Below are 144,179 nucleotides of genomic sequence, written 5' to 3' on the forward strand. Positions count from 1 at the left end.
TGTCAGATATTCGAAAAGTTGGTTTGTGTGTCTACTTATGGGCCCCACACAAACAGATTCCTTTAAACAATATTAAAAAATTGGCACCTTCTTAAAAATCTTGAATTCACTTTTGATCAACCAATTTTTGCTTTCAAAAGAGACACCATCATAGGCCATCAACTGGTCCGGGCTGAAATCCAAACAGCTTCTAAGAAACAAGATCTATTGTCCAATTATAAATTAAAACCAATTCAAGGCCACCACAAGTGTGGAAACTGTGTTTCTTGTGAATCCACCATGGAATGTCTACAATTCGAACATAATGGTGTCAAATGGATGCACAACACCTTCTCAAATTGCAAAACTAATAATGTTGTTTCTGGAATCATTTGCTCATGTCAAAAAATCTATAAAGGAAAAACCAACCAAGAGGTCAGGTCGAGAATTGTGCAACACCGTTCACTTATCCGGACAAGGGTCCTAAACACTCCGATGGTCAGCCACTTCATTCAGACCGATCATAATGAGAACAACTTCAAATGGACAGCATTGAGTGTCATAAAACAAAACCCATGGGGAGAGGACATTGAGGTTCAATTATTGCAAAAGGAGGCATACTTGATTCTGAAATTCAACAATGTTAATACAGGTCTGAACAAACTGTCGGAAATTTCTAAAACATAAACAGCCTTTTAATTGTTATTAGCGATAATCCTCAGAACAAACCATATAGCGTAAAATACTTCAGGCTGGATTGCTGAGAATAGTATGAATGCCTCGAGAAATTTGCTACACGAAAGAATGCACCAAATTCAACGATCAGGAACTACAAGAGCTAGGTTCCATTGCGAGATGTTGGACAGGGGACCCCCTCTGAAACCGTGTGTATACGAGAAGACAAATTTAGCAACTTTCTGGCTCGATGCAGCCATACGCTGCGAGTGAAGAGTTGTAGCAGTGACACGCTCCATACTTCAAAGTAAGTGAGCGCAACCGCTAAGGGTTGTTCAACGTCGTAACCTAGAGCGGATACAAATGTAACACTCGTGTATCTGTTACAGAGATTTCCAAACCACAAAAGATTGACTCAATTTTAATAATCAGGAACCACAATAACCAGGTTCCATTGTGAGTTGTTGGACAGGGGACGCCCCTCTGAAACCGGATGTATATGAGAAGACAGATTCCGCTACCTTCTGACTCAATGTAGCCACCTGCCGCGAGTGAAGAGTTGTAGCAGTGACATGCTCCATACCTCAAAGTAGGTGAGCACAACTACTAAGTATTATTCAACGCCGTAACCCAGAGTGGACACAAATGTAACAATCGTGTATCTCTTACAGAAAATTTCAAACAGACACCGTAACTCAACCAGGAAATCCCTCACATTGGAATGCATTGCAAACTTGAGGCACACGCTTAAGACTTCCTAAAACAAAGAATAATAGTAAGTCCATGACTGTGCTTCTTAACACCTTATGTAACACTAATTTAAAATCCAAATTGTTGGCTAAAAAAATCATTTGTGTTTTCAGACCCGAGTTCGGCAATACGAGTGATATGACAATTTTTGAAAAAGAAAAGACGACCTCAGCAGGTATTCATTTTGTTTTAACCTTTGAGTGAACGTGATATATCAGAAAAGGATGGGCAATACTAAAAAATCCTCCTTATTTTTTGTTTCTTTAGACATCACTCAGTCCTTGCCCTGAAGATAGTCCCGTAAATTTGTATTGGGACTTGAAAAGCGTCGGCACGCATTACCCAAGGGAAAAACAAGTCTTTTTACAAATAGAGAGAGTCTCACAGGGAAATCATCTCTGAATATCTGACCCTGTGTGCAAGAACACTATTCCCTTTGGTTGTCAACCTCCGAATATTGTTAAATTCTGGCAATGAATTCAAGAGTAGGGTTGCTTTGCAAAAGTTGACTGGTCTAATATTTGAAAACTGTCTTGTTATTTGTGTATTTTTTGTTATATGAAATTATTCTGTTAATTATGTTCAAGGTTCGTTTTATTTTGTTTTATGTTTTGATGTAAGCAAGAGGTGTAATCTTGATCTGTCCTATAATCAACTACTTGAGCTATTTACAAAAATTGTGTGAAGAAAAACATAATAAATTATGTAGATCAATACATTCAAAGGTTTGGTCTCAGGTTGCTAATGGGAAGCAGCATGAAAATTGTCAGCCGGATAATCTTTTGTATTATGTAACTTTCTTAAAGTAACATTGTCAGAATTGTGACTTATAATCCAACGATTTACTATTAAAGATGGTTTTAAATTACAATTAATTTCAGTCCAAACATGATATTTCTACCTGCTCCCAATCAGAAGTTTGCACGTATTAAACGTAATAAGGTAGCTCAAAGTTAGTCTATGAGAGAGGTAGACCGTACAGTAGTGAAATAGTTATTTAGGAGTTTTTCACTACCAGGCAATGTAAAACATAAAAGTACATGTCCAAATGTTTAAATATAATTCACCCATGGACTTTTTACGGCCTACCTTAGTGGTGACGTACATGTATTAAAAAGGGAGCTTTAGGCCTGACAGAAGATTTATTTTGGCAGATTGAATTGCAAGTTTAAAACTAAACTGCACACAGACTACAATGGCAGGCCTGACATGTTTTAAAAGGCTACTTAAGTGGGTTGCAGAATAAGTCCTGCAGTCCCACTAGCAGCATTTAATTTACAGGCCATGGGTGCATGTTGTACAATTTTACTAGTAACTTATAAGTAAATTAAATATGCCAATCAGGTATAGGCCAATTTTGCCATGTTTTAAGGAGTGAACTAAAGCACTTTAACACTGGTTAGCAGTGGCAAAGTGCACAGAGTCCTGAAGCCAACAAAAACAAATTTCAACAAAGCAGGAGGATGAAGGCAAAATGTTTGGTGAAAGTCACCCTACGGCTGACATAAAAATACGACATTCCGTGAGAGTGTGCATCTGTAGAAGGGAGAGAGTGAAAACGTAAAAGTGCTTGCAAGAAACTGAAGAAGAGAGGGATATGAACAAGAGAAGGCAAAGTGTATGGGACATTACATGTCTGAGAAGAGCAAAAAAAATCGATTTCCAAGGGAAAGAAGATTTGTACACAAGTAATGTGTACATGTGTGTGTGAGGAGCATTTCTTGAAGAAGTGAGTGTGAGAGTGTGTGTGACAGAAAAGGGGATGGCAGGAGGAATATGTGTAAAGAAAAGAAGCTCTTTTGAGAGAGGAGTGTGAGAAAAAGTAAGACTAGGAGGTATGTGAAAGGAAGATGTGATGAAGGAATGCATGATTTACAAGAATGGGAACTGTCAGGAAGAGTGGTGTGGGTGCGTGGTTAGCTTGAGTGACATGGAAATTACACAGATAGCAGAGTATGGAGGATGGACAGAAAACAGTGTACAAATGAAAGTATGAGAAAGGATGATATGTTACATAAAGGAGGAAGGTGGAGGGGTGAGAGAGGAAACGTGTGAGGATCATGCTTGTAAGAAGATGGAGAGATAAAAAGGGATTAAGTGAGTAGCTGAGAGAAGGGTGACAGTGTGAGACACGGAGGCAATGTCTGGAAAATACTAGGAGGTTGCCTGCGCTGCCATCAGCAGTGTGTGTCATATTGCCATGAAAGCAGAAATGTGAGAGAAATGGGGTAACAGAAATATAAAGCTTGAACTAGGATGGCATAAATCCTTATGGTAGGGGAATGTGGTGTAATGGGAGAAAGGAGTGTTAGAGAAGAGGAAGTAGGAGAGGGGATACATGAGAAATATAGGAGTGAGTGTGTGAAAAATAAAAAGAGTGTGACAGAAGGTGTGTGTAATAGATGAAGTTGGGATAGAAGAGGACTTTAGGACATGACAAGGAACAGCAGTAGCAGGCCTCTGAGGTATAGCAACAAGACGTTCAGAAGCTGATATGGAATATCAACTAATTCAGAACTTTGTCCGAACATGCATAGTCACTCATTCATCTGTCTATCCATTCCTCTCAGTGAGATACACATCTCTCAAAAGATCTGTCTGTAACCTAAATGTCAATCATGCTTTAACAGTACATGTCTTGTAAATAATGAAAGCGTGTACTAATCTCTAATGTTGAATATGGTGTGTGGGGAAAAGAAGACTGTACTGGCTGCCTTCTGTCAAGAAATTAATCTTGCTTTCCAACTGGAATGTTATTCTTGTCCTGTGAGGAAGCAAAACGTGCAATACTGCTGTCCAGTTTTACATGTTCTATGATGGGGAAAGTGTTTGCGGTTGCTGAGCTAGCTGAGCTGCTGCACCTGTCCCCCGAATGAGAGAAGCTTGCACTGATCTTCCCAAAATCTGCAATATTTGATGTGAGATACCTAGACCCCATAGTCATAAGGAACGTTACTGACTCCACATGAGCTATACTTGAGTGCTGAAACATGGACAAGATAAGCTAGTCTGTTGTTTGACTCTACAGCTTTGTGGTCTGGCCATTGGGATAATGCCAGCTACCTCATCAAACTACCATTTGTCCAAAGAAATCCATACATATTGCACATACATAGAAGGCAGGGTTTAAAGTGGGACAACAAAGTAAGAGGGTCTTTTACAACAACCGTGCCTATGTAATTGACGATGCATCCTATAACTAGTGAATCGAAAATCCTGTGGATCACAACTTCATAAACTCTTAATCAAATACCAATGACTGAAAATGCAACAACGTATTTACTTAAAAAGAAGCAATAAACAATGTCTGCAGGGTAATGCAAATCATTACCTTGTATTATCAGAAGCATAAAATAATTAGAAATCGATTATGGAACTTTCCAAAATCCAATAAGATATTTCTTTACTGAGATTTTTTTACTGTGTCTATTTTGGTGGGGCTTCTCAGCCATTATTGATTAGCTGATTGTCTCTCCTTTGCTAGCCAACTCTTTACGGAAGGCTTTACTTCAGAAGTTTACACTAGAAGATCAGTGAGTTTCAACAATAACTACACCCATGCGCTGCTGCTGTTAATTAGCATTAAACCATAACTCCAAGTACTGTTAATCAGCATTACATAATAATTCGCACAAACTGCCTGCCACACCTCAGTGCAAAATCCTACAAACAACTGAGTTCCATCCTTGTGTAAAGTGAGTATTGACTTTTCAGAGTATTGCTGGAGCTCCATTCACATAAGAATTGTAGCCCAACATGGATATTCCATTTAAAGGCATTGAATAAATCAATGTTCTGAAGGATTGCAACAAAGAACAGGGGCACACTTCAGCTCCTCTAAGGGTTGTAAATGCTAAATAAATGCAGTTTAGTATACTACTGTGAGCGGAATTTATTTATTTATTTATTTTTAAATTTCAGTAGATTTTTATTGAAAATTATATTTACATGGAGCAGAGGTTATACAGGATATACATGGGAGATAACTGAGACAAGGGAGAGGGGCCCCGGGGGGGGGGGGGGGTTTAGGTAGTGATTTGCAGCCGTTTGTTCACTTTATTCTCACTTCTTCTTCAGTTTCTCTTGGCATTACCCCTTCCCCTTTGCTGAATTGTCCAATTGTCTTTCTGTTCCCCCGGTGGCTTAGAGAGAGAGGTATAGAGAAAGAGAGCAGAGAGAGTAGAGAGGCCCGGCTAGTTAAACAGAGTAGGCGATCTTAGTAGTCTATTCAGTGGTGTCTCATCTTGCTTGGGGCTTGTTTCCCTGTTGTCTGTCTGGCGATCAGGGTGGTTTGTGTGAGGACAGGTAGTTGTCCAGCGAGAGCCACATTTCACTTTTCTTCCCTGCGTTCGGTAGGTTGTTATGTTGTCAGCCCCCCGCAGGAAAATGACCCAGTTAAACCAGGTTTTGAAGGTGGCTTTCGCTGTGTCTTTCCAGTTGGTTAAAACCGTCTTGACCGCGGCTGTGAGCAGGAGGTCAATCAGGTCTCTGTCCGTTTCGGATCTTATGGAAGGGTCGTGTACCCCAGTGCTAGATGGTGGAAGTCAAGTGCTAGGGTGGCCCCTGTGACATCGTTTACCAGTGTGTTAACCGAGTCCCAAAATTTCCTGACCTTGATGCAGTGAAAGAGGAGGTGTGCCAGGTCCCCTTTCTGATTGTTACAGTTCCAGCAGGAGTCGTTTTCTCTAATACCCATGGCCGCTAGTCTGGCTGGGGTCCAGTAGGCCTTGTGTAACAGCCAGAATTTTGTCTGATCTAGTGTTGTTGTCACCTTCCTTCTTGATGTGGAACACCAGAGGTCGGCGTTCTCCTTGTCAGTTAGTTCCCTCCCTGCCACTGTTCCCCAATGGGCTGTGATTCTGTTGTTAAGTTTAGAGGTCTTGGGGCACAGGGCTTTGTACATGTGTGCTACTTGGTGTCCTGTTATGTTTAGGCTCGTGGCATATTGCAGTATTGAGGGTGTGTGCTCAGTTATGTTTGCTTTGGTGATTGCTACTCTTATCTTTAGGAAGTTATAAAGCTCTGCGCTTCCAAACTTGTGTTGTTCCTTGAGTGTGTCGAAGGTGGCTTGAGTTCCCTTATGCTGTAGCTGGCTTACTGTGGTTATGCCGTGTCTGTACCAAGTGGGCATGTCTAGTGTGTTGTTCCTGTATTTTATTTTAGGGTTGTGCCAGAGGGATTCTTGGGAATTTTTGTTTTAATCAGAGCAGAAACCCTGCAATTTCTGCCGAAAACACAGCACTCTTTTTTTACTGCCAAATAATAAACTATGTTATTGCCCACGCTTAGATACTGGGCCTCATGTTCCTCATCTTCTGTTGTCAGTGATCTACTGCATGTCAGCATGCTGTCTGAGATTTCCAGATCATAGAGGGGAAAAGTAACATTTCCCATTTGAGGAAAAAAGGCAGATTCACATTTTGCACTTTCTGAGGTAGGAGAAACCATTAGAACAGAAAATCACGTTCACCTCAAAAAAGGCATATTCCTATCAGGTCAAGCATTGCTGATCTGTTGACCAGAGTTTGACCTTTCTAAAATACATTATTTGCCTTCCCACCCTAGACAGGTCTCAAAACAGGTGGGCAACCCCGCAACTACCAAGAGCTGCAAACAAATTAAAAAAATAACCAGTCCAACTCTCTTCAGGCCCCACAGGTCTCCATTTCTCCCTTGGTATCACCTGATGATATATGCACACCATGCGTGATGCATCAGTAAAAGACAAAAGTGTATGCCAGTCTGGTGTGGAATGCAAATAATGGTGGGCCTTTGAGGCCTTTAAAGCAACATCCCAGGATATTGCTTTCCTGTTGTTGGTCCTCTTCCTTTACAGGCTTGGGAGGTACTGGGGGGAAACTGCATGGCGAGAGTGCCTACATGAGGATTACCTGCACTCTCAGATCGCACTCAATGTGGCTACCACGGGGATCCATGCACATCACTGTTTCCCACCTACCAGGACTGTTTGCTCAATGTTCCAAAATACCCTTTCTAGACCTGGCTGCGGTGCATAGAGGTTGGAGGTATACAGTTGCCTTTTCATTGTTCCTTCCTCTGCCCTAAGCATGACCCACGGAGACTGGCAAGCTTTCTCTAACGCTATCTCAAGAGAAAATGTGCTGTCTCTTGCCATTTCCAAGGCGGCTGCTAAGCCACTGCCATGCCCTACGACCTAAGAAGATGCACCCTTCCCCAATCTGCCGTCAACTCACAGGCTACTACAAGGCACTGCTGGGCACCATCTCCTAAATCATCCATTCTACCCATGAAGGCGTTCCAACAGCATATTTAAACTACTTCCATACTGCTGCTGCAGGGATTCCTAATGCATCAGTAGATAGACCACCCTAGGATATCGCGATTTTGCAATTTGTCAAAAAAAAATGGGGTCTAGGATTGCAAATGTAGCTTTTTTGTGGGCAGCGTTTGCCAGCACAGGCTGCAAACTCCTAGGAGGTTGATTAACTAAAGTCAAACAGCTGAGCTCCCCTGTCCCATAGGCTCCACCAAGCTCAACCTCATACCCCTTCAAGCCCAACACTGTGTGCCACCTGACTGCTCACAAATACGTCAGCACTCTTGATTTGGGCATCAGACCCCGGTTTTTAATGCAAATAAGTAGATTTCAGCTTTCAATGTGGACATTAATTTCACCCAGTTTTGGTTTCTATCTCTTCATCTTATCCAGTCTCAAATATTGACAATTTCTTACTCTTATGACCTAATTTGACATTGACCTGACAATGGACAGTGCCTCGACCAAAGCTTTGCCACTGGATTCAAGATTGCCTAGCTGATGAGGGCTGTGAGCCCGAAACCGGTCCCAGGATGCTTGTTTCCGGTCCAGGGAAGACATGGCTTGGCAGTACGGGCTGGACCGTTCTCATGAGGCACAGGGTCAGACTGATTTGCATATAGACATGTCTGAACTGGGGTGGCAGAGTGAGCTAAAAAATGATGATGAATTAAACCCAGATCAGTTGACTGGGGGTGAGCGCTTGCAATGTTCAACACTCCGTCCATCATCCCCTTTGGTTTTGCTTTGTTCGCCCTAAGTTGGCAGAGTATGCCCAGACGTGGGTGAATTGCTCACTTTGCACTGGATTCAAGATGGCCTGGCTGATGACGGCTGTGAGCTCAAAACCGATCCCAGGATGTTTGAGCGACCCTTGACCCTTTAACCAGGTAGGTCACCCCATCAGCCACCTCACAGTCCTCCTGTGTGGCTACCCCCGCTGCTGCCGCCACTCGCTGTGCCACGCTGTCCCCCGGTTCGTACCGGGTGTTCCCCGCATTCTTCTGCATTGTTGCTCGTTTTTTCTGTTGTTTCTGGCTTTTGTTATTTCTGTGCCCTCTGTGTATTGCCTGTATTTGCCTGTTTTCTGCCCCCTTCTACCCCTTTTCCCTGCCTGTATTTGCCTGTTTTTCTCCCCCTTCCTTTGCGTGCCACCCTTCGCCCTCTCCCGCCGCTGCATCCCCTGCGACCCCGCCCCCCTGGTTTCCCATTCGCCGCCCCGCTCCCGCTTTCCAGCTGCTCCTCCCTCCCTCTTCCCCTCATATGGAGGCCGCGCAGTGGTAGGGGAGCGACCCTTGACCCTGTAACCAGGTAGGTCACCCCATCAGCCACCTCACAGTCCTCCTGTGTGGCTACCCCCGCTGCTGCCGCCACTCGCTGTGCCCCGCTGTCCCCCGGTTCGTACCGGGTGTTCCCCGCATTCTTCTGCATTGTTGCTCGTTTTTGCTTTTTTTCTGTTGTTTCTGGCTTTTGTTATTTCTGTGCCCTCTGTGTATTGCCTGTATTTGCCTGTTTTCTGCCCCCTTCTGCCCCTTTCCCCTGCCTGTATTTGCCTGTTTTTCTGCCCCCTTCCTTTGCGTGCCACCCGTCGCCCTCTCCCGCCGCTGCATCCCCTGCGGCCCCGCCCCCCTGGTTCCCCATTCGCCGCCCGCTCCCGCCTCCCAGCTGCTCCTCCCTCCCACTTCCCCTCTTATGGAGACCGCGCGGTGGTAGGGGAGCGACCATTGACCCTGTAACCAGGTAGGTCGCTCCATCAGCCACCTCACGGGCCTCCTGTGTGGCTACCCCCGCTGCTGCCGCCACTCGCTGTGCCCCGCTGTCCCCCGGTTCGTACCGGGTGTTCCCCGCATTCTTCTGCACTGTTGCTCATTTTGCTTTTTTTCTGTTGTTTCTGGCTTTTGTTATTTCTGTGCCCTCTGTGTATTGTCTGTATTTGCCTGTTTTCTGCCCCCTTCTGCCTCTTTTCCCTGCCTGTATTTGCCCGTTTTTCTGGCCCCTTCCTTTGCGTGCCACCCGTCGCCCTCTCCCGCTGCTGCATCCCCTGCGGCCCCGCCCCCCTGGTTCCCCATTCGCCGCCCCGCTCCCGACTCCCAGCTGGTCCTCCCTCCCTCTTCCCCTCATATGGAAGCCGCGCAGCGGGTGCACCGCTGCGGCGCCAAAGGCAAGCCCATCTGCGCCCGTCCGCGCCTGGACCGTGCCCAGCACCAGAACCCCTGGACCCCGCACCGCCCGCACCGCCCGCAACGCCAGACTGCACTACAACTTCAGCACCCTCCACGCAATCAACACCGGACGAGACCACCCCTGCTACCGGGCTGCCCCGAAGCGCACCCAAGGGCCCTTCGCCTGCCGGAACTGCAGATTCACCAGCACCCAGCCCACCAAACCACCAACCAGAGATCCCAACCACCTCCGCTGCATCCTCCTCAACACTCTCTCCGCTTGCAAACACGCCATCGAACTCTGGGACCTCCTTGACTCTACCACCCCCGTTGTCGCCTTCCTGGCGGAGACCTGGCTGAACGCCACTTTGGCACCAAACATCGCCATAGCCATCCCACAGGGCTACAAGATCTCCAGCAGAGACCGCACCAACAGAGTGGGAGGGGGAATCACCATCATCCACAAGGACACCCTCAGAGTCTCGACCAACACTGACGACACCCTCACCACCGCCGAGCACATGCACTTCCAGATCCACACTGACCCCAACACCACCCTCGGAGGAACACTCGTCTACAGACCACCTGGACCACGACCACAATTCAGCGATACACCATCGCCAACCTCGTCAGCACCCACGCCCTTGCCTCCACGGACTACACACTCCTCGGGGACTTGAACTTCCACCTCAAGAACAACAACAACGCCAACTCCACCGCCCTGATCGACAACCTCGCCAACCTCGGACTCAAACAGCTTGTGACGACAGCCACCCACGCCGCTGGACACACGCTGGACCCCATCTTCCCCACAAGCCCCCTCGTCTCCTTCAACCACACCACCGAACCCCACTGGACCGACCACAGATGCGTCCACTTCACCTTCAGGAAACCCACCACACACCACCGCACCCAACAGCTGCCATGCCGCTGCTGGGTGTCAGAATCCCCGGGACGCGGTGGGACACCGAGGTTTACAACTGTCGGCTCAGACGCCGATCGCCGCGTTAGGAACGAACAAGGGACCACAAGATCCAGCAGGCCTAGCGCGATCAGCGCGCACACGGAAATGCGTACATAAGTCGCATTAGTCGCTGGGATCAGTGTCGGATATTTTGGATTCTTGCCGGCCGGCCGTTTGTTCGTGTCTTGCTGTTCTGTGGATTCCAGGGACACCGAACGGGGTTTCGTATCACAAAGCGGTCCGCCTTGCTGGTGACAGGGACACGTCGTAGGAAGCGAGCGGCTGCTCGTTCAACTATAGCACTTTGGAGTTCGGGTGGAGCGTTTGTTTCTACGGTCCCTGGACGGCCTGGAACAGAGACGCCCACCAAAGGAGGTGTTTTCCGCGTCTCTGTTTTGGGGCTTGTTTATCGCATCTGACCCCTCGGTAGAGCGCCCGGCTGGGTGTTCCTGAGTCGAGTGTCAGAAAACAGCGCCTGGACGCTGCAATTCGTCCTTACCCCATCAGTCGTCCTTGAACGGCATTGTCGGCCGTTATTTAGCACGGTGTCCTCTGTTGGCTGAATACCGGGACCGGTATTCATGCAGAGGACGGTTGGTTCCTGGCGCTCCTGAGAACAGGGCTAACGACTGATGGATATCGTATAATTTCCAGGTCCTAAGCGAGACTGTGCATCGCATTTTCTATTGATTTCTTTTTCCTATGTGAACTTGTGTTCATTAAACAAGAACATAGCAACATACGTATTCCTTGTTGGGTTTCTTATTACTGTCTCGATCCCGAGAAACAGGGAGATTACATAATATCCGACCTGATCGATACCAATCCTCTCCCGATCGAAGACAGAAGACCATGGCCACCCTGGATGACGTGGTGGCGGCTCTGGCGGCCGTTCAGGTCGAGTTGACGGCGTCCAGGCAAGAGACAGCGGACCTCAAGGCTAGGTTTGAAGCAACACAGCGGAATCCCTTTGACGCAGGCAGTCAAGTAACTCCCCCAGCTCCGGCGGTGGTTGTAGAGATGCCCGTGTCCGTTCCCCTGGCCACTCCGGAACGTTACAGCGGAGACCCTGAGACGGTGCAGGTGTTCATGACTCAGGTGGCGCTGCATCTATCCTGCAAACCCAAGGCCTTTCCCACGAGCCAGGCTAGAGTGGCCTTTCTCATTTCGTACCTCGTCGGTAACGCTGCACAATGGGCCGTGCCCTTGGTGAGCAGGGATGACCCTATTCTTTGTGATTGGGGGGGTTCCGTGAGGAATTCCTGAAAGTATTCGACAGAAGGGCGGATACGTATACCGCAGACCGTGAGATGTTAGAGCTACGTCAGGGCAACCACGACGTAGTGCAATACCTGAACTCCTTTCGTCGGTTGGTTGCGGAAACCAAATGGGCGGTGTCAAAACAGATCGCCGTGTTCCATCAGGGACTGAGTGAAGAGCTCAAAGATGTCGTGGCTCAGATCGATCCGCAGCCCAAAACGTGCGAAGGTCTTATCGCCTTGGCCTATGCTTGGACCGTCGATTGGGCGAACGCAGAGGTGACCACAAAAGGAAAGGGAAAACCTTGCCAGCACCAAGGACGCCCGGAGCCCCAGAAAGCAATCCCTCTGCCAAGGCGGAACCCATGGATATCGGAGCCGTTCGGGCCAGTCTTACTTCCACGGAAAAAGAGACACGCCGTAAGCAAGGCCTTTGTGTATACTGCGGCAAGAAGGGCCATTACGTCCGGGAGTGCCCTGCCAAGCCAAAGACCAGCCGCTTCAGAACCACTAAACCGGTAACCGCAGCTGTAGACATCCAGTCGGAAAACTACCTGACTCCCTGATTAGTGAAGGGGCCTCTCGGAGTCGTTCTAGCATCCCTTCTTTGTCAAGTCCCAATCGTTCGAAACCGCAGCACCTCTACGTCACCGTTTAAGTATCCATAGAAGCCCGGTGGATGTCCGTAGAAGCCATGGTTGACTCGGGGGCCACGGGCCTATTCATGGACGAAGATGAGGCTCGTCGGTTGGGGATCGACCTTGTGCCCAAGGATCTCCCCGAGGATGTGTATGCCGTGGATGGAAGACGACTGATCACCGGCCCTATAGGGCATCACACAGGGGTACTGCCTGTAAGATATGGGGAGAATCACGAAGAGGGCATAGACTTCAGTATCATCCGAGCGCCTAGGTATAGGATCATCCTGGGTCTGCCATCGCTCGAGAAGCACAACCAGACCGTAAATTGGGTAACCCACCGGATCAGAATGACGTCTTCGCACTGTCGCCAACACTGTGGGGTACGAACGGAGTCCACCTCCGGATCTGGAACGAATCACACGGTAGCCACTGCGGCGGAGAAGGCTGTTACGTTGCCCGAAGCTTACCTTGCCTTCCGGGACGTTTTCGATGAGGCTCGTGCGGAGGTCCTTCCCCCGCACCAGATCTACGATTGTCAGATCGATTTGGTTCCGGGTGCCAGTATCCCCAGTGGCAGGTTGTACGCGTTAACGGAGCCGGAAAACCTCCATCTGCGCTCCTATCTTGATAAACTCCTGGGTTTGGGGTTCATCAGACCCTCTAAGTCACCGGCGGCTTCACCCCTTTTCTTTATCCCGAAGGCCAATGGTGAGTTAAGGGCCTATGTGGACTTCAGGGCGTTGAACGCAATTACCGTAAAGAATCGGTACCCTCTGCCACTCATCAATGTCTTACTGGAACAAGTGAAGAAGGCCCGGGTGTACACGAAACTGGACGTCAAAGGGGCGTACCATCTGGTACGTATGCGCGACGGCGACGAGTGGAAGACGGCGTTTAAGACCAGATTCGGCCTCCTCGAATACCTCGTCATGCCGTTCGGGCTTTGCAACGCCCCTGCGGTCTTTCAATACTTCCTGAACTAGGTATTCCGAGACATCATGGATGAGTATGTAGTGGTGTACATCGATGATATCCTCATCTATTCCAACACTGAGGAGGAACATGTACACCATGTGGCCACGGTACTCCAGAGACTCGGAGAACACCTGCTGTTCTGCAAACTCAGCAAATGCGATTTCCACGTCACATCTGTGGAGTTCCTGGGAGTGATGCTGAGCCCGGAGGAACAGGAAATGGCAGAGCGCAAGGTCAAGGCCGTGGAGGACTGGCCAACGCCACAGGGGGTGACGGATGTGCAGTGCTTCATCGGGTTCGCCAATTTTTATCGTCGCTTCATCGATGGCTTTTCAGGGTTGGTGTCCCCGATAACTCAGTTGCTGCGGAAGTCGCAGCCTTTCGTGTGGAACGCAGACGCCCAAGCCGCCTTTGTGGCCCTGAAAAGGGCTTTCGTTTCTGCACCTATCCTGGCACATCCGAACCCTGATGTACCATATGTGGTGGAGGCGGATACCTCTGAGGTCGCGGTAGGGGCCATACTGTCGCAAAGGCACCAACACTCTGGGGTGCTGCATCCCGTGGCGTTCATGTCCAGAAAACTGAACACAGAGGAACAGAACTACCACATAGCAGAGAAGGAGCTTCTGGCCATAAAAGATGCTTTTACGGAGTGGAGGCACTGGCTGATGGGTGCCAGGCGTGATGTGACGGTGTACACGGACCACCGCAATCTGCAGTTCATGACGGCGGCAAAACACCTGTCGCCTAGGCAGATGCGGTGGATGCTGTTCTTTTCAGGTTTTCACTTCCACATCACCTATAGACCTGGCTCGGAAAACAGAAAGGCGGACGCACTGTCCCGTCAATCATCTGCTCTGGCTCCGCCACCTGCTCCCGTGCACTCCATCATTCCACCGGGCGCGGTGATCGGGGCTCTTCAGCCAGACGGATTCCTAAAGGGCATCCAGAGGGGGATTCAGACCTTTGCCTGGAAGCGGTGGCTATCGTGCCACAAGGAATGGCGGGTGATGGACGGTATGCCTGTGCACGGTAGCCGCTTGCTGGTGCCCACTCCCCGATTACGGAAACAGGAATTTGCTTGGTGCCACACATCACCATGCGCGGGCCATCTGGGCTTTGAGAAAACCGTGTCCAGTCTGGGGAGGCACTTCTGGTGGCCGACGTTGCGTTCGAATGTCCGCCGTTGGGGGAATGAATGTTCCATCTGTGCAGCAGCGAAAACGGACCATCAAAGGCCACAGGGCCTGCAGCAACCTCTCCCGACACCCCGCAGGCCTTGGGAGAGCATTTCCGTGGACTTCATCGTGGGATTGCCGAAGGATCAGGGCAGTACGGCGATCATGGTGGTCGTGGATTATCTCACAAAGATGGGGCACTTCGTGGCCTGTAAGCAGGTACCCACGGCGGGCCAACTGGCCTTGCTCCTTCTGAAGAACGTGGTACGATTGCATGGGCTGCCCATCGTTATCGTGTCAGATAGGGGCTCGCAGTTCACGGCCCAGTTCTGGAAGAAGTGGTGTTCGGCGTTGCACGTCACTTCAGCTTTGTCGACCAGCTATCACCCACAGACGGATGGGCAGACGGAAAGGCTGAACCAGTCGCTAAAGTAGTATCTGCGTTGTTTCGTGGACCAGGGAACTGAGGAGTGGGTGGATCACCTATGGTTAGCAGAGGTGGCCTACAACAACGCAACTCATAGCTCCACCAAGTCATCTCCGTTTTACACCAACTATGGTCATCACCCCAGGTTTCTGCCATTCGTTCACCCCGTTAAAGTCCTTCCGGTGCCAGAAGCCAGTAGGTGGGTGGCGCACATCAAGGAAACTCTGGTTCGATCTCGCGCCTGCCTGGTGTAGTTCTGAAAATTCTGGACTCGAGAATTAAACTTCATCATAACATGACGATTTTTATATCAAAAGAACGAGAATGGCTAGTACACTATGTACGAGCATTTTCGTCATATTCGAGTGACGATTTCACCTCGAAATCGTCATTTTCGTTCTGAACCCTTGGCTTCCATTTTGTGTACGGCAGCCATTTTGTGAGTTGCCCTCACATAGGCAGATGATTAAGCCAAATTCGATTCCAAAGGACACCTTAATTGACTTTCCTGTGACCTGGGCAAGTCGGAACCATTGCCCCAGGCCGAACCTGTTTGGTCAGTTCCTCTCCCAGTGGCCGAACGAGATAGCATCAAGGCACAACAGGCCATAAACCCCTTTCATCGCACACACACCCTGCCAAATCTTGCTCACACCTGTCCCTGCTCTTTTCTCTCTCACTTGCTTTATGAGGAGGAGGTGCCCGTTTTTATTGGAGGTACACCGATATCTGATGAGAATGTTGGGCCTTGCCGGGTAATTTGTTGTGGGCTGAACGAACTGAAATGTGAGCTTGTCATCATGACTCTGCTTTTCCTTTGTAGTGAAAATATTTGAATGGTATACTGTAAATCCAAGAATGTTTGCCTAAAGCACAATATTTCGTATAAAAAGAGAAGCCTGACTTTGTAAGATTGAGCAGTCTCCTGAGAATATACATCCCGTGTTGTTGTACTTCTAGGACGCCTGTTACTTGGTTGCAGCCAATAAAATCGATCCTTGACTTCACCTAGAAGACTCTGAGTTTCTGTGGTCTGAATCAGGAAAGTACTCGAGGTCTTTGGGTGTGTTCCCTGACACCACTGGGTTACCGGTTCGGTACCGGTTCTGAAAAACCCAGTACCTCAGTTGGCGCCCAACGTGGGGCGATACCAGCGGTATCGGTCCAGCCAGAGGTTTGTGAGGAGCTTTGTGTGAAAATTCTGAAGGAAGGCCAACCACTTCAACGACCCCTGCATGTCGACGTGGTCCGAAAGTCTTTGCTGCGAGGTTCCCCGCTTCCCGACGGCTACAAAGGACTGCTGCCCTGGCTATCGCCCTGATTTGGACCCTTGACGTTTGGTAGAGCGAAACGCTAAGACGAGTCTTCTGGTGACGTCATCGATATCTCAGCTAAGTATAAGTGGAGCGTCTCCCAGTCCTTAGTTGGTTCTTAGTTTTGGGTATCCTTTTTCGGATCGCTTTATTTGGAACTTGCAAGTGCCAAAGCCGAAGGACTCGTGTTTTCACGAGAAATATCGTAATCGATAATCCTTTGAAGTTTGGAGCTAGACTAGAGAGCGAAAATGCCTGGTCTTAGCAGACTTGGAAATGTGTTTTGTCTTGGTTGTAATAATAGGGACTCCCGATTGGAGGACTCGTGTCCGGTTCCTCCGATTGGAACTCCAACTTATGAACTGTATGTGAAACATGGAGTAGGCCCCATCACATAAAATGAAGTGTGGATCAAATACACCAGAAAAGATGGTGTTTTAAAATGGCCCCAATACGGTAGTTTTGACACGGAAATCTTAGATAACCTTGAAGTTAAACTTTTTAAGAAGAAAGCCCGGCCGGCGATGTTTGACTCTTTCCGCCTATGGCGTAAGGAGGCCAAACAGAAGGAAATTAATATAGCGAAGAAAAATAAGAGAGAAAGGGGTATTTCGATAATGCAAGCTGCCATGCAGTTTAAAGACAATGAAGAAGAACAGATGAGTGAGCAGTTGCACAGGCAACGTAAAATGGTAATAGATAAATGTTATCCAGTTTTGCCACCTCTTCAGCAAGAGGCAGCAAAAGAGCTTGAAAAAGATCCGTTAATGGCGCATTTGTTAAGTTCGCCACCCCCCTATGCGCAGAATGCTACGGCACCTCCGCAACCTTTAGCTGCACAACCCGTGGTTGCATTGCCTCCTGCTCCTCCACAGCACCCACCAGCTACTCTTCAGCTGGCTCCTGCTCCTCCGTTGCAGCCTCCTCAAGGGCCACCGACTTTGACATCTGCTCTGCCTTTACCTGCTACAACTTTGACTACTATAACGACTACCACTCCTGGTACTTCTCCTGACACTGCCTCTGCATCTGCCTCGTCTCACTCTGCTTTCCCTCTTGTCTTTTCCTCGACTTCTCCTTCTGTTCGTCAGAGAGTGGCTAGTACTGTTACTAGTATTCTGTATCCTTTCTTTGGTGCAACAAGTGTAACTCCTGACACAGAGCGTAAGCAGTTGCGTAGTCAACAGCCTGATTCTAGGGAGAAAGAAACGTTAAATCATTTGGCACATAGATGGATGACTGACCCGACAATATATGATCTAAATTCTGTTATGGATGTCTTCCATCAGTGGGAAGCATCAAAGCAGAGATACGTTTTTAAAAAAATGTGTGTTTTTCTGTGTGAAGATTTAGAGGAAAATGATTTGGACTCTAATCCTCCTGAGTTGAGCCATGTACGGTTTGAGTTTTCAAAAGGCGCAATTGTGGGTTCAGACGTTAGGAAAGCAGTTGCAACGTTGTTGTCACTTAGGACTGAAGGTGTTTCTCGTTCATTGTTTGAGTCAGATTCCTCTGCTAAGAAGAAGGGAAGACAATATCCCATGAGAGAAGTTCCTCCGGTATGGAAGGAAGAAGTAGCAGCTGGTCATAACAATAACCCCCCAGCCATAACAGCACACTTTCAGCGTGTGTGGGTACATGTCCCATGGAAGCGAGCTGAAGTTTTGGCCCTTAAACAGACATTGCCTGATCCCCGTAAGAATCCTGCAGGGTATTACAAGGAGTTGTCACAGACTGCTGCGTCATGCATTATGAATTTAGCCGATATCGATATGTTATTTGGGAACGTTGTTCCACAGCCTTTATGGGGAAAGATTCGTCATGCAGATCATGATCAGGAATTAGGTGACTCATGGGCTAATATTGCTGCTGCAGATGACCGACAAGTTGGTGGTGCTAAACCCGAGCCTTTAGTAGCAGAACTTCCTGGTAAGTTCATTGATTACATGAAAACGATAATACCTGCGATGCGTGTAAATTGGGATAAGTTGTCTGCATGTAAGCAGAAGAAAGATGAAACGGTGTCAGATTTCTTCACCAGGTTTGAGGAAACGTTTGTCGACCACAGTGGTCAAGATATGAGCACAGAAGGTGGTCAGCGATTGTTCGTCGATAAATTCGTGCACAACCTGCTTCCAGAGCTGTGTAAAAAGTTGAAAGATTCAGAGATTTCTTGGACAGTTTCCTCTTCAGCACAAATATTGGCTACTGCACAATATTACGAAAATAGAGACAAAGACGAGAAAGATAGAGCAGAAAAGAAAACTAAAGAGTTGAAAACGAAGGTTCTGTTACAGCAAGCGTATCCGCCACGTGGTGGTGGTGGCCAGAATAATGGTGGTCAGAGTAACTATCAGAATAATTATCAGCAGCCTCAACAGTATCAGAGGAACTCGCAAAGAGTAGAGTATACTCAGCCACGTGTTCCTGTAGGTCCCAACCAGTGTTCGTATTGCAAGGAAGAGGGTCATTTTAAGTATAGTTGCCCTATTCTGTTACAGCGTGCAAATGGTGTGTCAAACACAAGAGGTAGAGGTGTTCAGCAAGCGCCTAGAGGTAGAGGACGTGGAAACGTCCTTCAGAATGCATGTCCCCTTCCACCTCAAAATTCTATGAATAGGTTCGATCAACAGAATAACGCATCTGGTAGGACAGCTCAGTACTATGCTGATGATTACTATACAGAAGATGAGCATTGGGAAGGTAATGATTGCTAGGATAGCCATAGACAAAGAGAGGTAGTTGTTTCAGTTCCAGTAGATCAGAGTGGACCATACGTCGAGGTGATTACATCAGGTGTGTCAGAGCCTTTTCTGTTGGATACTGGTGCTACAAAGAGTTCTATTATGCACTCCAAACTCCCTGGCGCACCTTTGTCTGGCGAAATGAATGTTTCTGTAGGTTTTTCTGGCGCCCCGGTTAGAAATCCGATTTCTGACCCTTTGTCTCTTTCTGTTGGTCCTTGTGAATTAGAAGCACCCCTTATTCTGGCAACAGGTTGTGGTGAAAAACGTGTTAGGATTGGACCTGTTAAAAAGATTGTATGCGACTTTGTACTGTTCTCCTTCAGAGTACAACTTACTTTAGGTAAGAAAGTGGTTTCCTCAATGTATTTGTCAAGGGATAAACTTCCAACAGAATTGTTGTTTCTTCCTGATATTCTTTGGGCTACTGGTCCTAATGATGTGGGCCTTTTGGAAATACCACCATATGATGTGACATTGAAAGCCAATGTTAAAATGCCACGAATTCCCCAATACAAAATCTCTAGTGAAGGTGAAAAAGCGTTGTTAGCGATCGTTTACGATCTGATTGAAAAAGATGTGATTGAAGAGACAAGAGGCAACGTTTGCAATAGTCCTGTTCTGTCTGTTTTGAAACAAACTGACCCTTCCCAGCCACCTGTGTACAGATTTGTGATTGATCTGAGAGAGGTGAATAAAATAGTTGTGCCACAATTTCCAGTTGTTCCCGACATTACTGCCCTATTGACTATGATTCCAGCTTCTGCCACCTGGTTTTCGGTGATTGACTTGAAGAATGCTTTCTTCAGCATCCTGATTGCTGAGGAGAGCAGGGATATTTTTGGCTTCAGTTTAGGAGGACGAAGCTTCCGCTTTAAACGCGCTCCCCAGGGCTACTATGAAAGTCCATCAATATATAGTAAAGCTTTAAAGACACAACTTGATACGATTGTTTTACCTGAAGGTGCTACTCTTGTACAGTACGTTGATGATTTGCTTGTTGCTGCAGATACTGAGGAAATATGTAAGAAAGCCACGTTGTCATTGTTGCGTCATCTGTGTGATTTGCATCACAAGGTGTCACTTTCCAAATTGCAATATTTTCGACAAGAAGTGACCTACTTAGGTCATCTCTTATCGAAGGAGGGAAGGAAACTGACCCCAGAAAGAATTCAGGCAATAGCAAAATTGAATGTGCCAAGAACACAGAGAGAAGTGCGTGCTTTCTTGGGCATTACATCGTACTGTAGACAGTGGATTCCAAATTTTTCGTTATTAGCCAAACCCTTGGTGGCATTAACGTGTAAAGATACACCCAATCCCGTCCCTTGGTCTGAAGAGTGTCAGAAAAGTTTCTCTGAATTGCGCACAGCATTATGTTCGGCTCCTGTGTTGGGTACCCCCAACTACAGTAAGCCCTTTACATTGTATGTCCATGAGAAAGAGGGTTGTGCATTATCAGTGTTGGCACAGTTGTTTGGAGGCAAGCAGCGTCCATGTGCATATTTTTCATTGACTTTGGATCCGGTAGCTAAAGCATTGCCAAGTTGTTTAAGAGCCACAGCGGCAGCAGCTGTTTCTATTCGACAGTCTGCTGGTCTAGTAATGAATAATACGCTAGTTGTGATGGTCCCACATGCAGTGGACACGTCATTAAACAGAACCAAGACACAGCACTTAACTGCTCGCTTGTCAGGTTACGAATTCACCTTGTTAGCAAGTCATGTGCACATAAAAAGATGTAACACTCTAAACCCAGCTACGTTGTTGCCAATTGTAGAGGAATTAGATGCTTCAGAACAGCAGGATTGTTTTCTTAGAACAGAAGAAGAAACGAAAGGGAGAATAGATCTCCAGGACACTCCTCTTGTAAAGTGTGATGCTACATTATGGGTGGATGGTTCATTTTTCAAGCTCCCGAATGGTGATACGACTGCAGCATATGCTGTCACGACTTTGCATACAATTGTTGAAGCTGCACGAATTCCACATAATTCAGCTCAAGCAGCAGAATTGATTGCACTTACAAGAGCATGTGTGTTGTCAAAAGTAATGAAAGTGACCATCTACACCGACAGCCAGTATGCGTTTGGAGTGGCTCACAGTTTTGGACATTTGTGGAAAGAACATGGATTCCTGACTTCGCATGGAGCTAAGATTCAGCATGGTCAGTTGGTGAATGAGCTTCTTGAATCACTGACCTTGCCTCTGCAAGTTGCTATTGTGAAATGTAGTGCTCACAAGAAGCGGACTGATGATGTTGGTCGTGGAAATGCATTTGCTGACGAAATCGCGAAAGAAACTGCAAGGAATGTGATGAGCCGAATGTATGTTGCAGGCCCTGCAAGATGGGTTGGTGATGTTGGAATGTGTGAAGACACGATAGAGAGTGTGAAGTCTATTCAAGCTGAGGCTACAGAGAAAGAGTTGAACATGTGGAGAGAAAGTACGGGTAGAATGGATGCAAATGGTTGTTGGGTTGAATTGTCAGAGCATCAGAGATGGTTGCTACCCGATGCGTATGTGCTTGCAGTGGTTACAATGGCTCATGGAATGGCTCAAATCAGCGTGAAAGGGATTTGCAAGTTGTTGGCTCCAGTATGGCAAAATTCAGGAATTCCCAAGTGTGCAGAGAATGTGGTCAAGAATTACATGGTGTGTCTGAAACACAATCCTGGTAGGGGAACCCCAACTCCAGCTGGTCATTTTGCACCTCCTACGTATCCGTTCGAGGTTTTGCAGCTAGATTTCATCCACATGGAAAGGTGCAACAACTTAAAATACGTACTCGTTGTTGTTTGTGCCTTCTCAAGATGGGTAGAAGCATATCCCCTAAAGGACAATACTGCCTTGTCCACAGCGAAAGCCCTTGTGAAAGAGTTCTTCCCCAGATTTGGAATGCCTAGAATGGTCTGGCGTGACAATGGGAGTGAATTTGTGGGTTGAGTGATGAAGAAAGTATGTGAAGGGCTAGGCATTCAGCAAAAGTTCCATGCTGCAAATCACCCCCAATTAGCTGGATTAGTAGAATGTTACAATGGCACGCTTAAGTTAAAATTGGCCAAAATTCAAGCGAGCACAGGTCTTAAATGGCCTGACGCTCTCCCTTTAGCACTCCAATCCACCAGAATGACTGTGCATTCGCGAGTGAAACTTAGTCCCTATGATATAGTTTTCGGCCGCCCGGCCAACATATGGGGAGTGCCAAGGCCCACAAAGTTCAGTGAAATCGAACACCCTGTTTTGCTTGATTATCCGTACGAATTGACGGCTAAATTGCGTGTTTTACACCAACAGGTGCATGATACACTGCCTCAAGTCTCTGAAGCTCCAGGACATCAGATCGACCCTGGATCCGGGGTGCTGGTCAAGAACTTCCAGCGAACCAAGAATGACCAGCCCAGGTGGACCGGACCGCACCTCGTCCTTCTTTCCACAAAATCAGCTGTTCGAGTGGAGGGGAAGAAAAACTGGATCCACGTGATCCACTGCAAGCGGATCCCTCTGCCTCTGCCGTATGACAAGTGGGTCCAGAAGGGTGTCGCCGACTCAGAGACTGAAACTGTGCCACGTTTTCTGCCTTTCAGTGATGCACGTGTAAAAGGAACACTGACTGAACAAGAGAGTGATAAAATTTTGCAACCAGCTGTATCACCATCCGTTCGATTGGACACTACAGAGCCTGAACTCCTGTTTCAGGATCAGACAGTACCTGGAAAGAAGCGCTATCATTTGAGGCCGAGACCTATGGACAAATAAAATTCTTTTTCCCTCCAAGTAGTATTTTTGAAAGTGCAGCTCTCCCATCTGAGAAACTTGCTTATTTTTGTTTTTCGAACCGCCATCCGGGTTCCACTGCTAGGGCCGCGATTGCCCAAAGTATTTGGGGTGCAGCTGACGACGTTAGGTCGACAGTTCTGGTTGGTCCAAGGGAGTTGCCCTAGACTGACAGAGGCATTCCTTAGCAGAAACAACCTCCCATCGCGGGCAGCACTATAAAGAGGATGGAGTTTTTCGAGATGGAGAGACCTGCCAAGGAAATGAACTTTAAACACAGATTATGTAAAATGATGACAAAGAAAAGCTTTTTGATATTGTGCATTTTCATGTTATTCAGTGTGATGATATTTTTATTAGGATATGTTTTATTCACTTTTCGAGTAACATTTGCACCCAGTACATCGCCCATACCTCCTCCTACTATTTCCTCACATTTTTTTCAACCCCTTCCTGAACATGAATCCGCTAGGAGATTAGATTATTATTAATAACTCCTTTGTTCAGCTCTGGCACCAACACCAACTTGTAATAAATACGACTAACTGTTGGGTGTATGGTCTTATGCCTCACACAACGGATAAAGGTATCCCTTATCTGGTCCTGCCTTTCAGCCATAATGGTTCTGTGTGGGCATACAGAACAATATTCATATATGCTTGTGAAGCCCACCCCCTACGTTCTGTAAAAGACAATCCTAAGAATAGTGCTCTGGTTAAGGGTATAGTTGACATGATTAAGGAAGAGATTTCTTATGAAACTACCCCCGAAGATGAGACACTTGCATATATAGGATGGAACGTGACCGGATATGGAGCTACTCTGAGTGAGAAACAGCAAGCTAAGAGATCTTCCCCGATTTGGATTGTACCCCATCAGGGTCACCTGTGTCTGCAAGGTACTGGCAAGAATCCCAGGGCTCAGTTAGGGAAAAGTATCTGTACTGAAACATATGTTTTTGGGTCTCAGACTTCCCCTGCGTTTTTAGCAGCTAAGGGTACCTATTTCATCTGCCATGATAGAGCCTATACATGGTTGCCCCCTGACTTTTCGGGCTCATGTTTTGTTTCATTCCTGTTGCCTCCCACCTACACAGCAGCGGCAGATTACCACAAGACAAGGATAGTTAGAGGTGTTTGAGTAAAGAGGACACTGCAGGACAAGAATTTGGGGACTTCGTAAAGGGTTTTCTGACGTTCTGGGGACCCATGGTTAACAGCAGGAACATAAGGCAATTGACAAGGGTGGTTGAGTCCACCGTAATTGAAACTGCTGGTGCCCTTAGTAACTTGACTGCTGAGCTCCAGTCGGATCGTCTTATGACCCTTCAGAACAGGGTCACTTTAGATGTCATACTTGCAGACCGAGGTGGGGTATGTAAATTGATCCAATCGAGTTGCTGTGTTTTCATTCCAGATAACGCTCCAACAGTGTACCAGGCCATCTCCAAACTGCATAAGATTTCCGAATCTATTCATGTGGATAAAGGAGATTGGTCGTTAATGGGATGGTTCTGGGAACTGATATCCGGCTGGGGATGGAAAATTCTGATGGTCATTGGGATGGTCTTAGCCATTCTTTTCCTGTTCTGTCTGTGCGTGCAGTGTGCTCCTGCAATATGTGGCCTCTGTGCTACATCATGTGTAAGGAAACCTGTATCAAGAGACGAACTAAGTACTAGAATGATGTTACAGCAACATCTCAATGACTTTAGGAATATAGACCTGAACTCAGATTAGCATGAGATTAGGTTAAATTGCCTATGTAAGGGCAAAAGGAGGGTTTGTAGTTCTGAAAATTCTGGACTCGAGAATTAAACTTCATCATAACATGACGATTTGTATATCAAAAGACCGAGAATGGCTAGTACACTATGTACAAGCATTTTCGTCATATTCGAGTGACGATTTCACCTCAAAATCGTCCTTTTCGTTCTGAACCCTTGGCTTCCATTTTGTGTACGGCAGCCATTTTGTGAGTTGCCCTCACATAGGCAGATGATTAAGCCAAATTCGATTCCAAAGGACACCTTAATTGACTTTCCTGTGACCTGGGCAAGTTGGAACCATTGCCCCAGGCCGAACCTGTTTGGTCAGTTCCTCTCCCAGTGGCCGAACGAGATAGCATCAAGGCACAACAGGCCATAAACCCCTTTCATCGCACACACACTCTGCCGAATCTTGCTCACACCTGTCCCTGCTCTTTTCTCTCTCACTTGCTTTATGAGGAGGAGGTGCCCGTTTTTATTGGGGGTACACCGATATCTGATGAGAATGTTGGGCCTTGCAGGGTAATTTGTTGTGGGCTGAACGAACTGAAATGTGAGCTTGTCATCATGACTCTGCTTTTCCTTTGTAGTGAAAATATTTGAATGGTATACTGTAAATCCAAGAATGTTTGCCTAAAGCACAATATTTTGTATAAAAAGAGAAGCCTGACTTTGTAAGATTGAGCAGTCTCCTGAGAATATACATCCCGTGTTGTTGTACTTCTAGGACGCCTGTTACTTGGTTGCAGCCAATTAAATCGATCCTTGACTTCACCTAGAAGACTCTGAGTTTCTGTGGTCTGAATCAGGAAAGTACTCGAGGTCTTTGGGTGTGTTCCCTGACACCACTGGGTTACCGGTTCGGTACCGGTTCTGAAAAACCCAGTACCTCACTGGAGACGGCCAAGGCGGCGTACAAAGCCACGGCGGACAAGAAACGAAGACCTGGACCTCTGTATGCGGTGGGGCATTACGTTTGGGTATCTACCAGGAATCTGCGGTTCCGGAAACGCAGCATGTTTCAGCCTCGATTCATTGGTCCTTATCGCAAATCCAAGTGCATCAGCCCTGTGAACGTCCGCCTGTGTTTGCCTAGCCACCTGAGGGTCCATCCGGTGTTCCACGTGTCCCTCCTGAAACCTTCCTCTCTGGGCGGGCGGGTGCCGTCGGTGCCGGTGTCGGTGGACGCAGATGTGGAGTATGAGGTGGCCGGTATCCTGGACTCCAAGTGGCGGGGCGGTAAGCTCTGGTATCTAGTGGCGTGGAAGGGATACGGCCCGGAGGAACAGGCCAACATATGGGGAGTGCCAAGGCCCACAAAGTTCAGTGAAATCGAACACCCTGTTTTGCTTGATTATCTGTACGAATTGACGGCTAAATTGCGTGTTTTACACCAACAGGTGCATGATACACTGCCTCAAGTCTCTGAAGCTCCAGGACATCAGATCGACCCTGGATCCTGGGTGCTGGTCAAGAACTTCCAGCGAACCAAGAACGACCAGCCCAGGTGGACCGGACCGCACCTCATCCTTCTTTCCACAAGATCAGCTGTTCGAGTGGAGGGGAAGAAAAACTGGATCCACGGGATCCACTGCAAGCGGTTCCCTCTGCCTCTGCCGTATGACCAGTGGGTCCAGAAGGGTGTCGCCGACTCAGAGACTGAAACTGTGCCACGTTTTCTGCCTTTCAGTGATGCACGTGTAAAAGGAACACTGACTGAACAAGAGAGTGATAAAATTTTGCAACCAGCTGTATCACCATCAGTTCGATTGGACACTACAGAGCCTGAACTCCTGTTTCAGGATCAGACAGTACCTGGAAAGAAGCGCTATAATTTGAGGCCGAGACCTATGGACAAATAAAATTATTTTTTCCCTCCAAGTAGTATTTTTGAAAGTGCAGCTCTCCCATCTGAGAAACTTGCTTATTTTTGTTTTTCGAATCGCCATCCGGGTTCCGCTGCTAGGGCCGCGATTGCCCAAAGTCTTTGGGGTGCAGCTGACGACGTTAGGTCGACAGTTCTGGTTGGTCCAAGGGAGTTGCCCAAGACTGACAGAGGCATTCCTTAGCAGAAACAACCTCCCATCGCGGGCAGCACTTTAGAGAGGATGGAGTTTTTCGAGATGGAGAGACCTGCCAAGGAAATGAACTTTAAACACAGATTATGTAAACTGATGACAAAGAAAAGCTTTTTGATATTGTGCATTTTCATGTTATTCAGTGTGATGATATTTTTATTAGGATATGTTTTATTCACTTTTCGAGTAACATTTGCACCCACTACATCGCCCATACCTCCTCCTACTATTTCCTCACATTTTTTTCAACCCCTTCCTGAACATGAATCCGCTAGGAGATTAGATTATTATTAATAACTCCTTTGTTCAGCTCTTGCACCAACACCAACTTGTAATAAATACGACTAACTGTTGGGTGTGTGGTCTTATGCCTCACACAACGGATAAAGGTATCCCTTATCTGGTCCTGCCTTTCAGCCATAATGGTTCTGTGTGGGCATACAGAACAATATTCATATATGCTCGTGAAGTCCACCCCCTACGTTCTGTAAAAGACAATCCTAAGAATAGTGCTCTGGTTAAGGGTATAGTCGACATGATTAAGGAAGAGATTTCTTATGAAACTACCCCCGAAGATGAGACACTTGCATATATAGGATGGAACGTGATCGGATATGGAGCTACTCTGAGTGAGAAACAGCAAGCTAAGAGATCTTCCCCGATTTGGATTGTACCCCATCAGGGTCACCTGTGTCTGCAAGGTACTGGCAAGAATCCCAGGGCTCAGTTAGGGAAAAGTATCTGTACTGAAACATATGTTTTTGGGTCTCAGACTTCCCCTGCGTTTTTAGCAGCTAAGGGTACCTATTTCATCTGCCATGATAGAGCCTATGCATGGTTGCCCCCTGACTTTTCGGGCTCATGTTTTGTTTCATTCCTGTTGCCTCCCACCTACACAGCAGCGGCAGATTACCACAAGACAAGGATAGGTAGAGGTGTCTTGAGTAAAGAAGACACTGCAGGACAAGAATTTGGGGACTTCGTAAAGGGTTTTCTGACGTTCTGGGGACCCATGGTTAACAGCAGGAACATAAGGTAATTGACAAGGGTGGTTGAGTCACCGTAATTGAAATGCTGGTGCCCTTAGTAACTTGACTGCTGAGCTCCAGTCGGATCGTCTTATGACCCTTCAGAACAGGGTCACTTTAGATGTCATACTTGCAGCCTGAGGTGGGGTATGTAAATTGATCCAATCGAGTTGCTGTGTTTTCATTCCAGATAACGCTCCAACAGTGTACCAGGCCATCTCCAAACTGCATAAGATTTCCGAATCTATTCATGTGGATAAAGGAGATTGGTCGTTAATGGGATGGTTCTGGGAACTGATATCCGGCTGGGGATGGAAAATTCTGATGGTCATTGGGATGGTCTTAGCCATTCTTTTCCTGTTCTGTCTGTGCGTGCAGTGTGCTCCTGCAATATGTGGCCTCTGTGCTACATCATGTGTAAGGAAACCTGTATCAAGAGACGAACTAAGTACTAGAATGATGTTACAGCAACATCTCAATGACTTTAGGAATATAGACCTGAACTCAGATTAGCATGAGATTAGGTTAAATTGCCTATGTAAGGGCAAAAGGAGGGTTTGTAGTTCTGAAAATTCTGGACTCGAGAATTAAACTTCATCATAACATGACGATTTGTATATCAAAAGACCAAGAATGGCTAGTACACTATGTACAAGCATTTTCGTCATATTCGAGTGACGATTTCACCTCGAAATCGTCCTTTTCGTTCTGAACCCTTGGCTTCCATTTTGTGTACGGCAGCCATTTTGTGAGTTGCCCTCACATAGGCAGATGATTAAGCCAAATTCGATTCCAAAGGACACCTTAATTGACTTTCCTGTGACCTGGGCAAGTTGGAACCATTGCCCCAGGCCGAACCTGTTTGGTCAGTTCCTCTCCCAGTGGCCGAACGAGATAGCATCAAGGCACAACAGGCCATAAACCCCTTTCATCGCACACACACCCTGCCGAATCTTGCTCACACCTGTCCCTGCTCTTTTCTCTCTCACTTGCTTTATGAGGAGGAGGTGCCCGTTTTTATTGGGGGTACACCGATATCTGATGAGAATGTTGGGCCTTGCCGGGTAATTTGTTGTGGGCTGAACGAACTGAAATGTGAGCTAGTCATCATGACTCTGCTTTTCCTTTGTAGTGAAAATATTTGAATGGTATACTGTAAATCCAAGAATGTTTGCCTAAAGCACAATATTTCGTATAAAAAGAGAAGCCTGACTTTGTAAGATTGAGCAGTCTCCTGAGAATATACATCCTGTGTTGTTGTACTTCTAGGACGCCTGTTACTTGGTTGCAGCCAATAAAATCGATCCTTGACTTCACCTAGAAGACTCTGAGTTTCTGTGGTCTGAATCAGGAAAGTATTCGAGGTCTTTGGGTGTGTTCCCTGACACCACTGGGTTACCGGTTCGGTACCGGTTCTGAAAAACCCAGTACCTCACTGGAGACGGCCAAGGCGGCGTACAAAGCCACGGCGGACAAGAAACGAAGACCTGGACCTCTGTATGCGGTGGGGGATTACGTTTGGGTATCCACCAGGAATCTGCGGTTCCAGAAACGCAGCATGTTTCCGCCTCGATTCATTGGTCCTTATCGCAAATCCAAGTGCATCAGCCCTGTGAACGTCTGCCTGTGTTTGCCTAGCCACCTGAGGGTCCATCCGGTGTTCCACGTGTCCCTCCTGAAACCTTCCTCTCTGGGCGGGCGGGTGCCGTCGGTGCCGGTGTCGGTGGACGCAGATGTGGAGTATGAGGTGGCCGGTATCCTGGACTCCAAGTGGCGGGGCGGTAAGCTCTGGTATCTAGTGGCGTGGAAGGGATACGGCCCGGAGGAACAGTCGTGGGAGCCCGCGTCCGGCGTTCATGCCCCACGGTTGGTTGCTGCGTTCCACAAAAAACACCCTGCCTGCGCAGGCCCTGGTCGGAGGGGCTGATAAGGGGGGGATGTACTGTCAGAATCCCCGGGACGCGGTGGGACACCGAGGGTTACAACTGTCGGCTCAGACGCCGATCGCCGCGCTAGGAACGAACAAGGGACCACAAGATCCAGCAGGCCTAGCGCGATCAGCGCGCACACGGAAATGCGTACATAAGTCGCATTAGTCGCTGGGATCAGTGTCGGATATTTTGGATTCTTGCCGGCCGGCCGTTTGTTCATGTCTTGCTGTTCTGCGGATTCCCGGGAACACCGAACAGTGTTTCGGATCACAAAGAGGTCCGCCTTGCTGGTGACAGGGACACGTCGTAGGAAGCGAGCAGCTACTCGTTCAACTATAGCACTTTGGAGTCCGGGTGGAGCGTTTGTTTCTACGCTCCCTGGACGGACTGGAACAGAGACGCCCACCAAAGGAGGTGTTTTCCGCATCTCTGTTTTGGGGCTTGTTTATCGCATCTGACCCCTCGGTAGAGCGCCCGGCTGGGTGTTCCTGAGACGAGTGTCAGAAAACAGCGCCTGGACGCTGCAATTCGTCCTTACCCCATCAGTCGTCCTCGAATGGCATTGTCGGCCGTTATTTAGCACGGTGTCCTCTGTTGGCTGAATACCGGGACCGGTATTCATGCAGAGGACGGTTGGTTCCTGGCCCTCCTGAGAACAGGGCTAACGACTGATGGGTATCGTATAATTTCCAGTTCCTTAGCGAGACTGTGCATCGCATTTTCTATTGATTTCTTTTTCCTATGTGAACTTGTGTTCATTAAACAAGAACATAGCAACATACGTATTCCTTGTTGGGTTTCTTATTACTGTCTCTATCCCGAGAAACAGGGAGATTACACTGGGGCAAGGTCACCAAGAACCAACTAACGACCACCCTCGCCCTGAAACCACCCGCCGACCCCGCCAACCCAGACACCGCCGCGACCAACTTCAAACAGTGGATCAATGACTGCGCCAACACCCTCGCCCCTCTCAAGACCTCCACAACCAACCACACCAACAAGAAAGCCGCCTGGTTCACCAAAGACCTCCGAATCTCCAAGCACACCTGTCGGAAGCTGGAGAAGAAATGGCTCCATGACCGAACACCAGACAGCCACACAGCCCACAAGAACGCCACCCGCAGACACCACCAACTCATCAGGACCACCAAGAGGACCGCCTTCAAGGACCACTTAGACAACAACGCACATAACACCCAAGAGCTCTTCAGCATCGTGAAAGAACTCTCCAACACCAACGACATCCCACCATCACAAGACCTGTGCGACTCCCTGGCCACCTTCTTTCACCGCAAGATCACCGACATCCATGACAACTTCAACTCTGACACCCCCGCACCCACCACCGAGCCCACCACGCCTGCGACGACCACCCGCACCAGTCGCCTGACCACCTGGTCCAACATCAGCGACGAAGACACCATCAAAACCATGAACTCCATCCACTCCGGATCCCCATCCGACCCCTGCCCTCACCACGTCTTCAACAAAGCCAGCACTACCATCGCACCCCACCTCCGGAAAACAATCAACAGGTCCTTCGAGACAGCAACCTTCCCGGAAAGCTGGAAGCACGCCGAGATCAACGCCCTTCTGAAGAAGCCCAAGGCAGACCCCAAGGACCTCAAGAACTTCCAGCCCATCTCCCTGCTCCCGTTCCCGGCAAAAGTGACAGAGAAGATTGTCAACAAACAGCTTACCCGCTACCTCGAAGACAACAACATCCTGGACTCCTCCCAATCCGGTTTCCGCAGCAACCACAGCACCGAGACCGCCCTCATTGCCGCCACTGACGACATCAGGATCCTGATGGACAAAGGAGAAACAGCCGCCCTCTTCCTCCTGGACCTATCAGCAGCCTTTGACACAGTTTGCCACTGCACCCTATCAGCTCGCCTCCATGACGCCAGAATCCAAGAGAAGGCCCTGGACTGGACCACCTCCTTCCTCTCTGGCAGAACCCAAAGCGTCCGCCTCCCGCCCTTCCGCTCAAAAAACCACCGAGATCATCTGCGGCATCCCACAGGGATCCTCCCTCAGCCCGACGCTGTTCAATATCTACATGGCGCCGCTCGCCCACGTCGCACGACAACATAACCTCAACATCATCTCCTACGCCGATGACACTAAGCTGATCATATCGCTCACCGAAGACGCCCACACCGCCAAAGCCAACCTCCACAGAGGAATGAAGGCTGTAGCCGACTGGATGAAGGACAGCAGACTGAAGCTGAATTCAGACAAGACGGAGGTCCTCGTCCTCGGACCCACCCCATCAGCCTGGGATGACTCTTGGTGGCCCACATCGCTAGGAAGAGCCCCGGAACCCACATACCACGCACGCAACCTGGGGGTCATCCTCGACTCCACCCTCTCCATGACCAGGCAAGTCAACGCCTTCTCTGCATCCTGCTTCTACACCCTCCGAATGCTCCGCAGGATCTTGAAATGGATCCCTCCAGACACGAGAAAAACCGTCACCCAGGCCCTCATTACCAGCAGACTCGACTACGGGAACGCCCTCTACTCAGGAACAACAACCAAGCTCCTGAGATGACTACAACGCATCCAGACGCCTCGGCACGACTGATCCTCGGCGTCCCCCGACGCAGCCACATCACACCCCACCTGAGAGGCCTACACTGGCTCCCTGTCAACAAGAGGATCACCTTCAAGCTCCTCATCCACGCACACAAAGCACTACACAACACCGGACCTACATACCTCAACAACTGTCTCAGCTTCCACACCACTACCCGAAGCCTCCGCTCAGCCAACCTCGCCCTCGCCACAGTTCCTCATATCTGGAAAACCACCGCCGCCGGCAGATCCTTCTCCTACCTCGCCGCCAAGACCTGGAACGCTCTCCCTACCAGCCTACGATAGACCCAGGACCTGCTGGCCTTCAGAAGACTTCTCAAGACCTGGCTCTTCGATCAGTAGCAGCTCCCCCCCCCCCCCCAGCGCCTTGAGACCCTCACGGGTATGTAGCACGCTTTAGAAATGCAGTGATGGATTGATTGATTGATTATCCGGTCCAGGGAAGACATGGCTTGACAGTTCGGGCTGGACTGTTCCCATGAGGCACAGGGTCAGACTGATTTGCACATAGCCATGTCTGAACTGGGGTGGCGGAGGGAGCTAAAGAATGATGATGGATTAAACCCAGATCAGTTGACTGGAGGTGAGTGCTTGCAATATTCAACACTCCGTCCATCATCCCCTTTGGTTTTGTTTTGTTCGCCCTAAGTTGGCAGGGTATGCCCAGACGTGGGTCCCTTGCTCACTTTGCCACTGGATTCAAGATAGCCTGGCTGATGAGGGCTGTGAGCCCGAAACCGCTCCCAGGATGCTTATTTCCGGTCCAGGGAAGACATGGCTTGGAAGTTTGGGCTGGACTGTTCCCATGAGGCACAGGGTTAGACTGATTTGAATATTGCCATGTCTGAACTGGGGTGGTGGAGTGAGCTAAAGAATGATGATGGATTAATCCCAGATCAGTTGACTGGGGCTGAATGCTTGCAATGTTCAACACTCCGTCCATCATCCCCTTTGGTTTTGCTTTGCTCGACCAAAGCTGCAGCAGATGCTCACTATAGTGTGTTTTGTACCTTCTAACATACATGACAGTTCTGAATTCCTATGAGCAGGACCACTGGAATTATGTGATTTTGCGGCTGCTGCGATTTTCGCATAATTATAGATTAGCCTCATTTGCCACATAATCAATCCTCTGGAGCATAAGCTGCAGCTTTGAACAAACAAAAATGCTGTTTATAGCTCAAACGGTTTAAAAGTTACTGAAAATGCAGCAACATGTTTTGCCGCACAGTGGAAGGCTGTTTGGATAGGTTAACCGGTTGATTATTGCTATTTGTGGGTGTTACAATGAGGTGCAACCAATGACCAGACAGTGTTAACAAGTGTGAAAATGACAATAGAACAGCCGCGGATGGTGGAGGGAGTTCTGGGGCGGAAAGGTGGGGCTGGGTAGGGGCAGGGTGGGGGGTACTAAACACCGGAATATGGATAATTGGAGGTAAGTAAACAATTAAATATATAAAACGAATTTCGTAGCGTGCCGTGCATAGCTATAAAACGAATTTCGTAGCGCGCCCTGCATCGCAAAATGCAATGCAGGGCGCTCTACGAAATTCGTTTTATTCATTTAATAATTTACTTACTTCCAATTACCCACATTCTGGTGTTTAGTACCCCCCACCCTACCCCTCCCCCGCCCGCCTTTCTGCCCCACGGAACTCCCTCCACCGTCCGAGGCTGCAAAAGAATTAAATAATCCTATCACAAAATGTGCCGCATTATGCCACATAATAAGCCTTCCTTGCCACATAATTTACTCGGCCCAGCCGCACATTTCTGCTCTCCTCCCTTGCCGCATAATTGAGCGAAAGTTTCATGGAAAAAATTGGAACTTCCTAGTTAACTTGCATTGATGCGAAGGAAGTTTTAAGAAGAAGCAAGCGAAAATAAGTTTAGGCTAAATCGTGAGCGCTGCCTTACACATAGCCCTTGACGTTAACATGCCACCTGGGCCGTCTCTTCCCGGGGTGACATCGAGCGACCTCCTCTCCCGCAGTGCTCAAAGGGACACTGTTGTCGTGACTTGTCTCATGCGAGCTGGCGGACCCCCGCTTTCCGTCATGCGTCACAGGTGCGGATCTCCCCGGGTCAATCTGTGCGTGCGCCTCCTGCGCCGCAGGGACCTGCACGTATTGCGCGAGACTCGTCTCGTAGACTCCCACAGCTCCCGGGCTGGAGGGGGCGGGGCCATCTGACTGGGTGGACCGCATCTGTATGGGCGAGTCATTTTTTTCTATCCAATCACAGACTTCACCGTGAAGTACAGTCACAAAAACCCTACTAATAACCACCAGCCTCCGGATTAACTCCCATCGCCTTCGCGTTGAGAACTTAGTTGGAGCAGCGAGCGAAGTAGAGAGTACCGCTGCAGAAAATCGTCTTTCGGGCGAAGGAAGGTAAGGTTTGCACAGAGGTTACTTGTAAGAAGCCTTAACATAGCTGATTGCATGCAATCTACATTGTATTGTGTTGGATTCTGGTGGTGCGATGATTTTTTTTATTACATTTTGCGCCGGTTAACACTTTGTTTTCTCGGTTTTCATTTGCTTTAGTTTTGGGAACCGGTTTCATTCTATTGCTTCCATCAATCACTTTATCTCTTGCTTTGTGGGAGGAGAAAAAAGAAAGTCTGTTGGCATGAAGTCCTTTAAGTGAACCCGTGTTTCTATAATTTATTTATAAGAACTGACCACAGTTGTCTATTTTATCAAAATGGCATAATTAGAAATTAAAATATTTTGTTTTCACGTCATATTGTAATCAAGTATAACTCAGTCAGGGGAAAGGGTGTCCGTGGTTTTCTGCAACGTCCACTTAAATATCATTTGAATTGACAGAATTATTAAAGCAGTAATGTTTTTATTCAGTTTGCCATTTCATTACTTAAATTTGTGCTGTGACTCACGAGCTGTTAATAGTTAACATTCCATATACGGATCAATTGACCGACATTCTAATGCTGAAAACACGCACTTTAAAACCAAGGCAGTGCCTGGCATGTTTTAGCATCATTCATATTTATCTTTTTGTGTTGCCGCATTTAAGGCGTGTGGCCGGTAGGAAGTCGTCCAGATATGACCTCCTATCAGGGCCGGCTTTAACACTGGTGGCGCCCTATGTGACAATGTTTGTTGGCGCCCCCAATGACCACCTCTGCCACGGATTCTCTCACTACGACCCTTTGACAGTGTCCCTCAACTCTCCATAACCCCTGTCTCTCAGATTCATTTATTTTTATAGCACCACTCATACCAGTGTAAGGGTGTCAGACCACTTTATATCACATACGTGGCACAAAGGCCATCATATGTGTGTAAATCAGTGTCTAGCAAATGTTACATCAGACAGGACTACAAGGTGTAGCGTAGGAGTGACATGTCATTGATACTTGTAGGTAATATAGTTTGAGTCCTTATTCTGGAAAAGCACAAATTCAGAATTTAAAACATAGCATCATTGTTAGGGGTTCCTTTTAATAATAAGAATTGTTTTCTACCCAAATGAACCCTTTTGGCAAGGTTTGGATAATGAAAGACTGGGCAAAAAGCATATAGCTCCAACATACACCTTGCAGTTTGCATGCAGATCTTTGCTGACAGTTAATAGCTTAATGCATTATATTAGGATTTTGACTTATATAAACAAAAAGTAACAAAAGGAGCTCTCTTACAGTAGCAGTCACCAACTGACTTATTTACATTATTTGCACTTTATCTGCACTACCTTAGGCTGAGTCAAAAATTCCACTAGACAAACCTCCAGTCTCTTTCCAGGAAGAGGATTAATCACTGGAGTTATCTTGACATTTTAATTGATGCCTGAAAATTGCTGAAGGCAAGGAACGCGGCAGCAGGTGCTTTTAAAATGGTAATATACTTGCAAAAATGACACCCCCACCCCAAGTCAGCGTGGCCTCCTATGATGTTGGGTCTGGTGGCTCAGTGTACTAAGGTGTCCACTGCAGGGGGCTGTGTTCGACCTCATGGTCACAGGTTCAAATCCCAGCAGGTCTACTCAGACTTTCATCCATCTGAGGTTGATAAAATGAGTACCATTGAGTTGGGTATTCAGCGCAAAGATCCCCATGGGTGAACGTGCGCTTTACAAATACACATGTTATGTTATGTATTCAGTTGGATTACTGAGGAGATTAATTCCCCCAGAAGCTTGTATGTTGTTGTCCGTCTTCCCTTGTTATTATAGTTGTGCCAGTGTTTACCTTGCCCTCCCTCCTTCCTCTCTACCCTATAGATGCAAGGGGGCAGCATGAGGCTGTGGCTGTCTGCGATGACCTTTGCCCTGTCGTTGCTGATCTGCCTGGGGACGCTGGCGGACGCATATCCCTCCAAACCTAACAGTCCCGGAGAAGACGCGCCAGCAGAAGATATGGCCAAATACTACTCGGCGCTGAGGCACTACATCAACCTCATCACGAGGCAGAGGTATGGTTACACGTGTGGGGCCCGGAGGGGTGTGACGCACGCCTCCCTCCATGCTAATGATAACACTGCAGCCCTTAAACATCATTCCAGAGATAGCTCGCCCTGTCTAAAATTCTGGATTCACTAACCCAAAGGGTGGTGGTTTGTGTTTTTTAAATTCCATTTCAAAACCACAAAAATGCATTTTAATGACAATTAGGATAAGTGAGGTAATTTGAACGGGTGAAACAATGTAGTATCCAGGACTGTCTGAAACAAGGAGTGGCATTTGTACTCTAAATGTCGACTTCCTCTGCTAACGTCACTTTGTGTCCAGAGGAAGATCAGACTGTCCGTATGAAAGAGCCCAGATCTTAGCAAACTAAGGAAGTGGGTGGACATCTGCACTAATGCACTGTCTGCTTGGGGTTTCTTTCACCTTTTATCTAAATCAGACAGCTGAATCCTGAAACCGCCAATGGAAACATACAGTGTGTTTTTAAATGTTCAGTGAGTCAGAGTCCATCTATTTCCATTCAAAGAGCCACGTGGCCCCCTGAGCCTTGGAGAAACTGCACGCATGCAGAGAGTGTTCTAGAAGCATGTTTTTGGAGCCGTATTCACACAGGCAAAATCTCACTGGAGAACTCCCCTCAATGTTAAGTTTTCTAAACAAACGTTTTAGTCTGTGTCTCACATACACTCACCCATCAAACCACCAGCCACTGTGTCCCATTTATGTTTCATATAGGGCAAAAAGGCTCTACACACGCACCTGTTGCGTTTGAGACAGATGGGATGCAGCTAGTAAGCCGCCCTCAGGAAACTTACTTTTACAACCCACCTTTCCATCTGCACATTATTGGCACGCCTCAACGTGACTAGCATGCTAATCATGTTACACTACCCATATCTGCAGTGCCAGTAATGGGGGAGAGCACAGCAGGGTTCCTTCCTATGCTCCTGATGGGGCAGGTCATGTCAAGCATTCCTCAGCAGAGCTGTAGTACAGTGGAACAGTACCAGCACTTTATAGAAGAGCCGCTGATGCTGTAATGGACAGTACCAGCACTTCTTGGCAGGGCTAGTAGACTTCTAATGCATGGTAACAACCCTTTTTAGCACTTATGTTGTGCTATTAATGGATACTAGAATAGTTTTCCGGAGAGTGGCTATAAGTTTAGCGTGATTGTACAAGTGGCTCTCTGCATGGTGAGACCATATCAGCACTTGCCTCCAGCATTAAGTAGGTCTCTCTCTTTGTAAGTCCAGCCCCCAGACACTAGATCCAAGATGCCTCGTTATTTGCACGCTCTATAAAAACCTTACTCACTTCTGGACTCCCGTACTTTGAGCAGAGCAGTTACAGCACTTATCTGCATCAATGTCTTGTTTTCAATGAGACAGTACCAGCAGGTCTCTGCAGGTAAAAATATATTGAGTGAAGTCTTTGCACCTCTCCAGCTTATCAGCACTCAAAAGGATGACCCAGACACAACTGTTACAGCTCTCTGTCACAGGTCATAGTTTGATTGCCAATGACATGCTTACTATGCATTTCTCTTTTAAAACCAAGCTGCGTCTGTTTATACTTGATGTGCCTTCTTGTATGAAACATCAGCATACAGAAACTGACAGGTCGCCTCAGCACACAGCTGCTCCAGCACCTTAATGGAATCTGCCTGAAAAATAAACACTCTCTTTGTTAACATTAGGGTGACCACCTGAATCCCTGTCATCAAGGAAAGTGTTTTCATCAAGGAAAGCGTTTTCAGTCCAGAACTTAACACCTACACATCATTGTTATCAGGTGTGTCAGTCTAATTGCGCCAGTGAACGCAAGACTACAACACCCTAAATGCATTAGGCTCCCGTACAAAAGCCCATTGATTGGATTCCATCTCCTTAACAACATAGAATTAGGTTGTCACCCTAATTGAAATGAAGTTGTTCAGAGCCTATACTTGGTATACCCTGTACTTGGTAACCGGCTCCACTGTACAGACTCAGAGAGGGTCAAATGGTTCTGCTTGTATTGCAGATGCTATGTTATGTTAGATGTTCTTCTAAAGTGCTTGAATACCAAAAAAAGGCGTCTTGGCTCTAGCTGAGATAGAAAGAATCAGGAAGCAGTTGTAACTGGAGATAAATTGTCCATATCCCTGTTGAAGGCGCTGGGTGCTTGACACTGCCTCATGGCCGCTGACCCCTGCGAGGGGGAGCAGAGCTCCCACCGTGATTGACAGGAGGTGCTGTGACTGCCTCATTCCGCCTCATTAAAAAAAGTAATTGAGATGCGCCCAGATGCACTGATTGCCAGCACGAAGCACTATTCCAGGGCGTCGATTGCCTTTCAGAGATGGTTTATTAGAATGGCAGCGCTGCAACTGAACTTAATGCATGTGTGACAGGCATTGGTGCTGGGGTAGAGGCATCACCACATACACGCTTCACCCACTGTTGTTCGCCGACTCTAGAATGATAACGATGGTGGTCACTGCAGTGAAACGACGCGGCGCTGTCTGTAGCAAGGAAATTGATGCACTTAATACATTTACGAATTATTGAGATGCTTACTAATTTAGAGGCTTCTGGAGTGTGTCGCGTAAAACAGGAGGGATCAGAGAACGCAGATTACAAGTTAGTTTGCAGCTACAAATTTGTAAAACCTATTCCGATGGCATTCACGTGTATTGAGGACCTCCTCAGAGGGCACAGATTGCTGTTAAATGCCTGTCCTGTACTTATAAAAGCGAGTCGATGAAGAGATTACTGATATGATATACATGACAATATGGGTTCGATTCTAACTTTTTCCGGTACTATAGTTACTCCAGAGATCAAACAATACCCTATTAGCCTTCAGATTGCATCAGCGCGACACGAGAATCGTCCCTGTTGAAAGATCCCTTTATGTTTGAATTTCGATTAGTAATAATTTTCGAAGATTTGCTGAAAGCTATGCGAGCTCAGCTGTCACCCAAGCAACAGTTCTGATGCAGAGAACTATGTAAATTGGAGGACAGGGAGCGTTCTGAGACCTCGTTAAGAGCTGTGTCTGGCACAGCCGAGCAATGACTCCCGCCCTTTCTGTCCTGTTGCATGATAGCAGGTGGATAAATGCTATTCTTTTGGTGCACAGACATGGCGAAAGGGGCTGGGTCCGCCTTTCTACCTTCTGAAGTCAATACAATGAGTCGATTCATTTCGACAATAATAACAAACTTCATAAGGCAGCAGAATATAATTCAGTTTGAGGTGCGGAGTATACTAATGGTATATCTTTGTAAAAGAAAGACAGCGTCCTACTACAGGGAAAGCATTAGAAGGGAAAACCTCAGAGGGTTTCATTGCTCCGATTCAAGCACATTTCACACCACCTTTCAAAACCTCCCCAAACCCATCGCGTTACTGAGATATGGGTGCTTGTGTGAGGATACAGCATGTGTGGAAATGTGGTTGATTTCTCTGCGGTAAAAAAATCCTTCATATATCCCTGGGACTGCGGAGCAGTCAGATATTATGAATTTAGCCATATTTGTGGGCACACGCCTGTTGAGAATACTCCTGGTTTACCTATAGATTAGCCCCTGGAGGGGGGGGGGGGCAGGTTGTTAGTATCATTTGCATGACAGATAATCCTTACTGGTGGGAGTTGCTGGTCCAGCCCTGTGTTTATGTCAGAGACACTTGCCTTCTGAGTACTTCTCTCAGTTTAATGGTCTGGTCCTTCCAGTGCCCGAAGAAGAAAGCCTCCCTGGCCTTTCAAGGGGGACTAGTGGGTGGACCCCCACCGGATACATCCCAGGAAGATAGATAACTCAGGTGATTAATGTGCCTGCTACACAGAGATGTGTGCAAACTCAAAATCACAAACTCAAGATCACTCGTGTGCAAACTCAAGATCACATGTCCGAATTGGCCAAACTCATCCTTCCAGTATTCAGATGTACAATACATAAACATTACTTATTTGGGAAATTGTCAGATGTACAATACATAAACATTACTTATTTGGGAAATTGTAATATCTGTGTGATTCCTTGCCGACACTGATCAAAGCCTGCTACATTACATCTCGGTGTACAATTAAGTATTATTATTTCAAGACCCGGAGTAAATGCAAAACACGTCAACAGATTACATTATAAATGGACTGCATAGGTAGATGCCATCATCCAAGTCCCATTGACTCCAAGACAATCTCCCCTGCTTAATACCAGGCTCTCCACTTGAATAAGACGTGTGTACTTGGGAAAGCACTTCATATCTGTGTGCTTCAGTTCCTGCTTCTGCCAAAACAAGAAACAGGGTAAATGTTTTAGTTGCTATATAAATAACCAGGCACATAAAGCTACATGAGATTATAAAGATTAAAATGGATTCTCTGAGGCGTTTGATCATCTTTCCTCTTATGTTGCCTCGTTGTCTGCTTTCCCCCCATGTGATGCTACCCACCTGTGCAGGTTCCATCTCGCCTGCTTGTTAGTCAAGAAGTGCCAAGCGTAGGAACTAGTAATTGGGAGACACAATGCGGTGCCGCTGTTTTCACCTGCATTTATTCGGTCTGATAATTCCCCACCTTCACTCCCACCTCTGCCTTCTAGGCCTAACACCAGGCAAATAACAGCTGTTAATGCCTGGCAGCATGAGGTCAGTAAGGCAGCCATACTAGCCCCTTTCCCACCAACTTTACACCACTTTGATGCACAAAGACGCCAGTTGTCCCAGGTTGCTCCATTGAATGAATTGAAATTGCATTTATATAGTGCTTACTGCCCATGACGACTCGTTGAATCGCTATATGCCCCTGGTCAGTTTTTCTCGAAGATAAAATGGAACAATCAGTTGCTATCACCCCCTTGTTAAGCCTACTCACTGACTGAGCCACACACGGATTTTCAGATAAGATAACCATAAGACTTTCTTCTGATTTTTTCCTTCATGAATCAGAAAGGAGGCTGACATTGCACAGTAAGTGTCCAAAGAACCAATCTTTTATTTCACGTCGAAAAATGTAATAATTGAGTAAGCAAAACAAGAGGAGCAACGTCACACAATGTTCAATTGTCTTGAAGGAGCAGCCATGCTAAAAAAAAAAACAAGGCTGGTGGCAGTTACCTGAATGTTTTAGGCGGCAGGATTTACTAATGGATTATGATATGTGTGAGCAGCATTTGGGGCATTCATCCCAGCATCGGAATCCATACATTGAATCTTCAGATAGGCACGCCACAGTATGGACTGCTCACTGTGCTGGGCCCACAGGGCAGTCAGCCGCCATGTTTGTTACATCAGACTCTGTTACCACAAAGACAGTCCATGCTTTGTCCTTACCGCCGCTCAGTAACCGCGAGGACTGTGCATGCTGCTCAGCAGAAACAGGCTTTTGTGTGCTGCGACTCCTGCACAGACATCTTTATTTTAACACTGGAAGCTTTCATTTCCAGGGACGTGTCTTTTGAAATTCCCACAATTTCAAGCCATTTTGTTTGAAATGCAGTTTTCTTTGCAATGCCACTTTCATATCCATTCGATCTATTTTGTGGGTGCAGCGATTGTCTCACGCTTCTATCTCATTTTCAAACCAAAATGTGCTTAACATTTTTGCGAAGCAAACATGGCTACACCGAGTAGGAAGTGCTTGGTAGTAAATTGTTTCATTGCCTATCACCAGTGGGACCATAATCTGTTTTTATAAATGCACTGGATGCCCTTGAGACTTTTGAAGAGAAAGCTTGACAGAATGTTGCTTTAATTTGAGGAAAGTGACATACAGAAGAGAGAGAGAAGAAACCCAGGTGTGGTCTTCTTCTGGTTTTAATATGTGATTAACATTGCAACGTATGGGCCTGATACCCATTGGCCCAGATTCGCAAACAGGTTTCTGTTTCTGGGGAATCAGGCCAGTTTAACTAACTTGTAAAGACACGCTGTATGGGTATTTTGCCAGGCATGGGAGACTGCATACACTTCAATTTGCTGCAGGCATGGTTTGTGGTAATAGCAGAGAAATCAACAGTGACAACTGGCTAACATGGCCCTAAAACAGGCCCACAAACTGGTTAAAAAATCGGTCTACACACTGACCTATCAGACCAGCCCATCGGGCACTGCCTAATTGCCCTATAGACCATTCCATCCCGGTCTGTGTAATCAGGGACAGCATTTCCAGCCCTGGATTTCCCATTAAAAGATGGATGCCTTTTGTGAGTTGTAGATATGGTTCATATCAACGCACCTGAAAACAGTGGTTTGTAGGAGGAAAGCCCGGCACTGGGACCTAGTATCCATCATGTCATTGAGTCATCAGATAACATGTACCACCAATCCAGGGAAATTCACTGCCAAGACTCCTTGGGTGAATGTCTGGGGGCCTGCTGCTATTACACGCCTTGCTACCCCACACGATACATGGTCGCTAATGGTCACTATTATGCATGCACCTTATGATGTAATATTAAAGGGGTGTCAAATACTTTTGCTGTCAGCATACTTCTTACCCTACACACCAGTGTCACTTCTGAAATGACGAAAAATGTGTTCTTATCACTTTCAAAATATGTAAATGTCTAAGAATTGTGTATTTTATTCACTTTAAGCTGAATTAAAAAAAAAACAATTCAGGGAGAACCTCTAGACTATTATGCGACCAGGGGAAATTTAAAACCCATTACAGAAAACACAAAAACTGCTACACTTGTGTAGAGACACAGCCACCATATTGCGAAGAAACCATTAGCATCCTTTACTTGCTGCAATTTAATGTGGCTTCTTGCTGTCGAATTGAGCCTGACTTCTCATAGTTGCAAGCTCTGAGTTTTAAACTGGAGTACCCTAATTCTGTGCTCATTCATTCAAAATATCTGTTTATGCCTTTTTTTTGTTGCAAATCTCTGTTATTCCTACTTTACTTTACTGCCCGTGTCAGATATTTATATCTATTCAAACTCAGAGCCCTTGAACTTTGGTGACTGTTGCGTTGTGGGTGTTGACCCAGGTGCAGCACAGACGTCGTAAAGTATGGACTTTCCTTCTTATGTTTCATAGACAACGGAGATACTGCTTCTCTTTTCAAACTTTTGGGTGGTGCTGTGAAATACATGACTAAAATAGTTTGCAGTTAACACATTGATTGCAAAAAACGTACCTGATGCCAGTTGGATTTTTGCTGCAAATAGTACTATAGGTATGTATCAAACATGTAAACAAATCTAATTTGCTACCTAAACAGAAGGGAGTGGGGGCAGTAAAGATGGCAATCGGGCAAATCAAATTGCACAAAAGACTGGAAATGAAAGGGGAGAGAGGATAACAGAGTAGCTACTTTTTCGGAAAAGGAAGAACGGGAGTAAGAGGGCAATCATGCTGCTAGCATAACACTAAAAAAGCAAGATGGCAGAGGGAAGAGAATAACGCCATTTAAAAAACTAAAGCTGCTTTCATCCAAAGTCTGGGGTGAAGCAGGGTTCAGTCTTTTTTGCCTTACCTACTTTGTTCTCTATATGGTCAGCTGAAGTGCCTTGTATAATGTCATAGCTACGTCGATAACACCTTATTCATTTTTTTTAATTTCACATGATCACATTTGGTTTTACTATAATGTTTCCTTTTTCATGATGGATCAATGAAAGCGGGCTAAGTTTGAGATTCACTTCAGATCTACTCTGGGTGGTGGTCTTAACCAAACCAGACCTTTGAATTCAGGCACTTGACAAATCGTAAGATCCAAATCACTTAGATTTGTACACATTTGCTGTGATATGAACAACGAAGAAGCTGCCTGAAAAAACATATTGCTTGAAAGAGAGTGCACAGTAGATGTCACAGCACCAATATTAAATGGTAAATACAGAACACAGCCTGGATACTTAGAACATGGTCCTGTCAATTGATAAATTGGACAAACTTCATTTCAGCAGACAGATGTGGCTAAACAAGGTCTTTCCAAATCGAATGCACAAATGTATCAAAAAAGCAGCATTTTCACATTGCAGTGGTTAGCCACTGTTGGTCTATGCTGGATAATGCAAGCCAACCCTTACTGAGGACACCGCGTTGGCAGCTGTTTGCATCTGTAGAGGCTGCATGCCAATGTATTCTATTCATTTATTTGTCATGCAAGCGTAAACAGCCAGCAGGAGATGAAAACAAGGACAAGGGCGTTTCACTTACAATGGGCTCTCTCTCCTTAGGGTTTCTCATTAAGCATGCTGATGTTCCACTGTTTCCAGAGACAGTGCAACATATTTTTTGTTTTACTTTATATAAAAGATCATACTAGGCGCGAGTGAATGTTGAGGCTGTACAATAAGACTGAACAGTTTCACTTTGAAAAGTCGTATTCTTCACAAACACTACAGGGCAGTGAGCTGTATACTGCATACATTTCTTTATGTATATTGCAAGGGGACATTGAAAGTTAAACTGGAAACATATACTAGGACTGGAATTGTTGAGCCACTGATCTGTAATTCTAGGTTGGTTTTCAAACAAACATGAAAATAATCTGCACTGGCATTCTTCACATGTAAATTTGCTTAATACATATTCATTGTGGATCTCCTGAAAACTGGACATAATTTTAATATTCAGTAGTTTACCAAGTCAGCCCCTAATCTGTACACAGTTACTGCCTGTTAGGGGTGAGCTTCTTACATGCTCAGAAGTAAGTACGTTTTTTCTTGACACATGACTTAGATTCTAAAATGAGCTCGAAACAATGTTTCTCGGAACAATGTTTCTCTGTTGTGTTAAGGATAACAAAGATAAATCATCAAGAGATTAGAGCACAAGCAAGAGCAAGGAGGTAAATTAAAACAGTGTAATAAATAAAACAGTCTGGCTTGACTAAGTGTGTGTGCTACCTTTTGAGGTATTCTTCCACACCCTAAACTAGCTTGTAAAATAGTTTAAATGTTGGCATTGAAGGTTCAGCTTGTTGCGCTTGTATTGCCATTTGAGTTTTTTCCCGCTTAAATTAGCCTGTAAAATGGCTTTTTCAGGTTATCTGGCAGCAGACATCACTCTCCCACATGACATTGCCTTGCTGGGACAGTAGTCAGTGCAGCTGATTGGTTTCTTGAAATTGTTTTCACGGTGTAACTTACAAAGGTCGTTCCTCTTTCGTGCAAGTGGGAATTGTCCAGATTTTTCCAGTGTACACTGATGGTTTAAAGGGCAGGATCCAGCAGTCTTGTAGGTCCTTGACTATTCTTCTGAATATGCAGAATATATAATCAAGGAAGGAATATGTCTTTAAAATGTTTGCATTGGAGAATTATGTATGGCAGTATTTGTGGTCTGTAAGGACTACTGCTAAGGTTCTAGCAATGTACTAGCATATGTACTGGTAAGCCCACCAAAGTGGTGCATCTATCTAGTTCTTTCTTGCGAGATCTCAAACATGTATGTACAGAGAGGAACAGCTTATTAGATTGTGCTGGAAAATAGGGTTACTTACTGGTGGACCACTGGGCGGGTGCCATGAAACTATATTTTTAGGAGCCTGTATGGCAGTATTTGTGGTCTGTAAGGACTACTGTTAAGGTTCTAGCAATGTACTAGCATATGTACTGGTAAGCCCACCAAAGTGGTGCATCTATCTAGTTCTTTCTTGCGAGATCTCAAACATGTATGTACAGAGAGCAACAGCTTATTAGATTGTGCTGGAAAATAGGGTTACTTACTGGTGGACCACTGGGCGGGTGCCTTGCAACTATATTTTTAGGAGCCTGAAGGGACAAAAAGAACCCACAGTATTATTGTGATGAAAAATTTGCCCTGACCCCGCCATGGTTTTGTGAGCTTTGCGCATCCTGAAACATCAGTCACTATTTTAGTGTGTCGTTCTGAGTGGAACACCATTCCCTGAAGTGGGTCCGATGCACACTGTGTCACTGGAACAAAGCTATAACCAACTGATGAGCCCTAATAAGGTCTTGGGTTGTTTGTGGTCTAGTTCATGGAGTGGCTGGGTTTTGCAGTTCGGGTTGGCTGTTCTCATTGGAGCAGGGCCAAGACTGATTTGCATATGGTTTCTACCAAACTGATGTGGCATGGTGTGCAAAATAATGATGGACTGGAATTTGGCCTGAGTAATTACAAGTGGCTGAGATTAATTCATGCATTCCACCAATCACGTTATTGCATGCTGGTGTGTCGCATGAAGCAGGACCTGGGTCCCCTGCACACTGTGCCACTGGAACCAAGCTATACAGGACTGATGAGCTTGTGTTCTAGTGCAGGCAGGGCCTGGCAATTTGGGCTGGGCTGTTCCCTTCGGAGCAGGGTCAAGACTGATTTTCAAATGACTGAGTCCAAACTGAGGTGGCTTGGTATGCTAAATAAGGGTGGACTGGGATGCTGCCTGAATAATTAGCAGAGGCTGAAATGAATTCAAGCATTCCTTTCATCACTTTTTTTGTATGCTTTAATGACTGGAGAAAGGAAAAGCGCAAGCCGGGGAAAGCCTTACAAAAGCAAACAGTAACATGGTTGAAAGAAAAAGCAGGGCCAGCAGCAATCGGGAGATTTGATCTAAATTAACTTAAGAATTATTACTACTCCAAGATGAGTCCCAGCCAACAATTGCAACATTATTGAAAGTGGAACAAGTAACTTGTCAGAATTTTTAATGCGAAGTGACAAATTTGAAAGGAATTGTCAAAAATGAAATCTATAATTAACCCTCCCACACTGCTATTTAAGAGGATATATACAGATTTAGCTTCCCCTCCCTGCCTATATTCATCCAGTGCCTCAGTCAGAACCCTGCAATAATTTATTTCCAATTTTCTATGTACATAACGTTTACTTCCCCATACATTTATGATGTGTATTGGTACATTGTCTTTGTATACTTTCCCCAGTTCCATCCATGAAATTTATTTTGGAAAACCCTTTCTTCCCATCACATTCATTTAGCTCGTTCTTATCCGAGTTGGTGGAAAGATATGCCTGCAAGCATACCAACCCAACTGATTCAGATTAGTCTAGTATTCCCACACGCAAACCAGGGAGCTTGCCCTGCCCCATCACCCTCCGATCCTGCCTCACTCCACGGCCCTGCATAGCGACCCCCTCATGCCCCATACAGGTATTTACCACCTGCTCAGAGCACGTGGCAAATGTGAGCATAATATCCCTAGAAACCAGAAAAACCTGCAATTTATGGCTGGGAATGCAACGTCTGCATGGTTACTCCACACGTCTACTGCCTGGATCATTAATTCGGGTTCAAGTAGCTCTCCACAGAGCTTACAACCAATTTGGAACGAGGGCCAGTGTGTTATATTTTAAAAATGTTTTTAAAAATATTTTTCAATATATTATTTTGTACTGATGCCCCAAAGGGCAACTAGCCAATCAGTGATTACGTAAAATGTGCGTTTCTGGTTACTCTATGAAGACACTGTATGGCATGCTACAATACGATTCATAAGTGCTTTGTGTTTGTGGACAAGGTGTGACACATTTTCCTTTTGGGTGTGATGTGGTGTATATTATGTGTAGAAGGCAGTTGGTATCCTTGGTTTGTCAAAATCTTTGTAACCAAGCAGTTTTTTTCCCTTTGTTAGTTTCTCCTCCTTTGTGCTTGTCTCTCCTGAGTATGTGTTCCATGTAGAGTTTCAATGGCGTTCAACTCCTCTGAGAGTTTTCAAAATGGTTGAAGTCGATGACAGAGAGCCCCTTCTGTATTTGGGTTGGTGTTTGAGTCTGCTGGGATTCAAGCTTGAACCCAGCTATCTTACTTTCAGGGAAAAATTGAAAACACTCCTATTCCCGAAATAACGTCCCCCCCTCTTCCTTTTCTCCTCCATCTCATCTGGATATCAAAATCATCACAGCGCGGGGATGCCTTCGGGTCACCAGGCGCTCTACAAGTCGTTAAAATAAATAAATAAATAAATAAATAGCAGATGCGGGTGGGCAGCGGCACGCGTGTCGATGCATTACCCTCCTGTGAATATAATGTTACAGGAGATATCATTTCCATGCAATGTTCCTGTCAGTAAATAAAACCCATTATTTTACCAAAGGGGTTTCTCCATTATTTTTACAGTAAATAAAAACTGTCATTTGAGCATGTATTCGTTTCAAGGCTGTGTGTTTTTTCTTGCACCTCATTTTAGAGTACTCTTGTTTCTGCAAGAGTCGGCCTGTAAACATACAGCGAGCACAATTTAGATTCCGCTGTTTGTGCAGCCTCCGTAGGAATGTGATGGAAGTGTCAGTGCAGCATGTGTGATTTAAAAAACAAATTACTGGGTTTTGTCAGGGATCTTAATAGTGCTGTGGTGCAGGGCTCTCTGGATCAAATGAGCCATACTGATCGGTTCTAAGCGTGTAGTATGTCTTAAAAAGGTTGGCAACCCAACTCACTGCTTTCATAGTAGTGACTGCCCGAATGGGAGTCTGGTCTCTGCCCTGTAGCGAGGTGTAGGTTGTCAGAGCATTTTGGAGAGACAACGATTATTGAATGATGCAACCAAATCTACTGTTGCACCAGGTGCTTTGCACTGATGGTGTTGTGAACGAAAATAAGCCCAGTGTGCCCCATTGAGTGTATGGGTCGGCTTGTATTTTGGTTGATTCTCAAGGTGCTTTTATACATGGTCCATGTGTTTAACTTTGGTTAGTCCAGTCAACAGGGGAAGTGACCAGTTTGCACCATTTAGAACCGGGGGGGGGGGGGTCAGATTTAATAGCAAACCAAGGAGTTTGACCGGAAAGATGTGGCCCTCACAGAAGAACTAGTTGAATTTATTGTGCATCATACGGTCATGCACTAACACAATGAATGTGGCCTGCTTGTTATTTAAGTCTAAGTCCTTCTCTGCTCCTCATTTCGAATTTGTGCTTTTATGTAGTTAAGCCATTCAGAAACAAACATTCAAACACGGTGATATAATTGTCTTTGAACAATGTCTCTGTGAAACCGATTGTGTACATTCTTTCTCGTCTAGAGACTCTCATACATTGAGTTCTGTTGATCAGACCCATTTTTATTGATGGCTGCGCTTCTTTAAGGAAGTCCATCTAGTCTGAAAATTTGAATGGGTTGGACAAGTGCCCCATCATTTGGTGCAATGATATAGTTATCTAATAATTAGTAGCAAGTGTCGGGTGTAATTGGTAGTTGAATGAGGAGACGATTTGCTTGGAACATTGGCTGAAAATGTTTTTTGTGGTAGTTGCTTTATGCTTAAATTAATTATCTGAATCAACTTTATGATACTGGAGTGATGGTGGGCCTGGATATGTGTATCTTTACTTGGGATACATGGATAGTGTGCCTCGTATGTTTGCCCTTTGACCTGGACCATTCCTAAGGCATTAGTGTAGGCATTTATTGTTTGCCCTCTATAGTAGTATGTGGCTGTCTGCTTCATCTAGTGTTTTCAGGACTGTTTCTTGACATGCCTCCAGATGTTTGGATGTTGGCCTAACGGCTAGGGTGCTCGACCTCGGACCTGGGGATCTGGGTTCGTGTCTCAGTAACGACGCCAAAATCTCCTGTGATTCTGGGCAAATCACTTAATCTCCCCGTGCCTAAAATGAATGTGTGTCCTCATGTAACGTAACTGGTGCTATGTAAAGCGCTCTGATACCCGATTCGGTTCGGGTCTAGTTCGCACTATATAAAACTATGCAAAAAAAAAAACCCAAGTCCATATTACTTGCACCCCCTTTCTGCATGTGTACTCGTCTGAAATGATGATCTCTGGGTGTTTCTTCAGAATGGCATTCTTGAATCTTTACTTTTCCTTTCTGGGATAGATTGTGGGTAAGCTTTCACAAAGCTCGCTCTGCCAGCATTGCATTGCAGTTTGTGTTTGCCCGTTCTTCCCTAGCTGAATGCAGAATTGCCATTTTAGGGGGTCTGCCCAATGAAAGGGGAGGAGAGAGTAACTGATACTCAAAAGATGTATGACTTGGCATTTGGGGATGCCATAAAATGTGAATGTAATATGGAGGGCAATTACAACCTAGGGGTAGTGGGGTACAGTTGGCCGATAGGTGTGTTTAATAGAGCATTAAAGAGAATCACATGTTTGTATTGTCGGTGAGGGTGGACAGATGCGAATTAGGACAGGCTAGGTAGAGTGGGACACTATCTAGACAGATTTACTGCAACATTTGGGCTCACACTGTTGTGGGAGGGCTCCATACACGATGTTACTGTGATTAAGGATTTGCATTTTCTGTATCCTAATTTAAGTAGTGGCAGGCAGGATATGGGCTCTGCAATATGAAAATAGGTTCTATGGACTTTGCATCATGCAAATCAATTTGTGTCTGTGAGATAGTGGGCTGCAGGTGCAGTGGCATGGGTGTTAGAATGATAGGATCTTACATCTATTGATGATCACACATGCTCAGATAGGTATAAATATGCATGCTGAAGGTCCGTGGTGAATCAAAAGTGGGGCTCCTGGCTTTATGGTGTTCATTTTTTTAACATTTCCGTCTGTATTTATCCATATTTATTTTTTGGTAATTTTTTCTGTATTTATCCACATTTATTTGTGTTGCAAGCACAAGAAGACGTGGAGCTAGAATAAAAGGCTTAAAGAAAATGTATAATCTGTGATCTTAAAGAAAATGTATCATTTATGATTTTAATTTGTAAATTGTGATTTTACCTTTTTATCTCTGTGTTCCTTTTTTTTTCTTTTTACCACTGATTTTAGCTTTGATGTTATTTGTGTATCAAATTCTTTTTTCCTAAGGTACAAATGTAATGTATTTTTTAATGTGATGCTTTTAAGATAAGTTTTTTATCGAAATAAAGCCTTATACTACTACTAGCATGTTTCCACATTTGTTTAATTAGAAAATGCACAGTTGAACTCGGTTGTTATAGGTTTAGATATATATATATATATATATATCAAATTAAATAAACACAATACATTTACTTGAAAACTTTTCCATTGTAGGACAAGAACATGTGTATTTCAAGAAACTTTGAGGACATTGAGGCTCTTTCTGCTTGTTTTTTGCCTTTATGCCTCCTGGTCTCCGGACATTAGTACAAACTATTCAGAGTACAGACTGAGGGAGTCCCTATGTCCTAGTTATCCATATGGTCAGTACAGCTTAACTCTGGTTAGCACTTCTGATCTACGACTTTATCAACAGTTAACACCCTTCAATTCAGAGCAAACGTTGTTCAGGGAACAGCATGCAAGTGGCCCCTTACCACTTGTACCCATTACATGAGCTGGCATTTCACTTTAAGTGATTTGCCCAGAATCACGGCATGGGTAAGTAAACACCAATACTCAAAGTGTACTTTAATTTCTCCCATTTCTTCATGTTTATCATGTTCATCTTGAAAGGTTACCTTTTGCTGGGGGAGGGGCGGGGGGGGGTGTTCGCAAAGAAAAAAATGTTGATTTTTTACATCATTGTGTATTTTTGCCTGTTTTGTATAGCGCGCACCAAAGGCATTGAAGCACTTGACATGAGTGCCAGTCTGATTACACAAGATCACTTTAATTTCTCCAGGCACCGGTAAATCAAGTGATTTGCACAGGATGGTGAGCAGATGCCGAGATTTGTGCCTAGTTACTCACTTCAAGATAAATAAGAGTGCTGCCCGTGAAGGCCCTACGCAAACAAAGGCCCAGTCTAAGGGGCATGACCAAATGAGAGAGCCCTACTTGCCTATGCCCTTAAGCTGTCCCTTATTGGCAACAGTTTGAAGTTATTAAGAACTGCAGTGGAGGGACGACACTGTGTAGGACTCAAAGCCAGAAGGGATTATTTTGTAGTGATGCTAGAGAGGTGTTGCAGATAACCCCTACTGCTTAAACAGTTTTTGAGTGGGTCGGGACAGCACCCTGAATTATCAATGTTGGCACAGTCACTTGAGGTGATATAATAATGTCCTTTGCCCTCCTGGTATCACTCTGTGCCCTGCACTCGACTTTGCGAATTGTCCAGGTTGAAAGTTTCCTTAGTGTCCTTTACTTGGCGTGACATCACTATGCCAGACACTGTGATGGCCAATGCCCACGCTGTGATTTTAGAGTGTCCTGGGGTCCCCTCCTCACTTACCCATGGTGCTCCCTCCTTTTCCATTCTAGCGATCCACATAAGCACCGAGTCCAGCAAAAGAGCCAGCTAGTTCCAGCCTAAACAGCCGAGAGTGTGCATTCAAAAAAGCTGATAAGCGCTCCTGGCCTGCTGCAGTCAGGGCCGTAGAGGCTCCCTGGAAACAAATCAGCCTCACTCAGCAGGGGAGTGCTTAGGGTGATTTAGATGGAAGAATAGTGTGCAAGAGAATTTGGCAATGGTATCAAATTTCTCTTTCTGCAGCCCCTGTGAACCTCAGACATGGATAAACACATCGCTGGTTTGTCAGTATTTTTCAGTGACTATTTATAAATACAGAGAAAGGAAAAAAATCCTTCTGTATTTATATGTAAAATTCAGTTTAAACGGAAAACCGGGAGCCCTAATCAAAAGGGACTTATGCTGCGTTAAAAAAGTATGTTCTTACTCCCCCACACCACCTATATCACATTATGTCAACATGTTAGTTGGCTATTGTTGAAGTTGACTTAAAAACATCTAAAATGTGCTTCATGCATGCACTGCAGAACATGCAATCAGTTCACTTCCTCTGGTGTGAAATGGTGTGTTGTGCTTTGAGAGGATGAGGGTATGTTGCAAGCACCTATGCTTTGAAATTGCATGTGCGGTTTTTCATACTAGTAAAGTACTGTGATTGAATGGTGAGGTCAGTCCATTCCTTTTTCCAGACCTGTGAATTTCTGTATGCAGCCATGCTGAGTGATGGTATGAAGAGGCTTGGTTAGTGGTAGAGAAAAAATGTATCTAAATCATGGTAGTCGGCTTGAAAGTAGAGCTAGCAGAGTAATAGAGTTAAGCCTGCAGGCGAGGGTTGAAACAGGTGTCTGAAGATGTATAAAGTCCATCTCCAGACTGGCCAGTTTTGCCGGGCAACTGTGGATCCCATGGGTTGAGCCAACTGAGAGGAATGCTCAGGAAAGTATAAATGCCTCATGAGAGGTGTCAGGGAGCACTAATGAATAGCTGAGTTAGACGTTTCATCACAGTAAGGTGGGTTCATAAGTACGCCTTGACATGGCTGTCTGAAACATCAAGTTACTGGGTGTTGTTGTAGGCGGCTAATGCAAGCTACAGGGGGTGGTGCATGAGAGCAAGGTTCTGGCTGATCTGGGCTTTGGTGCAGAGTGGTATTAACCAGGCTTCCTTAGTTACCTTTCATAGGATTGTAGTTGTCTGAGAGGTTAGTAACTTCAAGCTCATCAGGGCTGAGGTTTGCTTTGTTTCGTAGCGTCAGACCTATCCAATTATGAGCAAATTAATTATGTTCAGGAGCATGGGTGTTAAGACAAAGTAAGGGATGATGTGAACCACGTACATGGTATCTATAAGGTACATGAGTATATCTGTGATGGCTATGGGTGAGCGTCTTACAGGAGATCTGATTTTATGTATTGCCTGGGCGGATCATGGTAGCGTGCTTGGTGTTGTCAATGAGAAGTCTGGTCTTGCCTACTTTTTCAGTATGGAATTGGCTCAAGAGATTGCACTTGTCATTTGAGGAGAGTATTGGGAGTGGTTTGTAGAACATTACTTTTCTCATGTAGGAATCATTTGTATTGGTTGACTTGTAACATATGCTTTTGGGTGTACTAATACGTCTCAGCATGAGAGGCTAATTGCTTTCTAAGACTCATAGTTTGAAGATAACATTTTAGAAAAAAAGAACTCATTTTAATAAAGCTTTAAGACAGTTTCCAAACTATTTACACCTAAAGGTGACACACATTGTCCCTGCCTTCCAGATCACACTTGTCGAAAACCCATATTTTGCTATTTTCACCACATTTGGTTCAACATGAGCATTTGGTGTTTTACTTCTGGAATCGCTGGGACATGTGGTTCATGTCGCAATTACATGTCTTTGACCCAAAAATAAAAACAATACATATTTGGCACTGTAGTAGGTTATGTGTAATAATGTGAAACGTTTTACACAAATGCATACAGTTAACATGTGGTATGCAAAATTAACTTGGATCTGAAAATGGTCAAATATGCTTTGTTTAGTTTGCAATAGGCTGTCGTGGCATTTGTTTAACAGAGAAATTGACAAAAATTCTATTCACCTATTGGAATATAGTGCAATCCTCAAATGTATAGCACATACGTGTGTGTATGACAAAATCAATAAAAACATTAGAATTGTATTATTATCTACACTCCTTAGGTAAGTTTAGCTATAGTAGCAAAGGGCTCGTCACCTTTTCCTCGGCCAACCATAGTTCTCACTAAATTGTCTCAATTCATGCCTAATCTCCCCTTGGACTAGAATAAACAAATGGCTTACTTCAAAAACCTGCTAGAAGGAAGGTCATCTTGAGTCTCTGCACCCAGGTCACATCTCCACTGCAAAGAAAGCCACAACACTTCATCTCTTTTTGTAAAGGAGCCTGACTGACAAGCAGAGTCCCTCATTGCATGGGATGGAAGTAGCTAGCATCAGGAATGACGGAAACAGCCTCTGATTCGTGGGAAGCAGAAACATGCTCCGTTGGGATCAGTTTGGAGAGTGAAGGAGAGCAGGCCAAGGGAATCTGATTTCATATATATTAGGCTTTTGTTGCACACAGAACTTTGGGATAGCTGTTTAAGCAAAGCACATTTCTGCAAAGAGAACGTGTCACTTTGCTTAAAATATTAGACAGGGAAAATGCAAGTACTTTAAATTAGTTTGCTGACAATCACAGAGAAGTTTAACTTTTTAGTAACATCTGCAAGAGCACGGTTAGATAAAGTACTGCCACGAATGGAAGATAAAAAAAAAGTAGTCCTGGTTGCTTCTTTTGGAAACATTTCTATTTGCCTGATAGAGGACATGTGCGATAATTGTGTCTCCATATTTGTCAAATGCCTGTGAGTCTGGAAATCTGCTCAAAATGCTTAAAAGCGTAGCGTAGCATTGAAGTCTACTTGCATGTGGTACTTCTTTCCCAAGGCCGTATTGCGTAGGACATGTAGAGAGAGGTAGTTGTTTCCGCCAGGATGATAACCTGTAGACCAGTTGCAACTTGAAATTTTAAAGCCAGCTCATGAAAAACATTTTCTTTGTGTCCAGGGAATAAACATATCCTTACAGTCTCCTGACATTTTAGGTTCTGCAGAAGAAACCTGAGAACTTGTTTAAATTGGACATTTTGCTTTATACCTCAAATTAAACTGTGAGGAGCCTTCCTGGAGGTTAAATCTGGGACCGCAAACTCAGGAGGCCTTGCCAGAGAGTTTCAACACTTTTAGAGCACTAAAACATGAGTTAAAGAAACATTTTAAAAAAAGATGGGAGGTGGAAGTATTTTCTTTCAGGACAACTGGTACAAGAGGTTAGTCTTGTCTGAAATAACTTGCCTGCATATATATTTTAGTTGTTTGTCCCACTCTTAGATTCAGACTGTGACTGCATCTGCAGCGTGGAGACTTGCTCAATTGCAATTTCTAGTCTTGCTCCACTTAATATGTTTGACCTCTAGAATTGTTATAGTTCTAAAATTAAAACTTTGCCCCAGATTAAGCTCCAACTCTTCTCTAACCTCGCTCCATAACAAACGGCTGCAAAAGGTACCCAGGTCGTGACCCTTCATATATTTTTACCTGAGTTAAGCACCAACTTGCATCAGAAAGTAATCCATTGTGACTGGCCACGGACACGCCTGTATCTCAGTGAGCCATACCTCATTTTTGAACGTTGATATTTTAGGAATGTTTTTGAATTTTGTTTTATTTTTTAATAATACTGAACCCTACTTATCCCTACTTCTGATTTTCTTTAATCTGTGAAACTTTACTCATTATCGTTTGTCTCTTCAACCACATTGGTTTGGAAATTTTAAGGGGCTAATTTAGCCCTCAGTGGCCCAACCCACCCTAAGTAAATTTCTCTGCCTTGTCAACATTTACCCCTGAAACCACAACTGCCTCGATAGCAGAGGATGTTTCAGCGAGACAAATGGTGCTGCCAGGCGTGCTGTGCCCTGGTAAGTCTGATGTCACTTTTTTCCCCAAACAGAGACTCCCACATTAGAAGTAAGTCTTCCAAAGAAATAATGCCCCTAACGTATTGGGAGGATTGTCTCAGTATATGGGAGCATTTGTGCACTTCTCCTGTCTGGAACAACCACTGTGTACATGGTGTAACAAACATAACAGTAAAAAAAAAAGCAGATGAACAAAGCCTCTAATTAGGGTGGCACTTACAGCACCACGCATACCTGAAGCCTTTCCAACAAGTGGCTTTTCTAAAGGGTGGACATGGCAACAGCTCTGTCTGGAAAACCATCTCCCTCTGAACTCTGAATGAGGTGGGAGATGCGTGAGGTGGGCAGATAGAAAAGGCACACATTTCTGCCTTTTGTCTCATTTTGACCCACCTCTAACATGGGGGAAATATATTATTTCTTATCTAGAAGGGTGCATTGGTGTCGTTGGACAGGTACCCACATACATTTTTCTCTGATGAAAGTCAAGATGCTTATCCAAAAAGACCAATGGAGTCAGGCATTTCTCACAAAAAACTTTTGAACTTGTAGGAATCAGATTGTTTTGGCTTTCTGAGAGCTCACCCACAACATGAAGACTTCAGCCCCTCTCTCTCTCTCCTAGTTTAATAATATGGTTTCCATTACTGAAGGGTGTGACCATTTCGCTGAACATTGAGGCAATTGCTAAACTGGATATTCCCCAGGTGTGACACTTCTCTGTTGTCCATTCTGCTGATTGCTTTGTATGTATGCATGTAACCCAAGATGCAATTTAGGACATGTCGAGGAGTAAACTCAAACCCACTGAACAAGTGCTTGAGATGTGGCTCTACGCTGGGTGTTTCATTCCTACATAGACTTTTTCTATAAAACAATTTGAACCTCCTTATGGGAAGTTTTGTTCCAGCTGCACTAAAAATGACCACATTGATAGTACTACTGAAAAAAAACATCACAAATCTTGCATACCTTAGCAGCTAACAGCCCACTGCTGAACTTCCAGAACTGGGTAAGATGCTGGGAAAACTGGTCAGTCGACGATATCAAGACTATCTGGATAAACACCTGCTGCTTGGAATTCAACTAGTGGAGTTCAAACTAATGTAGATGTAAAGGACAGGTAAAAGAGTGTGTCAAGTTTCCTTCTTGAGTGTCCAAAGAAGGGGCACCTCCTCCCAGTAGTGAGTATCATTCTGCACTTAATCGTACATGTAGGAGATGTCAACTGTCATTTAGAAGGTCCAAGTAAGGAGAAAAAAAAAAGAGGGCAAAAAAATCTTTTGGGCAATCTTTCAGCTCTTGAGATTTGAGCAGGAGGAGATAGCATCAAACTCTTCCTGATATAAGCGAAGAGAAGAGAGCCAAGCAGGGTATTTGCAGAAGAAAATCAACAGGGAAATCGGTCTAAAAAATCAGGAATACAATTACAAGCAAGTGAGCTGTGAATGCACTGAAAACGAGAACAAGAGAGCCAATGCACTGCAACGAGCCCATGACTTGTGAATGCCTCATATATATATATATATATATATATATATATATATATATATATATATATAAATATATATATATATACACACATATACCCCCGTGATCAAGGCGTGGAAACGCCGAAACGTGTTGGGTTTTCCGGCTTTGGAACTTTTGAATAAACCCTCCCATGCATCGTAAGGATTGCGCCTCTTATTTATGGAAGAAGTGTGCGCATGTAACTGTGCTACTGTTGGGGAAACTATATAGAGAGGGAACACAATGGAAATTGGAAAGAACTAAAATGTTATGGAATTGAAAGTGTTGGAATAAATCAGCAAGGAGGGGATCGTGAAAAAATAATGAGACAGAAAGAATCAAAACATATAATGAGCTTTCAAACCCTTAATCCTCATGGGCACAACCTGGATGAGGAACTACATTGCCATCTCTGAACTCAAAACCAAATGAAATGAACATGAACTATATCTCTTATATTAGCGCTGGGACGCTCTTGGGCAGCCATGCGCTTTATAAATTAAATTTAATTTCATTTCATTTCATATCTCTCTCAATAACTTTTATCAACTTTTTCACCTTATATGAACTTACTTAGGGTACAAATTTGTTTTGTTTAATTTTCCTCTTACTTAGATGCACAGGATAAATAGTAGGAAGATAAAAAGTTACATGGGAAAATGTGATATAATATGGATAAGATTTATGGATTCTAATTTGTGAATTGAATGCCCACTAGAGGGCCAGATTATAACGAACTATGGGTATAAAATTTGAATTACGGCAATAACCTATTGTCCCATTGGAGGGCATGAATTTATTTGGTGACTCCCATATACTATTTAATTGTTTAATGTTTAAATCAGAAAATAACCGCAATATGGTTTAAATGATTGGTTAAAAACTACATGTCCCACAATTCCTGTGCGACTAACAGGAAGTGAAGTATCGATATGGAGGATGTTTCTTTATTTAAATCTAGTAAAAAAATGTAGTGATGGTTTCCTGTGAGCAAGGTTTCCGTAGAGACCGAAACACGTTAGGTGTTGCTGGCTTGCTGACAAATGAAAATAAATCTAAACCGATCTACCAACTTTGGTGTATGGCTGTAATTGAAAAGAATATCCGGGAGTGCATGGAGATTTAACTCCCCTCACAGGGAAACCGGAATTGAATTAATCGCGGCTTGGTTCTGCCGCGCTTCGTGTGCACCGCCATAGAGCGCCTGGAAGCCCGCCATGTGGACCAAACGGAAAGGAATATATATATAGATATATACATACATTACCTACTGGCGGACGCCAGTAGGTAGTTATAGTTAGGACCTATTTTCCAAAGGAAATGAGCAACATTATATTCCCAATAACTTTGGCGCCAATTGACGATACTTCGCAAAATTTTCAAAACTCTGCTCCTATCCTGAACGTTTCACGGCGATTCGTCAAGAGGGGGCCATGAAAAAAGGGGGGTCCTTCCTGCGTTACATTGCCCATGGGAACCTGACTTCCTTATGGTAACTCTGGATATAGCTAGTCTATATACTAGCATTTCGCATGATCAAGGCATTGATGCTATTCGACAGATCCTGAAACAACGACCATCGAGATTCATCAACCACAGTGAAATGTTGATTGAATTCCTGCTATTTTGCCTGTTTAATAACATCTTTACATTTCAGGAACAGCTGTATCGGCAAAGACGGGGGACGGCCATGGGAGCCTGCTTCGCCCCCAGCTACACGAACTTGTTCGTCGGCTGGTGGGAGAAGCGGGCTGCCTGATCAGACTCCTGTGATCACTGGGTTGAAAAGACCATTATTTGGAGACGTTACATTGATGATCTCTTTATAGTGTGGCGAGGGAATGAGGAGTCAGTTTCTGTGTACATCAAATATTTGAACAGCAATAATTTGAATTTGAGGTTTTCTGGCGAGATCAGTGCAAGTGAAGTCACCTACCTAGATGTCAGGGTGTTTGTAACTGATGTCACTGTTTAGAAAACCCACAGCGGGTAATTCAGTGCTACATGCACGAAGCAGTCACCCGAGTAACCTAAAAAACAGTATCCCGTATGGGGAACTTCTGCGTATAAAACGCAACAGTTCTAGATCTGAGAATTTCTTAGAAGCAGGCGCAGAGTGTCTCCAAAGATTCAGGGAGCGTGGCTATAAGGAGAAGGTGTTGAAGGAGGCATGGAAAAAGTCGGAGACTAGAAACAGAACAGAACTTATTAAGGATGTCGCGAAGAAGAACAGTACAGGAGAAAACAATCTTAGACTCATTATTAATTTCCCCAATGCAGCTAAGAGTCTTAGGAAAATCATGTACTCCAACTGGAGTATATTGAAATCAGACCCAATTATTGGCAGAGACATCTCTCCTTATCCATCCATGACCTTCCGGAAAACCAGATCTCTTAAGGATCATCTGGTCCAAAGCCACCTAGCACCCACCAACAAAGGCATACAGGGACTCGCAGGCTTCTATCTGTGCAGCAAATGCAAAGCCTGTGCGGATAGTAAGAAAATCACATTCTATTCTACACCAGGAAGAGAAGAGTCTATCAAAATCAAAAAATTCATGAACTGCCTCACACCCTTTGTTGTCTACTGCCTAAGTTGCCCCTGTGGCCGTAGGAATGTAGGCAGCACGATCCATCCAGCCAAAATGCGTATACTTGAACACCAGAGAGCTATACAAAACAACGACAGTAATTATCCAGTAGCACAACATTTCCAATCACACCATGACAGTAACCGTAGACTCTTGAAGTACTTCTGCCTAGACCATGTGGCTAAGGATCCTCGTGGCGGTGATAGAGAGAAACGTCTTAGGAGACTTGAGTCCCGCTACATTATCAACCTTGCCACCAAAACACCTCTAGGACTGAACATGGGGAGGAACTCAGGGTTCACTTGTAAATATTGTATATAGCATTAGAAAACAATTCTCTGTTTTTTATTATTATTTCTTTCTATTATTATTCTTTATAATTGAGGATTTGATGTTGCATGTTCATTGATTATTGCCAGCCTTTACAGTTCATAAATTTTGGTTTGGTAGGTCTGTCGCGCTTGTTTATTCGGAATTATGAGTTGTTCCCCCCCTTTTTTACCCCCATCCCTTTCTTTTGAAAGTAAATGCCCATCCAGGGCTCTATTGAGCGCTTTGTCTAGCATAAATGAGCTGAAATTAATTTATCAGCTAGCCCATATAGGGCTATATATTTATGGTATTGTGTGAACATATATCCATTAGAGATTGCTAGACCCTTGTAAATATGTGTACTCCACGTAACAATGCTAGCCCAGATTGATCAACAGTGCGAGATCGACAGCCAATGCACCATATGAATTCTGAGAGTGTATATATATATATTTTGATTCCATTAGTCACACTGTCTAAATTATTATTGTGCCTGAACTGCTTAAAATGGTGTTTATAGTATATGATTTTATTCTTCACATCACTTAAAATGAACTGTTTGAACGATTTCCCGCTACTGCCTGACACTAAGATGGCGTCTATCGGTGACATTCCTAACGTGAATGCAGTATTATTTCTATTTCTTGTATATAAATGGTTAGCTTATTCAGACTCATGCCTTTTTGTTAAATGGTGAGAATCCGTTCAGTAGTTGCTGAGAAAATCAAAAGTAAAATCACATATATATCTATGGCCGCAGATGATCCGTGCACCCTCCCGAAGACAAGCTGTATGCTAATTGGCTGTCAACACTCCAAACCAGGAAGTGTTGGCAGCCATCTTGTGACTCGGTAGAACCGAGGCACAAGAAAACAGAGAAAAAACACCTAAAATGCAAAATCCGCGCAGGGTGCGCATATCCTGCAGATAAAAAAAACAAGCGCGGGCTCCGACGCTTCAATGCTACTTAGTCCCTGGGGGGGTGGGGGGGGGAAATCCCGGGGCAATGATGGTATTGGGTTGGGGGGCCCAAAGGGGCCCCCCAGCTCGGGGACCGCCACCCCCAGGGCATTAATACTATATGTGCGGGGGGCTCCCACCAGCCCTGGGGACAGCCACCCCTGGGGCTTTAAACAGAAATGATTGGGGGGGCTCAAAGGACTCCCCAAGCCCCGGGGACCGCCACTCCCGGGGCTTAGAAATTACATGGGTGGGGGGTTCAAAGTCCTCCCCAAGCCCCAGGGACCGCCATCCGCTGGGGCTTTAAGACAATGTATGCGGGTGGCTCACGGCCTCCCCGCAGCCCCAGAGACTGCCACCCCCCGGGGCTTGTGTTGTTCGTGTGGGGGGGCTTGAGCCCCTCACATGCCCCGGGGACCACCACCTCCCCGGGGCTCTAAAAATTATAATTTGGGGAGGGTCTGTGACAGACCCCCAGCCCTGGGGACCACCACCTCCCTGGGGCTTTTGAAATGTTGGGAGGGGGCCGCCCGCCCTCCCCCTGGAGCACCTCGATGGCCCTGGGGACCGCCACCCCCAGGGCTGGCTTCTGCAGTGTCCCGGGGTGCCCACCCCAGGACACTGTAGTTTCCTATGGTAAGGCGGGAGTCTGGCGACTCCTGCCCTGCCATAGCAAACTGCTTTGGTATTTGGAAGAGAGAGCAGGAAACCTGCTCTCTCTTCCAAATACTATAGATGATTGATTTTCCACATGGGGAGCTGCATCTTCGCAGCTCCCGATATGGAAAAGCAATGCCGGCTCCTGCAGGACGCGGGGAGCCGGCGGGACCGTGGGGAGATTGGGGACCCCCCCACGGTCCCCAATGGAGAGGGCCAGCCCCGAGGGATGTGGTCCCCGGGGCTATTAGTGGCCAGGGAGGACGGCCAAGTGCCCCCCCTCCTCAGGAAAAGCAGCCCCCCTCCTAAAATTAAAAGAAAAGAAAAAAAATACCTCAGGGCCAACTATGGCCTCGGGAGAGGGGCCACGCGGCCCCCTTAAAAATAATATCAAACAAGGGGGTCAGGCCCTGGGGGATGGGGTCCCCAGGGCCAAAATATTAGGAAAAGAAGGGGGGCCATGCAGCCCTTCTTCTTAAAACAAAACAAAAAGAAAAAGACTGGCATCGCCCCGGAGGCCACGTCCTCTTCTTGCAGCACTGCGTTGCAGAGAGGCGGTGCAGGCCGTGCCCCTTTTTACACCTCCCTGCAGTGGCGCTTACTGGAGGTACCTAGTGGGCTAATTTGACCCTAGGAACCCTCAGGTTTCAAGGGGATTAATCTCTCAACCTAAAAAGGCCACAGGGCGTGTTTATACAGTGGGGAAGGGAGGGGACGGGGTCTGAGGTGACGTGTGCAAACACGCCCTGTGGCTCGTTTTAAGTTGGGGAAATAATTCCCCTTCGATTCTGAGGGCCCCTGGGGGTTAACTAGCCCACCAGGTGCTTCCAGTAACCGCCACTGCGCTGCGTTGCAGAGAGGTGGTCTAGGCCATGTCCCTTTTTACACCTCTATGCAACGCAGCTCTGTGGCGCTTACTGGAGGTATCTAGTGGGCTAGTTGGACCCTAGGGACCCTCATGATTCAAGGGGAGTTAATCTCACAAATTAACACTGCCACAGGGTGTGTTTTCCCACATGTCACGTCAGCCCCCTTTTCCTTCACCAGTGTGCAAATGCGCCCTGTGGCGTGATTTTAGAGGTAGTTTTTAATCCCACTGCCCTATTATGCACTAGGGGCTTACAGAGGAGGCCATGGTAATCACAGGGGTACCCAGACGCATAGTGTTCCCTAGTGTATGTAGGTGTTTTAACTGTATTCTATGTGTCTTTCAGCATAGCACTGGCTCTAGGACTGGTTAGTCAGAGTCAGTTACCACCAGTACCTATCTTAAAGAGTTGAGTGTACAGGATGATTTTGCAACAAGGCCTCTTTCTGCTCCTGTTTGTTCTTTCTGCACGTCTTACTTCTTCCTGCAATTTTCTTCGTCTTTGAGGACCTTAGAAATTCACTGAAAAAAACATAGATTTCAGGCACGTTATAGTTACAAATTAGCATTTAAAAGACCTTTGAAATTCACTGAAAAACCATAGGTTTCAGGCACCTTATAGTTAGGATTTAGCATTTAAAAAACCTTAGCAATTCACTGAAAAAACCATAGGTTTCAGGGGCGTTATAGTTAGTTGGACATTTCACTTGTACAAAACCATTGAAATTCCCCCGTTATAGTTAGTTCAGCTAACTATAACTCGCGCGCCCGCAATGCACTGCTGATGACGTCACATATTACATCATTCATGACATGGTCAGCGACATCACTCATGACATCACTGATGATATCTCAAATGACATGGTTTTTTAAGTGAATTTCTAAGGTTTTTTAAAAGCTAATTCCTAACTATAACGTGTCTGAAACTTATGGTTTTTTCAGTGAATATATATATATATACACACACATTTATATACATATATACACACATTTATACATATATAAGTCCTCCAAATCAAATATACATATATGTCCTCCAAATGAATTCCTCCCTTCTCCTGGAACACCCGAGTGTGGTGCACATGAACGGGTGCAAAGAGCCCAGCATCAAATATTCTGAATCTCCGTCCCCATTTAACAGATGAAATGTGCACTCCGAAGCCACAATATACTGTTGTGAATTGATTCAGGCAAGACAAACACCCAACCTGTTTCGGCCTGTCAGGCCAAAAAGCTTTGGGTGTTTGTCATGCCAGAATAATAGACAACGGCATGTCATGGCTTTGGAGTGCATGTGTTGTCTGTTATAGGGGGACAGAGACGGTGGGGGGCAGTGGGTGGGGTGGGGTGGGGTAGGGGGGTGGGTGGGGTGGGGTGGGGGGGTGGGTGGGTGGGGGGTGTGTGTGTGTGTGTGTGTGTGTGTATATATATATATATAGATATATTACCTACTGGCGATAGCCAGTAGGTATATATAGTTAGGATTGTTTTCCATAGGGAAATCGCAACATTCTATTGGGAATAACTTTGGCGCCGGTTGAGGAATCTTCCTGAACTTTGCCTTAATTTTGCCTTGCGGCGCTCCGGTCCTTCCCTGAAAGTTTGGGGGAGATTCGTCAAGCGGGGGCCGAGATAAAAGGGGGGTCCCAAAACGTGTTCTCCCCATGTTAATTTCTATAGGGCGGTTGGACTCACTTTTAGCCCGAACGGCTGAATGGTTTTCCACCAAACTTGTAGGGACTGGTAGCCCGATGTGCCTTTGCTATGTCTCAATATATGTGCTCCAGTGGTTTTTACGAAAATTAACTTTGAAAAAATATATATTGGGCTACATTGGTCTATATATATGTTAGAGCCCAAATGTAGCCCAATGTAGCCCAAAGATGGCCACCAGAGACAAAAAAAACAAATGTAGCCCAAATATCAGCCAGATGTAGCCCAACTATAGCCCAATGACAGAATGTCCCAGAGTGTTCTAAAGAACAACTAGAGCGCCAACAGTCTTATTTATGACAAAAGTATGGCACACCTGAAGTCATCTTGATTGGAATAAAGTGTTAACACTTAAAACATTTAATTTGCAAAGGAACAAAATGAGGGGGTTCATTTTGCCATACAAATTATGATTAGTGCTGAAGAAAGAAAAATTAGGGCACATTTTGAGGGACTTCTCAAATCCTCTTATATTTCATTAAAAAAATTCTGATATGCAGTCTCCCAAGATGGCCACCAGAGACAAAAGAGCCTGTGCTTACAAACTCTGTTAGCAAAGCAGGCATTTGAGATTTATAAAACGTTTTAATATATAAAAACGTTATCCGCTAATAGAATTAGCATTTAAAAAACCATGCGAATTCAATGAAAAAACCATAGGTTTCAGGCCTTATATAGTTAGGAATTAGCATTTAAAAAACCTTGTGAATTCACTGAAAAAACCATAGGTTTCAGGCCTTATATAGTTAGGAATTAGCATTTAAAAAACCTTTGAAATTCACTGAAAAAACCATAGGTTTCAGGCCTCATATAGTTAGGAATTAGCATTTAAAAAAACCTTGCAAATTCACTGAAAAAAACATAGGTTTCAGGCCTTATATAGTTAGGAATTAGCATTTAAAAAACCTTTGAAATTCACTGAAAAAACCATAGGTTTCAGGAGTTATATAGTTAGGAATTAGCTTTTAAAAAAACCTTTGAAATTCACTCAAAAAACTATGGGGTCCATTAGGATGTCGGGCGGATTGCCCCCGCCAGACTGGTGGTGGCCACCGCCAGCCTGGCGGGGGCAATCCGCCCGACATCCGCATTCTAATTCACCCCCGCCATATTAGGATGGTGGGGGGGACCGTGGCGGACGAAAACACCGTCCGCTGCTTTTCCGCCCCGGTCGCGTTGCGGCGGTAATGGGACCATATGGTGGCGGTGTCTATCAGACACCGCCATCCATATTAGGATGCCTGTCTGCAGCTGCTTTTCCGTGGCGGCAATGCCGCCACGAAAAGGCATGCGGTGATTGCTTGTGTGGGCCCGTTACGGGCCCCCAAGGACTCGGGGGTAGTGGGGGGTGCACATGGGGGTACCTATGGTACCCCCCAGCAGTTCCATGCACAGCATGGCAGGCACTGCGCGGTGCCTGCCATGCTGTGCATGGAAGTGCACGACATGCCTTCCTGGCATTGTGGTGGGCGGTGCTGAATGCACCGTCCGCCACAATGGAATGAATGCAGGATGCGCACGCCACTGTGGCGGGCGCATCCTAATGCTGCACACGGGACCCCCGCCCTTAGGGCGGGCGGTCCCCTACTACGACAGGATGGCGGGCGGACAAAGTCCGCCCGTCATCCTAATGGACCCCTATAAGTTTTAGTGGTGTTATAGTTAGCTGGACATTTTACTCATACAAAACCATTGAAATTGCTCCTATATAGTTAGTTGTACTAACTATATTTCGCGCACCCGCAATCCACTGCTGATGATGTCACATATTAGATCATTCATGACATGGTCAGTGACATCACTGATGACATCTCAAATGACATCACTGATGACATCACTGATGACATCATCCACGTGACAATCACATACACCTTTTCATACACTATTACAATTTTTCATCACTCTTTGTAAAATACAGAGTATCATATTTAAATCCATTGTCACAGCAATACAAGTATCTAAAAATCCACTCAGTGATTCATAGATGTATACACACATCTAATCACTTACCTATGGATTCACTCATACATGCTGTCATGGAACAATAGAACACTATCAAAAATACTTATACATCTATATCGACATTAAACAGCAGCACGCATCCTATTCACATATGAAGTCATCCTACTCACTTATGCAAACAAAGGATAATACTTACATATTTACTTAGCAAAACACTTATACAAACACCACTTCTTCTATTCATTTATATAGTAAGTCATACTTAGTGAATTATAAAATCATTATTACAAGTATACAGTTATCCATACAGTCACTCACACAATCATTGTGTCTTATGTATAATTATTTATATACAACAACTGACACATACACTGCCTTTTATTTTTCTAGTTTGTTGGACTTGTACCATTGAGAAAAATATATTTGCTCATCACCACACCCATAAAGATATTCACTCACCCAAACAACTGTTAGAACATGTAGTTTTAACTTCATATATCTACTGAATCAACTATTCACACATCTTTGGACAGTCACACCCCCCCACCGAACCACACACACTTTCACACTCCCATACAAATACTCAGTTAACTAATCAATAAGTAATATAGACTTTCACATAGCTAGTAACCAACTGTAGAATCAGTTTACACAACAACTGACAAAGTGATACAGATATTCACACAGTTTAGTCACTATCCACTATATTTAGTGAGACATTAGAAATTGGTCAAGTAAACAGTCAATTACACTGCTACTAAATCCTCCATCCAAATATTTATTTATATAGATCCACTTATTCTTCAATGCAAATTGCTATATATATAATGCATATTTAAATAACGAAGCAAACCACATTCACTGGATGATGTCATCAGTGATGTCATCAGTGATGTCATTTGAGATGTCATCAGTGATGTCACTGACCATGTCATGAATGATCTAATATGTGACATCATCAGCAGTGGATTGCAGCAGTGGATTGCGGGTGCGCGAAATATAGTTAGTACAACTAACTATATAGGAGCAATTTCAATGGTTTTGTATGAGTAAAATGTCCAGCTAACTATAACACCACTAAAACTTATAGTTTTTTGAGTGAATATATATATATATATATATATATATATATATATATATGATTCAAACAGGAAATGACTTCATGTGACAAGACTGAACTTCATCTTGAATTGGATACCTCAGGCATATATCCACCATATTGAAAATGGCACTTCTTAATGTTTGGCTATGCCTTTTTCTTTAAACTCATGATATCTACAAGGCATGCACAGAAGAAACCAAAGTTTGACATCTTTCCTCTGATGCAGGACTCTGCAGCCCATTTGCCCCATGTTAATCATGGCATACCCCTCTGCATTACTGCAACTTTAAATATATCAGTGCAGTCCAATCCAGGCTGTGATGAATCCCAGACATGCGGCATGTGACCGGCCTCACAACGTGATAAGCACAACTTCTTAACACTTGCTGCTTCAAGTTAACTCCCAGTGCAGTTTTGACAGTACCACAGCTCCCACCAGACAAGTGAAACAGGTAAATGAATATTGTCAGAAACCAATTATCCATATCTCCCTTCATGAGATCTGCCAAAACGATGTGATTTTGGGAAGATATGATAGGTCCTTATGTATCCAAACAACTGACAAGCTACCTCACCATGGAGAGGTAAGAACATCTCAAAAACTGAATTAAAGAGGAGAATACATTTTTTTATGAAACCATTAATTTTACAAAACATGTAGCAGGTAATGGACACTCCTTAGATTCTCCATAAGAAAATCCTCTGCTCTAATGCTTAGAGGCCACCAATTGGTTGGCCCTTTCATGATCTGGTAGTCTCAAGTGCTACTTTATTTGGCTCTTATAGTAAAGATGTAGTCATAAGAACGAAAATGAGAGTTAAAATCTTCAAATTTGTACTGGAACAGAAGACAAGAGGATTCCTAAAATCTCAGTTAAGGAAACCTTCTAGCATATATCCGGAGTATAGACAAAAGCATAAGTTTTTCGGTCACAGCCAAAGGCCCAGAAGAAAGCAGATGTAAAATCCAGCAGCTAGGAAAATCCTTAACGCTCACCTCTTTTGCTTAAAAGGACACCGGAGAATCAAATCTCAGCAATAACTTTCAGGCACGGCAAGCTTTATCAAAAGAGATTTGGGTGCCGAACCATAATGCCGACTTGCTATGCTAACAGATTCAAGAACACACCAGCAAGCATTCCATGCAGAAATGGAACTCTTCATCAGTAATAGCTGAGCAAAACGTTGATTTGCTTCAGTTTAGAAATGGCATTTAAAAGGTGCTTAATCCATTAAAATTAAAATAGGGTAGAGGGCTGAAAGAGTACAGCTGGAAGTTGAACATCTCCACCCTGGATCAGAAAGCAAAATTAATGGCTCAAGACCGATTTTTTTTTGTTGAACATTTGGTTCTTCTTGTCTTGACTTTGTCCTGGATTCCCAACCTACATTTCCATGTGCATAAGCACCCATGGTAGAAAATTACATTTTGGTCCTTTCTCTTATCTGATGCAAATATGAATTATTTCTTTCCTGTATAAAAACGAACTAAGGTTTGAGGACATTTCACATTGATTTCCTTTTTGCTTTTAAAATAGGAGTAAGAGTAGACAAAACAGCACTGTTGTGCTTTTTATATAAGATTTATTATAATGTGGGTATGAAATAAAATTAAGATAATCATGTTTCTTTCGGAATTCTGAAAGAGACATTTGTTTCAGAATGCATGTGCAGAGATCCTGTGCACATGCATAAATATTAAGTGCATTTGAAGAGGATTAGGGCCACCAATGATGGAGAACTAGCATTACAATGATGTAACTATTCCTTCTTCTTGCCAGCCATTAGCTTTATAGTGGTTGGATACTGAGGGGCAGTAACTACGATTTTCTAAGGTGCTCCGTTGGTCTCTCCTCTCCTCCCAGTGGTTAATTTGTAAAAGAAAATCTAGGCGCCAGGGCTCAAGGTATTCTATTGCAGATAGAACATTGTGGACTATTCCAGATCATGGCATGTGTTAAATTGCTAAAAGACTATACTATGTGTTCTCTTAAAAAAAAGAAAAAATAGGCTAAGAGCTCCGCCATGCGGTGTACTCTTAAACAAGTACTAGTGCACTATTTAAGCACTGCTGGAACCACTTTTATATCTGTGCAGTCCTTAATTGTCTGTCTCTGTGACACATACATTTGGTCTACAGATGCCCCCTGGTAAGCGAAGGGAGAGCCATATAAGTTTGCTGAGCTTCTCTGATCCCCTATGATGTAGCTTGTCATAAGCTTGGAAACATGTTTTGTTTATCCGGTAACTCGCTGAAGACACCTGTGGCACAGTATGGTTTTGCACTCTTAGCTATGTCTGTGCTGTCATGCATGAACACAATATAGGCAAGTCTCTGGACCCATAAGGAAGTAGGAGAAATATACAATATTATGACAATAGATCTCCTAAAGGTTAGATAATGTATATTTGCTGGATGACTGCATATTATTTGCAGGTACCAAGTAACTATATTGAAACTCAAACGTTATTTATTCATGAACCTCCTCTGTCTCTCCCTCTCAACAACCATCATAATACTGCATAACAATGTGTGCTTAATTCACGGAAATTTGTTTTTATTTCATATTTTCATCCAACATCATTCTCATACTTAAGTGATTTAGATTTTTAAAACAGAAAATAAGAGCCCGTCTGCCATTCGGATATGGGCCTGTTATCCTGAGGGATTACGATGGCAGATTCCCACAGCCTTCCTGTGCCGGTCTTTCTGGCACAGAAAATCTGTGGGAATCTGACTTTGGGGACCCCCCACAGGGCCCCCATTGGTGTAAGGACTCCAGATGGCGGTCTAGGAGGCACCTATGGTGCCAACTGTTGATCCCTGCACCCGGTTGCAGGCACCTTGAGGTGCCTGCCATGGGGTGCATGGATGCATTGCACCTCAGCTGTTTACAATGAGAGCATGCATTCCAGTCTAAATGCATGCTCCCATTGTAAAGAATAGGATTGCGACCGAGCAGTGTTCGATCGCATCGTACTTGCTGGTTTGGGACTGAAGACAGGAGGTCGATCGGTCCCTGTTCCCAAACAATGTCAGTCCGTCCAACATCATACTCGGGCCCTAAGTGTAAGAATTCTATTGTCCGACTTAATCTTGACCTGTTTTGAGTTATACACTACACTTCTACATAAGTGGCTAGTAAATAGTGTACACACTTTAAAGCAATTCATATAGGGGCACATTGCCCATTTGTATTTGCAAAAACATTTTCAAGCTCCTGGTATGACCCTAGTCGGCTGATAGGATGAGCACTTTGGAGAAAGAGCCTTCTAACTTGCTTATTCCTATTGCCATTTTTTTAGTCTAGTGTAGGCCACATAATGTGTGTAAGGTTTTAGATCAGGCCCTTGGACAAGCTGTTTTATTTCCCGTTCTCAATGTCCTTAAGTGTTTGCTTTTGAACAAATCTATCCATGTACGCTTTCCTTCTCCTGATTTCATAACCTTAATATATGCTCTGGATAGAGTTGCATGTCCAGACATTGCAGCCCTTCTTTGAGTTTGTAGCTCCATAGCCCATTTCATCTTCCTCCCTGTTCTTGTATGTAAGATTTTCGAATACTTACACATGAGCTAAAATACATTTTACAGCTGTGGACTTCCAGGACTGGAGGGTGCAAGCCTATGCACTATTGTGTTATGATTGTAATGGTATAGGTGTTTCCATTGTGAAGCTTATTAATTGTTAATTCGCAGTACTAACTTATTTTTTTACGTCATTTATACATCTAAAACAATTTCCTAAAGTTCAGATCATACGTTTAGAATTTTTTGTAAAGTTTAGTACGTCAGGTTTATTTTCAAACACTGTGATTTCAAAGCACCGAAATCAGTAATGATTGTATAGTTTTGTTGTGACAGTTTTCCCAAAGGTTATTTGACTTAAATACATCTCTCATGTTCTCCCATTTTCCCATGATCCTTTCTTTGTCTGTTGTTTTCTCTTCTAGGTGAACTTAGGTATGTTGATTTTCTTAATTCACCCTTAAGCAAAGTCGAAAGATTTTGTCCAACATTTTTGATCCTGCTTCTCAGTTATGCCCTTTCTTATTTATTTTCTCCAAAGTACATCTCCCGCTAATAAAGGGAACATTTTATCCTGATTAGGTAACTGTTGTCATTTTTTTAAGAGAACTGTGTAATTCTTCTGGCATGTCGCCAATTCACTGGATCTTTAATTTCACCTTTGTAGTTTTCCCATGACTTTGAATAGCTTCCTGATAATAGTTAACACAAAAAATTGAGAAAAAAAACAAGTACGCTTTTCCAATAGTTATGATTAAATTGATACAAATCCACCGCATATTTTAACCACTTCTTTTATCAGAAAACAAACACTGAATGTAGAGAACTTACATTTCTTCCATTACTCACACCGTGGTTCCATAGAAAAATATTACAGATGTTTCTCTTTGCTAGTAGGTTCATATTTATAACTAATCATCTAAAAAATTTCCTCCTAGTAGATTTGATTGTTTGCATATACTCACTTAAATATGTTGATGGCCATTAGTCCACCTTTTCAAAATGTTTGTGATATCATTATCAGTAGCATGTGGCCTAAATCAGGACTTTGGGGAAGGAATACTTATTTTACTAAACTATTTTAATTCCATAGTTTAAGAAGAGCAAACATTTGCTTAAAAAATCCTCAAATCCAGACTAGTCTTTTTATAAGTATTTGAATTTCTTCTCTGTGTTAACTCTCATGCATTAGAATTCCACTTCACATTCAATGTATATCCATTTGTATGGTTAGCTACAACCTTTCAAACTTTTGAATTACTGATGCCAAAGGTGATTGACTGTTTTAGGGCTTGTAATTATAATTATCTAGTTCCCTCGTATATTGCAAGTTTGAGCATGGTTTTGACATAAAAGCTTTTTTAATTGGGCCTCCTTCCTAATAATTTTCGCAAATGATTCTGTATACTAATTGAAAGGGCAGTAGGCAGGGATAGGCATGTATCATGTTCCTAGTAATCCAAATGCTCTTTGAGAGATTTCATTAACCACCCACTTTAATTTTGTGTTACAATATAAGAATTGAATAACTTTTATAATTTTATCTCAAAACTGACATTTTTATAACACAACCCAAAGAAATTCATGGTAGACCTCATGAAATTGCTATTTCCCATCTACAAGTGACATTGCAAAAGTTACATTTTGGTGTGCCTTATTTGCAGTTGATAATAACGTATTGCCCTGTTATCAAATATGACGCCCAACTGTAAAACTGCAATAGGTATACTCCTATTTGGAGAGATCGCCGGGTGAACACATCCACGTCTTTCTTAGTTCTGATTGGGGGCAACACCAACACTCATCTCGGCCAGTCGAGTATCCTGTTGAGATGTGTCCTCCAAGTACCTGGGGTTTCATATCTTCTTGTTTCCTGATCTCATGAGGCATCTCAATTTGACCCCTCTAGAGTCCAAACTGAAAAGCGACACACAGAAGTGATCGCAGCTTGCTGTGCATTTGATGGGCCGCATCATCCTTTTCAAAATGATGATTCTCCCCTGCTTCCTCTACATATTTCAACATTTCCCACTACCAATACCCCCAAGCTGGTTTTGTGCGCTTAATTCCAACCATTGCTCCTTTCTTTGGTCAGGCGGTTGCTCCCATGTAGCGTTTCCCAACGGTCGACAATCTCCATATGATGGTGTGCTGCGGATGGTGGCCCTCCGCTCCTATCAGGCCTCTCAATTGATTGTGATCAATGGCTGGCTTGGCGGTGGGTTGGATGACCAAACATACAGTGGGGAACTTTCCTATGAGTTTTGACCGCATTGTGGATATGTTGTATGGCACTCCGATACCCTGCAACCTCCCTGACATCACCCACGTGATCTTCCTTTGCTGGCGTTCTGCGTCACAATTTGTATGCTCTAAAGTATTGTTGACGGGAATGACTTCTGTGGAGTAGGCGCTGGCATCTCACTGCTGGCATAACCACACATCTGGCTTAGAGGACTTTTCTAAATGTGACATGATCAACATCTCGGTCCTTACTCACAGATGATGCTACAAAATAATTTGAAATCTATGTTCAACAGCAATACAGCAACTAAATGTCAATAATGAATAATTATATGAACAATGTACCATTTTTTTGCTTGCTTTTAGGAGTGTTCCAATATACTCCTTTTTTCTTTTCTTACAAAGTTATTTAATTCAGAGTTCTTCAGCTTATTTCTATAAATTATATGTGAAGACATCTCACCTCTGATACAGCCTTGCATATTTCATATAGCGCTCCGTAAATTCATGCATAAAGATGCACTAATAACAATCCATACTTAGATTATAATCATATAAATGAATTAAACAGTATTGAAACCAGCTAATACTACCACTATTATAGTTGGACAATAAAACCATACAAATATTGCTCTTACTAGAACTTCATGAACAAATATAGACATTATAAAGCTACACAAATATCTTTTTAATGGCATTGAATATCTGTGTTTTGCTATGTAATCGCAATCCAATTCGCTCTTCCTTCTATAATTTGCTAGTTTCCACGCTTGTAAATCATTTGGTTTAGATGTCTCCTATTACTTAAAATTGTTTAACATTCTAATGTGAGTCATGTTTTATGTTGCTCATTAATGACGAGAAAAAAACATCTGATATATTAGTCCTAGCTTATACAATGAATTAAATGCCTCTCCATGCTGATTACATATGTTTAGTAAAAGTGTAAACACATGCTGGAGTTAATAAAACATAAAGCTTGGAGATATTTGTATTATTAAGATGTAATTGGGTGTTTTCAGGGTCACCCAATGAATACTTTTAAGTTTGGCAAACATTTTGAACTTTGCATGTACATTTGTTCTTTCACACTACAGATACGGTAAAAGGTCCAATCCAGAGACAACGCTATCTGATGTTTGGTGGAGGGAAAGCACAGAAAATCTACCCAGAACCCGGTAAGATATAGAATTTTCTTTGTCATATCAAAAGTTCCACAACTCCACCCAAAAATTTGTTGAGCATTTCTAACTGGGATATAAGGTAAAAGCTTTATATGACAATGGATTTTTTTCTAAGGAAATTAAAATATAGACTGGGGAATGAGATTACAAAAACAAATATAGGCCTCATTACAATATTGCCCGACCTTTGGTCAGCGGTTCCAACCTCTCAATTTGGATGCAACAACATCCATAATGCTATAGCAGCTTGTGCGGTGGGCGGAAAAGGACCGCAGTACATTCTGCCATAGCAAAATGGATATTTGGAAACATTACCTACACCGTGTGGCAACCTCACGGTGCCTGCCATACAGGGTAGGAATGTTTAGGTGCCCCCCCCCAGGCCCCATTGCGACGGGCCAGGAGGGAAGGGGTACCTGCTAGGGGTCCCAAAAGCAATTTTCTGACAGCCTTTCCATGTCGGAACAGCCGACAAGGAAAGGCTGTCGGTAAATGCCATCATAATCCCGACTTTGGAGCAGAGGGTGGCTCTGTCATCATTAGTTTATTATGGTGTCTTATGGCCCCTCCTCCCAATGCCTCTGCCCACCACATCGTAATGTGGCAAGCGGACCGCAGGAGCAGATGTCGGAAGGACTGCAACTGACAGTTGTTCGGTCGGTTGCGGTCCTTTCAATATCATAATCGGCCCCATAGTATCTCTTTACCTACAAATTTTGGTGTATATGAAATCTGTATATATCAAGATTATTTACATCAGGTAAACTCACAGTTCTTTTAGTAATGATCATAAGTCACAGTCATATTGCTAATCCTGTGTCACACTTGGGAATCAAAGGTCAATGAAAGTGAGATGAGGGAACCCAGTACATGTGTGGGTAACAAAATGTACATCAACATTGTAAATACATATAAGATGGACAGGGTAGAGGTATGAATGGGATGCTAATTCAAGGATTTTAATCCAGAGTATTTGAAAGGAAGCACCAGTCGAGAGCCTGGATATATATTCTTAAAGTCCATATTACCATCCAGATTTTTGTACATTCCTAGCCAAAAGTTTGGCATTTTATCTTTCAGTTCCTCAATGTGCTAGTACTTTAAATGACAATGTAGACCTTTTTTGGAAAAATGATAAATTATTTGCAAATCTTTACTGTACTGAGATCCCGGCAACTGAGTCATAACAAATGTGAGACGGACTAGGGGGGAGTGGTTGGAAAATTGGAAATACATAGTTCTAAATGGATGAGGTTAAGGCAAATTGAATGAGGGGTTCAATGAAGGGCAAGGTGACACAAAACACAGATGCACATAAGAGTAAAACAATTGTAATTTGCAAAATATACATTTAAATCTACTACTGTAATACTACTGACAAAACAGGCTCAAATATCCTCCTGCCTTGCCTTGGAATAAGCCAGCCATCATATATGGCAAACAACTAGTACTGCAACACACTCCCATAGAATTGATTGGAAGCAGGCAATAACAACAACACATAGGAAAGCCTATAAAATAAGTTAAATTACATTTTTTTTACATTAAAAAATATTTACATTCATTTTATTTTTATTATAAAATATTGTAAAATATAAAAATCTGTGATTTTTTAATACAGAGAGTAACACCTAAATAAAATATATGGGGAGTGATTTTTTTTATTTCAACAACAAATTACACATTGAATAGCTTATAACTTGAATCCAAGATTGTGATACATTCAACACAAATGATGTAACAGGTGGGGGAGGAAAATGTTATATTTAACTTATTTCACTTAAAGAATAAAAGAAACATTTAATTAATTTAAAATGTGTTCATATTGTAAGTTTTATTGCAGGTCTGTTATCTCTTGTTACTGTGGTAGTCCTAGGCGAATAGATGTTAATCTAATATATTTTAATATTTTAAAATTAAAAATAAGTATTATTTCTTTTATTTTTTAATTTAAAACACATTTTCTTAAGAAGACGGTGGTCTGAGAGCCCTATTACTTTGAATAGGGAGATCTCTGCGCCAGTGGCAGAGATTTCCACAAACAGAAAGTCACCATTAGTATTCTCTCTGTAATACTTTATTCGATGGAAATACATCATAAAAGTACAAAACATGCAAACATATAAAAACAAATAATCCATAGTACTACAATTATATCTCATAAAACCAAGTAAAACAGTATTTAAAACAGTGTCTTCACCCTATCCCCATGATTACACATTATCCAACAGTCTGGAGCGTAATAACCAGGCACCCCCCAAATATTTGGCCACCCCACAAACAATGTACATAGAAACCGTGTTGGTTGTAATAATACGTAGGGCTGATATATGATCTTTTACACCCAACTCCCTACATACAGGTTTCAGCCATTTAGCTCTAACAAATTTATATGTTGGACAGGCAAATATGTATGTATGTATGTATGTATTTTAATGCTTGTTAAGCGCAGCTGTCACCCAGCGGGTATCCTGGCGCTGAGATCAATTCCACCATCAATTCTACAAATTATTCTGCTCTAGGGAAAAGAAAGGTTTTAAGGTCCTTTTTAAATAAAAACAAATTTTGACTGCTCCTCAGTTTTAGAGGTAGAGTGTTCCACATTGTGGCGGCCGTGAAACTAAAGGCGCGGCCGCCCATTCTCACTCTGTTTATTCTAGGGACTTTCACTAGGAACGCTGAGGCGGATCTCAGAGGTCTGGCAGCCTGATACCACGAAAAAAGATTTTGCAATGGTATTGGTCCTTGACCATGCAGTGCCCCAAAAACCAGGCACATAGCTTTGTATGAAAATGGGGAAGGGTTTCCTCGGGACAATGACAACCTGGACATTTTAATTCAGTTCCCCCCTTAGATTTCCATCTTCCCAAAAAACCATTAAGAGGCAGGGTGCCGTACCTTAATTTCAGGAATAGAGTTCTATGACTGGCTACTTGGATAAAATCCAAGAACGGTTCCAACTTCATGGATGGTTTATGAACAAGGAAGTTCATTGTTAGGGTACCCAAGTTTGAGCTATTATTAATCTTGGTCTCAACCCAGTCCCAATACAATTTCTTTACAATTTCTTTTGGGGGGAGGATCTTGTGACACCCAAGACTCCCCGAGACCTAATGACACTACTAGTTTCTTAAGGTTGTTAAGCCATTTTATTTGATTAGAAACGTTAAGAGTTATTAGCTCATCCAACACTCGAGCATACCCCATTAGTTCCTCGGTTCTTCTAAGGCGCACCCAAAATAACAATGGCCTTAGCCGAACTTTATCCGCGATAGATTTTTTCCCCATATCAAAAAATAGGGGTAACAAGGGGGAAGAAATCGGGAGTGAGACTAAGTCTCTAATAAACTTATTTTCAGCAGTTACTAGTGGCCTAGTGTTTTCTGCCCCCCATAATTTGGCGCCATAAACTGCCGAAGATAAAGCCTTCCCCTCATAAACTATTAAAGCAGGGGCTACCGGTCTACTTATGGAGAGTCGCTGGTTCTTTATTATTGCACCGGACACCCTTTTTAGATTCAGTACCATCTTGGAAATATGAGAATCCCAGGTCATACGGTTAGACAGTCTCACCCCGAGTTAGTCAAATTCATTCACAACCTCTAAGGGTGATCCACGCAAGGTAACATAAACCTTCCTGATCTTTCTGTTGGGGGTTAAAACCATTAATTTTGTCTTCAGGGTGTTAACTGTTAACCCACGGTCATCACAAAATAGGGAAAAACGGTCAAGGAGCGTTTGTAGACCCATGGGGGTTTTAGACATCAAGAGGGTATCGTCGGCAAAGAGGAGTGTCGGAGTTTTCTCCCCGGCAAGGACGGGGGCATCTGCCGGAACCTCCCTCAAATGGTCCACCACCCCATTTATGAAGAGGGAGAATAATGTTGGCGCCATCACGCATCCCTGCCGTACCCCCCTGCTGACTGGTACCCTCTCTGTCAGTTGACCCTGCCTTCCCCAGCGTATTCTCGCATAGGTGTTCTCATGCATTTTAATAACTAATTGGAGAAGTAGGCATGGGAACCCCATAGCTTGCAAAATCTCCCATAGCTTGGCACGAGGGATAACATCGAATGCCGTTTTCAAATCAATGAAAGCCAGATACAAGCAACCCTTAGTGATCGATACTGACTTCCAATATACGGCACAGAACCGGAAAACTTGGTCCATAGCACCAACATTCCGCCTAAAACCAGCCTGGAAATGCGTAAGAATGTCATTGTCCATTAACCAGGTCTCCACTCGGTTTATGATGACCCTGCCAACTACCTTTTGGATGGTGTCAATCAGACTAATTGGTCTGTAGTTGGCAGGGTCCTCTCTGTCTCCTTTTTTGAAAATTGTAATCACCTCTGCCCCTTTCCATGATTCAGGGACAGGGTGGCCTAACTGAATAAGAGCCATTAAAGTAGCTATATAGTTAGCCCAGATTGGGGGGTCATGTAATAAAAGATCTCCCGGCAGGCCATCTGGACCGGCCGCTTTTCCTGGTAGTATCTTTAAGATCGCAGCCTTAACTTCTAGCTCGGAAAATATTATTCCATTAGCCATCATTTCCTGGCCAGAGACAGTTTTACTAATCTCTAACGAAGGAGGGATAGGTGTTTGATCGGCAACATTACAATATAATTTTAAAAAATGGGCATGCCATTGCTGGTCGGTGATATGATTTAAAATGGTGTCACCGGCCCTCCTGTCTAGCTTGTTGATCAATTTCCAAAATATAATTGAATTTTTACCGCTAGCAGCCGTTTTGAGCTGTTGCCAATGCTCTTCCTCCCAGTTTTTTTTTTGCCAAAGCAATGGAGCCACGATAATCTTTCCTTGCTAATTTTACTGTCAGTGGATCCTTTAGTTTTATTGCTAGGCCAATGGCTTTTCTCTTGGCTCTACACTCAGCAGTAAACCACGGATTCTCTTTAGGCAATCCATTGGCCACTGCAGATTTTCTTTGGGGGGTTTTAAGGAAGTTTGCTCCTATTTTCTCAGTAAAGGTTTGGTACTGGCCCAGTAGTTTTTGGCCCATAAGGGGAATCTCTCCTCTTACCACCTCTGCAAGGCTGGAAATTTCTGTTTTGACTAGTTCCCTAATATTATCAATTTTCCCCTCTTCAAGTTTTACCACGTCCCACCTCAGTTTCCGATTACAATTAGATGGTTGGACATCCTTTGTAGCCATCTCAGGGCCACCTTTGTTGGTAAGCCCGTGACCCCAGCTGATTTCCATGCAGAGAGGATTATGGTCACTATCGAAGGATTGTTTGACTTCCATGTCTTTTAGACTAGCCCAAGAGTGTACATCTAAAAAGATATAATCAATACGTGATGGGCAACTTATCCTATTAAAGGTCATTGCTCCTTCACGATCAGAAGTAGTCCGACCGTTTAATTCCCGTAAGTTGTGGTCCAGGGATAATGCATTCAACTGTATTGCTCTTGGAGTCCACTTTTTAATAGGGGCCAACGTTAAAAGTGGAATGGCCTGTCTCGAGTCTTCAGAATTTGAACCCATAACATCCTCATCATCTAAAGGTTCAAATGTACAGTTAAAATCACCCCCCAGCAAAACTTTAGACCTAGGTGGAAGCTCAGTCAATTTAACATCTAAAAGCTCAATCGTTGGAGAGATTGAACCGCCCGGGGTCCCTCTTGCATATACACAAAACAGGTGAACACAATTCCCATTAGGACTTTTCAGGGAAATATGTAAGATATCACTTGATGGTATGTTATGTAAGGTAACAGAATAATTCAAGTTCACCTTCACCCAGATAAGCAAGCCACCAGAGGGGCGCCCTTTTCCTATAGAAACCGCTGGGACAAAGTAAGAGGAGTACCCATTTTTATATTGAGGGGTCATACACCATGTTTCCTGAAACATACAAATATGGAACTTATCAACAAAATCATTCCATTCTGGAATTTCAAGGTTTTTCCTTAGTCCCGCTATATTCCAAGAAATAATATTGATGGAAGGAGAGACAGTGGCTGTTACGGGAATTGAGGGCGGGGGGGTGCAGGCAGGTTCTATCGTTCTAGTGGGCATGTTGTTCACAAACTCCTCTATATTTTCTCCACCTGTGGGGATTATCTGTGATAACCCAACATTCTCAGATGGGACCTTGTGACCAGGAATGTGGGCTAGATGTCAATCTACTGCCTCTAGACTACTGAAGCGATTGAAACAGGGAGGAGGAGGGGGGTAATGTTGCTGGCCAGACCAATCTCCCTGTAACTGGGTAACCCCCTGTGGGTATCTGCCTGCTCTCCTTCGCACTGTACTCCATCCTCTATCTTCCCCCCCATCCCAATAGTTAGCTTTGTGATCACGGAAGGATTCTTCTCTCAACCCCCTTCTTGAATTGTTTGGAGCTCTTAACCAACTCCATCTATTACTGCGTTGATCTGGAAGCATATAAAAATGGGAGAGTGATTTGACTTGAATAGGAGAACTGATGTCACATGGGGATCCGGCACAGATGTACTCCACTGTGCACGGGTCCTCAAATGTCACAACAATACAATCACCCTGAATATTTTTGGGCTTCTCGCCCACCCAAGGTGCTCTCTCTAACATAAGCATGTTACTGCGAGTATTTGGCGGTAGTGGATAGTTTCTATCAAGCCAGTAACATACTTTGTTTTTAAGAGCCCAAAATGGTTCAGATGATGAAGGAGGGAGCTCTGGTACACCTGTTAGTACAATTACATAAGGGTGAGCATCAGGGGGTAGATTAATATTCCGGCGTGATTTAATACTTACTGGAGGGGCTGAGGGTTGTTTGGGATTAGTTGTATTGGGAGGTTTAGGGGCAACAATGATGGAACCATTCACTTTCGAAAGTAAACTGTTTGTCGTGGAGGGCAAAATGTTACAGCTATTTTTAATAGTCTCGGTAGAGGGAGTTTTAGCAGAGCGCACATTATGGGCAGGGGTGTTCTCTACAACTTGTGGGTTGGACATAGATGGTGTATCACCAACCGAAGCTTGCCCTCAATTAGTCTTTTTAGCAGAGGGTTTTGGTATAGCTTTTAATTTTAGATTTAAGGCTTTCAGGTTGTCTTCAATGCCTTTTAGTCTAGTTTCCAAGGGGGACAAGAGGGAAGTAATCAGTGCGGCTATAGAGCTCATAAAAATGCCTTTCTCGTCTTCCTCCCCGACAGAATGTTCAACCTGAGTACAATCCTCAAGGACATTTTCCAGACTTTGGGTTGAGGCTGTATCATCGGGGATGCCCAGAGGTAGGGGGTGAGAAACACGACGCTCCTCAGCTTTGTCTTCACTAATTGCTGAGGTGCCCACTATATCCTTCTCTGCCTCTAACCCACGGGGCAAACCACTTGGATCTCTAAGAGTTCCCCCCTCATCCGTTGTGAACAATAAGACAGTGTTAACCTGATCGGAAATATGGGAGGATTTGGGAATAGCACCCTTCCTAAGGCCTCTAAGTTCTATTAGTCCAACATGTTCATTTGTGATGTTTGGGGGTACTACTAGGGAGGTCAAAGGGGCAACTTGGGGGGATAGTAAAGGGGTCTGATCCTCAAATGCAGTTTGGCTGGTAGACACGAATGGGTTTCCAGAAATGGGTTGGGAAGGGTCTAGGAGGCGAACACATTGGGAACTGCTTGGTGAGGGTACATGGGCTAAAGGGCCTAAAGATGATCTCCTAGCAGCTTCGAGGTCCCTAGACACTCTTCTTTCCATGAGGGCAATTCCCTCATCGATTAAGGTGTTGGTGCGCACAATGAAATTGTCCAGTGTGCCCGTTAGTTTAGCGGCACTAGCTGCAGCCTTACTTCGGGTTTCCCGAGTGCACATCCCTGTGGGCAAAGGACAACAATATAATAAATAGAAATAGTCACACTTGCTAGGTCCAAAGTTACGATCCGTTAATAATCAATCAAAAAACAAACCAGGAGCTGTGGCCCAGACCAGACTCTACAGGCCTCGGAGGGCCACAGAGGGCCCGCCCTTTGCCCGGGCTTAGCCCCGGGCGCTCCCGCGCAGCGTTGGACTCTAATACTTATAGGGTAAGGACGTGACAATGTCAGAGTGGAGGTGGGGCGGGGCGATCAGGGAGAGCGGGGCCAGGTGACTCGGCCACTGGAACACCGGGACTCCTGGGAAAGCGAGTCCCGGTTCCTCGCTCGCAGCCCTGCAGCCAGAAGCACACCCCACAGAGACAACTGGAGCCAGAGGGTCAAGGAGGCAAAACGAAGCGGGACCCGCGAAGCGGGTACCGCGAGGCATAGGTCTTTAGTCCCTGGACCTTGTAAATGGCAGCAACAGCAGTTAGATACAAACGAAGGGCGTCCCACGCAGCAACACAGTCCTGATCCTTATAAATGAGTGGAGGTGGGGCGGGGCGGTCAGGGAGAGCGGGGCCAGGTGACTCGGCCACTGGAACACCGGGACTCCTGGGAAAGTGAGTCCCGGTTCCTCGCTCGCAGCCCTGCAGCCAGAAGCACACCCCACAGAGACAACTGGAGCCAGAGGGTCAAGGAGGCAAAACGAAGCGGGACCCGCGAAGCTGGTACCGAGAGGCGTAGGTCTTTAGTCCCTGGACCTTGTAAATGGCAGCAACAGCAGTTAGATACAAACGAAGGGCGTCCATTAGTACCTTTTTGATCATTAGTCTAGTCATAGGAGTCTCCACGCCTTCTCTTGAGGGGGTGGAGGCACGTATGTCTATATCTAGCTGTAGATACATGAAGTACTGGAAGCCCCTCTTCCAGTACAAAACCTGTTCTTCTCAGAACACAGAAACCATTTCACTATGGTGCAGGGGTGTTTCCATTGGCACAAGGCACCCTAGAGTGCATCACCACTGGGGGGGGGGGGGCACTGTTCTTCTCTCATCCTTTAATGCAGTGCAGCACAGCATTTTAAGTTGCTGTGCTGGGTTGTGCCAAAACTCAGTAAATGTGACCAAAAGAATGAAGAACACCACAAATCAGTGTAAATGCAACACATATTACTCTAGATGGTGATAAAATAGTATTAGAGACCATAACCACACTCCACATAAAAGATTGAAATGCACAATATCATTCAAGGCTTTAAAGACTCGTCAACTGCCTCCAGTGCAGTATTGTTAAAGAATACACCCACCGAAGACATCCCCAAGCAATTGGCAGATAGCAACATTGCCTAATCTGAAACAAACAATACAAAGGCAAAGGAGAGAAGAGACACTTGCAACAATAGCACCAAAACATATGCAATCATTAATATGTGACCTACGTGTGCTAAATTGGCTGTCTCATGAGGCCAGGATGCATCTCAAAATTGCTTGCATGACTCAAAACGTTGCACCACAACACCCCATCTTACCTGGACCAGAAACTGACCCTTTCAGGTGGGAACAGATCTTCCAGAAGCATGAGCTCCTTACTGCTCAAGCCACAAAAATTCAAGAAAAAGAAAACCTACTACCGTTCCTTCTCCGGAGTGGTCCCTAATATCTTGCACTCTCTCCCCACCGAGATCAGTTGTAACCCCTCCACATCCCTCTTCACGAAAGAAGCAAAAAAAAATCCTATCCAATAAATTCCTTTCTTACTGAAGACTTGGCCTCGCTTGCACTCCCTGGTTCACCACGCCCTAGATTTTGAAGGCTGTAACTTGCCCAAGTCTTGAAACTATGCTTCACTTCACCCCCCTCGTTATTCTACGCATCGCTTCCTGGGGGATAAATGTGCCACTAGACCTCCCACTCTGCACTAGTCCTCCTACTCTCCACCCTCCCTCCTTAACTACCTCATTACATTTATGTACACTGCTGATCATACTGCTCTTTGTTTTACTATCAATTTGTACAGCTATTTTGACACTTATATAAATCAGGTACTACTGCTATTCTGCTTATATACTCCCACTGTCGCTGGAGTGCTATATATTTTTATTTTCTGTCTCTGTACCTCGTGTTACTGATTTCATTTCTACTTCGTAAAGCACTAAGCTGCCATTAACTCCAGCGCTAAATGCCATGTGCCTTCAGTGCCCCAGGCTAATCGATGCATCTACTCTTCCTCAACCTGGCTACTCCCTTTTCATATCTATCTCAGGACTTTCTACTCTCATGTATCCTACTGTCCTTTGGACTCTCCTTCTAGACAATTGTTGCTGTGCATTTGTATTAGCATTTTATGTAACTCTGGTATGTGCTGATATCCTGTTCCTTTTTCCCAGCGTACACTGTTTGCATGTTTACCACTACTATTTATATTTTTATGTACCTCTAGTTATTATTTTTGTGCTTATTTTTACCTCGCGTTATTATTGTTGTGCTTATCTTTACCATTATTATATATATTTATATATCGTCCATTTTATCACTGCTATATATATATCTATCTATATATATATATATATATATATAATGTGTGTACCCCTATATACCCCATGACCCCATGTTATTATCATTGTGCTTATTTTTACTATCACTATGTATATTTCTAAGCGCCCATATGTTACTATTGCTGTGCTTACTTTAGAAAGCACTCTGATACCTTCGGGTCAAGTACGGGCTATATAAAACTCACACATAAATATACCCCATTGCACACACCAAAAAAGTGTTTATTTTACAGAACAGCCTACACACTGATAAAAAATATATTGACTACAGCCAGTAATCTCACTCTAGAATAATCATCCACTTGTTAAAAGGATGGCACTGCTAAATCTTGCTTCCCACCCTTTGACCAAATATGCACAGTACATAAGTACTAAAATACCAATATTAAATTTTTTTTAACTACTCCCTAACAAATAAAGCAATATATAACATCAACTGTTATATAATAACCACCAAACGTTTAATGTACTCCCCCAAAAAATAATTATAGAGCAAACGCCATAAGCAATACAATCACAAAAATATGCAAAGACATCCAAATTCAATGGTGCTATTTTCACTTTAACCAGTCAGGTGCAATCTTCGAAAATCCACCGTTCGCATGGAATATTCCATAAACGGTGATTTCAGATTAAAAAAAATTATCAGCCCTAGCTTTTGTCCCTGTTCTAGAAGTTATTAAACATTATGATTTAATCAACAAAGAAAAAGGGGTAAAAGTCAAATGCCCGGCACTCTTAAATCTCTCCAGGCCAGTTTTCCCACTGATGTAATATTTACAAAGCTTATTTTACACAGCCATAGGCAGTGTAAAATATATGAAATATTCACAGTAAGATAGTCTATAAAACCTTATGATATTAGAATGTAGTGTGTGATAAATACAGCCATCTAACCTTTCTGATAGATATCATTTACATTTTAATGTGGTCTTACATTAACCGAAGAAGGGATCCTGTTGCCATTGTTCTCGATGCCCACTACAAGAAGAAATGGAAAAAAAGATTTTTCAAAATTGTTTGTGAAATGGAGCAGAAATTAAACTAGAAACAACTACAAATACAATTGACCCCTTTTTATATATGAAATGATAGCACAATATTTAAAATATATATATATTGTGTTTAATTTACAATGTGTATCATCTAAAAAATTGATGTTTGAAATGATTGAAAATAATTTTTGACTAAATGTTATACAGACCAAAGTTTATTGTAATTGTATGTGATATCTTTATTTGCTTCTTTAAAAATATATAATGGAAATTGTTTTATGTTTTTATTTATGCTTTATGTGAAAAAAGTGAATTTTTAAAATTATATACGTATCAATATATATGTTTTCTTCTTAGTAAATTGACTATTATTTTATCTGATCCGAAATAATTAATTCCAAATTGTTTATAATCTTTAATTGAAATATATTTTTAAGACATTATGAAATGACGAATGTTTTAATGTTGCTGTTATATTATTGTGCAGTAAAACGTGTGATAAAAATATATATTTCATGATATTTACATTTTATAATAAGTTATACTTGATCATTGTTTTTTTTAACTTTACAATGTTTACAGACTCAGAACATAGCTAACAACCCTTTCTAGCTACTTATACTTTTGAAACACTTTAAAAAGATAGCAATTGTATCTGTAACCACCGAATCTATGAGGCCTATCTGGTCTTTTGCTCCGTCTTAGGCACACAAACTTGGTGGACAATGTTAAATTATAAAAATGCTAATAACATTAATAATGATGGCAATAGTAATAATAATGATAAGAAGAATAACAATAATGTTCTCTTCTTTACAAACTCTCCGAAGCATCCTTGCAATCATTGATGGTCTTGTCTTATTTCCTAACACCAGACACCATCATGAACTGGTGTGCATGTTTGTTAAACAAAACAACAGTTAGAAAAGGGTCTCAGGGAATATTTAAAGACCTTGCGTAGATATACTCCCCATATGAAACAGATACTACACAAACCTATCCACGGGTCTACACAAATCAATCAAGAGAATCTGAAAGAACAAAAACCACCTCACTACCAAAGGGAACCATGTACTTGTCCTTAGAGCAATTGGAAGACCTAATCACAAGGACGGATTCCCATCAGTCACCAATGGTACCATGCTTTATAATCATCTGGGTCTCCTCCTAGTGTCACTGTAGTGACTCTAAGGGCTACTCCCCTAACAAGAGCAGGGGGAGATGACTCGTGGATGTAAAAAATGAGGACCTATTGATTATGTCCTAAAAATGTCAGGAGTACCTAACTGACCTACAGATGTGCACAGTTGTTAAGTGTGACAGGAAAAAAATGCAGTGCAAAAAAACATATATTCAAAGAGTGAATTAAAATTGAGCAATTAGAGAAAAACTATTTAATGATATCTCTCAGTGCTCAAATCTAAAAACAGTGCAAAAAGACAGCTTTCAACAAATGGCTCTCATGGTAGTTAACAGCCCTGTTCTCTCATTGCTAAATTTTAATCCACTCTTCGAATATATGTTTTTTTGCACTGCATTTTACCTCCCACAGGGACCCCCAAGGCCAAAAAAAGCATTACAAAATATATAAAATCGGCAGAATTCATACTGGGTGTGTGAATCCTGCTGAGAAAATAAAAACATTTTTTACTGAGCCCCTGGGTGGGCCAGGTCCCAGGGGCAAAGCCAAAATTAAATAGCCGGTGCCCACAGGGGCCCCCCACAGTCCGCCACCTCCCCGGGATTATGCAAACTAAATGTGGGGCGCCTCATAAATATATATCTTCAAGGTACACACATGTGAAGTTAAGAATAGTACATTTATACTTAGCTACTCAGCATTTTTGTCCTCGATATTGTTGACACTATTCAGGTACTACAATATTTTTGCTGTTGATATTTAGAGTTGTAACCTATTTTTTATACCTTTCTTATTATGTTTTTGTTCAGACTCTGTAAATTATTTGGGATTACTTTCTTGAGTAATATTTTTACCTGGCTATATACTCAATAACAATACAGAGTGTCTGAAAATCACCCTGTTCATGCTTTTGAGACTCTGTGCCAGAGTTAGACTTTGTCAGATTGGTACTCTATCTTAACACAATGGATCTCATATCTGCCTTATTACAAGTGTCAAATGCTAAATCAGGCCATCTATCAACATATTTAAGTTTGATTCTATCACAGAAAGCAAAGTGATGTGCTGTCAGTTTCCAGGCATAGGCTTCCCTCATGGTGCCTGACTGAAAGATTGATAATTTCTTGTGCAATGTTAGAGATTATTATCCAGCCAACTGTATCCTTTGTGACTGCCTTTAGCACTAACGAGCTAATTAATATGTTTACACCTGTGAGTAGGTCTTATGTAAATAGGAAAAAGAAAAGGGTTTGATGCAGTCAAAAAACCTAAAGGTGACCCAAGGCTATCAATTACTCTTTGTCATCTCTTGTTCCATGCTGATGTTGCTGGTGACTTATTGAGCTGCGCTTCCAGCTCTGTAGTTAAAGTACCTATGTAGAACAGGTTGTTGCCAACTGCTGTGTACAAAACATCCTTGTGTTTTGAATTGGGAGAATAGATTGAGTAAAGTGTTCCTACAAATGGACTGTCCTTGAGTTTGCCAGAATAAACAGACTTATTAGTTGCTTAGCTGATAGGTGGCGAAAAATGTGAAGTTTTTGTGCGTCGCCACTGATACTGGACCAACTAATGATGTCAATGCAAATAGATACTGCTGCTCAATCAGTAAAAATCTTGTCAATACCTGGTTTTTGGTCACTATGTGCATCTTCATTTAGGCATATAACATTAAATTTAGATTCAGGAAACTGAAAAGCTCCACCCTTGAAAATAAGCTTGTTCAAGAGTTGAATCTAGCAGCTGGTTTTCCTTTTGCGTATTTTTGTGTTAATGGGAATCCTACATGGGTACATTGTTAAAGGAAACTTTAATTATATTTAAGTGGCTTTGTACCTGGTCATCCACTTCTTCCTTCAGTCTACCACTGTTACAAAGCAAATATTGGAGATCATTTTCTCTTTCTCAGTGCCACTACAGCCTTATCACTTCACTTTTTGAGAATGCAAAGTTCCTCCTTTTTCAGACTATTTAAAGTTTTGTCCCTTTCCACTCTTCACCTGATTACACTGACTGTAACCTTTAGGTTTCAATCCATGAATGAACCGCCTGCGCCTCCTATCCAAGTAATATGCGGTGAGTTATCCATCACCATACATAACATATATTTCTTGATATTGACATATAATTATCATTCTCTAAATAATTAGCAAGGAGCTTACCCGCCCAGTTCTTACCCCCATAACATTTCCCCCTCTTCTCCTCTCCTTTTATTTATTTTTATGCCTACTTCTCTGCCTAAATAAAAATCTTTTTGAACTTAAAATTATCATTCTCTAGTCATTAGTGTTAACCGTGTTATTTCTTTTAAATGTAAATGTAAATGTAGTTGAGCTTATATAGCGCACAGCTACCCGCAGTGGGTTTCCCGGCGCTTGCTTAGGGAACCCTTCCTGGTATTCCCCTGTGAGATAGCAGGGTATCCACAAGGTGAAAGTCAGGCATCCCGCCGCGATGGGCCGTTGTGGAGATTAAGCAAGCTATTGCCCAGAGTCGCAGAGTGTGAACCCGTGAGTCGAGGAGGCACCGTGGCGAGAATTATCGAGTCCGTGGAATTTTTAGCCCAAGACCCGCCGAGGCGGGAATTGAACCCTGGTCCAGGACCGATCTTAGCTTCCGGGTCTGCTGCCTCTAACCCCTGAGCCACACTTCTCCTTTATAGCTAATGAAACAGATTACATTATTTTTCAGTTTTTAATCTGACCTATTGACCTATTGTCTATAACAGGGTATTAATAGTGACTTTGCACTTCCATTGACATTTTATCTCAAGTCTCTTTTTTTCTCTTGTACCATCTTTAAGTCTAATTTAGTCATCATATTGCTCTCTCTATTGTGCATCCCCTCTTTGCATTTGGATTCTGCTTCATGGGCCCTCTTGTCTCCCATCTAACCACAGTGCAGGTCCTTCTTATTCAGTATTGATACCACTACCTCTGGCATGAAACCCAGACCAAAGTATTTCAATTAATGTTTAGTCTCCTGCATGATTACCGGTTTCATTTTTACTTCCATAGTTTAGACTTTACCCGGTTCAGACAGAACTAGATCTTTCATTTTGGCTAGAATAATTTTTGTTGGTTTAAAGCCACTTTACAAAAGTATTCATTCAGCTAACATCTTTGATATTAAGTTCCACAGACACTGTACTTCATTTTGCCTTGGTATCCGTCGATATAAGTTCTTTCAACTCACATGAGTGTTTCCTTGTCTTAGTCTGAAACAACAGTCAATACTGTTTAAAAACTCTTTTTTAGTTCCTCTACCTTCAGTACCTTTTTAAGGTTGCTTTTCTTTTATCCTCCTCAAATATTTCTTAAGATCCTCACATTTGTATTAAAGAGAGTAGCTTGATTTTCCAGTTGTGTGATTCTCGCATCTATGAAGGAGGGATTCGGTGCCGAGATATTGGCAACTCCTTCCATGAGTTAACTTTTCTGCCATGGAAACAAACATTTTAGCCAAAAAAAGGCCTGTGCAGCAGCATTCTGACTATACTGTTGCCTGTATGGATTAGTTGATTTCACTCTCCCATTTTTTACGGTAGTCTCCTGTAGTCATGCTACTAGACTCACACCATCTATCAATTAGCGTATCTTCATTTTCCTTTCATTGCCCTAAAATGATTCCATGTCACAACATTTGTGATATTCTAAGATGGGTATTGTAGAGGGTGATTCTTTGGGTTGCTGCTTCTATCTTGACCACGAGCCACTCCACCCTAGTCTCCTTTTCCTATAAGCGGGCTTTGCCACAAGTAGATAATTCATACTTTGGGAAGTTAGGCTAATAAAAAAGTACCTGTATAAGATTCAATATGTTGAGTAAACTATGATGTTGCATCCATTGGAGTGGGCTGTTGTATGGAGAGCTGCTCTGTTAGCCGTATTTAGGTAATAATGTTTCATTGGAGAAAGATTTTGAAAAGCTTTTTCATGTGTCATTATCTGCACATTTATTTATTTATATTGTGCATTCACAGTTATTTTTGTAAAAAAATTGTTTTTTATGCCCAGGGGTCCATGACACATTCCCAGGGGGCCGTAGGCAGCAGTTTTAAAAGCACTGCAAAGTTCCTTGTTTAAACAGCAGTTTTTCAGGCAACAATAATGGTCAGGATCACTCCGGTGATTAATATACCTGCCGGAGAGAGATGGGAGTTTAGTCTAGTGGCAGCTTTGACTCATCTAAGGTAGCGCAGATGGTTAAAATGCATGCTGCAAAGATTGTGTACCATGCATTTTAAAGAACTGTATTTTATGTGCATAGCTCAGTGAGTTACTGCTTTTGTCACAGAGATTCTTTTGTTACCGTGCCGTTCATAAGTTAAAATCATAATTAGCCAGTGAGCTATAAACTGCCATCAAAGAGCTGCATACAAGCTGCATGGTTCAAGTATGTAAGTTATGTTTTTACCCAGCCTTTCAATAGCCTGATGCTGCTAAAAAAAAAAAGGTTTGATTGGGTAGAAATAAATTCCTATTGTTAAAGTCAACGCTAACCACTGTTATGTTCTGAATCCTGAGTATGTGCTTCTCCAGGTCAAGCACTCTTAAACATTGCGTACCAGTATGGATGACATGTGAATCCTACACCTTGTTAGTCCCCTTTGTCTTATGCACCTGTGATTCATTGTTTCTGTACGTGTGTGATGTAAAGGCTCCAACACCCTACACTGGTATAAGTGGTGCTATAAAACAAATGAAATACATGTGACAGAGGGGCTAACGAGAGATGAGATGAGATGAGATGTAATGTAATGTAAGGTAAGGTGCACTTATATAGCGCGACTGTTACCCCAAGGGTATCCTGGTGCTTAGATCACCGAGCAGCAAGTGTTAGAGCTGAGAAAGGCACGGTCTACTCTCTAGGAAACAATCTGGTTTTCAATTCCTTCCTAAAGTATGACAAGGTGTTCATATGTCTAAGCTCCAAATGAAGTGCATTCCAAAGTCTAGCTGCTGTGTAGCTAAAAGATCTGCCTCCCATTCGAACTTTCTTAACATGGGGAACACAGATCTTTGCGTTGATCTTCCACGAATCTGGTCTAACCGGCACTGAGAGGCACTGTTGAAAGGTGATAGTGAGGGAATCATTGAAGAGCCCCAACTAAGACTGTTGTATACTGGTGCACAGTGAGGTCATCATTTACTATGCTTTAAAAGATAAAACAATTGAATATATAATGACAAATGTGGTGTTGAATGCATTATTTGTTCCCACATTTTCGGGGGTGGGGGTAAAGCCCCTCTGTGCATATTTTTTCAATTTAAAATAAAATCTGTAGTAATTTGAGTATTTGTTTGGTGTGTACTTGTTTGTGTATTTTTGCAAATTACTGTTTTAATGTTTGAAATTTAAATCGTACAAATTGCTTGGGGGTCCCTGGCTTCCAGTAGTGACTCAGTACACAGGAGTCAAAAAGTTGGGAAGCACTGCTCTAAAGAGGCTGATAAAAACCACACTCATCTGTCTCTTTGTTTAAAAAAAATATGTTTTGCTTCATCAGAGATAGAAAAAACAAAACATTTCAGTTCAGTTCAAAAGATCTTTGCTTACCTGGCAAGATCTTGTCATGAAACCCAGTAACTTTGTCTAAGTTACAGTATGACGGACCATAAGAGAAGTGATGCTGTTTACAAAAAAAGTATATTGCAGAACAAAAAGAAATGTAGGGCCTGTGCATGAGGAAGGTGACAACATTGATTCTTCACCTCTGGTGGCTGAACCTTTTCGTCTGTCAGGACATCCCACTAGCCAATAGGACACATATGTCCCTGCATTCGGGTCCTCCACGGTGCAGCTCTAACTGACATAAATGGTGGTGTAGTGAATGATCAGTCAAGGGTGACTGATCTATTGCTGTGTCTGCAGAGTTAACTTTATGAAACATTATCACAGGAAATGTTTTGTTGTCATTAAATTGTAAATGTAGCACCCATAATCATCTGTAGAACCCCTCTACTTCCCTAGTTTGTAGACAAACATTTCAAAATCCACCACTATAACTACATTTGCAGAGAATGCCTCTTAGGTGGAGGAAACATCATTGTCATGGCGGAGAGCTCAGTATATGCCAATGTTGCCAGACTGGCGGCCGGAAGAAAATGCAAGCAAAACGAATTCAGCCAGCTAGCATTTTGTAATAAAAAGTGAGCTACATATATTGGATCTGCAGTTTAAAATTGCAACTATTATATATGCAGGATTTAAACCATATTAAAAGGAAATATGATTAACGCTGTTTTCTACCTTTGTTCTAGGTTTGGAGAACTTTCCATGTGGTGATGGAAAGCGAAGCACAACACCAGCATTCCCCTATTTTTAAAACCACATTTCAAGCAGATTTCTTCACACCTCCAAATAGAGCCAGAGCATGCAGGCATTACATTGAATTCTGTTGAGCTTTTTCTCTTCGTTAAATTGTACATAAATGAATTTAAATAAATTATTTGAGCATTCAAAATTGTTACAGAGTAACACAAATTAGCAGTTATTGTTACATTATTTTTTAGCTTTGAGTTTCAAATGCACCCCATCTCCCCTATCGCCCCAGCCCTCTAATAGCATGTACAATTATCATTTCATGAAATGATATTTTTCGTACATGGTTCATTTACTTGGTTCATCTAGTGTATGCAGATCACAATATTTATTTTTATCCGGTTAATTATGTTTGACTATCAATGATGTTCAAGCTATGATGCATCACTCAAGAAATGGAATCCTGTAAAGTACTTATTTCACACTTAGTTTCAAACCATAATTGTGTTTCTCATAAACACTCTGATCAGCAAAATATTAAGATTACATTTAATGCAGTAACATTACATTCTTTTTAATGTCTTTTTTGGCAGTGCTGTTTATAATTACTCAACAAACGTGCCTCCATTTTGGTTTAGAAAATGCTGTCGTTTTAATTCAATGTTTTTTTTTTTTACTCTTCTACATTCCTACCATGTTACACTTATCACCACTTTCTCCGTGGATGTTTGTCACTACCAGTCAAGCAAGCACAGACAAGAATGACAAGATGAAGAAATGTATTTAACGCATAGTTTCTGGAAGTTTGCAAACAGAGAAGACATTATTAACGTGTAAAACCTATTGATGAAAATATCCAAATAGCATTAATTATACATTAACAATTGAAGCTGATATTTTGAGAGGTGCACTGGTATTGGTTTTCTTAAATTACATTATATTGTTGATAACGACTAAATCATGTAATTGACATGAGGTAGGTTAATGGGAAGGAAAACCTGGTGAGAAGAAAACAAGGAACTAGTGGTTTGGGGAGTTAGCACCCTGCAAGTGTTAGTTAGGAAAGATAAGAGAATGCAGTGAAAAAAGTTCACGGGGTTTTGAATTTTCCATAAAACCTACTGGAACAAAGACTAGCATCCTTACAAAAGCTGATCCCCATTCCATAACCAATAGGAAATCTTTGACCGGCATCATTACTTTTCATTACTCAGCTTCCCTCAATTGGCAGAAACATGGTGAACCCTCTCTGAGCATTGTCCTAATCTCTGGTTCTGTTCCCAGGTACAGGTCAAGAGTGTTCCAAACTCTGGGCCTGATTTAGATTTTGGCTGATGGGTTACTCCAGTGTGATATTTCGGTGTACATGATATCTGTCACCGTTGTGACAGACTAACCCGTCTGCCAAGATCTAAATCGGTCCCTCACCCAGTTCAGGAAACTCCTTTAGACTTAACTATTCAAGAGGTCATTTTTCTGATGAATTTTCCTTGTGTCCGTGACCGAAGAATTCCATATAGAAATTCCTTCCCCATCCTGCTACACTTTAATGACCTACGATTATTTTGAATGTTGATGTTGTCACAAAAAATAAGGCAGGAAGATCATAACAGGAACGAGCCAAGATTGTAAAGAATATTGTATGATGTCACTCTAGGTTAACTGAAGGAGTGATGAGGACCCATCTGCAATTCTCCTTTATCAGTTTGGTAAAAAATTTCACTTTCTGGAGAGCATCAAATTTGATCCATGTTTGACCTTGTGTAAAAGGAGTGACAACACAGGCTTCAGTTTGGGACCTTTTTAAAATACAGCAGTTTGCAGAACCTTTCGGTCCATGTGTTAAACTCTAAATGATGCATCTGGAGTGTTAGAGTTGGCATGTAAGTGGGCCTCATTGATCGGATTGGTATCAGCTATTTAAGTATTGGGGAAATTCGTAAGGCAGATCGTTCCACAAGACCTCAAGCTACCCGGCAGCATGGAAATTAAGGACATTTACGAATTTGGTTCAAGGCCGTTGAAGAGAGCTACGTCCTCAACTCTTTGCTGAATCTGGAGAATTGGTAAATGTGTCTGAATTGTTGAGGGGCAACATTTGAAAAAGTTTGATGCCAATCTTCAAATCTTTAGTCTCCACAGGTATAGTGTGTAAATAAATCAAATGTAATCAGTGTGAAGTGGCAAGAACAAAATACGGTATTTTACAGTGAGAGTAAATAAGCCTAAGTTAGCAGTACATTGTATGTCAGCATGGGAAGCAATCAAGAACCTTTTGATTGCAAATTCTAGGAAGAAAAATGATACAATACAGAACAGCACCACTTTCTCATAAGCTCAATTTCCATAGTGCTAGGGTTGGTTCACAGGCAGGGTTTTCTGCTTCTGGGGTGAGAGGTATTTCCGCCAGTTAAACCATAATGAAATCTGTTTTCTTTCTGTGAAACAGCCACCATTAATACTGCAGTTGTTAAATTTCCTCTGTCAAATAATCAATGTGCATACTGTCTTCTCAGTGTACCACGATGATCTTGGTTAAGGCCCATCATATTCGGCAAAGTAACTTGGAAACAGGAGGTAAAGAAGTATAGTATGTTTGCATTTGGTTAAGTGAGAAATCATTGGCTGGATCTAATTTTTGCCACATTCCAACAGACTGCCAATTGGAGTGAAAAGATGATTCTTCAGTGGTAGTTATGAATAGTCTGGCACAGGTTTACAATCTGATTTGCATTAAGATGGATTCAGCTGGTCATTTTTTGTCCACTACCTACACCTCGGAGACGACATTTTAATTTTATGGAGACTCCTCCAGGCGGTCCATTCTATTCTTCGGGTATCCCAAACTGAAAACTCTGCATTAGCTGCTAAAGAGACATTTGTATTCGTGCAAATGTGTTGAATGTTACAGTTGACTTTCATCAGTGAATTGAAATCTCTGGATCCAGTGTTAAAACTTCGGCAGAAACATGAATCAAAAAGCTGAAGATACAATAAAGGACTAACTTTGTGTGTAAATGTGTTTATTCTACTCAATAAAAAGATGAATATAAAAAAAGAGCATTAAAGGTGGATTTTCGTGACCTGGTATGAACATATCACTTATAGCTTTTATTTCTGCAACAACCAGTTGAAGCAATTTTTGAAAGTTTAACATTGTACTATCATTAAACTATCTGTGCTTCCTGGAGAGTGTACACTTGCAGGTCTGTTTTTTCACTGAAGTATAATGCATGGAATCCTAAAAGTGAAGTTTTGCCAGAAATATTCAAGTAGGGAGACTGATTATTAATCATCTCTTAGTACTTGTATTGTGACCTGAGACTGCTTGCACATTATGATCCTTGGTATGCAAAACAAAAGTGTGAATCTTCACCCGCAGAAATATATGTACATGCTGTGTAGATGTACTACTTTTTGCATTCACAAACAAACCCAAAGGTACACCGAGAATGCTGAAATGTCAAGTGACTTTTTGTAAAGAATGCTATTGTTCCCTTGCATAGCTCTCCATAGCAGAGATCATCACAAAAGGCCAGTGCCTGTGGAGAAATATGTTCGCCTATTGCCCCAGCAAGTCTAGAACTTCCACTTTTTCTCCTGGCCTTGGCAACAGTAAATCTTTTAGCATTTACAGGGTGTAAAAGGGTCTTATCAGAGTACCCACAAACATACATATATGAGTGCTCCCAAACTTCCAAGGCAAACCATGGCTTGGAATATCAATTTCCTACTGCCTGAGTGATGTATACTACTGTGAAAATACGCAGTAGTTAATGGTTTTGTGCCTGTGAGGAACCCTTATGTGGATTTTTGGCTAATATATAAGGTACATTTGGTAATAATCTTTAGTTTATGATTGTTTTGACCAGAAGCAATTAATGTTGTATTTATCACCCACATTTTTAATGTAGGACTACCTCTTCATCTGCAGATAAGGGAGCAGATTTACTAACCTTTCACGCAATGCAATGTATCTAGGCAACAATCTGCACTGTGGTGTGTGAAAGGGAGACAGCAAAATGTGCAATATCTACTAAGATATGGGGTACTACTACTTTTTACAAATTTTGAGGCAGGTGCACCGTTTTTCTTGATTTGGATAATTTATGGATTGTATTTCAATTTTATGTTGTAGGTGCTCCACAAGTGGAGTCTAACGTCCTGAAATGCCTAAAATTGTAAATGAGAAAAGTGCTCCTAATGGGCCATTAGTTGCATCCTTGCAGGCACTCTGTCATCCCTCAGTGCAAAATGAGGGTTCTGAACACAGTTTTTGTTACACTTCTTTTTCATGTTTTACTTCACATAGTAGGATTACAAATGTTTCATTTCATTCAATTTCTTCTTTCAATTTTTTAACATGCGGCATTATTTACGTCAAATCCAATGCATTTCGGGCATGTAAATCTGCCCTTCATCAGGGTACAATACTAAAAAGAAAAAGAAAACAAATTGAGTATATGAACTATATAAATTGTGAAGCTTGATGTTCAGTGTTAGATTTAGTGTATTGTAGTGTCACTTCTTAACCACAATTCTCCCATGGTATCCACGAACCACACTCTCATGTAACGATTTTTCAAAGAATGGCGACCGTGCTACAATCCATTAGTGAGCCATAATTCATTAGTGAATTTCAACACCCTTAATCACCTTAAGACCCGTGAAAGACGTTGCAAAATTTCAAAACACTCACATGCCGATTCCGCCACAAATTAATCGTCCATGTGTACGAGAACTGTTATGGAACAAAAGATAAAAGACCAAGATAAAGCACCTAATGTTAAGCTTGTTGTTACACTCGCTATCTCTATAAATCTATCTCAAACTGACCTGTGTTTTGCTCGAACGCCAAACCTCCTCGTAATTCCCAAAGAGTTTGAACCAGTGAAAGCATCTGGTATGCTTTCAAAAATATTCCCAGGCGCAAGACCATTGGACGAAGTTCCGATCATGTGACTAAGTTCCGATCATGTGACTGGTAAATTTACCATATCACCAAGAGTTCCCGTTACCTTAAACCAGGTTAGTATTCTGGGAGTTAAAAATAAAAACTCAACGGTGAAGTGATAAGGGCAGAATTAAAAAAATAATAGAATTAAAAAACGAGTGGATTAATCATACAACGGGATGGGGACAAGAACCCTAAGCTCTCTTGACTGTAGTTGCTGACTAAAAAACAGTTAAGCTATGTGGTCTAGTGTGTAGAGCTATTGAGTGTGTTGAGATGACAAAACAAAGATTTAGGCTAATCATGGGCATAACACCAAATACATTCAATTGACAGTTATACAAATATATAGCTCATAAAAAACATCATTACGGAAGAATCGCCTTTGAGACCAAGGGATATTTCATAAGTGCATAGGTAACATGATAGTTCTATACGGTCATTGAGACCATTCAGTTTCTGAGAAGATAATTTCTGAATCCAATAATTTTCCCGTTGTAGGAGGTATTTGGTGTTGTCCCTCCCTTCTCTTTTATCCGCTGTCTCCAATATAAGATATTTTAACTGCGATATATTATGTTGTTCTTTAATAAAGTGTGCCGCAATTGCAGATTTCAAGTTTCTTGTACGAATGTTAGATTTATGTACTGTAAGTCTTGTTTTTATCCGTCTTTCAGTTTTTCCAATATAGCGTTTTCCACACGGACATTTTAGATCATAAATTACATTTGTTGTGTCACATGTTGCATTGACCTTCAGTTTTATTTCATATCGTTTCATGGGATGGTTGATTTTGTTGCCCTTGATTATACTGTTACAGTGTCCGCAGTTCAAACAAGCTTTTGTACCTTTAAATATTTCAACTTTTGATGGTTTATTTTTCAATATTTCTCCCAAGTTACGGGCTCTTGTGTAGGCGAACAAAGGTGGTTTTTCAAAAATACCGTTGAAAACTGGTTCTAGATTCAATATCGGCCAATTTTTCATAATAGTTTTCTTGAATTGATCGCTGAGATCCCTCTTGGACTCTGCGGGGCACTTCCGCATGGGGGCTCGTGGCGCGGGCTAGACGGATGGGATCAGCAGGGGCTGTCATCCATGGGTGACCTGTACGAAAACGGGGCGATGTTGCCCTTCGACCTCCTCCAGGACCGCTTTGGGTTGGCGGGCGGGGACTTCCTCCTTCACGCGGCACTGACGGCGGCGATCCGCAAGCACTGGGGAGCGGGCATGTCAGAGCCGCCATTGTCCCTGGGCTGCCAGTACATAGTGATGATGACGGGGACGGTCAAGGCTGTCACGTGCCTGTCTCGTCGCATGGTCTCGGAATCCGTTGCTCCACTGCTGGCCTTGAAGGCGAAATGGGAAGCTGATTTGGCGACTGAGATCCCGAGGAGGCATGGAAGGGTATACTTGAGGGGGCCCGAAATGGCACGCGCAACGCGAGGTTCCAGCTGGTGCACTTTTATGTCCTGCATAGGGCCTACCTGACCCCTGATAAATTGCATAAGTACTTCCCGGCCCACCCGGCGACCTGTCCGCGTTGCCCGGCGGATCCCGCCGACTTCCAACACATGTTTTGGTCCTGTCCCGAGCTGGGGCCCTTTTGGGAGGAAGTAGTGGAGGTTCTGAGGGAGGTGACGGAGAGGGACCTGCAACTCACCATGGCGCATTGCATACTACACTGGTTCCCGCACACCTCAAAAAACAAAGTCATCAGCAAGTTTCTGGACTTGGGGCTCATCCTGGCAAAGCGGGCCATCACGTCCCAATGGAAGGCGTCCCGGGGCCCCGTGATAGGGCGCTGGAGGGCGGAGCTGCATAAATGGGCTAGATGCGAGGGTGAGGTTCGTCTGCGGGCCGCGCTCAGGGCAGGCAACGACACAGCACTGGAGAGAGCCAGGGCGTGGGAGGGGATGGTCCAAGGTCTCACGCTCGTGGACATGGTGGAGGAGGATTCCCCGGAACATAGTCCGGCTCCGGCGGAGCGCCCACCAGACGGGGGGACGGCCTAGACCTGTTTTGCTGCTTCCCTACTTCTGAGTTCCATTGTGAAGACTTTTGAATGGTCGCTGATAATTCCCGGTGCTAAACTCCGGATCTGGTCCTGTTAATGGGATTGAGAATATGATTAGGTGATACTCTGGCACGCCTGGAGGGGAGGGGGGTCTGGGTGGGGGCGGGTGGGCTAATAGGGGTGGTCCTGGACGAGGGTGGAGGGGTAGTTGGGGATGAGGGTGTTGCGGGGGACGGGGGGGGGGTTTGTTTAAGTTGGGTGAAAAGGGACTCCTGGTTTACCTGGACTTGGGACAGGGAGAAGGGAAGGTTAGGACCAAAAGCAGCCATGTCATTCCCCACCCGCTTGGTGGCTATGGACGCGAGCAGACTGCTCCAGCGAAATTCCTTTTCCCATCGAGATATTGCCGCTCAACCTCCGGGTTGTGAGCTGAATGGCTGTGTGATACTGGGGTGAGGGGCGACACACCAATTGTGAACCAGGGAGAGAGGGATGAATATGCTGTATTATTCTCTGATCTTGCTGCAATAAAAAAATATTTGCAAAAAAAAATGAGTCAAAATCAAAACTTAGAATGGATGAAATGGCTACAAGATTTTTAAACAGAGGATACCCAGAACATATCATTGAGGAATCTAGGAAACGAGTGGATTCAATAGAAAGAAGAGAGCTACTAAAAACCAAAGATAAAAAGGAGGAGACTAAAGTTGTAGTAGTTTCAAAATTCTCTACTCTCAGCGCGGCATGGGCCACTCTGCGCCTGCCCGCCCCCCACAGAAAGCCGATGACCATCGATCTCAGCCGCCGAAAGTAGCTCGCCGGGATCCAGATCGGGAGGGTTCCGAAGAAGTAAAGCAAACGCGGCAAGGTCACCATCTTGAGGAGCGCCACCCTCCCCATAAGTGACAGCGGGAGCGTGCCCCAAAAGTCGAAGTTCCCTTTAGTATGCCTGATCGCCGACCCGATATTCCCCTCAAGGATGTCGGCCCTGTCATGGAAGATCGTGGTGCCAAGGTATCGTAGGCCCCTCTCTACCCAAGACACGCCCTCCGTTTCCTGCGGGCACTCTCTCCGCGGGCGAGTCGGGAATAGGTGGGATTTCGCCCAGTTCACTCGGAGGCCTGAGATACTGCTCAGCGACTGCAGGAGAGTCTTAGCACCACGCAGGGAGTCCGCTGAGTCCGCCAGGAACATCAGCAGATCATCTGCGTATAATGCGATGTGGTGTACTTGGCCATAGACGTCCAGTCCCTGATACGCCCGGCCCAGCCGGGCTTGTGCTGCAAGGGGTTCGACAGCCAAGGCAAATAGCAAGGGGGAAAGAGGGCATCCCTGACGGGTGCCCCTGCCCACCTCGCACATTTCAGAGATAACCCTCCCTGTCCTGACTCTCGCCGTTGCGTTCTGGTAGAGCATTCTCGTCCAATCAACGAAGCCTTCCCCAAGGCCCATCGCTCGTAAAACATGGAAGAGATAAGGCCATTCCAGGCTGTCAAAGGCCTTCTCCATATCGACAGCAAACACCACCGCCTCGTCACCGTCATAAGTGTCGGCCTCTAGTACATGCAAGAGTCGACGCACATTAAGCGCCGTATTGCGGGCCGGGATGAAACCCGACTGGTCTGCATGCACCAGCATGGACATATGAGGGAGCAATCGCGTCGCCAAGATCTTGCTCAGGATCTTGTAGTCCAGGTTAAGTATGGACAGTGGGCGGTATGCCGATCTGTCCCATGGTTGCTTACCCGGTTTCAGAAGGGGGACAATCAACGCCTCCCTCGTGGTCTCGGGTAGACAGCCCAATCGCCTCGACTCATTGTACAGCCACGTCAGCTGGGGCGCAAGAAGATCCACGTAGGTGAGATAGAATTCCGTAGGGAATCCATCAGTGCCCGGCGTCTTATTCCTTGCCATACTCGTGATGGCGACCCGTACCTCTCTCTCCACGATCTTGTCTCCGAGCCGTTTTGCGTCTTCCTCACCTAGTTCCGGCAGGTCGAGACCTTCCATAAAGGTCTGGAACTCCACCAGCGAAGGGAGGACCCTGCTGCGGTAGAGTTCCGTGTAGTAGTCGTAGAACAACGCGTTGATCCCCTGCTGATCGAATCTCGCCGCCCCCGCGTGGTCCCTGAGCTCAAGGATGACCGAGCTCCGACGAGCTGGGTCGGCCAGCCAGGCCAGGAGGGCCCCCGATTTGTCGCGTTCCGAGTGCGCTCGCGTTAGGTAGGCTTTGTAGTCGAAGCACCGAAGGCGCTCCACAGATGCTGCCACTGCCTCTCGCGCCCCCAGCAGGTCCCCGTGGGTGTCCGGCCGCTCAGGCCTTGCCCTCTCGAGTCTCCGCAGGGTCTCGTCCTCCTTCCCAATTTCGTCCAGTAGCGTTTTCCGCACTCCCGATAACGTCGCAATGCACTGGCCCCGCAACACCGATTTGAACGCGTCCCATTCCGTCGTAGCTGAGCCCGTCGTGCCCGCGTTCACCTGGAAGTACTCATCAATGCCTGAAGCAATTGTGGTCCGGAAGAGCTGATCGTCCAGTGCCTCAGGGCGTAGTTTCCAAGCCGGAATCCTCGGGCGGATGTGCGACCAGCGCAGCCGCACGAGGAGCGGGTTATGATCAGAGATCGAACGCGTGAGGTACTCACTGTGGCTCACTTCCGCGTGCACGTCCTGAGAGCTCAGGAAGGCGTCAATGCGGTCGTGTAACTCGTGTATACCGGAGAAGAATGAGTAGTCCCTTTCCGATGGGTGGCAAGCCCTCCAAGAGTCAACCAGTCCCCACCGACGCTGCCAGGCGGAGCGCGCAAGTGCAAGTCTACCAGCTGGTGCAAGTTGTAGGGGGGGTGGGATCTGTCCAGGGCAACATCGGCCACACAGTTAAAGTCGCCGCCCAGGAGCAAGGGCTCCACTAAGAACTGAGCTAGTTTTTTGGACAGAAGCGAGAGGAAAGCAGGTTGGTCCACATTCGGGGCGTACAAACAACCCAGGTTTAGGTCCCTCCCATCCAGCTTGCCTCGCACCATTATGTATCTCCCCTCCGGGTCAATTACCTGATGTGTGCACAGGAAGGGTACTCCCGCCCGTATCCAAATGGCCACCCCCCTAGCATAGGCAGAGTAGCCAGTGTGAAAGACCTGGCCCCTCCAGCGCCGCTGCAGTGCCCTCCCCTCTTTATCCAGCAAATGTGTTTCTTGAAGGAAGGCGATGTGAATGCCCCGCCTGACCAGATAGGAGTGGATCTTATGACGCCTATGCATCGAGTGCATCCCTCTTACGTTCCATGTGAGACATTTGTAGCCTAAGTCGGATCCCATGGTAGAGTCCACCATACCCCAGTCACCCGTTCAGCAACCCCTCCAGCACGCCTAGGCCCCCCCCACATCCCCCCTCAACTTGTATGATCAACCGACCCCAACTCCCACTCCCCCGGACAGACAACCAACATGGAAACCCCATCCAAACTCACTTATCAAAAAAAAGCGTAGCACTATAAAATAGGGCCGGAGTGGCATCGATGCCGGCTCCAGACAGGCCCGAAGTCCCCCGCCCCCGCCCCACCACCCCCAGCAACAAACAGGAGAGGACCCCCGACTCTCCCCGTCCCCAGGGTCCCAGTAAGAAGTCCCAGGGGGCAGCCGCACACCACCGCACAGCGTCCTGAAGCGGCCCCCCTCCGACCACGTAACCCAGTACCTTACTCGTGTGAGCAGTGTCCCACGAACCATCTCAGCCCAGGATACCATCCGCAGTCTGGGGAGTCACAACCGGCAGGTCTGTCTCTGATAACTCGTGCCCACTACTGGAGCCAGGGCTGGGAGCGCTGGCCTTCGACTGTTCCGATGCGCTACTGGATGGGCTGGCGTCTCCCTGGCTGATGGTCGCCACTGCCTGCACCGCCTTGGCGCGTTCCTGTCGCCAGTCCGATGGGGAGCCAGATCTTCTCGTCGGCGGCGTCTCCGTGGCGTGTCTCCTGGGGGGAGTCTGCGGCGCGTGGTCTCTGTCCGACTCCCCTCTTGTATCCAGCCAGCTCCAAGCCTCCTGTGGTGTCAGGAAAAAGTGGGTGCGTTCTCCTGCGATCACCCGCAGCCGCGCCGGGAACATCATAGCGTAGGGCAGTTGTAGCGATCTCAGTTTCCTTTTGACCGCCAGGAAGGAGGCCCGTTGTTTTTGCACCTCTCTGGTGAAGTCCGGAAAGATCATGATCCTACTGTTGTCGATACTCAGGTCCGGGATGTCTCTCACTCTCCGCAGGATATGGTCTCTGTCTCTGAAGTGCAGAAGGCGCAATACTATCGGTCGCGGAGGCGCCCCCGGTTTGGGGGGACGTGCAGGGACCCTGTGAGCGCGTTCAATGGCAAAGAACGTCGAAAGTCCCTCCGGGGCCACCTCAGATCGCAGCCAGCCCTCCAGGTAGGCGACCGCGTCCCGCCCCTCGGCTTTTTCGGGGACCCCCACGAGGCGAAGATTATTGCGCCGAGAGCGCCCTTCACTGTCCTCGGCTCGGAGCTCTAGCACCCGCACCTTCTGCGCCATTTCCGCCAGCGATGTCTTTAGCTCCGCTACGTCCCCTGGCAAACTTTTCAGGGTACCCTCAGAAGTCGCTACCCGCTCCTTCAGCTTTCTGTGGTCATCTTTTAGCAGAGTCAGGTCCGACCCAATGGTGTCCATGCGTTTCTCAAGGGCCTCCCGCGACGCCACAATCGCCTGCATTATGTCCCCCAGGGAGGGGTCCTGCGGGCGGGACGGGCTCCCCGCCCCCGCCCCCGGCGGGACGTCGTCCACAGGATGCCCCGGGTCGTCCAGCCTCAGGGCCTCGAAGCCCTTCTTCCTGCTGCCGCGTGTCATTCTGGCGGGCAGCTAGTGGCTTTCCCGCTCTCAGCCCCTGGTTCGCCTCAGGCACGTCACCCACTCCGATCACTGGGCCCGCGGCCCGTGGGGACCAGCCCGTGAAGTTGCCCAAGTGCTAGGGCTTGTTCCACCAAGGTCGTGAGGCACAATAGTCCCGGGTCAGGGCACCTGGCGAGGTTCCCGCGTCCAGACGGCTCAGGCCGGGTGTGCGCCTATAAGCCCCAATCGCAATGCGGCTCGCTGGCTTCGGGTGCCTCCAGGCAGGTAGACGCTCCCTCCCGTCTGTAGAAGCAATGCCTCGCGGGGGCGGGCAGCCAGCCCCTCACCCCCTGCTCTCCTCGCCGGCGTTGCTCGTGCGCCACTCACCCTCCTGTGGTGCAGGCTCCCCAGCAGTCCCACCAGTAGGGCAGATCAGGTGCTCTGCGCCGACCCCGGGCCCCACGCAGATCCTGTGGCTCCGCAGTCAGTAGCCAAGCCGGTCACCGTGTCTCAGCCGGCGCCATCTTAGGGTCAGGCAGGGTGGCCGACTCCCGACTCTCAGCTTCGTTTGCGAGGGTGCCAGCCAGTGCCCCTCACCTCCGCCTGCTCTCCGGAGGCCTCGCCAGTCACCACAGCGCCAGTGGGGCTCCCCTCTGCCACTCGAGCTCCGTCGTCGTCAGGCGCGTCAGTGTAAGACGCCGGCCGCCATTTTAGGCGCTCTCTCCGCCGAGTGCCGCGCTTGCCTCACAAAGTGCGGCGGGGGCAGCTGCAGAGGCCCCCAGACCTCCAAAGTCTTGCTGCGCGCCCCTGATGCCTCCCTGAGCACCCCTGGGGGGTCGGAGCGCGAGCCGGGGCACAGGATATGTGGCGGTGTGAGGCGGGCACGGAGGAGCTCCGGAGTCCCGCTTCCACCTACATCGGCACCATAGCCACGCCCCTTGATTTTGACTCATTAGAGGTAATTCTTTTTACTCTTGCCATTTGGGAGAAAGGTAGATTTTTTTCAGGCTTGGTTGATGGAAACTCAAAAAGTGGAGCATATTGTTCCTATCAGTGCTTTTAATGAATATGTCGGTCTCAAATCCTTTGTCTGTTATAGTGACCTTTACATCCAAAAAAGTAACCTGTGTTTCTGAAATGTCCCAAGTGAGTTAGATGCGATCATCACTTTTGTTAAACTCTGTCAGTGCATCTTGTAGTTTAGTTGTCGAATTTTTCCAAATGATGTAAATTGTAAAAAAAAAATGTAAATTGATACTTGTATAGCACACTACTCACCCGCAAGGGTCTCAAGGCGCTTGTACGAATACCGCTGTGGAACCCATCCTGGCTTTCCCTGTGAGGTGTCCACTCCTGGGCACCCCCAAGGTGGAGGCCAGGCATCCTTAGCGTTGTGGGGGCCATTGTGGAGATTAAGCAAGCTATTGCCCAGAGTTGCAGAGTGGGACTCCATGATTGGAATAGGCACCGAGGCGAGAATTATCAGGTCCGTGGAATTTTGAGCCCCAGACCCGCCGAGGCGGGGAATTGAACCCTGGTCCCGGGCTAGACCTCTGCATCAGGGTCTGCTGCTCTAACCATTGAGCCACACTTGAATATGAATATTGATGAATATGTCATCAATGTATCTCACAAGTAATTTAAAATTATCCTGCCAAACTGTTTTTCTAAAGATGTTAGTCTCCTCATAATCCTGCATGAATATATTAGCGTATACCGGCGCCGCTGAGTTGCCCATAGCCGTTCCAACTAGTTGCTGATACCATTCATCTTTATAACGAAAATAGCTCTGATACAGAATAAATAGCATCAGTTCCATAAGGAATGTCTGAAATGAAGGGTCTAAGTCTGTGTTAAGCAAGGCTTTCTCCACTGCCTCTATACCTAAGGAATGAGGTATTGATGTATATAGTGAACGAACGTCAGCAGTACATAAAATCACATTTTCACCAGGTTCAATTGTTATTGCTTCTAGTAAGAAGTCAGTGGTATCTTTAACATAAGTCTTCATATTCTTAACTGTCGGCTGAAGATACTTGTCTAGTAGCTGTCCTATCGGTTCATGTAAACTTCCACAGGTTGAAACAATAGGTCGAAGAGGGGGGTCCCAAAGATTTTTATGGATCTTAGGTGTCATATAGAATACTGGACTTTTTGGATTGGTTTTGATCAGGAAGTTCTTAGTCTTATCGTTGATTATCCCCATTTCATAGGCTTTTTCAACAATACTTTTTAGAGTTTTCATGTATTCATTAGTGGGGTTACTTTCTAGTCTCATGTATATATTAGTATCCATTATATGTTCTCTGACCTTATCCTCATACATAGTGGTGTTCATGATGACTAGTGCACCACCTTTATCTGCCTTCACACAAGTTATCTCAGTCTTGGATGCCAATTTTTTTAAAGTATCCATGTCTTTTTGGGTGATGTTTTTCTTGGGGCGTCTCTCATATTTGAATTTTGACAAATCCTGTTTCACCAGTTTTTCGAACAGATCCAGAGACTTGTGGCTAATAGGTGCCTGAAATGTACTGGTCGATCTTAGACCTACTAATTGATCTGGTTCTCTTGTGTCTGATTTAGGGAGTACATTGTCAAAGAAATGCCTTAACCGTAATTTGCGCATTAGCTTAAAAAAGCTTACTTCAAGCTCTAGAGCATCTGAATTAGTCGTAGGTACGAATGATGTTCCCCTTTGTAAAGGTTTTTTCATATGTACTCCGATCATAATCACTGATGTTTATGACTAGTCGGTCTGTACTTGTGTTTTCTTCCGATCTTTGTGTTTTTTCTGCACCGTCGTGCTCCTGGTGTTTGGATGTTCCTTTTCTTTTTCCTTTGTTTTTCCCCTCCTGGGTCTCCTTTTTGGGCTTGCCCCTGATCTAAAAAAGAACTTGTCTCGGTTATAACACTTGTAGTGGGTTGTTCAGGTTGAGAAGTATCTCGTGTTCTAGCTGATGGTTGTGCTCTTTGTGCTCTGTATCACTCCCAGATGACGACGTGTCGGTGTGCTGAGAATAGGGTCGGTTCCTTCTTTTTTGGGCATATATCTCCGCCCAGGTGCACACTTCCCCAAGTTTATAATCTAGGGTATCCCTCTTGAATTTGCATACTTTCCTGTCATTTATCTCTCTTGTGTTTTTTTCATTTGATCTTTAATATCTTCTAAAGTTTTTGATAATTCTTCTTCTGTCATCATTTTCGCTAGATCCATTGATACCTCTGCAATCTCCTTGGTAAGTTCTTTTAAGATTCCTGACAGTTCCTCTATAATTAAAAGAATAAGGTCCAAGGAGCAGTTATTTATGATTGCGAACCATTTTTCCTGGAAGTTTTTAGAATTTTTACAAAGGGACGGTTTTAGAGCAATTCTTAGGCCCCGCGGTATACGTAGAGATCGATGATACTTTATTAGCGGACTCGCATGCAGTTTCTGATTTATTTGTCTTTTTGAAAGGTATATCAATTGTCTTATGCTTTGTTCCTTGGTACGGTTCATAGATTCCTGTGTAATCTCTTCCCTGATTAACGCATATATGCGATTGGCTTTGTCTTCTTTAAACGCAAAGGTATCCGCCCTGGCGTCATTGCTTTTTGCTATTTCCTTGTAATTACTCATTTTCTTGACTTAATTTTATTGCGTGCCACCTGTCTCTGGGGACGAGAACAATGAGACTAAAATACAAATTTTGAGGCAGGTGCACCGCTTTTCTTGATTTGGATAATTTATGGATTGTATTTCAATTTTATGTTGTAGGTGCTCCACAAGTGGCGTCTACCGTCCTGAAACGCCTAAAATTGTAAAAGTACATTTCTACTTTCTGGGATTCACAGAAATTCCCAGGAATTAACACAGAAAGCTGTGCCAGGCACAGGTTTCAATGAAGATTCCTGAGAAGCTCTTGTGATATTCTCCTTCGGGATTTAATTCTCACTATGCAGACTTTTCTATAGTGAAGAACTCTGCATAGGGACAATGGGACCACCCATCTGCAAATACGCTTTTTGTTGAAAATATTTTTTGCCATGGAGTACATACTTCCTTTACACCCCACCAAACATATGGCTGATGTATTTCCCTTCACACCCTGCAAAAGGACTCATACCAGCACTGTGCTGGAGTAAAACCCAACCCTTTGCATGCTGCAGTGGGGATTAAAAGGAGTTTGTTAATGCCAGCAAATGTAGTTGTTTGTGTGCGTTCCCATACTTAAAACAATAATTACGCCTTGGACCGCACATATTCCCAACTTTTGAGTGAGATTTATAGGTGGGAGAACTCCACACTCTTGGAGGAGATCTCCACATATGTAAATAGGCTTTTTCCTACCAGGTGTAAAAAAAGATACATTTGGTCATAGGTTTAGGACCAAATTTAGTGTGTGGGAGGTTCACTACTATACAACGTAAACATTTTAGATTGAGCATATATTTTCTTTATTCAGAATACCACCAGTAGCATTTTTTTTCAGTGATGTCCATCGTTATTACACTCCAAGTTTGCTGGGAGAAGGGTTGCTCGTCTTAAAACCTGCTAAAACTTGAGACTAGTTATGTAGTATGTGATGAGCAATATGGGTTGAAATACATTTTTTAAAGAGATTCCAACTCTTTCCAAAGTAGACCAAGTAACTGAATAATAATCTCAGTCTTACAGAAAACACATAGCATACATTTTCCACTTCAAGGAGCGTTAGCCCTGGCATCCTTGGCATGGTTTTCCCACTGTCTTTTTGCCTCTGGCTCCTGTATTTTTGCTCTGGGCTGGATTTCGTTCTGCTGGTCTAGAAGCTTTGGGCACTTTGCCACTGCTGATCAGTGCCAAAGTGCAAGTCCTCCCTATGTAAATTGTGCACATGTATTGGTGTTTCCATGATTGTCTTGTTTAACTTACTACTAAGAGCCCGATTACGATGCGGTTCGGAAATCATTCCGACCAAATCGGTTGGGAATGGTTTCCAACCGACTCGGATCGGGAGAGTCCGACTGACCGATTATGATGCATCCAGATGCTTCCAGATATGATTCGGTTGGACTCCTATTGACTTCAATGGGAGCCTATGCTCCTGCCGAATGCATAGCCTCCCAGTGAAGAAAGGGGTGGCTGGGGAAAATCTGGCACCCTGTGGTGGGCACCCCTTGGTGCCTGCCACACTGTGCATGGCTGGTAAGGGGGGACACATGGGTACCCTCATGGGCCCAATTGGAAAGGCTCCAGATGCAGGGGTGCCCGCTGCAGACCCCCATCCAGTCTGATTCTGACTGCCAATTTGAGTCAGACTGCACGATTCGAAAGGGCTGTTTGTTCCGAATGCTGTCTGGTTCGGATTAGGATATTCCTAATGCCTAACTCGCATCGTAATCGGTCGGTTGGAAACCTTTCTGATTCGGTCGGAAAGGCACGTTCCCAATCCGATTCAGACGAAGCAAATGCCGTTAGGAGGCCTTCCAAACTGCATCGTAATTGGCCCCTGAGTTCCTAGTACAGTGCACTGTGTGCGCCCAGGGCCTGTAAGTCAACTACTGCTAGTGGGCCTGCAGCACGGATTGTGTAACCCACACAAGCAGCCTTTCAAAGGGGTCTCAGACCTGCCACTGCAGTGTCTGCGTGCAGTCTCTACTGCCATGTTGACCTGGCAAATGCAACCACTTACCAGGCCCTAATCTTCCTTGTTATTACATTTGAGTAACCCCTAAGGTAGGCCCAAGGTACCCGTGAGCAGGGTGGTGTATGTGAAAGGTAGGACATGTACTGGTGTGGATGACATGTCCTGATAGTGAAATACAGCGTATTTAGCTTTTCACCATGGAAAGGCGCTCTGCCCCATAGGATAGAATGTGAGTTTATTTATAACATCTTATAAGTATAGCTTCCCATTGGGACAATGTAGAAAGGTGGAGTTTAGTATGCCTGTACTCAGAATATAAAAATACATCTTTTAGTAAAGATGATTTCTATATTGTGTGTTTGAAAAGACCACTTTTAGAAAGTGGGTGTTTTCTAGCTTAGCCATCCTATGTACATCTTCTGGGATGTGGATTGACTGTCTGGCTTTGGAGTGTCAGGGACTGGAGATGTGCATTCTCTTCAGACAGCCACTGGGAGGGGGGTGAGGTGTGTCCTGCCTTTCCTGGATGAGTCAGGGCCGAGCTGAAAAGACCTAGGCTGCATTTAGAGAAATGGTAAGAGATTTCGTTGCACCTAAATAGGCCTGGTCTGCCTTGGACAATGCTGTCTCCACCTCCTGTGAGGAAGCTGGGCCGGAGAGGACAGAACTAGTTTGGACTGAGCACAGACAGTCTCTGCCAAAAGAGAACAAGGGAAATGTGATATAAATATTGGGGCCCAGACCTCAGGATTTTAAGACTTGCTTGGATCAAGGAATCTGCCAAGAAGAAGTGCTGGGGAAGCTGTGAGGAGAGACTGCCACTTTGTTGTGTGCTTTGCTGTGTTGGCCTGCAGTAGCTGCTTCTGTCTTCAGCAGAGAAAGGACTGGACTGACCTTTCTGTAAATTTTTCTGCTGAGTGTCTTGAAGTAGAGCTTGCCCCCTGTTCAAGAAGTCTCAGGAACAGCAAAGACTTTGTTTCTCTGGGACCGTGCATTCCAGTTGCCACAGAGTGAAACTGCATCCGTCACCAATGCGACTGGCGGGTCTGAAGACACCAAAGAGGGCACCACCACACTTTGCACTGCAACCCTGTTATCCCTGATGACGACAACCACCGCCACTGCTTGCACCTCGACCTGTGGGCACCGCACCGCCTCAGTTCACTCCACCACCCTGGTCTCACCAAAGACACCGCTGCAAGCATACATCGCTGCCACTGCCCGCATTGTGGTTTGGGAGCACCGCTCCTAAGTCACACGACGCACCGCTCCGTCCCACCTTAGTCTGGGACCACCAATGGCAGCTCCCATTGACTGGCACCGCAGACTGCACCGTGACCTGTCAGCACCGCAATGAGCACTGCCTCCACTGTGCGCCGCTGCCTCGGTGTCACCGATGCCGCTGGACGAACGTCACCGAGCCGCTGCCAGCACCGCGACCTGAGGGCACCGCAAGCCGCACTGCTCCACTTCACACCACAATCGTGACAGTTCCCGCGACCGGCCCACACTGACACGTCGGCCGGAACCAAAAGGTACTGTTTATAAGTCTTATGACACCGACACCAGTCCGCACTGACGTAGTCGAACAAAACTGTTGGATTTGGTGGTTTTCAGCACCGCGGTAGCCCCGGACGGAGTTACTGATTTCAATGAACTGCATTTTTGAGGTTATTCTTGCAAAGTGCATATTTTGATTATTGTATGATGGATTTTTGTTGTTGTAGTCTTGTTTGGTTTAGATAAAGATTACCTATTTTTCTAAACTGGTGTGGTGTCCATTTGTAGTGTTTCCACTGTGTTCCTGTATGTGTGCACAAATGCTTTACACATTGCCTCCGAGATACGCCTGTCTGCTCATGCCAAGCTACCAAGGGGTTGAGCAAGGGTAGTCTAAGGACATAACTCCCTTATCCTTACTGCAAGCAAGTGATCCTACTTGGACAAAGGTGCAAACCATTGCCAACTAGAGACCCTCATTTCTAACAAGGAGCCACAAAATTTAAAGCAGCAAGTTTACTAACAGTCCTATTTTATCATAGCCAGAAGCAAAAACCAACAAAAATTTCAGCCTACTGTACCTGCATTCTTTCACAATCAGGCAAAAATGTCAAAGTAGGGTCCCAAAATGGTCACTCATATTAATACAAAAATAATCTCCACAGAACTCCATTCCAATGCAAATTGATTTCATGATTATTCCTTGTGGACTTTCTGAAAACCTGAAAGGATTTTACTCTTTGGTCGGATGACACAGTAGTCATGATCCATAGTATTACTGTGCATTTCTGTTTAAGAGACATCCTTGGGTCATCATTAAACAAGAAACGTCAAATGTGTGACTCCAGTCGATAACCCCTAAAACCAAGTAGTTGAGGCTGAATCACTTTTTAGATGCAGCTTTGACGCAAAATGTATTACTGGATTTACTAAGCCACGCAATGCAAATGTAAAGCAACACAGTGCATAGCGATGCCTTGTGTTACTATGCATGGGTGTGATGTTCCATGGGTTGAACATGGGTGTTCCTGTGAATCCACTCATTGATTTTGTACTGCAAATCCAGACTAGTAAGTAATACTGCATTTGTGTAAAAATGGTGAGCCTACCTGAGAGAGGCGTACCAGGAAAATATCTTCATTTCTCTTCCTTAGTTCATCTTTCCATGTGTACTGCACTCTACAACACACATAAAAAGAGCAATATGGCTCTAACAATTATTTTTGTGCAGGAAGGTAATTCTTCCTCCACAAAAACAATCTTGCCCATGATGCAGGCACCTTTGCACCATGGCTCAAGAGTACCTTCGTTGGTGGGAAAAAGTAGTAGTACATGAGAAAAGTGCTCCTAATGGGCCATTAGTTGCATCCTTGCAGGCACTCTGTCATCCCTCAGTGCAAAATGAGGGTTCTGAACACAGTTTTTGTTTCACTTCTTTTCCATGTTTTACTTCACATAGTATGATTACAAATGTTTCATTTCATTCAATTTCTTCTTTCGATTTTTTAACTTGCAGCATTATTTACGTCAAATCCAATGCATTTCGGGCATGTAAATCTGCCCTTCATCAGGGTACAATACTAAAAAGAAAAAGAAAACAAAATGAGTATATGAACTATATAAATTGTGAAGCTTGATGTTCAGTGTTAGATTTATTGTATTGTAGTGTCACCTCTTAACCACAATTCTCCCATGGTATCCATGAACCACACTCTCATGTAACGATTTTTCAAAGAATGGCGACCGTGCTACAATCCGTTAGTGAGCCATAATTCATAAGTGAATTTCAACACCCTTAATCACCTTAAGACCCGTGAAAGACGTTGCAAAATTTCAAAACACTCACATGCCAATTCCGCCACAAATTAATCGTCCATGTGTACGAGAACTGTTATGGCACAAAAGATAAAAGACCAAGATAAAGCACCTAATGTTAAGCTTGTTGTTACACTCGCTATCTCTATAAATCTATCTCAAACTGACCTGTGTTTTGCTCGAACGCCATACCTCCTCATAATTCCCAAAATGTTTGAACCAGTGAAAGCATCTGGTATGCTTTCAAAAATATTCCCGGGCGCAAGACCATTGGACGAAATTCCGATCATGTGACTAAGTTCCGATCATGTGACTGGTAAATTTACCATATCACCAAGAGTTCCCGTTACCTTAAACCAGGTTAGTATTCTGTGAGTTAAAAATAAAAACTCAATGGTGAAGTGATGATAAGGGCAGAATTAAAAAAAATAAAAGAATTCAAAAACGAGTGGATTAATCATACAACGAGATGGGGACGAGAACCCTAAGCTCTCTTGACTGTAGTTGCGGACTAAAAAACAGTTAAGCTATGTTGTCTAGTGTGTAGAGCTATTGAGTGTGTTGAGATGACAGAACCAAGATTTAGGCTAATCATGGGCATAACACCAAATACATTCAATTGACAGTTATACAAATATATGGCTCATAAAAAACATCATTACGCAAGAATCGCCTCTGAGACCAAGGAATATTTCATAAGTTCATAGGTAACATGATAGTCCTATACGGTCATTGAGACCATTCGGTTTCTGAGAAGATAATTTCTGAATCCAATAATTTTCCCGCTGTAGGAGGTATTTGGTGTTGTCCCTCCCTTCTCTTTTATCCGCTGTCTCCAATACAAGATATTTAAGTCGTGTAAATTTAAAAGTATAGGTTAACTACTTCCTTGGACCAGACCTTAAAATGTAAGCACGTTGATGGTAGCAGACAACACACATGAAATAGACCAGAAACTGTGTGCTCGTATAAGGTCTTTAGTGACAAAGTGGAACAGCAATAAGTTAATAAAAATAGGAGTGACCCACCTTTAATACAGCCCACAAGCAGCTGTCCACACAAACCCTACACACTCCAACGCCATTCCACTCTCATTAAAAAGATGTACACATAAACAACCTCATTCCAAACACTCTGAAGCCATGGCACACACCTCCCCTTCACATGAATCACACAAAGTAACCACAACAGATACAACAGTAATTCATTTTATACAAAGTCGAAGTGCTTTCATACATAATGACATCTAGAAGTTTGTCTTAATCCACCCTCTAAAACAGAACTTGCCTGTGAACTCCCTCACATTACTCCCAGGGCCAGAGCATGCTTGTGGGCTGCACCCAAAGGATTTGGCAAAAACAGAATTGTTAAGGAAGCCACACAGAAGATGAACACTAACATCAGTATCACCTACGGTTCCTACTGTATGGAAAAAACCATTACCTTCATCATTTTCATGTATACCTCCATCAATACCACTCTTGTAGACAGTATTACGAAAGACAGGTATCCTATATAGATTTCATACCTTCTCATCTTGTAACAGCATACTTTGTAACTTCCAGTACAGTCAGGGGATCAGACCAACAGGCACCCATATGTTTACCAAGCTCAGTCTTATGAACATTATATACTGTCCAACCAAAACAGTACGATGGCTCATTTTACTTTCCTTAGTCCTATTAGTCATACTGTCTGTCATCTTCTTTTGGTACAACTCCACTTTTTTCCACATTTCATCATTCCCACTCATATTTTTCTTCGTTCTGTCTATGAATTACCCACCAAGGCACCAACTTGGTAGCTGGTTGGAACCCTCTCACTAGTTTCAAATAGGGAGTTACCAGTGACCAGCTAGGGGGTAACTGTATAACAAGAATGTAGCCATTAAAGGGTTTCCATCAACAGATACCTGACATGTCAACTGTAGAGATTCTTTCAGAACCCTGTTGAAATGCTCAACCTGGCAATTGGCCTCAGGATGATAAAGCACCACACGTAAATGCATACCGCCACAATTCCTCAAAAACATTTCAATTTTTTACAAACGTGAGCTCGACCTAATTATCCAACATAATTTCCTTGGTAAAACCCTTTCTGCAAAACACGTCATGGAAGTTAATAACCACTTCTGTGGTTATATTCCCCAACCATCCTTACTTCAGGACAGTCTGAATAGTAATCAATCAAAATTGTGGAACAGGATTCCTGCTGGGGCAACATGGAAATTGGGTCCATTAAATCAATAGCTAATTTACCCCACAGGCGATCCGCCCACTCAACTGGACTCGGGTACACTGCTTGCTAGAGTTGACTCATCACCTCTACTACATAATACACAATTTCACACCCACCTATGGATGGTAGTGCCAACCCAGGCCCCCCAAAAATATATCTGTCCTTTCTCATAGATCTAAACATACCAGAATTGCATTCATGATGCAACCTAGTTATGAAGGGATGTGATCCAACCGGACTTACAGCTTTGTCCCGCATCATGACTACGTCCTCAATGTTTATTAACTCATGTTTAATCCCCTAAAAACAAACACTCATCTCCTAAATCATTTTCCTAGTCCATCCATTCACCAGGTAACTCAAAATACTAATTAATTCAGCAGAATTCTCCATGTTCTGTTTCCACATAACTTCCATCAGGCATCCATCCCCTTCCTCACCAATACACTGACCATATAATCTTAATGAATAGCACTTCACTTTCCTCATCATCTTCTTCCATCCCTCCGTCATTAACACTCAACAAAAATCTTGATAACCTGTCTGCTAAACAGTTTGATTCCCTGTCACATGCAGCACTGTATAGTGGCACATCTGTAATTCTGAAGCTAGCCTAGCAAGCTTAAGAGTCAAATTCCTAACTCCACATGGAGCCAACATGTGAGCCTGCAGCTTATGATCCAATCCAATTTTAAGATTTACTCCCCACTCATACACCCTACAAAGTTTAGCTAACAGTGTACCTGCCAGGAGTTATCACTCAATAACAGTAGAGTTTCTATGTGCAGGTTGTAATTTTCTTGAAGCAAAGGATACCACACACTCTTTACTTTTATCTTTCTGCATTAAAGCAGCACCCAATCCATAATTACTAACATTAACGTATATAACACAATTAGCAACCATCATGAAAGGTTTTAAGCATGCTTTTTTCATATTCTCATACTTGATCAGATCAAAAAAATACTTTTGTTTTTATGACCATATGAATTTAGAAATGTTCTTTTACAATCTACTGAATTATTCAACCTAGGTTGCATAATTCTCAATGAACCTAGAATACAATTCCTGTAGCCCCAAGAAGGATACAATTGCTCTTTTGATGTAGGTTTCAGCACCTGATTATTGCCTGCACGTGGTCTTTTTTTGGTTGCACAGCATCCATTGAAATCTTGTGTCTAAGATACTACACATCAGTTTCTCCATAAGAACATTTGGTGTGCTTTACAGTTAAATCTATATATTCCAATGCCATCGTCACCTTCCTCAACTCACGGTATCATGATGCTCTGATTTGTCGTTTCCAGAGACTAAAATGTTGTCTTGAAATATCTATGTCAATATAATGCTGTGGGGTCTTATACCATATATAGCCTCCTCCACTCTATATGGGGAGGGGGCAAAATCTACTCAGCGTAGCAAATCTCTTTTTGGAGTCGTGAGTTCTCTCAACCCCTGACTTGGTTCAGAATCCCTCATCAAATATTAGTTTTGCTTGGTATTATTTATATGTTGAAAGAACTGTGGGCGCGGGTAACCCCTAAAATCTTATGCCCCAAAAGACACCTCAATAGTACACCGACGGGTGAGTGATTAGGGGATGTTGTTAAACCTCAATTTCATGAGTCAATGTGTCCCAAAAAAAAGATACAAAATAACATCACAAAAATTCAATCAATTAAGACAGGATGGAGTCAATAAGTAAAGCCTAAGGCAGGATTAGACAATTCAGAAAGATTTGTTGCAAACAATTCAAAAGGTACAATACAAAAATTGCCAGGTGAAGATGCATAAAGTCGTTGCCATGAAAGTTCTTAGCAATTGAGCAATATGGGATAGTAAGCAAAACCAAATATATTCCAAATTAGCAAAATCAATAAGAAATGGGACAGTATCCCTAGTACCACTGAAAAGTTCTCTGGCTCACCACCAAATCGGAGGCTTTATATAGGAAGTTCTCACATAGAATGCAATAAAAACTGCAAATTCATCATGTTGTGAGCAAAAGAATACAATTTCGGCAATCAGAGAACAGGAACAATAAATATTATATTGCCTTATCACCTAAACACTCTCCAACTACATGGATATTGATTCAGCCAGAGGGTTGAAATTATCTGGAGTTGTCAGAACCAACTAGTTACAATAACAACAATTAACTATTTTGAATTAACGAAAAATTTCAAGCAGATAGAAGAAACCATATTAAATTTACATTACTGAGTGCATGCTAGAGAGTCTTTTACAGAACAACGCCATTCGGAAATAAACAAACATGACTGCTTGACGTCGAGACCTAGCTGATGTCTAGTTTAGGTAGGTCAAGAAAAAGCACTTTAACAGCTCATAACACAATTATTTCAAAGGTAATACATCAGATATGTGTACACATGTTAATTCGAGTGCAGAAACATATTATATATGTTGTTAAAAATGCACAAATAATATGAATGCACAAAAACTCTAGCAGCACTCTAGGTACTCCCAGGTTTTCGCTTCCCCTTTCGACCTCTGACACCCAGAGCCGCAACTCAGAGACCTCAGGTCCCAGAGACATTGGGCCCCCAGAGGCGGGACCCAGACACCTCAGGCCAACTGAGCTGGGCCTCCAGAGACTTTGGGACCCCAGAGACCTCGGACCCCCAGAGACCTTGGACCCATAGAGACCTTGGGCCCCCGAGTTCCCAGGCCCCCAAAGACAAGACCCAGAGATCTCTGGCACCTAGAGCCAGGACACAGAGCTGGGTCCCCAGAGATCTCTAGCACCTGGAGCTGGGCCCCCAGAGACCTCGGGCCCCAGAGACCTATAGCACACAGAACCAGGACCCAGATCTCGGGCCGCCAGAGCTGGGCCCCCGAGACCATGGCCCCCCAGAGACCTCAGGCTTAGACCTCTGGCACCCAGAGCCAGGACTCAGACCTCTGGTACCCAGAGCCAGGACTCAGAGACCTTGGGCCCCCAAAAACCTCAGGCCCCCAGAGACCTTGGCCCCTTTGAGAGATAAGGCCCCAAAGAACTTGGGTCCCCAGAGCCAGTCCCCAGAGACCTCAGCCCCCAAAGCCAGGGGGCCCACCTAGAGCTGGGTCCCCAGAGACCTCAGGCCCCTAGAGAGGCCCTAGACCTCTGGCACGCAGACCTCTGGCACCCAGAGACCTCAGGACCCCAGAGACATCGGGGCCCCAGAGCTTGGACCCAGACCTATGCACTCCGAGCTGGGGCCCAGATCTCTGACACCCAGAGACCTTGCGGCTCCAGAGACCTCGGGCCCCCAGAAACCTCAAGCCCACAGAGCCAGGCCCCAGATACCTTGGGCCCCAGATCCAGGACTCAGACCTTTAGCACCCATATCCAGGACTCAGAGACCTCAGGCTCTCAGAACCAGGCCCCCAGAGCCAGGACCCAGACCTTTGGGCCCCAGAACCTGGACCCAGACCTCTGGCACCCAGAGACCTTGGGCCCCAGATCCAGACCCCAGAGACCTTGGGCACTCAGAGAATTTAGACCACCAGAGACCGCAGGCCACCAGAGACTTCAGGCTGAAAGAGATGTCACGCCAACAGAGATGTCAGGCTGACAGAGACCTCAGGCCCCAGAGACCTCAGGGGCCCCAGAGACCTCAAGCCCCCCCGAGCCAGGACCGAGACCTCTAGCGCTCAGAACCAGGACTCATACCTCTGGCACCCAGAGACCTCAGGTCCCAGAGCCAGGACCCCAGAGACCTTGGGCCTCCAGAGCTGGGACCCAGACCTCTCGAACCCAGAGCTGGGATTCAAACTTCTGGCACCCAGAGCTGGGACTGAAACCTCTGGTACACAGAGCCGGGCCTCCAAAGATTTCAGGGTCCCAAAGAATTCAGGCCCCAGAGATATCGGGCCACCAGAGATCTTGGGCTCCCAGAGACCTTGGGCCCCCAGAACTGGGACCCAGGCAGCTGGCACTCAATGCCAGGACTCAGACCTCAGGCCCCTTTGAGACCTCGGACTCCCAAAGATTTTGGGGTCCCAGAGATTTCAGGCCCACAGGAGTCTCAGGCCCCATGAGTTCTCAGGCTCAAAGAGACCTCAGGCCTCCAGAAACGGGACCCAAAGACCTCAAGACTCCAGAGACCATGGGCTGTCAGAGTTCGGACCCAGACCTATGGCACCCAGAGCTGGGCCCTAAACCTCTGGCCCAGAGACCTTGGGCCCCCAGAGCCAGGCCCCAGACACCTTGGGCCCCAGAGACTTTGAGTACCCACATGCCTTGGGCCCCAGAGACTTTGGGCACCCAGATGCCTTGGACCCCCAGAGACCTCGGGCCCAGAGAGACCTCAGGCCCCAAGAGCCAAGCCCCAGAGACCTCAGGACCCCAGAGCTGGTCTTTGGGGGCCAGAGGACTCTGGGAGCTCAGCAAGAGGTCTGGGTCCTGGCTCTGGGTGCCCGGGGTCTCTGGGAGTCCAAGTGTCTGGCGACCCAGGTCTCTGTGGGCCCAAGTCTCTGGGAGTCAGATGTCTCTGGCCCGAGGTCTCTGGGGGCCCGAGGTCTCTGGGTCCCAGCTCCCAGGGTCTGAGGTCTTTGGGGGCTTACTGTCTCTGGGTGCCGAGGTCTCTGGGGGCCAGAGGTCTGGGTCGTGGGTCTGGGGGCCTGAGGTCTGGGTCCCTGCTCTGGGGGCCTGAGGGCTCTTGAGTCCTGACTCTGGGGCCCAAGATCTCTGGTGGCCTGAGGTCTCTGGGGACTGGCTCTAGAGGCCTGAGGTCTGGGCCCTGGCTCTAGGGGGCTGAGGTCTCTGGGGGCCCAATTCTCTGGGGGTTCAAGTCTCTGGGGGCCCAGTTCTCTAGGGGTCTGAGGTATCTGGGGGCTTGAGGTCTCTCGGGGCTTGAGGTCTCTGGGTGCCAGCTCCCAGGGCCTGAGGTCTTTGGGGGCCCATGGTCTCTGGCTGACCAATTTCACTGGGGGTCAGAGGTCTGGGTCCCTGCTCTGGGGGCCCAAGGGCTCTTGAGTCCTGGCTCTGGGGGCCAAAGATCTCTATGTGGCTGAGGTCCCTGGGGGGCTGAGGTCTCTGGGGGCCTGAGGTCTCTGGGGGCCTGAGGTCTCAGGGGGCCTGAGGTCTCTGGGTGCCAGAGGTCCGGGTCTGAGGTCTCTGGGTGCCATAGGTCTGTCCTCCAATCTGGGGACCCAGGGTCTATGGGGTGCAAAGATCCCTGAGTGCCAGAGGTCGGGGTCCTGACTCTGGGTGTCAGAGGTCTGGGGCCTGGCTTGGAGAGCCAGAGGTCTCTAGGGGCCCGAGATCTCTGAGGGCCCGGCTCTGAGTGCCAGAGGTCTGGGTCCCGGCTCTAGGGGCCTGAGGTCTCTGGGAGCCTTACGTCTCTGGGAGCAAGAGGTCCGACTCCGGGCTCTGAGTACCAGAGGTGTGGGTCCCGGTTCTGGGGGCCAAGGCCTCTCGGGGCCTGTGGTCTCCGGGTCCCGGCTCTGGGGGCCCAAGGCCTCTGTGGGCCTGAGGTCTCTGGGGTCTGGCTCTGGGGGCCCAAGGTGTCTGGGGGCCTGAGGTCTCTGGGGCTTGGCATTGGGGGTCCGATGTCTCTGGGTGCCAGAGGTCTGGGGTCCCAGCTCTGGGTACCCTAGGTCTAGGTCCCAACTCTGGAGGCCCAAGGTCTCTACGGTCCCGAGGACTCTGGGGTCCTGAGTTCTCTGGGTGCCATAGTTCTCTGGGTGCCAGAGTTCTCTGGGTGCCAGAGTTCTCTGGGTGCCAGAGTTCTCTGGGTGCCAGAGTTCTATGGGTGCCAGAGTTCTATGGGTGCCAGAGTTCTATGGGTGCCAGAGTTCTATGGGTGCCAGAGTTCTATGGGTGCCAGAGGTCTCTGGGGTCCCGAGGTCTCTGGGGTCCCGAGGTCTCTGGGGTCCCGAGGTCTCTGGGGTCCCGAGGTCTCGGGGGTCCCGAGGTCTCGGGGGTCCCGAGGTCTCTGGGGTCCCGAGGTCTCTGGGGTACTAGAGGTCTCTGGGGTACTAGAGGTCTGGGTCCTGGCTCTGGGTGCCAGAGGTCTGGGGCTCGACTGTGGGCCTGAGGTCTGGGTCCGGGATCTGTGGGCCTGAGGTCTCTGGTTCTCACCACTGGGGCCCGATGTCTTTGGAGGCCCATGGTCTCTGGGGGCCCAAGTTCTCTGGGGCCCAGAGTTCTGGGTCCTGACTCTGGGGGCCTGAGGTATGGGTCCCGGCTCTGGGGGCCCATGGTCTCTGAGTCCTGGTTCAGGGGCCCGATGTCTCTGGGGCCTGGCTCTGGGGGCCTGAGGATGCTGGGGCCCAAGGTATCTGGGTGCCTTAGGTCTGGGACCAAAGTCTGAGGATCCAAGGTCTCTGGGGGCATGAGGTCTATTTGGTTTGGCTCTGGGGGCCTGAGGTCTCTGGGGGCCTGGCTCTGGGGGCTCAAGGTCTCCGTGAGCCATAGGTCTATGGTCCCAGCTCTGGGTGCCATAGGTCTTTGTCCCAACTTTGGAGGCCCACGGCCTCTAGGGCCTGAGGTCCCTGGGGTCTCACGGTCTCTGGGTGCCAAAGGTCTCAGGGGTGCCAGAGGGCTGGGTCCTGGCTCTGGGTGCCAAAGGTCTCTGAGAGCCTGAGGTCTGAGTCTCGGCTCTGGGGGCCCAAGGTCTCTGGGAGCCTGAGATCTGAGGGTCTGAGATCTCTGGGACCCCAAAATCTTTGTGTGCCAGAGGTTTGAGTACCGGATCTGGGTCCCAGATGAATGGATTACAGCTCTGGGATCCGAGGTCTCTTAAGGGTCCTCGCTCTGGGGGCCCAAGGTCTCTTGGTGCAAGAGGTCTGAGTCCCGGTTCTGAGTGCCAGAGGTCTGGGTCCGGGCTCTAGGGGCTTGAGGTCTTTGGGGGTCCTGAGGTCTCTGGGGGCCTAGAGGTCACCGGCAACCTGAGGTCTCTGTCTGCCTGAGGTCTCTGATGGCCTGAATTCTCTGGGGGCTGAATTCCCTGGGTTCCCAAGGTTTATGGGGTCTGGCTCTGGAGTCCCTAGGTTTCTGGGGCCCAAGGTCTCTAGAGGCCCCAGACTTCTGGGGCCTGGCTCAAGGGGGACTGAGATCTCTGGGGACCCATGGTCTCTGGGACCTGGATCTGGGGACCCAAGGACTCTGGGACCCAACTTTGGAGGCCTAAGGTCTTGTCAGAGGTCCTGGCGCTCGGTGCCAGAGCTCTGGGGTTCTGGCTCTGGTCATCCGAGGTCTCTGCTGTGTCTGATGCCTCTGGGGGCACGAGGTCACTAAGGACCAGAGGTCTGGGTCCTGGCTCTGAGTGCTAGAGGTCTGGGGGCATGAGGTATCTGGGGGCTTGAGGTTTCTGGGGCCTCAAGGTCTATGAAAGCATTAATTTTCCTGGGGGCCCAAGGCCTCTGGGCCCAGCTCTGGGGGGCCACATTTTCTGGGGCCCCAGGCTCCAGGGTGCCTGAGATTGCTGGGACCCAGATCTGGAGGCCCGAGTTCTCTGGGGGCTCGAGGTCTCCATTTGCCAGAGGTCTGGGTCCCAGCTCTAGGTGCTTGAGGCCTCTGGGGGCCTGAGGTCCCTGTGGGCCTGAGGTCTCTGGGGGCCTGAGGTCTCTGGGGGCCTGAGGTCTCTGGGGACCAGAGGTCTCTGGGGACCCGAGGTCTGCGTGCTGGCTGTGAGTGCCAGCGGTCTGGGTTCTGGCTCTTGGACCAGAGGTCTGGTTCCTGCTACGGGGCCCGAGATCTCTGAAGGCCCGAGGTCTCTGAGGCCCCAGCTGTAGGTGCCAGGGGTCTAGGTCATGGCTCTGTGAGCCTGAGGTCTCTATAGGCCATAGGTCTGTGGGGGCCCAAGGTCTGTGGGTACAAGCCATCTGGGCCCTAGATCTGGGTGCCAGAGGTCTGAGATCTGGCTCTGGGTGCCAGAGGTCTGGGTCCCAGATCTGAAGGACCGAGGTGTCTAGGTCCCAGCTCGGGGGCCTGAGTTATCTGGGGTCTTGCTCTGGGGGCCCGAGGTCTCTGCAGGCCTGAATCTGGGAGCTTGAGGTGTGAGTCTCGGCTCTAGGTGCCATAGGTCTGAGTACCAGCTCTCTGTACCCGAGGTCTTTGGGGGGCCTGAGGTCTCTGGGGGCCCAAGGTCTCTGGAAGTACATCTCTGGGGCCCAGCTCAGGGGGTCCATGATCTCTGGGGGCCCAAGGTCCCTAGGTGCCAGAGCTCTGCGGCTTAGGTCCCAAACAGGCCTAGGGTCTCTTGGGCCCCAGTTACCAAGGGGGCAAAATTTCTCGGGGGCCTGAGGTCTCTGGGGACTTGAGGTCTCTATGGGACCGAAGTCGCTGGAGGCCCAAGCTCTCTGGAGACCCAAGGTCTCTGGAGGCCCAAGGTCTCTGGGGCATGAGTTGTCTTGGGAGTAGCTTTGAGGGCCTGAGGTGTCTGGGGCCTGGCTCTGGAGGCCTGAGATATGTGGGGCCCAGCTATAGGGGCCTGAAGTCTCATGGGGGTCTGAGGTCTCTGGGTACAAGTGGTCTGGGCCCCAGCTCAGGGTGCCTAAGGTTTCTGGAGTCCTGAGGTCTCTGGGGGCCCACAGTCTCTGTGTGCCAGAGGAATGTAACTTGCTCTGGGGGCCCAAGGTCTCTGATGGGGCAAGGTCTGTGAGTGCCAGAGGTCTGAATCCCAGCTTTGGGATGCCCAAAGTATTTGGGTTCCGGCTCTTGGGGCCTGAGGTCCCCAGAGCAAGGACCCCAGAGACCTTGGGCCCAGAGCCAGGTCCTAAAGACCTTGGGGCCCCAGAGACAGGACCCATAGACCTCTGGCACCCAGTGCCGGGACCCAGAGCCAGCCCCCCAGAGACCGCACTGCCCCAGAGAACTCAGGCCCTGGGGGCCAGAGGTCTCTGGGGTTCTGCAGTCTCTATGGTCCTAGCTCTTGGGTCCAGAGGTCTCTGGGTTCCGAGGTCTCTGAGGGCCCACGGTCTCTGGGGGCCCGAGGTCTCTGGGGGCCCAAGGTCTCTGGGGGCCCAAGGTCTCTGGGGGCCCGAGGTCTCTGGGGGCCCGAGGTCTCTGGGGGCCCGAGGTCTCTGGGGGCCCGAGGTCTCTGGGGGCTGAGGTCTCGGGGGGCTGAGGTCTCTGGGGGGTCAAGGGCTCTGGGGGCCCGAGGTCTCTGGGGGCCCGAGGTCTCTGGGGGCCCGAGGTCTCTGGGGGCCCGAGGTCTCTGGGGGCCCAAGATCTCTGGGGGCCAGAGGTCTCTGGGGGCCTAGCTCTTGGGTCGAGAGGTCTCTGGGTTCCCGAGGTCTCGGAGCCAGAGGTCTCTGGGGGCCTAGCTCTTGAGTGCCAGAGGTTTAACTCTCGTCTCTGGGGTCCAAGGTCTCTGGGCTCCTAGATCTTGGGTGCTAGAGGTCTGAGTCCCAACTCTGAGTGGCAGAGTTCTGGGTCCCGGCACAGGGGGCCAAAGGTCTCTGGGGGCCTGATGTCAGTGTGCCTGAGTTCTCCGGGGCCTGGCTCCCGGGGCCTTGCTCCCGGGGCCTGAGGTCTTTGGGGGCCCTAGGTCACTTGGGGCCCAATGTCTCTGGGTTATAAGGTGTCTGGGGGCCCGAGGTCTGAGTCCCAGAGGTATGAGTCCTGGCTCCTGGTGCCAGAGGTCTCAGAGCCAGGACTCAGACCTCGGGCCTCCAGACACCTTGGGCCCCCAGAGACATTGTATATATATACAAGGGGTATACCCAAATCACCCTCCTATACCTGGGTATACAACACAATCATGTACGAAAAAGATGGGTACGGAGGAATTAATATATTATTTTTATTTTATCGTAGGGAACATTCAAGTACTATAACTTCAGTCCTTCAAAAATATATTGCCTGAGTTAATTTGAAGCACACATACACAATGGGACCGATCTTCAAACAATTCTAATAAATTGCACAAGGACATAAAAATATACATATAAAATATATACAAAACAAACAATAATGAAATCAACTCTACACTGCCAATACCCTAAAATATTATCTATAACCAGTGTTCACCCATTTCTTCTGGGTGATACACTCAGAGGTAGTCGAAATGTACACTGAGGCAAAAAGTGCCTTTTTTTGGCTCTCTTGTGTCACAAAAAGTTACAAATCATTCATTATTGATTTAGCTCCTCCAAAGAAAATGCTGATGCGGACGCGTTTCAGCCTTTGGATTCTTCTCAGCCATCCCCAGGACGAGGGCAATGGAACAATGCTAAATCAATCCATACAAATATATATATGTCAATACACATGCCTCGCCTCTTAATTGTACAAAGCATGCTGGAGAACCAACCTAATTTCCACACCACGTTGCACCAGTAACCCTACCCAGAAGATGGCCGTGTGAAACAAAGAAAGAAATGTGCTCTCAAATATTACACTGGCTTCTGGGTGGCTATGATCGTATAAGATAAATAAAAAAAAAACAGCTGCCAACTAGGCACAAAGGCTGATGGTTAGTCTCCATGTGAGTCAAGTATGGATGGACCAAAACATGCATCCAATAGCACCGAAACGAGATGAACTTAATATGATGGCGCATGGTAAAAAATCCTAAAAACACTCACTTCATAGAACCCTTAGGGGATTGCTTGTATCACACCCCCGGATAATATGCGCCTAATGGCGCCTTAATCCAAGATGAGCCTACCTTGAAGGTCGTAAATAAACAAATGAAGAAATCATGAAGCAACTTAATAATCAAGAACACTATCGATCCATCCTAGACAATCCGACTGCCCGACTTAAAGCCCAAATCTTACATCTCACTACAGAGGCTTTAGAGCTGGGATATTTGTGTAAAAAAGAATACAAATACCTCAACTTCACCACACAAAAAACACCTACTGTATATGTACTCCCCAAGATGCATACAAATGCTTCACAACCGCCAGGAAGACCGATTATTTCAGCGTGTGGTTCATTGTTGGAACAGTTAGCCAAGTATATTGATTTTTTAATATATTTTTGAAGGACTGAAGACTGAAGTTAGGGTAATTGAATATTTGTATGTCCTTGTGTAATTTATTAGAATTGTTTGAAGATCGGTCCCATTGTGTATGGGTGCTTCAAATTAACTCAGGCAATATATTTTTGAAGGACTGAAGACTGAAGTTAGGGTAATTGAATGTTCCCTAAGATGTTCCCTAAGATAAAATAAAAACAATATATCTATTCCCCAGAAATATAGGGCCCACAAAGACCTCAGGCCCCCAAAAGCTGGGACCCAGAGACCGCAGGCCCGCAGAGCCGGGACCCAGACCGCTGGCACCCAGAGCTAGAACTCAAACCGCTGGGCCTAGAGCCCTCAGGCCCCCAGAGCCCTCAGGCCCTCAGAGACTTCAGGCTCCCAGAGCCTGGACCCAGACCTCTGGCACCCAGAGACCCTGATCCCAGATACCTCGGGACCCCAGAGACCTCGGGCACCCAAGAGCCAGGCCCCCAGAGATCTCATGCCCCCAGAACTGGGACCCAGATACCTTGAGCCCCTAAGACCTGGGACCCAGACTTCTGGCACTCAGAGCCAGAGCTCGGAGACCTCAGGCTTCCAGAGACCTCTGGCCCCAAGAAACCTGAGGCCCCCAGAGCTAGGCCCCAGAGTCCCGAGCCCCCAGAGATTTCAGGCCACTAGAGCTGGGACCCAAGCCTCTGGCAGTTAGAGCTGGGCCCCCAGAGACCTGAGGTCCCCCAGAGCCAGGGACCCAGAGACCTCATAATCCCAGAGCCAGGACCCAGACCTCTGGATGAATAGCTTGTATCCCAGAGACTTCAGCACACCAGGGACCTCAGGCCCCCAGAGACCAGACACAGACCTCTGGCACCCAGAGTCAGGCCTCATGAGACTTCGGGCCCCCAGAGACCTCAGGACCCCACAAGGGGGCCCCCGGAGACCTCGAAGTCCCCAGAGAACTCAAGGCCTTCAGAAACCTCAGTCAACAGAGCCTGGACCCAGAGACCTCGGGCACCCAGAGACCTCGGGCCCCCAGAGACCTCGGGCCCCCAGAGTCGAGACCCAGAGATCTCAGACCCCAGACCTGGTACTAAGACACCTTGGGCCCCCTGAGAGGGGACCAAAACCTCTGGCACCCAGACCTTGGACTCAGAGACCTCTGGCCCCGGAGAGATCAGGCCCCCAGAGCCAGGACCCAGACCTGGGCACTCCGAGCCAGGAATCAAACCTCAGGCCCTCAGAGACCTTGGGCCCCAAGAGACCTCTGTACTGGGGTGAATGTATGACATTGTTCTGCATTCCGTCCATCAATTTTTGTTTTTGGATTTGTCACCCCGAGTGGGATGGGTATGCACAGACGTGGGTCCCATGTGGGTCCCATGCTCTACCTGCCACTGGAGTCAAGCTATCCTGGCTGTAGAGAACTGAAAGCCGGAAACCGGTCCTAGGATGCTTGTTTCCAGTCCAGGGAGGACCTGGCCTGGCAGTTCGGGCTGGACTGTTCCCATTGGGTACCGGGTCAAGGCTGATTTGCATATGGCTTGGTCCAAACTGGAATGGCATGGTGGGCAAACAAACAATTAATTTACACCCAGATCTCTGTACTGGGGTGAATGTACGACATTGTTCTGCATTCTGTCCATCAATTGTTTTGGCATTTGTCACACCAAGTGCGACGGGCATGCTCAGACGTAGGTCCCGTGCTCTCCATGCCACTGGAGTCAAGCTATACTGGCTGATGAGGGCTGAAAGCCCGAACCAGCCCTAGGATGCTTGTTTCCAGTCCAGTGAGGACCTGGCCTGGCAGTTCGAGCTGGACTGTTCCCATTGTGCGCAGGGTCAAGACTGATATACATATGGCTGGGTCCAATTTGGAATGGCGAGCAAAAAAAACGTTGAATTTAGGCCCAGAACTGTGTAGTGGGGTGAATGTACGACATTGTTCTGCATTCTGTCCATCAATTGTTCTTTTTGCATTTGCTTTTTAAAAAAAGTAGTTATTTATTTTTTAAATGCAGCCCCTTTTCCATAAAAAAGAAACATTAAACGTTTATTTCATTTTTTAAGAGTAGGTAGGGGTCCTTGAGACCACTGCCTTCTCTTAAAAAAAAAAATCCGCACACTCACAAAAGACCTAGGGTCGGAGGTGGTGCTCCCGATAGAAATGAAGATGAAAATTTTGAGACTTCCCTTCAATGTGCTACGGCGCATGGGAACGTTGCCCGACGTAACCAGGAAGATAAATAGAGGCAGGAAGTTCGGGCGTTTCCCTTGAAATGTCACGTCGCCGGTAAGCATTGACTAGCGCCGCATGGTTGAACCCCGGCCCGGACCTTTGAGCTATGGATACATTTTCGCAATACACAGTGATGCTCAGTGATGCACAGTGATGCTGCGTAATTTTAAAATTCGGTTGCCGAGAATAGTACTAACATCACATTTTATTAAACAGGCCTATTAACCGGGTTATTTCGTGTTTTGGTGTTAAGATAACGTTTTTCTTTGCATATGATAATGCTCAGTAACCTGCGCATTTTCAAATTAACGGTTACCGGCAACAGTACTGGTACTATATTTGATCAAACAGGCTTAAATTTATAATGAGACCATATGTCTGAGCCAAGTCTAACATCAGTCGGATTTTTAAATGTAACCTGATGTTCGACGATTAAACTGTGTATTCGTTTGAACCAAATAACCGACAATGGGATTGGGATTCCTGCGTGAAAAATGCAATGGCAACAATAACATGGTATATCATGTTAAACTGCATGTTTATTAATACGAGTTATGACGTAAGGGGCTCAACGAAATAATATCATAGCAGTGCACATTAGATTGTACGTATGTATCCTTAGGTTGTCAAGATGTAAAAGTCTTTTTATTAAATGAAACTGGGGGCTTGATGGCGCCTTGGATTTTGAACTTGATGGTAGCGGTTGACATGGACGATAATAATGGGATTCTATTTATATCCTTCCTAAAAGCAAAAGTTTGCGACGCCATATATCTACACGCTTGATTGGCTCAAATTATCCGTACTAAGTGATGCGTATAAATGGTAGTATGAAGTTTATTTTAAATGTGAGGAGTAATGTCCTCTATAAATTCCCCTTTCTCTTAGGCACAACAGCCAATTAATAGGGTATCACCACCAGGTCAGAAATTACACCTGGTACTTCAGCACGATAGGTAAGGTGATGATTCTATTTTGAGATACGTTATTATATACAGTGCATTAATGCAATGGTATTTTTGTGACTGGCGTATTGGGTTTGGGACACGATAGTATTGTGTTATTTAATAAGCCTCTCTATTTCCAATAGGCAGAACAGCCATTATATTCAACCTGTGATCACTGATTTAAGGTGACGGCGCAGGGAGAGCTCCTAGCTGAGCTATCCTGAAGAATGCGTCTTCAGGCTAAAAACAACTAGTAGCAGTATAATTGTTAAAAAGTCAGCCCCTATCGCACCCGATGCCCAGGCTGCTGGTGCAGGGCGACTCTTCGTTCTCACCTTGAATAATTACCAAATAAGGAGACGGGCACTGGAAGTAGGAAAACAAGAACAGAGTTTATTACTCATGAGGAGAGCATGTCCTTTGGGACACTCGCATGGTGTCTTCGGGAGGTGCTCTAACAAGTTTCTCTGAGGCTTCGTCTTTTATACACAGGTTTATGGCACACAGGCATCCTTTATTACAATCAACACATTGTATAGTATGGAGGTATTCCAACACGTGGCTACAGTAGGGCCCTTATTCTCCATGCAAATAGGAGGGGCTATCATGCGGTTGAGTGTTCTGCTGATTCCATTGGAATGTGTGTGCCTGATCGAGTCTCAGGGGGTGGGGTGGCCATGATCAATAGTAGCTTCTTCCAAGAGAGACAAGTGCATAAAGTAGTGGGCAATAAACCGTATCCTCGGGCTAAGGGATGACCAGCGGTCCGTGCAAACATTCAGGCTCGGAGGAAGAGGTCATCAAAGGAGGGGTATTCACGGAGGGACAGGAGGTGTTGGTCAGGCGCGGGGTGCGATTCTTAGGGACAGAGTCATGCGGGAGGGGCGGGCTCGTGACTCGCGCATGTGGGAGAGGGGGGCAGTCAGGGTGCATGGGGGAATGCTTGCAGGGTCAGGGAAGAGCGCTGATGAGCGATCGTGAACAGGGAGACCATGGTACCTAAAATGGCTGTCATGTACATGTGTGCATGGATCTATGCTGGCGGAATAACACACTCAATGTTTTCGCAATATCCGTTCTGCTTACAACAAGGGGTGCTATGAACACAAATGAACGCCGCTTATGTACATACACATTGCTATTTTTAACAGTCGCCGCTTTTTACATAAGCAAGTTAAATTTCTACCTAGTCGATGTGATTGGCGGAATGCAATACATGTTAATTTACACCTGTCGGGTTCTTCATACAAGCCTAGAGATCGGCATAATGTTTAGTCGGTGTAGAACCAAGAAAAATGTTCCGATACATAAAAATCAGCTTCACATTTTCTCTCTAGTGACATCAACATACAGGAAGAACGCTCTGATACCTTCCGACTTGTCAGTACTATTGGGGATTTTGGAAAACTAACCACATGAGTGACCGACGAAACATTTCTTAAAAGGCAATACAAAATGGTTGAGGGAGGTATTCAATTTGATACAAGTAATTTAGTCAGGGGCGAATAGAAAGTTCCGGAAAGGGGGGGGAGGGTCTTTGTCGCAATGTCTTTTAACATAGTCCGTCTTCTTTTGTTGGCGCTGCTGAGCACCGGCGGTGGAGCTATAGGTCCAGCTCGGATTCGTCCTTACACGTTGCAGGGTGCGATCAGTCCTCTGCTGTTAGATCACAGTCCTGTTTCCTAACTTATTGTCTTAGGGGTGCCTTATGCTGGGCACCTGCGTGTCTTTCCTTTTCCGTGACAAAATCCCAGTCCATAGTCAAATTTTATATGAAAGAGTTTGTTGAACAATCGAGGGAGGAGAGGGCGGAGTGGGGCCAGATCTTCGAACACACCAAGGGACCAAGGGAGCAAAGGACAATGAGCAGGCAGGCCCATCAGTCGGAAAAAGGGACGGGGACTTCAGGCACGAGTGGGTCAGCAAGTCGAGGGCTTCAAGGCAGCCCCTTATTCCTTCATCAGCTGAACTTGAAAGTTGTGCCTCGTCCCGCGTCTCGTTGCTCTGCGGCTCCACCTTTGGTCGTCACACGTGCTCCATGATCTGTGGCCAGGCTGTGCGTCACGTCCAGCTCCTCTCCTTTGGCGATTGTATCTTTGAATGGGTGAAAAACAAGTTGTTAGACAAACTGGTCGGGAGAACAGATATACATCTCAATTCCTTCCCTATTCCTGAGTAGGTGGGGGATAGGTTCATCGGTCACAGTCAGAGGTAGTTATTTATGGAGTCTGTAGAAGGGCATTGCATATTGAATTCATAGACTTGTTTGGCGTTCATTCGCGATATATGATTAGAGAAATTGAACTTTTGTACACAATGTATTACGTTACAAAAAATCGAGTCCTTATGGAGAGACTCGTTCTTCCCTTTAACCCAAGTATCGACAATATCACATCTCCTTTCGGGGTCGGCTAATTCTTGCAAGCAGGGGCATTATCATAGGGTTGATCGGGGGCGAGTGGGTGCTTTTGGACAGAGAGCTAGGGTCGATCGGGGGAAGTGGGGTACTCTGGACATCCGCACTTAGGTGCAAGGGGGTGGGGCAATCGGGACATTGGGGATCGCATTTTCTAACGAACTGAGAAACAGAAGACCATTGACGTTATAGTTCCCCTATAAAAGGCCAGATTAGGGGACATCCGTCGTCTTACCCGTCCTTTCCTTCATTACCAACTCGGGTTCTATTGTTTGCAGAAGGGAGAGGTAGTAATATGGTAAGTCTCAATCGTTTTGGGTTTGGTCAATTTTGCTGAACACCTTTGCGTTCGAGGAAATCCAATTATGTTTGTGTCGGAGGGACACAATGCCATCATACAAGAAAAAGAGGAAACGGGGGGGGGCTTCTAGAGGGAGAGAGAGAGAGAGAGAGAGAGAGAGAGAGAGAGAGAGAAAAAAAGAGAGAGAGAGAGAGAGAGAGAGTCGTACTCTAAACGAACCATTCGGTACTCGTATGCCGTGAGGAGAGAGAGACGTGTACAATAATGGTCCATTCAGTGCGCACACAACTTAGAACAGCAGGGGTTAAGTAATGCGTAAACACAAGCGGAGGGACGACGTAGATCCATACATCACGTACACACAAACCCAGACGGGGGAGACAGTACAGGTATTACATAAAAAGATCCAAGACAAAACATAAAACAGTTATTGGCCACAATTATCCTTTTCTGTGAGCTGAGCATCCTATGAGGATGCGGAAAAGGAGGTAGTAGGTTTTCAAATATTGGCAATATCCCTAGTCCTCTCGGCGGAGGATACTTGTGTAACCCCTACCTCGAAATATACCCTAAACTTTCCCTATTTAGTTAAGCGTGGAGTGATTCATCATGTGTGCACGTTATTTTTGGTGGTATTATTCGGAGTGCATGGGCACCATAATCGAACGCCTTTTTTCCGTCTTCTTCGTCCGCCAGATCACCATTTTCCTTCTTTGTATTCCTAATCGATGTTCCAAGGTGACCTGCAGAAAGAGGGAAAAAGAAGGGGCGGGGGCAGCATTTAAGAATACAACAGCGCGCATAAACCCGAAAAGGCTTTTACTTACTACATACGCGGTCTATCTCCCCGGAACGCAGTTCTTGCCAATTCGGCATTTAAGCCCAGATGAACCTTTTAGTGTGCGAGAGATGTTTATCGGAAGCCGGTGGATAGCATAGGTCACCCAAGTGTGGTATTACAGATCGTATGTAGGGAGGCCAGATGGCACTCCTTTGGAGCGACTTAGGGGCATTTTAGTACAATCTTTCTGATACAGGTAGCATATAAAGTATAGACTGAATTCCAGGATCTTTTAGCGGTTGCTTTAAGCTGTACAAAAGTGTGCAAAGTACATACAACAAAAACCGTACCATTCATTTTTGCAGTATCTCTGCGTACTATACCTTTTTAATCTTTAAACAGCGGTCATTTATTCGAAACTTACTAATTCACACGTGACAACTACGTTTGCTTTTTCCAAAAATCTTTAATAAGAATGTCAGTGCAAAAAAATATATGGGCCTACAACCCCGTGTGCCGGCCACGGAGCAGGCTAGAACTGTAGATGTGGGAATACTTTATTAGAAAAACTTTTAGTGGAGTCCGTTGTCGTTTATTTCATAAAAAGTGCGCCAAGTGCAATAAAAATCATATTGAATCTTTAGTGTGAGCGAATATCATAAGCATCGAAATTTCGAACTTTCAATAATCATGATGCGCCAAATTCAACAACAATTCATTGTCCGAATGTTCAATTAATACCCATCTGATGTCAATTTACCGTCTGAACACATAACCAGTACCCATCCAATATCAATTCTTTGTTCGAACATATAACCCGTACCCATCTCATATCAATTCATTTCCCGAACTGACAGTACACATCCTATATCAATCCATTGTCCGAACTCATAACCAGTACACATTCTATATCAATCTATATGTTTAAAAAGTTTCATACATATCCTATGACATCAAGGCTGAGCAATCGGGGTACAATAAGGAGTGTGAGAGTTTCATTTGCATCGGCGCCATTTTGGGTGCAGTCAGGCAGAACCAGGCATAGTCTAAATGTCTATTAACTCGTGGTTGGCACAGAGCTTCTCTTGGCAATCCAAAAGTTCCGTTAAAGGGCAAAAGAAAGGATCGGTGGTTTGAACCATCAGTCAAAAGGGGAGGGAGGCAACAATCTTTTTCTACCGGGTCATACTGTGCTTTCGCCAGAACTGATCCGAACTGTGGTCTATAGGACTCTAGTCATTCAAACTGAGACTGGCGCCAGCATGGGAGCGCCGATGTCCTGCGGCTACGTTTCCATCGTTCCGTGGGCAATCATGGCAGTCACTCCCCATCGGGGGTATTTGCGGGAGTCGGGGACTCCCGTGGCTCCTCTAGAATCTTCAAGGTTGTGGAGAACTATGACGGTGGAGTCAACAAGTGACCGGGCCATTCCTTCATGCTGGGCCCGCTCTTGCCAGGTCGATCGCCATTTTGAGAGTTCGGCAGCTACCGGCGATCGCGGGGTCAAATGAGCGGACGGGCTCCCACCTGCCGGGCGAGGCGTTGCAGCATTGCCACAGTGGAAGAACCCTTTTCCGGGCGCCTGGAGCGCTGAGGGTGCAGTTGGGAAGCCTCCACCTGGGGAGGCGGGAGAGGCCTGTTCGCAGCGTCTCTCCCTCCCAGTGCACCCCACGGCGTCTCGTTTGACATTTGTTATGGCCGGACCAGGCGATGAGGACGGGGGGGGGTCGGAGGCATGTGCCAGACACCCCCCCCAAGAGTTGTCGCAGCCATTATACAAGAAAGAAGTGGCGCCTGGCGTGTTGTTGCTGCCATTACGGAAGAAAAAAGAAAGAAGTGGCGCCTGGCGTGTTGTCGCTGCCATTACGAAGGAGAAAAGGAAAAAATGTCCCGTCCGTCTTTGGGCCGGGCTTCCGGTGGATGTCGGCCGGACGCCCCTTGCTCTGGCCCCATGAACGGGCTCCTTGGCTCATCGGCTGCAGCCGGATCTCGTCGGCCCCGGTCGTTGGTGGCCGGGCCGGGAGAGAATGTGGCGGGACTACCTGCAACTCTCAAGTGCCACCACGGCCGGACTGGGAGAGAGAGGGGAGGGTCGAGGACATAGACATTCCCCCCCCTGCAACTCTCCGGCGTTGTCAAGGCAATCCCCTGGCCGGGTCCCTTTGGCCTCGGCCTCTCCTCCGGCTATACCCTACGTGATGATCTCCAGCCGACTGTTGGCAGCAGGACCCGCCCTATATGTGTTGCCTCCGGCTGGGCGTGGCCGCAACCCTGCTCCACTTTGGAAGTTTCTAGAGTGGGGGCGGATGTTCTGCTGACTTGCATTTTCCCCAGTTTATCGTTCTTATTGTTTTCAGGTTTCTTATTACGGGTTACTAAATAGGTTTTACCATTAAGTATTGTTATCGTTTTCCTTGTTCGTTATTTAATAAAAAGTTCGTTTTTCATCAGTGGCCTACTGAATTCGTTTTCCTATTCCCTTCTTTCCAGGTTGTTTCATGCTAAAGTTTTTCTGTTAACAGGTTACAGTGATCACTTCGTTATTATTGTATATGTCCTTTTTACTAGGGGTGTTCTTTGGTCAGGCCAGGTGACCTACCTCCAGTAAATGGTCCGGGTGAGACTGGCGTATCAGTCAGTGGGGAGTAGATAGGTATGACAGATTACAACGGGGGACAAAGGTCCGCATTACCTACCCTTCACTACTTGCAAAGACTAGAGTATGGCGACTTCTGTGCTCGTTTGCAAAAATAGAGAATACCTCCAAAAAAAGAACCAATTCCGAACAGTCAATGTTCGGTCAATCAATCAATCAATGAGGAACGAAATAGGTACGACGTGTTAAAGGTTTGCGTTACCTACCCTTCACTCTCTGCAAAGGGAGAGAGAATATTCCTATTCTTCCCCGCTTGCAAGCAGAGAAGATTCCTTAAGAGAACCAACTTCGAACAATTTAATGCTCGATTCAATCAATCAATCAATGGGGAGGAAAAAATAGGCACGACGTGTTAAAGTTTTGCGTTGCCTACCCTTCACTATCTGCAAAGATTAAACAGAGTATGGCGACTCTGTGTTTGTTTGCAAATAGAGAATCTCCCAGAAGCAATCAATAGGCAATACTAGTATTTTCAAACAATCAATCAATTTCGCAATTTGTCATGTGTCACGACCTTACCCGGACCGGACCATGTGGACAGTTCTTCGCCTTCCTTTTTCCAGCGCCCGATCGTTCTCTTTCTCCATGTTTTTACTGCAGCATTCCTGTGGGATTCCAGTCAGGACAATAGGTCACTTGAGAGAGAGGTCCGTTCGGAATCGGTGAAGCTCATTCAATCGGCAGCCGGACGAGGGCCCTCTCAAGGCAGGTATACTCCAATCATTTATATGTTCACCCCATCGTCTGGACCTCTCTTACCGGACCTTATGTCGCTGATGGGCCCCGCGTTTTGGGCGCCAATTGTTAAAAAGTCAGCCCCTATCGCACCCGATGCCCCGGCTGCTGGTGCAGGGCGACTCTTCGTTCTCACCTTGAATAATTACCAAATAAGGAGACGGGCACTGGAAGTAGGAAAACAAGAACAGAGTTTATTACTCATGAGGAGAGCATGTCCTTTGGGACACTCGCATGGTGTCTTCGGGAGGTGCTCTAACAAGTTTCTCTGAGGCTTCGTCTTTTATACACAGGTTTATGGCACATAGGCATCCTTTATTACAATCAACACATTGTATAGTATGGAGGTATTCCAACACGTGGCTACAGTAGGGCCCTTATTCTCCATGCAAATAGGAGGGGCTATCATGCGGTTGAGTGTTCTGCTGATTCCATTGGAATGTGTGTGCCTGATCGAGTCTCAGGGGGTGGGGTGGCCATGATCAATAGTAGCTTCTTCCAAGAGAGACAAGTGCATAAAGTAGTGGGCAATAAACCGTATCCTCGGGCTAAGGGATGACCAGCGGTCCCTGCAAACATTCAGGCTCGGAGGAAGAGGTCATCAAAGGAGGGGTATTCATGGAGGGACAGGAGGTGTTGGTCAGGCGCGGGGTGCGATTCTTAGGGACAGAGTCATGCGGGAGGGGCGGGCTCGTGACTCACGCATGTGGGAGAGGGGGGCAGTCAGGGTGCATGGGGGAATGCTTGCAGGGTCAGGGAAGTGCGCTGATGAGCGATCGTGAACAGGGAGACCATGGTACCTAAAATGGCTGTCATGTACATGTGTGCATGGATCTATGCTGGCGGAATAACACACAATGTTTTCGCAATATCCGTTCTGCTTACAACAAGGGGTGCTATGAACACAAATGAACGCCGCTTATGTACATACACATTGCTATTTTTAACATAATCAGTAGGTGGATGGCTTATTTTTGGATGAACTCAATATGAATTAGATTGATTGAATATAGTCAACAGAGCTGCTCCCAATCTACAGCGATTGTTATTCAGCCCCTTCTTGTTGTATGCCACAGTCACTGCTATTGTCCTTTTCTTTTCTGATTCCCCCTCCATTTCTCATCGTTATCTTTAAAGATTATACATATGTCTACTTTCTTCCCTCTGTAAAAGCATGCTTGACTTATCCTATGGGGCAATATTAGATCTGTCCATTAATGTTGCACGACGAGGCTGATGGACGAAATGACTTGGTATCAGACGCCATGGGTCTGTGTAGTTTGGAATTGATCTCAATTGTGTAAGATGAATGTATCATATTTTCTTATGAAGAGCAAAATAATCCTTATGTGAATATGATTGTGGACTAGTAATTGAAACTAATAATAAGGGACTTGAATGAAGAGAAAGCTGCATAGGTGTTCGACCTGTTATATATTTGTAAAATCATGTTGTGGTAAAAAAGAAAATTAATTTTTGTGAGATTACTTATTAGAATGTCTCCTGTCTTGGTGTATTTTATGGAATGTATTGTTACATGTTAATGTATTTTAAGATTGTAATATACATATGTTTTTAAATGTTTTTTACAGCCCTGACGAAGTTCTTGTTTAAAAAGAACGAAACACGTTGGCTGCCCGGTGCTTTGTTTCAAATTAAAAAGAAGAATAAAGAAACTTGAACATTGTTAATACTGGATGGACATTCATAAATTACCTTTTCTTTGGATATTTGAATTGGGAGGTGCAACCTACAGTTGGCAAATATTCATAATAATAAACTACCCACCCAACCACCCATTTTTCTATTTCTTCAATTGAGAAAGTTAATTAATTATTTAAATAATTTTATGATCGATTGCAAATCAGTAAATATGATAATGTGCACAGTAAATGATTTAATCAATAATTTCACATAAATGTAGCTCTAAAATAAACCACCAACCCAATAAACCACAGAACCTAAAACAATAGAATAAAGTAATGTAGTATCAATCAGTACATCAGTATATAAAAATAAAATATTACCCACCGAACAAAAACAATAAAATAATGTAAATAACAGTCACCATGTATTTTTTTTTCCAAACTCTTTTTATTGAACACGTAAAAATAATACACTTACAATAATTGCACTGAGTCACCGATCTGCACAATAAATCTTCTCACATCCTCCTGAAACATGAAAAAATCAACAATAACAGCGACATTTGGGATCAAGGAGTCACCATGGCCCACATGCATCATTGTGACATTTTGCACTTCCTAATTTGCGAAAAATAAGGAATCGCAAATTAAGAAGTGCAAAATGCTATGCATCATTATTTTCGGTATTCATTTGGGATTCGGTAAAAATCGCAATTTTTACCGAATCCCAAGTGAATACCGAATTCTTAAGTTAATTTTCGCAATTCCCATTGATTCCTATGGGCCAAAAGGCCCATAGGAGTCAATGGGAATTGCGAGTGGCACTTTGAAAATTTCATGGGTGCAGGGGGGGGTCCAAAGGACCCCCACCTGCACCCCTGAAATGTATTTTTCGCATCATGTTTCACACACACATGTCCTAAGGACATGTGTGTGTGAAACATGAATGTTGAAAAAAAAACATTTTAAGCATTTTAAACACTTTTTCCAAATTTACCGAGTGGTTCAACCACTCGGTAAATTTGGCACCCTAATTGCGAATTTACAGTTTTAAAATTAATGATGCATTGCTTTTAAGAAATCGCACATCTGCGACTTCTTAAAAGCACCCGCAATTTTAGAACTCGCAAACATGTTACGAATTCTAAAATTGCTTCATGCATCCCAAAAAGCACTTTTGCATTCGCAAACGGCCGATTTTAAGGAATCGCACCGTTTGCGACTACAAAAATGCTTGATGCATGTGGGCCCATGTATTTAAATGTAAATGTTACTAAGAAAATAATCAAATCAAAAACAACCTAATAAAAATGACATTATGTTCAACAATATTTTATTTATTATATTTTAAACATCAATATTATTAATAAACAACAAATTGTATGCTTACCTTGATTTTATGTCCGATAACATATTTGCACTGGGGATACTTTGACTGTGATACAATGGTCAAATTAAACTTAGGAGTCAATACTAAGGTACCACACCGTCTAAACTCACCAATGTATACTTACTGTTAGAAACTGGGTTATTGGTTGAGGGGTGTGGCAACCCCATTCAGGCAACAACCACAATCCTTTTCAGGGTGAACCACAATCCTTTTCAGGGTGAACCACAAAAGTCACTAAATTAAACTGTGTTTAACCCTCTGGTAGTTTGGTACAAAAACAGTCAGGCTTAACTCAGAGGAAAAGTGTAAAGAATTTATGCAGCACGCAAACAGTAATAAAATGAAAACACACACAAGAAACAGCCCAAACCAATTTTGAAAAATAGATTACATTATAAGAAATAAAATGATACTGGAAGAACGAAAATCCAATCAGTAGAAGATATGCAATAAAAAACCATTAGTTAAGTATAACACATAAAAGCAAAAAAAGCCACTCACTGTCATGTGGTTGTGCCAGACAGAGCAAAAGACAGGTTCAGGCTGACCATGGTGGAGAGTGGGCCAGACACAGGGACCAGGTTAGTCCAGCTGAAAAAGTTTCCTTCTCAAAGTCTGACGCAAAGAGTTCCATTTGTGGTTTAGGAGGCCATGAAAAGCAGGGAGGGTGTCGCAGATGGTCGTCGCTGTAGCTTGAAGAGCAGGCCAGGTATTGCGGACAGTCATTGCTGTAGTGCGAAGATCGAGCCAGGTTTTGTGGCATCGCTGCCAGAGCTTTACGTTGGTATCACCACAGGTTGTCATTATTATAGCATTAAGTGCAGATCTCACATTGCCTGTTGTTGCTGGAAGTTGCTGTAATGCAAAGAGTCGGGTTCACTGGAGCTTCACATAGGTGGTCCTCTCTGTGCAATGGGGCCCATACATGGTCAGAAAGAAACCAAAATAAGGGAAAGCGCAGGGCAGATTCATATTTACTAAGATTGACTTGATGCTGCTGTCATCAGGACCAGCCTATATTCCGCGGCTTGAACCAGGTTGTGCCTTTACAATGTGGTCTGAACCACAAACGCATCTTTACAATACATACTCCGCAAGTCATTACAATGACTTGCCTTATGGGAGGCGTTGTTGGATTGGTGTTGGTCTTTAAGTCCAACACTTTCCCTGCTGTTACACAGACTGGAGTTGGAATAGTAAATTATACTATTCCAACTCCAACGCTCTCCTTAAGGCAAGTCGTTGTAACGACTTGAGTGGTAAAGGAATGCGTTATAAGATGGGTTTGTGGTTCGGACCACTTTGGAAAGGCTTGCAGAAAAAAATGCCTGCGTGTTCCGACATACATCCATTGTCATCACCTGCGCAGGTGCACGAACAGATCGATTTGAAAAATGCACAATCTTGCAACAACTGAACTGGGGTGGCGAAGTGAGCTAAAGAACGATGATGGATTCAAACCAGATCTGTGACTGGGGGTGAGTGTCTGAAAAGTTTCAGCGCTCTGTCCATCATCTCCTTGTGTTTGCTTTGTTTGCCCAAAGTTGGCAGGTGATGGAGCAAGGTTTCGTATGTAAAGAAACTTGCTCTGATTCAATCCTCTCGAAATAACTTGTAATAATGTAACCAACATGTTTTGTAAATACTAATAATTGTATTACACAACATTTACTTTATCTAGGGGAAGCTTTGAAATGTACTTTACTAAACAGTAATCCGAGTGTCCTAATATGGCTGCCAAAAATGCGGGAATCTTCTGCGCATGCGTCTACTGCATCTACGTAGTATGACGTCTTTCGCTTTGGTTGGAAATCTTTGCAGCTGCGCAGTAGTATTTAAAATGGCTGCTTGAATCTCACATGCTAATGCACAAGCTATGCTCCAAACTAAACCTCGACTATCTTACTAAACTACTAGTACACTAGCTAAAATAAATGAAGGGGATTAGAGTAGGAATAAGTGGTATACAGTGCATTCATTTATATTGGTATTCTAACATGTTTTTCTTTGACTTTATTATTAGTTCGTATTTGGGCCTGGAGGGTGACTGAAAGCACCATCTTGTCTTTGGGTACGCAGGCGCATTGGACGTTGTAAACCTCAAGATATGACATTGAATCTCTGCCAAAAGTACAGTGACCAGAAGATGCGCCTGAGAACAGCACCTCTTGACCCAAAGAGGGGAAGCAGAAAACTACAATTTTGCATACAATGTTGTAAACCCAATGTGAAATATGGGTGGGAAAATAAAGCATGAGAATTAAGTAAGGGGAAGGAACATAGAAAAATGAACCTTCCAAAATGACATGACATTAGTATGGTGTGATGACCTCTCCCCATCTCATTATCCAATCCTCGGTAGAGAATACACGAATATTGAAACATTGGGGGGTAGTACAATACACTGAGAATAGTATAACCAAGGTAGGCTCAGGTAGTTAGATTGTCAGACTTGTCACAGACCTGTTGCTAACCCATCGTTGCTGCAGAAGAAGGTGGATGCCACGGAGGTCAGAGACGCTGCTCGATCACGCTGACAGAAGAATTGAGAAGGGAGAGACGGAGAGAGAGAAGAGTCGGAGAAATTGCTGAGGGAGAAGTATCTGTCCATCCAGAAGGGGAAATTGCAGAGAGTAGCACCAGAGAGGGGTGTAACGCTGGTGTTGCACTTAGAAGAGGTTACCTGTCCTATCCTGAACCTGTCCTGATCTGTTGGCGCCTGACTACTTGGGAGTCCCTTTTCCAGCT

General features: G+C 45.2%; 1 protein-coding gene across 2 annotated transcripts; it reads left to right on the forward strand.

The window, feature by feature from the left end:
• The first annotated feature begins 34,839 nt into the window (after nucleotides 1-34,839).
• NPY (neuropeptide Y) lies at nucleotides 34,840-97,637 on the forward strand. Of its 2 annotated transcripts, XM_078664390.1 has the most exons (4): nucleotides 34,840-34,947; nucleotides 36,803-36,993; nucleotides 75,595-75,675; nucleotides 94,444-97,637. In XM_078664390.1, exons 2-4 carry the CDS (start codon nucleotides 36,803-36,805, stop codon nucleotides 94,466-94,468), a joined length of 297 nt encoding a protein of 98 aa, XP_078520516.1. In that variant the 5' UTR covers nucleotides 34,840-34,947; the 3' UTR covers nucleotides 94,469-97,637. The 2 variants fall into 2 exon arrangements, with proteins under 2 accessions (XP_078520516.1, XP_078520517.1); XM_078664391.1 differs by lacking the exon at nucleotides 94,444-97,637 and having other exon boundaries at nucleotides 75,595-75,679.
• The last annotated feature ends 46,542 nt before the right edge of the window (nucleotides 97,638-144,179 follow it).

Source organism: Lissotriton helveticus, chromosome 10, assembly GCF_964261635.1.
Source record: "Lissotriton helveticus chromosome 10, aLisHel1.1, whole genome shotgun sequence".
NCBI classification, from domain to species: domain Eukaryota; kingdom Metazoa; phylum Chordata; class Amphibia; order Caudata; family Salamandridae; genus Lissotriton; species Lissotriton helveticus.

Coding starts and splice junctions, on each gene's coding strand:
- NPY (XM_078664390.1), top strand. CDS start 36,803: ATGCAAGGGGGCAGCATGAGGCTGTGGCTGTCTGCGATGACCTTTGCC. Junction 36,994..75,594: donor AACCTCATCACGAGGCAGAG/GTATGGTTACAC, acceptor TTCACACTACAG/ATACGGTAAAAGGTCCAATC. Junction 75,676..94,443: donor GAAAATCTACCCAGAACCCG/GTAAGATATAGA, acceptor CCTTTGTTCTAG/GTTTGGAGAACTTTCCATGT.